Source organism: Lithobates pipiens, unplaced genomic scaffold, assembly GCF_037356315.1.
Source record: "Lithobates pipiens isolate NorthernLeopardFrog02 unplaced genomic scaffold, aLitPip1_a1.2 Scaffold_23, whole genome shotgun sequence".
Classification (NCBI taxonomy): Eukaryota; Metazoa; Chordata; class Amphibia; order Anura; family Ranidae; genus Lithobates; species Lithobates pipiens.
Window position 1 is genome coordinate 161,785,919 of NW_027507785.1, and position 144,179 is coordinate 161,930,097.

Genomic DNA, 144,179 nt, shown 5'->3' on the forward strand with positions numbered 1-144,179 from the left:
AACTTGGCCAAAAAAAAAAATACAAACATAATAATATTATTCTTGATATCACTAGAAAACAAAAGGATTTTCAAATACATTTGCCATAACTCCATCAGTATCACGAGCAAAGCAGCTTCATTATTATCCCTTTAAAGAAGAATTGCGCGCTGCATTTCGCCAATTCATAATTTGTCACATCACGAATGTTAAATCTCCATTACAAAGGCTAGTTTACAAGACTGACCACTTCCGGCTCGTCCTTGCTTCTGAGCATGCATATTTGTACTTTGGACTGGTGTACACTGGATACAAACAGACCGCTGCCTGCCTAAAATGTGAACATCATTACGCTCAGACAATTGTCCAACTTTTGGCCAACAAATGTTGGCTAGCAGGCTACTAAATTTTCGGCAAACACAATTCCCAGCCGAAAATCTGATCGTTTGTACGAGGCTTTAGGCTGTCTCCTAGCCAGCTGCCCCACAGATATTTTTAATCACTAGTTGCTCTCCTAGCTGCGCTTGAGTTATTTGTTTTCAGAATGGTTTAGCATTGTAAAGTGCCCAAGTTCAGGAACATAAACCAAAGGATTGGTACTCGCATTAAGTTCAGGCCTAGGTTATTCCACAGGGGTAAAGTGGCCTAAGAGATTTTGGTAAAGATCCCGGTTAGCGTGGCGATCACGTAGTAGTGTGTTGCCTTCCCGAAGAAGCAAAGGAAATGGATAAACCCAACAATATGTCACTGCTTGGGCTACTGGAGGTTCCTGTAACCTCCAGTAGCCCAAGCAGTGACATATTGTTGGGTTTATCCATTTCCTTTGCTTCTTTTGCAATTCATGTCTTATACCATAGCAGGGTCTTTATCTGTAAAAATCTGAACTTCCTCACCTTTAACCACTTGCCGACCGCCGCACGCCGATGTACGTCGGCAGAATGGCACGGGCAGGCATAAGCACGTACATGTACGTGATTTGCCTCCCGCGGGTCGGGGGCCCGATCGGGCCCCCGCCCGGTGCCTGCGGCGGTCGGTTTTCGTTCGGGAGCGATCCCGGACGAGGGGACGGCCATTCATTCATGGCCACCCCCTCGCGATCGCTCCCGACGAATGGAAATCCCCGGTGACATCACTTCCTCTCCTGTAATGTAAACACAGGAGAGGAAGTGATGTATTCTCTCCTCCGTGTCGGTATTTTTCGTTCCGACACGGAGGAGAGCGGATCAGTGAGTTGCACCAACACATCCCACACACAGTAGAACATGCCAGGCACACTCACACCCCCCCTTTACCCCCCGATCACCCCCCCAATTACCCCTGCCCCCCCAGTCACAGTGACACCAATGTCATTTTTTTTTTTTTTTTTTTTTTTTTTGCATTGGTGTCATTTGTGACTGTAATAACTGTTAGGGCAGTTAGGGTTAGCCCCCTTTAGTTCTAATGTACCCCCCTAACCCCCCCAATAAAGGTTTAACCCCGTGATCACCCCCCGTCGCCAGTGTCACTAAGGCTGGGTTCACATTGCAGCGGTTTATGAGAACGAATGTGATTCGCACCGCACTGCAGTGCAAATCACATCCGATCTCTGTGCGATTCGAGTTCAGCCATTCGCCGCACCCGCCGCACCCGCCACACCCGCCGCACCCGCCGCAAATTCGCACGGGACCCTTTTTTTGGCCCGCAGCAGAATCGGATCGCATGGGTGTTCACACCATGCGATCCGAGTTTGCAGATCGCACTGCGATATGCGAACTGATCTGGGGGTGTCAGTAACATTTCACTGACACTCCCAGCAGTTCGCATAGGGCAGTGTGAACTGCCGCCGGGAGGCATGCGATGCGGGAACCCGCCGCGGATTCGCGGCGTTTCCGCATCGCTCCAGTGTGAACCCAGCCTAATAAGCGATCATTTTTCTGATCGCCGTATTAGTGTCACAGGTGACGCTAGTTAGGCAGGTAGGTATTTAGGTTCGCCGCAGCTTTTTATAGCGCTAGGGACCCCCATATACTACCGCATAAAGCCCCCTGATTGCCCCCTAGTTAACCCTTTCACCAGTGATCACCATATAACTGTTACAGGTGACGCTGGTTGGTTAGTTATTTTTTTATAGTTTCAGGGCACCCGCCATTTATTACCTAATAAAGGTTTAACCCCCTGATCACCCGGCAGGTGTCATTTGTGACTAATAACTGTTAGGGCAGTTAGGGTTAGCCCCCTTTAGTTCTAAGGTACCCCCCTAACCCCCCCAATAAAGGTTTAACCCCGTGATCACCCCCCGTCGCCAGTGTCACTAAGGCTGGGTTCACATTGCAGCGGTTTATGAGAACGGATGTGATTCGCACCGCACTGCAGTGCAAATCACATCCGATCTCTGTGCGATTCGAGTTCAGCTATACAGATAGTATGGCTGAATTCGTGTCGCACCCGCCGCACCCGCCGCAAACTCGCACGGGACCCTTTTTTTGGTCCGCAGCAGAATCGGATCGCATGGGTGTTCACACCATGCGATCCAAGTTTGCAGATCGCACTGCGATATGCGAACTGATCTGGGGGTGTCATTAACATTTCACTGACACTCCCAGCAGTTCGCATAGGGCAGTGTGAACTGCCGCCGGGAGGCATGCGATGCGGGAACCCGCCGCGCATTCGTGGCGTTCCCGCATCGCTCCAGTGTGAACCCAGCCTAATAAGCGATCGTTTTTCTGATCGCTGTATTAGTGTCACAGGTGACGCTAGTTAGGCAGGTAGGTATTTAGGTTCGCCGCAGCTTTTTATAGCGCCAGGGACCCCCATATACTACCGCATAAAGCCCCCTGATTGCCCCCTAGTTAACCCTTTCACCAGTGATCACCATATAACTGTTACAGGTGACGCTGGTTGGTTAGTTATTTTTTTATAGTTTCAGGGCACCCGCCATTTATTACCTAGTCTCACTAGTGTACCCCTAAATTTAGGGGTGTCTACTTTCTAAAATGGGGTCATTTGGGGGGGGGGGTTTGTGCCATCTTGGCATTTTATGGCCTTCAAAACTGTAACGCCCTTAGAAAGCCTGAAGGCGGTGCTTGGTTTTTGGGGCCCCGTACGCGGCTAGGCTCCCAAAAAGTCCCACATATGTGGTATCCCCGTACTCAGGAGAAGCAGCAGAATTTATTTTGGGGTGTCATTTCACATATGCCCATGGCATGCGTGAGCAATATATCATTTAGTGACAACTTTGTGAAAAAAAAAAAAAAGTTTGTAATTTTCCCGCAACTTGTGGCAAAATATAAAATATTCCATGGACTCAACATGCCTCTCAGCAAATAGCTTGGGGTGTCTACTTTCTAAAATGGGGTCATTTGTGGGGGTTTTGTGCCATCTTGGCATTTTATGGCCTTCAAAACTGTAATAGGTAGTGAGAAGTGAACTCAAAAAATTACGCCCTTAGAAAGCCTGAAGGCGGTGCTTGGTTTTCGGGGCCCCGTACGCGGCTAGGCTCCCAAAAAGTCCCACATATGTGGTATCCCCGTACTCAGGAGAAGCAGCAGAATTTATTTTGGGGTGTCATTTCACATATGCCCATGGCATGCATGAGCAATATATCATTTAGTGACAACTTTGTGAAAAAAAAAAAAAAAAAAAGTTTGTAATTTTCCCGCAACTTGTGGCAAAATATAAAATATTCCATGGACTCAACATGCCTCTCAGCAAATAGCTTGGGGTGTCTACTTTCTAAAATGGGGTCATTTGTGGGGGTTTTGTGCCATCTTGGCATTTTATGGCCTTCAAAACTGTAATAGGTAGTGAGGCGTGAAATCAAAAATTTACGCCCTTAGAAAGCCTGAAGGCGGTGCTTGGTTTTCGGGGCCCTGTACGCGGCTAGGCTCCCAAAAAGTCCCACATATGTGGTATCCCCGTACTCAGGAGAAGCAGCAGAATTTATTTTGGGGTGTCATTTCACATACGCCCATAGCATGTGTGAGCAATATATCATTTAGTGACAACTTTGTGTAAAAAAAAAAAAAAAATTTTTTTTTTTGTCATTATTCAATCGCTTGAGGCAAAAAAATAAAATATTCAATGGGCTCAACATGCCTCTTATCAATTTCCTTAGGGGGTCTACTTTCCAAAATGGGGTCATTTGGGGGGGTTTTGTACTGCCCTGTCATTTTAGCACCTCAAGAAATGAGATAGGCAGTCGTAAACTAAAAGCTGCGTAAATTCCAGAAAACGTACCTTAGTTTGTAGATGTGACAACTTTTGCGCAAACCAATAAATATACAATTATTGACTTTTTTTTTACCAAAGACATGTGGCTGAATACATTTTGGCCTAAATGTATGACTAAAATTGAGTTTATTGGATTTTTCTAATAACAAAAAGTAGAAAATATCATTTTTTTTCAAAATTTGCGGTCTTTTTACGTTTATATCGCAAAAAATAAAAATCGCAGAGGCAATCAAATACCATCAAAAGAAAGCTCTATTTGTGGGAAGAAAAGGACGCAAATTTTGTTTGGGTACAACATTGCATGACCGCGCAATTACCAGTTAAAGCAGCGCAGTGCCAAAGTGTAAAAAGACCTCTGGTCATTTACCAGCAAAATGGTCCGGTCTGAAAGTGGTTAAACTTAGGATGGCTGTAGAGGTACGCTCGTTATAAAAGCTCATCACACTTGAGGGTATATTTAGGACGTTTATTGAAGTTGATAGTTCACAGCTAACAGGTAAAATCAATGCAATTCAGGGGAAATGCATCCCCCTTCACCAGGGCTGTAGGTGGTGGATGTGATGGGAACAGGCTTGGAACAGAGATGCAGCTAAGAAAACGGACCATTGGTTCCTGTCAAATTGCAGGAGAGTGTCATGTCATGATACCCATCCTAGGTACTCTGCTGAGTCTCTTTATAAGAGGGAGCAGCCCAAGACCTTGACAAGGTTCACCTACACCACACCTTCTTCGGGTACAAGCTCCCCTGAAGGATGACCAAGCCCACATTGCTCGCATAAATACTACACCATCCACTGGTCCATCACACACACACACACTAGTGACCTTTAAACTGAAAAGTATCAGTCTCTAGAAAGTATGCAAAAGTATGGTTTCCCAATAATATTATGAGGGCTTCCATCCTGTCTGGAATACTTCTGATGTGAAAATTCTATCTCCTGGATCTGTATTCTAAGTGCAGTATTTGAGCAAGTTGACATTGTCAAGATGGTTCTGTAGGGTTTCTAATTTGGTAATGTTTTGAGAAACTAATTTCCTTAATGGTCTGTGTAGTGGCTTTACCAAGTTCCCTTTGCAACAAATCAGCAAACCTAGCCATAAGAACAGTGTCATCCAGTGTCAAAACTGTGAAAGAGGCATTTCTGGGCCTGTGTCAGCCTGTCCTGAGAGAATGATTTTTCTGCTCAGGGGGGACAAATGTCATCCTCCACAAATGTTTCCTCAGAATCTGGTAATCTTCCATGGTTTTCGATTCATGCAGAGGCAGCAGCGTGTATTGGTATGTTGCAATCTTGGACCTAGGCGCTGTATTGTTATGTTGTCATCTTGGACCTAGGTGCTGTGATTTTAAAAGTGAGATCTTTCATAGTATGTACCCTTCCTAAAAAACAAACAAAAAAACAACAAAGCAAACTTTCATAAGCTCGATGGTCTCCAAGGGTTCATGGACTAAAATTTCAGGCTGTTAAAGAGTCTTGGGTGCTGCTGTATTGTGGTTTAGGTTGGGTACACACCGCTGCGGGTGGGAGACCCGGATGTGATTCGCACCGCACTGCAGTGCAAATCACATCCGATCTCTGTAGCGATGCGAGTTCAGCCATACAGATAGTATGGCTGAATTCGCATCGCACCTGCCGCAAACTCGCACGGGACCCTTTTTTGGTCCGCAGCAGAATCGGATCACATGGGTGTTCACACCATGCGATCCGATTCCTGTCCGAATTTGCAGATCGCACTGCGATATGCGGACTGATCTGGGGGTGTCATTAACATTTCATTGACACTCCCAGCAGTCCGCATAGGGCAGTGTGAACTGCCGGGAGGCATGCGATGCGGGAAAATGCAGCGGATTCGCGGCGTTCCCGCATCGCTCCGGTGTGAACCCGGCCTTAAGGTGCTGAGAGGGTATGACTGTGCTGGAAAATTCAAGCTTGTGAGTTGATAAACGAATACATTATGCTATAAATATGTTAGTGCTTTAGTTGAGGTAGATTAAATAGGTCATATATATTTAGGATTTCTTTTTTTTAAATCAGTGAATTAAGTCTGTGCAGTACTAGAAAATGCCTAATATCTAGAAATTTAAACTATATGTGCTTGGTTAGTGACCATACAGCACTGACAATGTCAAATATATTTGGTCTAGTATTAATTATACAAAATACATATTGCATTACACAAACTAGAACTGCATTTTGTTTTTGTCCATTTTTTTTGCTTTTTATTAAAAAAAAAAACAAATACATTTATAGTAATGTGTGAAAATCACTGCAAAGTGGTAAAAAAGTTGAGAAGCCAGTGCATACAAAAATGTCAAATTTTGTTATGTTCACAAAGGTTTTGATGATCTGTGGATGTCCATGGGTTAAGGAAACCGTCAAATGCATTTCTGTTCCACAAAACATTTTAAAGGGCAAAACAAAACACACAGTTTTTGGTAAATGTGTATTTTGGATACTAGTTACAAAACATTGCATATCACACTGAAAATATTTCATGGCCAGGTCTAAAATGTTACTGCTCTTTTCTTGACAATCAGATATTTATATAGATATATTTACAGAAGTAGAAAAGTAAACACTTGAATACAGTAAAAATCAGAGGGAGCAAATGAAAACAAAAAACCCCTTTTAAACATAGTCTGTACATGTTTTTTACCCTTTTATTTACAGATAAAGAATGGAACACATCAGGATAAAGGACAGAAACAAAAAATATTTGAAGCAACATTGTAGTCTGGGTCCAATTTCTTTTTGCAGAAAAGTTTTTTTTTTAGAATATACACACACATTTGTAGTGGAGATGCAATGGGTTGATTTACAAAAGAAGAAGTAGTTGTTCACTTGCCAGAATGAAGGTTAGTGGACAAGGCAAAGCCATATTCTTTTTAAAAACCTAATTATGAGCTATTTAAAAAAAAAAAAAAAAAAAAAGTCCCCCCTCACACATGATTGGGTATTTAAAGTGAGAACAACTTCAATTTTTTCACTAACATACAAATCACTCTGCTTTCTCATGCTATCCTGTGAAAGCAGAGGTTCTCAAAATCAAGAATAGTAGGCAAGAATGTTTTTTCTTTTTCTAATCCCGCCCCCCCCCCCCCCAGAGGAGTGGGGAAAAAAAGTATAATTCACACATTAAAAGGCAGTCATTAGAGGAGTCTTATTTGTTAAACCAGCGAGTTGAATGTAAAAAAAAAAAAAAAAAACTCAACGACTCGATTCCCTGACTGACAACACTCAATGTGTCGTCATATTCCGATGGCGAGGAGACTTCCTCACCATCAAAATACATTGATCATTGGGGTCAGCTATGGCCAGTGGTGCTAGCTGCACGGGAAACTGACAGGGCAGTTGTACAGAAGTCGATTAGTATATGGACTTCTATAAAACCTCCTTGACCATACATGGATAGACATTCAGCCAGTACCTGCTGAATCGATCCATTTTTGGCCAGCCTAAGATGTATCAACTGCCAACTCCATCCAAAATGGATACTTCACGGAGACTCCCCTATTTTGCCTTTAATCCTTCCCAGGTTGCTCTTACATCTAGGCTCCAATTATTTGGTAATTAATAATGGAGAATTCAGCAGGTGATCAAAACACCATAATTTGGCTTTGTAATGGTGGGGTAGAGTTGGGAACATTGCAGAAATAATAGGTCGCCAAATTTTCCCAGACAGAAAACCGGCTTGCCAGCACGTATTTCATTTTTTCTGCAGCCACACAAACTGAAATGGCAATTTCAAGTTAATAAGGCTTTTAACAGACAGAGATTTATTCTACTAAACTAAGAATTAGACAAAATAAATACATCAAAAAAAATACACATGCTTATATCTATTTGGTGGAAATTCCTAGAATTGTACAGCATGTACAGTCATAGTGGCGATACATTTAGAAATAAGCCATATTTACAAATAAGCAAATTATTTGTATATAAATTTTTTTACAAACGCGTTATACAGGAGGTACCAATGAACCTATGACTTTTTTGTTCAGAAGTATATCAATTTAATATAGCTCACTAAGGCGCATTGCGTTTGATCATACAGGATGACGCACGTTCTTAAAATACCATTTGTGAGAGGTGTGGATGTCAATTTTTAATCTTTAAAAATTAGTCAGATAAATATCTGTGCATTTATACAAAACTACACAAGTATATATGGTTGTACATAAACATCTACCCAGATTCAATAAAATATTTCAAACCTCTGAAGGCGTTCGTTCACCTTGTCAGAAAAAAAAAAAGTGAACACCCTCCTCACTGTACTTACCTTTGTGGGTGATACAGTTTCACAGTCCACACAGCAATACTGGGGTTAGAAATCCAAACTGTTCTTCCAGTTTTCCTAGGGATGTCGGGAAAATCAGTAGTTCTAATTGACTCTGATCTGCTCCGAAAAGGAACATCAAAGCAGTTTTCCAACGCTAGGATCACTGCACTGGATTCTTAAACTGCATCACCCATGGCGGCAAGTGCAGCTGAAACAGGGATGGGGGGCTGTCATTCAATTTTTCTGATTGGGAACTTACATTTGGTCAGTACAGTTAACTAAGACACTGCAAGCGATTCCTGGATCTAGATTTCTAAAAGGATGCCTATTCATTATGATCAGACAGTTTACACAACAGTGCAATAGCTGAGCAAGATTATAATCAGGGAAAACCTTCTGTGCCTTTTTATGGCCATTTTTAAGTTAGTAGCAAGTCTTAGCACCAGTGACAGCCCATCCTTTAGGCACCGCCCCCCGTAATCCATGCGGCTGGTCCATAATCTCCATGCAGGGCGCCTCAGAGCTCTCCACCCCTAGCCCACCCACTTGTGTGACATTAGCGAATATTCGCCAAGGTCTTCCTGCTTCTCCTCCTGGGCAATCAGGAAGCGGGTCCTGAGACCAGATTGGTCAGGAGTCTTAGGACTCCCAGACAGTTTAGCCAAAAGGAGAAGCAATGGACCCAGCGGCAACAACAGCCTCCTTCAGGAGCCTGGATTTAGCAGTGCACCATCTCGTCCTCCTCCCCCCCACCTGGGGGTGTGCGAGTGGATAGAGCTGCAAAATATTGACCACCAGCCACCACGGGTTAGCACCACTAACTAATGCAAGCTCTAATTAAATATGGCTGATTATGTGTGTACAATGACATGCTTGGTGTGTAAATAACCAGTTTTAAAAATGTGTGTGGATTTCTGTGTGCAGCGTGACATTTTTTAAACAATCATTGTGCCAAAAGAAAATGGGATTTCCGCTCTTTAAGGTCCAGCTCACACTAGTTTGGTTTAGCCTGTGTATGTTGTCAAGCTGTAATGCGCGACAATGGAAATCACATTATATGCTGGTGCCTATTCACATCAATGCAACATAGTGCAGTGCAATTTTCTCAAAAGGTGCTGGTACTTTTGGTGCAGCATAGTTTTTGGTCCTACAGACTACAATGGCAGTGCAAGAAAAGCACAAGAAAGAAAAGGAGTCTCCTCTTATAAAAGAGGCGCATGATGATGCACCAAAAACCCAATTCAAAATGCATATTTATGCAGCAACACTAGTGTGAATTTAGGCTAAAGTACATGCTTGTACTTGCATGGTAGCCCATTATGTGTCACTTACCTGACACAGGAGCCTGCGATGTCACCGCTGTCCCCTGTAGTACGGAGCATCCATCTTCTTCCGGGTGCCGCTGCTCCGGGCACTCACAGCGACGGAGCAACGATGACGTCACTCCCGCGCATGCGCAAGGGAGCTGCCACTAACGGCATATCGCTGTTAGCAGCGGCATGCTGCTAACGGCGATAGTGCACGGCAGACAGCAGTGCCTGTCTTTTAGTAAACATCTCCTAAACCGTGTAGGTTTAGGAGATATTTCTTGGACCTTACTCTAGGCTTACCTGTAGGTCAAAGTGGTTTGTAAGGGTTTACAACCACTGTAAAGCTTCCAGTTAATTGCCATAAATGGGATACTAGTTTTAATTCACCCTAAATGCAGCAACATCTTCAGTTAGAATCTTCTACTTGAAATGTTGCATTCTCTCATGTTTAGGTATATAACTTATATTTGAAAACAGCTCATGACAATGCATCAAGTGGGGACAGAGGAGGTTATGGGAGTTCATGAACGGATATCTCCAGAAATAACAGTCCAATACTCCCCAAAAACTGAAATATAATGTCAATGAATGTTGTGAAGCTGAAGACAGTTTAAAATAAACTCTAAACTGTAAAAATGAATGTATAAATTACATAACACTAAATCAATAAAGTTATAGAATATATAATAAAACCATTAAATACTGCTGTCATTATGAAAATAGAAATGAATGCCTATCCCTCGCCTAAAAATTACGACAAATAATAAAACTGTTGATAAGTTAGATAAGTTAGGTACAAATAGATAAAACATTAGGAGACTTCATAAACAAAATTCTGCATATATTTGTGAAAATTGGCAAAAAAATAAAAATGTTTACTTTTTCAGTTCTAACAGATGCATTTCTTAGACCTAGTAAAAAGGCACAAGACGCCGTGGTACAGTGATAATTTTAACCCCTAGAAGGGAAGTTTACAATAGAAGTTACAAGTTGTAAATTATTTCAGTTTACAGTGCAGAGCTTCTGTTCTACATATAACCTTCCTATAAATATCCCCAAAAGAGTACAAGTGGAGAGCCATCTATGGATGAGTGCATTCATTTTGCATATACTTGTTTGGGCAATGATGGGTAAATAAGAGAACAAGGATAGCACAGAGTTGGTGAGCAACAATATCAAGCCTATTTGCTCATTGAGTTCAGGCACAATAGCTATTGTTTAATGTAGCAGATTTTGCCTAAGTGTCTGCAACACGTACCAGAAGTCCAGAGCTTGACAAGGCTCTTACCACTCTTTTTTGCTGTCACCAGACAATTCATGCCAGAACAATGACATTGATACAAAAATGTATTGTGTGCTAAGCTGCAATTCTGCTAACTTCACCACTAAAGTACACAAGTAAAGCCTAGTACACACGGGCCAAATGTCAGGCGGCATTGGTCGGTTCAATAGAAACCAGCCAACATTAGGCCCATGTGGGCTGCAGTTGGCCATTTGGCCGACTTCTGACGAAGGGGCATGACGGAAAAAGGTCTGCCAATCGGCTCCCAATCAGGGGACTTCCCATTGGCTGAGAGCAGTATGTCACAATACAACAGCACAGCAGAGGAGGTCACTGTACTAACATTGGATAGTACAGCGGCTCTTTCTGAGCTGTCAGTGTATACTAGATGTTAGTAGTGTGTACTAGGCTTAAGCAAAGGAAAAAACAAACCTAACAGCAAAGATGAAGACAATTATAAAAAGAAAAGTTGGGTCCCAATCACATGCCTACTTCTCAAAGTATTTAATTAAAAAACATGGGAAGTGTCTGAACTATGAAAGAATATTGTGTGTACATAAACTGCTGCACAGCATCTTTGTGATTATACAATAATGCAAACGCTATGTGAAGAGCAGCCCTTCATAACACCCAATCAGAAATCCTCTTTTACCAGTTTCATCTGCCTGATTTGAGCTACTGACTTTGGTACATCAGGATTGCTCTTTGCACTGCCTCAATAAATAAGCCAACTGGTTTCCTGAGCTATGAATGTGCCATGCACTCTGCAATATTTTCGCCAAGTTATCATAGTATAAAAGCATAGAATGATAAACAGCACTGGACTAAATAATAAAGTTTTGGTCCAACTTAATGCAAAACCAACTTAAAAATGTTTGACATAAAGGGTACAAAATAAATGGCAGAAGCATCTATGAGCACACTTTGGGATAGCATACCAGTGACAATCAGCAAAAACAGATCTCATAAAGAAATCTTTTTGCAAGGAGCAGCTTTGCATTCTTTTGATTTGACAAGCATGTTCTCTGTCATTACAACTACTGTGTCTCTGTTCTGAAATAGACTTTAAAAATTCCCACTGAAATCAATAAAAAAAAAAAAAAAAAAAAAAGTAAAAAATTAAAAAAAGTATGGTCCTCAATGCTTGTAAATGTGTTAATACAAAAACATAGCAATGTATATAATCTGCAAGATATATTCACTGCACAATGTCATTCTTAGGAGTAGAAAGACCTGCATGACTAAAGTATCTATACTTTATAAATACTAAATAACATCCCTTTTTACTCCAGTTCCGATGATAGGCTCATACTGCAATATCACCAAATTCATTCTTCAAGCTTGATTTCAAATCCCCACACATTTGATATACATCAATAAAAGACTGTATATTCCTGAAAGAGGAAGATAAATATGAGGCCAGACTGCGGTTTAAACAGTGTGTCTTTCATGAGGCTGCCATAGCTGTGCCCCCACTAAGCTTGACCATCATTTGCTGACAGTCATGGTAGGAACGTCTGTCGCCCACTTTTTCCAAAGTCCGTGCTGCTTCAGCCAACATCACTGCTCTCTGTCCTGGAGAGGATAAAAATGATAGAGGCAGGTGCCGACAGGCCAACAAGATAGCAGTTGCTCGTTCTCTCTGTCCCGGTAAAGAGTACATATCCCCTGGTTAAAACAAAAAAAAATAATTAACAAACCTTTCAATTTATTGTAATTCTTTTCTTGTCTAGGATATACACACAGCAAGGTGATTGCATCTTTGCCCATAACTAAAAACAGCAACTCATAAGCTGTTAACAAATTGACAATTGACTACCATCAGGCTTCTACTCTTTTGTGCCCTGCAATACATTTTGCAAAAATTCAGATAGTGGGGGGGGCAAAAAGAGAACATAAAAGTTATTCAATATCTATATATGATTTTTATTTGTAGAGACAGATCTGTGTATGGCCCCAAAGATTTCCGTAGTGCTGCATTTAGATGCATACAAACCATTACAACACAGTTTAGATTATTTAATATAAATTTTTTTTTACTTAAATACAGATTTTTGTTAACAGGCTTTTTTTTTTTTGTTAATTTATGCTAGTGAGGTATAATGAAATGGTGCCTGTTCCCACATTTTCTTTTCTGGCTCTTGCTTTCTACTCATTAATATAAACTCAGGAAAAAAGGCCATGGTCGCAGGACTTCAAGAAAATGGCGTTGCCCATTTCCTGTTGGCCCTCTAAAGCAGGGATCTCAAACTGGTGGCCCTCCAGCTGTTGCAAAACTACAAGTCCCATCATGCTTGTAACTGTCAGCCTTGCAATGCCTCATGGGACTTGTAGATTGGCAACATCTGGAGGGCCCCCAGTTTGATACCTCTGCTCTAAAGACTGTACATACCTGGTATGTATTTATCTCTGTTTAACATCAGGTTTTTTTTTTTTTTCTCTAAACACAGTTTTTTGTAAATTGGCTTTTCATTTTTGGTAATCCACGCTAGTGGGCTATAATAGCATGGCGCCTGCTCCCGCATTTTCCTTCTGGCTTTTTATGTAGTAATATAGACTGAGGAACAGCGGTGGCTAAAGACTGTTAGTTGATTATACTAACATTTAAAGGGGCTCATTTTTTACATTGGCTTTCTAGCGCCCCCTTGAAGAAGTGCATTGCCATTAAACACATCAGGCGGAGATATATACTGACGTCACACCATCACTACCAATTTCAGAACTGGCGGCCATCTAAGTGCACTGCTTTATAGGTTTTTACTGCTCAGCATCTGGATGTTTATTGTTTTTACGTGATTCTTATGCATCAGTAAGAAATTATTACGCTATATCTGGGCTCTTTTGGTATTTGGCTCCTTGAGCAAGTGCTTCTTTTTCACTAGGGGCACTGTAGGCTTTTCCAAATCTCCCCCAGTGGTGGGCTGCTGCTACAGTCAGAGGACCTCAGATGATTGGGGATGAACAATCTCAGCTTCCACTCTGGACATCCAGCTCCATCCAATGTGCAACTTGCTGTATTGGCAGCTAGTGAGCTGGTGAGTGCGGACTTACTCTCAGAGGCACGTGGTGTCTCCTTTTTGGATAATGGAACTAATACATGGACATTTCTGGACATAAAGGACTTATTGGTTGATTTATGCATTTTTTTTAATGCATTTGTATGCGATTTTCACTTTCATGTTTTTATGCACATGATTTATAGTGGATATTTTAAATTTGCTGTTATTTTAAAGAGGAAGTAAACCCTGATGAGTTTACTTCCTCTTTCATTCCCTGCAAAGGCAAAGCATAATGGACTACTATGCATTGCATAGTAGCCCATTATGTGTCACTTACCTGACACAGGAGCCAGCGAAGTCGCCGCTGTCCCCTGTAGTCCGCCGCATACATCTTGTTGGTGGGGTCTCGCAGCCCCGCCGCTGTCATTCGGCAAAGCCGCGATGATGTCACTCCCGCGCATGCGCACGGGAGCCGACACGCGCGGAAGCTCCGTCGCTGAGAATGCCGCGCTCAGTGCGCCTGCACGCAGCTGTCTACGGCGCATGCGCCATAGACAGCGGTGCCTGTTTTCGGGCAAATATCTCCTAAACCATATAGGTTTAGGAGATATTGCTTGGACCTACAGGTAAGCCTTAATCTAGGCTTACCTGTAGGTCAAAGTGGTTTGTAAGGGTTTACAACCACTTTAAAATTCTGCACTTTTACCACGGTTTATAAACATAAGGTTTATCTGTATGTATTATGAACAACATCAGAGGCATTAACATTTCTGTAGAGCTGCCACTAAAAAACAGTAACGTTCAAGCTTACCTGGCTTGCTGATGTTTGGAGGACGTTTCTGCAAGCTGTGTTGCAAAAGCTGGTGTGTACGAGTTGGACTTGCACCAGCCATCAGTCTAACTGTAGCTTCATGTAGGAACAACTAGGATTAAAAAAAAATTTAGTGAGTTTCTTTATCCTTTAAACAGAACTCCTTTTTTTTCTCTTTTTTTTAACATGTGGTTGTAAATCTTTGGAATGCAAAATCAACAAAGCATATCTTCATATAGTATGTATAGGTTTTAATCCAAAGCATGTAGTGCGACTCTGGCTGCGCTCTCCTTTCTATTCATTCTGCACATGTCACTACTGGCAGTTTTCTTCAACACCAGGCAATCCACCAGCATATAGTAGGGGATAAACTCAATGAGATGACCTTGTGCATGTTTGCCAGTGAGGCTGTATAAAAGTCCATTCCCTCCACTCAAGTCTCAGATTGTGGCTGGTTCACACCAAAGCCAACCCATACATGGATTGAAATTTGGCCGGTTCAGCAGGGACCGGAAAAAACATTTATGCATGTACGGGTCAGATATTCTCTGCTCGATCAGTGCTACAGGCTGTAGCCTGCATTGCTGAGCAGTGTATTCTGATGGCGGAGGTCTCCCCGCCATCAGAATACAGTAGCTCAGCAGGGAGAATTCCCTCATCCACCTCAAATGTGTGGATGGGGGAACCAGGTACGTTTTTTCATTCAACCTACTGGATTGCAAAAAAAAAAAACACACAAAAAAACCTAACTGATCTATGTGCTGATTTAGTGTCGCACAGCCACTTCCTGCAGGAACACTTGTTTTGACTCTCCTTCTATACTCATTGAGACTACAGAGACGACATCAATGGCGTCCCACTGTTAATGCTGGGCAGGAATGAATAGATAGCAATTAGTATCCAATCTCATTCAGTCACATCTACCTCCAGAGCCCTGCTTTCATGTAAACTTTTCATGCAGAAAATGCCCTCATTTCTGCCTGTTTTAGGCTACCAGAAGGCAAACTGCACCAGTATACTCTTCTACATGCCGCAAGACAAGTAAAACTGAAACATTCCTGCAGTGTGATTATTTTTGGTAAAACCAATCTTTTGCAGCATCTTGCATTCACGACAGTAGTTATTAGGAGAGCTACAAGTCCAAATTGTATTCAAATATGACCACCCACCGACGTAATGTAATGCAGGGTTGTGGCCCTAACAAAATTTGTTACTCCTCTTTCACCACGCACAGTAATGCCCCAAACTGTCTTAAAACTACAGTCCCAAAGCATTATGGAACATGCAGTTAAAGAAAATGACAGAGCCATATAGGAGCAACTCCCTCCAGGTGCCCTGGACTTACAAGCAGAGCATGAGAGAAGCTATGAAGCCACAGTTACTAATGAGAACTTTATATGGCAATACAAAGTAATGGCTATCAGCAAAAATGGGCAAAATAAACAGTGTAGGTGTACTGAAAGTACAGAGAACGAACATATATTGCAAAAGTAAGATGACCCTGAGCTTTAAAGTGATCCTCCCACTACAGAGTTACTTTATATAAAGACAATCCGTCTCTACAGTATACTTATTTTTCCTGTTGCCCTCGTCTTAAAACGCTTCAGATGTTCTTTTTTATACAACAGGGCTGCCCCTTGACCTGTGTAGTTTATATTCTCCTAAATAATACAACTTACCTTGCACTGAGCAGGTTTAAAGGTTAAAGCAAGCCTACGAAGGCTGCTGAGATCTCTCTGGAACCCTGTGAGCACAGATTTGGAGGCATGAATGGTTTCCCCAGATGCCTGTTTCTGCCATAAAGAGGTTCGCATGGACAGTAATAGATCACAAACTAGAAGCTGTATTACCTAAAAGAAAAAAGGAGATACAAGGCTTCAAGCACACTTATTTAGAGTCTCATTCTGTCAATGCGCAATGAGCATCTGCATGGCTACTTATACACTCAACTGCCATAACAGAATATGATTTTTGTAATAACAACATTAACACATCAAAGAATATACAAGATTTTAGCAAATAGATTTAGGGGGTTCCCAATGCCATGCTTTAACACTGGGACAATGTTTTGATGTTGGTGTGCTGTGCCTATTTTGCACCATACTGGAGAGCTCTAAAGCACACCTCCAAACTAATTTCATAAATTGAACTACAGGTGAGAAAACTACTGACTCCAATTAGCTTCCTTTGACGTAATTAGCCTATGGGTTCAATTATTTTCCTCCAGCACTATCAATGTTTATTGGGTCTGTTCAATAAAGATATAATAAAGTAGAATAGTTTGTCTATTGTGATTTACAGTAGGAGGATGAGATCACACTTGGCGAATTACTACAGAAAGACAGTTAAAGCAAATGGGGTGCACATACTTTTTCTTGCCACTGTATGTGTGTACACACACTGATCAGCCATAACATTATAACCACCTACTATAACTGTCAGTAGCAGATACTTCAAGTCCTGTAAGACGTGACATAGGGCCTTTATGCAGGGCTTTTTTTTCCCAGCACATCCCACAGACACTCAACTAGATTGACAACTGGAGAACCTGGAGGCCAAGTTAACACTTCAAACATGTTGTTATTTCCTCAAGCCATTCTTGAATTCAATATCCCAAACCATCATCTTCTATTGCTCCGTGGTCCAGTTCTGAGGCTTGCGTACTCACTGTAGGCACTTTTGGTTGTGAACACGGGTAAGCAGGGGCACCCTGACTGGTCTGCAGCTGGGCAGCCCCATACACAACACAATGCGATGCACTGTGTGCTCTAACACTTTTCCCACGAGAACCAGCATGAACTTCATCAGCAATTTGAGCTACAGTAGCTCTTCTATTAGATCAGACTACACAGGTCAGCCTTTGCTCCCCACTTGCATCAATGAGCCTTAGCCGCACATAATCCTGTCGCAGGTTTGCCATTTTTCCTTCCTTGGATCACTTTGGTAGGTCCTGACAGATTGGGAACATCTGCCAAAAGCTGCAATTTTGGAGATGCTCTGACCCAGTTTAGCCAACTTGGTCCTTGTGAAAGTGGCTTAGATCCTTACGCATACCCATTTTTTTCTGCTTTTAACACGTGAACCTCAAGGACAACATGCTAACTTGCTGTCTAATAAATCCCACCCACCTTCAGATACCATTGTAATGAGAGAATCAGTTAGTCACTTGTCAATGGTCATAATGTTATGGCTGACTGGCTCAAAGATGTTGGTCCACATACATAAAAAACCTAATCTATGCACTAAGAATAATGATATTCCTGTTACTCATTGTTCTGCCCTTGCAGTAGTAAAATTTTAATTTTAGAACCCTATAAACTTCCACAAGATGCAGTTTGGGTTAAAAACCAGAAAACCCACCCAGAATGGCCACGTTATTCTTTACAAGAAAATACCATAGTTCCTTGAGCGCTAAAACTGTGGATCATCCAACCAGAAAAATTGTTATATGACCAAAAATGTGGAGATATGGTATAAAAGGATACTGGTGGACAGCGTTCAATGGCTTGAATATCAAGACAGCCAAAAAGTCAGTGGGGCCATAAATAAAGACAATTTTTTTTTTCCTTCAATAAAAAAATTATGAATAAAATAATAAAAGTAACGATAAAATGAGCCAACGATACCACTTGAAGTCTCAAGGGTGTTGAAAGGTTGGCATCATCTGGAAGGCTAGCCTGTAAAGGAGGGGTGCCAGTGCCCATGTTGTGCTGAGTGGAGACCTGGTTTGGGGAAAGGGCTCAAAGGCCAGAGTCAAAGACAAGACTGTGTGTAAGGCGACACTGCCGCAAATGGCGGAATAGTATAGTGTCACCAAGGATTCTTCAGAAATCCGGTAACACTGCCTTACAAGTGCCAATCACGATGAAGAAGGACAAATGACCAGGACCCAGAGCCAGAAGCCAACGAAGCTGAGCTGTGTAGGTGGCTGGCACGTCTAGATGACGAGCAGTGTGAACGAGTTGGGAGCCCAAGAACCAGCGTGGAACGCCGTGACAAGGTGTTTCATACGCGCTTTGTCATAGTCCATAGCGATTTGCGGCATAGTCACCTTACACATGCCCATGTCTGTGACTCCGGCCTTTGAGCCCCCTTCCCCGGACCAGGTCTCCAACCAGCAGCATGAGCACTGGTGCCCCTCCATGCTGTACAGACTAGCCTTCCGGATCCTAAGACAGACCTACAATAACCTCCCACTCAACTCCATAACAGAGGGAAGGGGTTATATAGTCCTCAGAGATAGCTCACAGAAAGTGGTCTTGCGGATAAGATTTCTGGAGGATCAACAGATATGACAATAGGTTTTCAATCATATTTAACAGACCAAAATGGACCAAATGAGAAGTTAATTTTTTAGCATTTGCATATCCTTTAGGTACGATGCTATAGCTGGGGCCTCCATACTGCACTGAAGAAACATTGCACATAGACAATGACATGCAATGCAACAACAATGCACTACAGTGACACCAAAGTCAAAAGGAAAGTCAAAACCTATATACCAAACTTCACAAATAAGAAATACTCCACATATGAATATAACAAAATGTATTAAATTCAAAGCAGGAACTTAAAGTGATACTAAAGTCTCGTTTTATTTTGCTTAAAAATAACAAACCAGTTATACTTATCTGCTCTGTGTAGTGGTTTTGCATAGAGCAGCCCAGATCCTCTTCTCTGGTCCCGCTTTGGCTCTTCTGATCCCTCCCGACGAGTGCCCCCACAGCAAGCAGCTTGCTATGGGGGCACATGAGCAGAGCCACAACTCCATGTGTCCATTCAGACAAATGGTGCTCCGCTGCTATCCCAGCCAATGAGGAGAGTCCCAGGCAGTCAACCCTCTTGTACAAGATAGCTGGATAGAGATGGGCTCAGGTAAGTATTAAGGGGGCTGCTGCATCCAGAAGGTTGCATAATGCATAGAATGCATTAAGCTAAAAAACCTTCTGCCTTTACAATTACTTTACCCTTCCTGTCCTTTAAAGCAAGAAAGTTCCTACCTTGGTCTCTGATCTGCAGTTGCCATGTTACACATAATAGATTATGACCCGAGCCATTTGATGGCTTGACACTATAGTTAAGAGCACAAGCAAATGTGACAATCATTTGCGGCATGCCTTCATTGTATCCGTTTTGGAACACAATTAAACACGTGGGTTTAGTTCTGCTCAAGGCTACATTCATGCTGGCAATGTAGGCCAGTGTGATTTGCAGTGGCAGAAATCTTCAGCAGGAATCTCAAGATTCCCGTCACTGCAAGTCACACTGGCCTAATATGTTGGTGTGAATGTAGCCTTAATGGATAATACTTAATGCAGCAAAATACAGGAAGTGTAATTCACCTTATTTAGATCATTATTACATGTACCACTCATATTCAGACTATTCCGTAAGAAGGTGCTGGCTTTCTCACACTGAGAGAAAGCATTTTGTGAACTCTCAGTCTTTCCCAATACAGACATTTGCATGGCTCTGCACATGTGCACCACAGCTTTTACCAAGGGATTCCTGAAAAACAGAAGCATGACACAAAGGGATAGTTTAGTCTTCAATAGTTTAAAATGTTGTAAATATATACAAAGAGGGTTAACTTGGGGTAAATGTTTTTTTATCAATGTCCATTAATACAGTATATAGGAAAGTATATATGGGGGGGGGGGGGGGGGGGGGGTGGAGGAAACATGTGGCGATAGGGAGTATACTTACTGAGGGTGTAAAGATTTTTCCTTGTTAGATGCATCCAGTGCTCCTCTCTTTTTACATTATACAAGGTATATGACGGTAAGATCTGTGTAGTGAAGGGACCATCTCATTGCTGGCATAGTACTGGGAAGTGAGGTATGAGTGCTAGGGGTAGGATATAGGGAAAGACGGCACATGCAGAAGATGGGCACTCACTACATTGAAGGCAGATTTTCCCCCCATGTAAAAGTAGTACTCCTTGGTGCCAAGCAAATTTGCACCCAAAAGTACCAACCATTTATTACAGAAAACAACATGGCAGTACTGAGATACTCTGTCTCCTAGATCATATGCACAAATTATTGAGGAATGGAGGGGCGAATCCCCAGTCTACGGAGATGATCCTAGTCCACCACCTTTTGATGCTATACAAAATCCTGATCTGTACTAAACTTAACCTTCTTGACCCCCAGCCTACTTGTCAATGCACCCAATTTAAAAATCAAAAGACTCTGGAGACAGAACAATGCTGTACTTTCAAAGAAATAGTCAAGATTTGTGAATGCTTCCTGTGTCTGTGTCTCTGGATCTTTTTATCTTTCCTACAAAAGTCAACCTGTGCTTAGGATTTTTCTTCAGTAAATGCTTAGTCAGCAGATTTGACAGGCTTACTTTAATACAACCCAGACTCATTTGTTGAAAGCCTAGATAACAAATAGCTAGAAGAGTAAAAGGAGGTACATTTATAGGGACAAGTCTCTAAAGCCCAGAACTGCAAGCAAAATATGTGAAGTAGCTATAAAGTATCCTACTGGTAAGGTAGCACGTCTATAGTGATAAATAAAGGCTTACTCGGCCTCCAGGAGCTTGGGAATTCTTTCTACATCCATATACTGAGATTTCACAGAAGAATCATCACCCTGCAACCACCCAATTGCCATTGAAGATACTGCATACCACCATCGACATATAGGATCTATACCTGCAAGACAGCATAAAGGTTTCTTTTCAAGATAATGAACATAAAGATCTCATCATCTGTATTCACACACTAAATTGGCTCATTACAATCAACTAGAATACAAGGAAAAGGAGCGTACAGATGTATGAATTCAGAATTTACACATTAAATTGTTTGCAGTGGCATTTCTTGATTATTTTGTCTCAGTACAAAAATTGAATAAAACTGCTGCCTCAAATATGCAATTAAGCTACTGTACATGAGGACAATGCTGCTTTCTTCAAGTTGTTTTTTTTTGAGAGCGCACAAAAAGGCCAGTGTCACAAATGTCTGAGTAAACCGCGCAAAAAAACAGTATATACAGTATCTCACAAAAGACAGTACACCCCTCACATTTTTGGAAATATTTTATTATATCTTTTCATGTGACAACACTGAAGAAATGACACTTTGCTACAATGTAAAGTAGTGAGTGTACAGCTTGTATAACAGTGGAAATTTGCTGTCCCCTTAAAATAACTCAACATACAGCCATTAACATCTAAACCGCTGGCAACAAAAGTGAGTACTTTGTAGCAAAGTGTCATTTCTTCAGTGTTGTCACATGAAAAGATATAATAAAATATTTAAAAAAATGTGAGGGGTGTACTCACTTTTGTGAGATACTTTATATACTAAAATCAGCATCAACAAATCAAGGAAATTGGTACAATGCAGTACTAAGCATTTAACAGTCATACAATCTGAGACCAGAAAATTTAGAAAGATGTTAATCCCATAGGAAAGCCTTTCTCAACCTTTTCAGCATGGAGGAACCCTTGAAAAACCTTTCTGGTGTCAGGGAACCTCTGCCAATAATTACTATATCTACAGCTTTTAGTAGTGTGATGATCACTGGGAAGAATGCTCCCGACATTTTTAGTCATTGGGGAAAAAAACAACCCTTTACAGATTGCTAAAAGAGCATTGGTGTAAATGGTTATTCATCTGAGAGGCAGAAGTTGCTCACTGTGCAAGGAACCTCCTAGAAACCATAACTGAGAGCGGCTGCCATATGGTATACTCTAAGCTAAACACTTGCGGCAAGGTTATGTGTGAAACACTTTAACGCTTTAACAGGGCTTGTGTGCTCAAATGGTCAATTGCAATGCGCTGCAGTATTGCAATAGGCTTAAAAGGGATACAAAGTAGTTTTACATATAATTAGGTCAGGGGCTAAAAAGTACAAATTTAAATATATTTTTTTTGTTTTAAAATATTGCCAGAAGAAGAAACTTAAAGCGGAGTGCCACCCAAAAGTGGAACTTCTGCTTTAAGTACTCCTAGCCCCCTGACATGCCCCAATAGGCATGTCATTTTGGGGGGGGCTGGGTACCTTGTTTGGAGTAGGATTTTCGGTCCCACATTCTCCTTCCGACCCCTCACCACCCTGAAGATTCCTAGGTGGCCCCTCCCGGCAATGTTCTGGGACACGTGACAGGTCCCAGAACATTGCATGGCCATTGACGGAGCACAGCGCGCGCCCGGCTGTGAAGCCGCAAACTGTCAGGGACTGGGACAGGCGAGTGGCTGTTTATTAAAAGTCAGCAGCTATACTTTTTGTAGCTGTTGATTTTTAATAAACTCAAAAAACAGTGGAACGCCGCTTTAAGGCCCCTTTCACACTTGTGTGACTTGTCCTTGCGACTTTGGACTGCAAAATAGTCATACCCCATGGTTTCCAATGAGTACCATTCATATCTGTGCAACTTCAAAATAGTCCCTGAACTACTTTGATGTGACTTGAGATGCATAGACCTCAAGATTACACAGGCATTTCTTCAAGTCGCATCAAAAAATCACGTAAAAGATTGCGCGACTTTCAGGTCGTACAAGTGTGAAAGGGGCTTAAGACTTCTTTTTAAATATTGTCCTATATCTCCTTAAATGTAAAAAGGTCTGTTTACAAAGCACACTAGCTAAAGCTGAAATTTTCACACACAAATGAATGAGTCAGAGCAGTGACTCCTAGCCCTCCCTTCCAATGCCTGTCCAAGGTTTTTGTGAGACCTCAGGCCTGAAAAAGGAGAATATTTACTGAGTGCTCGTGGTAAAATGTGAATTTCACCAAAAATCCGTTGGTAGTGAATCAATCACCTCATAAAACACATGCGCCTGGAAAATTAAACTACAATGAATGTTTGCCAAATGTCAGATTGACAGCCAATTTGCAAAAAAATATTACATATATACACATTTAAATTGAAATATATACACAATGGTACAGCAGTACAGAGTTCGTTATTAAAGTGGTTGTATAGTCAAAATTTGAACCTACAGGAAAGCCTATAATAAAACTTACCTGTAGGTAAAAAAAATATTTCCTAAACCTGCATGGTTTAGGAGATATTCCCCTCACAATGAGTCGCTAACTGCAGCGGCGCATGAGCACAGGGGATTCTCAGCTGAAAACCCAGCAGACGCTAGACCTTGCCGGAAAGAATTCTCCCGCGCACATGCACGGAAGTGACGACATTGCAGCTCCGGCCACTCACAGAGCCGGAGCCGCGATACCTGGAAGACATGCCGAGGGAACATGCCAGCTCCCTCGGCGTGGATCTGATGAGATGTCGGGGCCTCGTTCTAAGGCAAGTATTTCATAATGAGCTAGTATGCGGTGCATACTAGCTCATTATGCCTTTTGCCTTACAGGGGTATACAAAAAAAAAAAAGTGTCAGTGGGTATACAACCGCTTTAAGTTTATAAAGACCTATGAAGACCTTTTTTCACTATAGAAAAACAAAAAACAAAAAAAGAAGCTCAATGAAGGAACACACTTATGTGAGAAGGAATGAGCTCTGTGCAATTTTGATACCTGCATGCAGAATCTACTTATAGATAGATTGTATTGTAAACAAGACCTGTTATTAGCTCGGGAGGTGTACTGAAAGCCAACCTTATTATAATACAGGATTTATATAGCACCAACTGTTTGCTCAGTGCTTTGTTATGGATCCAAGCGTGTAACCAAAGGCTTCCTGTACCCACACACACTTCTCCATTTATTGGCAAATGCATTGAAAAACACACTTCACTTACCACCCACGTGCAATTCTCCACTCTTCACCACTGAGTCCATGTACTACCTCATGTGCCACAAACTTGCGTGATTTTTGAACTCTGTACACATATTTTTACAGTCATACAACTAAGACAATTTTAAAGCAACCCCGTCATTAAATACTTCACATTAATTTAACCCCTGCAAGGAAAACATTGTTTACCTGTCCGGCTGCCCTCATCACAGAGCTCTGCAATAGTGAGGAGTTACCAAAGCTTGAAGATCCTGCAGAATCCAACTCCTTTGAGAAAGTCAGATTTTTGGTTGTCTGCTGCACTTACTGGTTCAATCTGCAGCCCCTACTTCACTATGGTATTGTTACACAGGGGCTGTCAGGAGGAACCAGCATGGAACAGGGGAGCAGAAAAATGCTCTACCAGAATCTCTGGGTTATGCCTTTTCAAACATGCACAACTCTTCACTGCTGCAGAGATTGGCAGAGCAGAAAGCAGGAGGAAGGAATCATTCTCGTCTTTACAGGGGCAAATGACAGTAAATTTTTATTTTAGCAAGAGGGTCACTTTAATAATTTAATAATAATTTAGGAATTTATCATGAACAAACAGGCACATTTTGCTAGTCTCAATATATTTCTGTTGGTTGGAATCTAATTTAATTTTAACAGACATCATAAATGCCATTGAAACGGACTGTACATGACAATAGATTCTACATTCTAAAACAGCAGCGTTGGATAACAACTTTGCCATTACTTACTGTGATTAGACAATATGCAGGGCGACCCTCCAAGTGGGAGGGAGGTGGTGCTGCTAACTGAATCTGCAAACACATTTAAAACCTTCAAGTACTCTTGAGCTTTAGAAAACTCGCTGCAAAAGAAGAGTTTAAGGTAGTAGTGATACATGTGGGAAACAAATACAGTAATACGTTTCTATTGTGGGCTGCCTATCATAGGTCTTTTACTATGTATTTCTGGACTGGGTACACATTTAGACACATCAAAATGACAAAATTGTTCATACCAGCTTTCTTCTTCCTGGAACACTTTACTGCTCTCTGGCTTTGCAAGCGAATACAATGCTTTCTCCAGCAAGGATTCACAAAATGTACGATGGATCTGAGCAATGGGGTCAGCTGTGTTTGAGGAAAAAAAAAAAAAAAAAAAAAAAACTGTTTAGTACCACCTTTGTCATAGAAACAATTTATATGCAGAACACAAATCTTTTCCTTTTCATGTTCTATATTATTATAAAATATGGGGCACTTGGAAAGCCAATCCAGAATGTATTTTAATATATATATCTCATTTTTTTTAAAACGTATTGTGTAAAGCATTTAAGCATTTATATAAACACACAAAATGCACTTTACTAATAAGTGGAGTAAATTCACGTTGCACATGTGCATTGTTTTGCAGAAGTTGTCAATTTGTCAAGCAAGTTGGGGTTTTGAATACTCCACAATCTTGCAAGCGATTCTGAAATCATGTCACTATTTTACAGCAGGACAGAATACGGTGCTGTATATATGCTATAGTTTCTCTTACCAGGATTTCTTGAGGAGCTGTAGAGAGGCTCTTTTGCAGCACTCTTCAGTGTCCAGTTAAAGTGGATAAAGAAGTGTTTTCCCATTGGGTGTGTAAGCCATCGCAAAGATTCTGGTAAAGAATCACACTCACCAGTAGAGTTATTGCTTTGTGCACAACAAAGAAAATATGCCTGAATGACAGAAGCCATATTAAATTATGTTAAAAAGGAACAGTCATGTTATCTTACATTACAGACATCAAATAGCTTTGTGTCAATAAAAAATAAAAATAAAAAAAAAAGTAAATATCAAAGTAGTAGTCACCGCAAGCAAATTGATAATACATTAAACAACAAAGACAGAAGCTTTCTAGGAAGACAGTGACATATATGTGGTCACGTTTTCAGGGCAGGATTCCCGACGCAATTCTGTTCACTGCTTCCGGTGCGATTGATGTGTGAAATTTTATCTGGAATCGCACCCAAAACCAGACTGAAAAATGCACAGAACTCTTACAATCTCACTGCGGCCGTCGCACATGTGTAAACCGGCTTCATTGAGAGGGCTGCTGGTTCACATGTTATGCAAATCAAATGCAGTTCAAAACCCATCCAATTTGCATTTGTGTGAATGGAGCCTAAGGGTAGGCATTGGACAGGGACATACGCCCAAAAGTTGATAAAGGGGTATAACCTGCACTAGGATGGCTAATAATGCACAACCATAAAGGTCAGGATCCCTTCCCCTTTACATTCCTCTAGGAGTAAGGGTCTGTCCACAATCGCTATCCATGGAGTGCACAGAATGTTGAACATTCTACTGGACACATACAGGCCATCCTTTACATTATGCCTATGCGGGGTTGCATTTTTTTTGTTTTGTTTTTTTAAATAAAATTTGATTTCTTAAAAAATCTGGTAGCAGAGGGCGTCAGTTAACTGAAAGATTAACAGGCAGAAAAAAGGGGGGAGGAGAAAAAAAAAGAAAAGAAAAGAAAAAAAAATTGTCCTAGTGCCCCCATCCCCAAATAAAGGCACTCTTGTCCTTGTCTGATTCTTTTCATTAGTTCCAATAGAGAAGCCTTCTTCTTACAGGTCTGCAGGATAACTGCTTCTCCATTAAGCTCTTGGGGAGGAGGGGGGACACATTGCTTGCGGACTTAAACAAGGCCTGGAACACCAGTCAGCATAGGGCATAGGCCACGATTTCATAGCCTGGGTCACCATCTAATTTGAGATATGCAAACAAGGGAATCTACTCAATAAGCTGGGCCAGGAGGGCTGTTAGAATTAGGTTTTAATAAGTGTTATTATTCCTTAAAGTGATCGTGAAGGTTCAGATTTGTTTTCTTTTTTCTTTTAATAACAAACATACTATACTTACCTGCTCTGTCCAATAGTTGCACAGAGCAGGTAAGTATAACATGTTAAAATGTTTACAACATTCTATGGGGGCACTCTCCCTACTGATTGCCCACATAGCAAGCCGCTTGCTATGATGGCACTTGTGTGTACTCGCTCCCCGAACCAGCTCTGTGTGCTCATAAGACACAGAGCATGGCACGGCCCCCACCCTTCGTTCCATCTTCACTGGCTGCGATTGACAGCAGCAGAAGCCAATGGCTTTCACTACTGTATCTGAGCCAAGGAGATAAGAGTCGAGAGAGCCTCTTCTCTCACGCACAACACGGGTTCAAGATCGGGGCTCAGGTAAGTATTAGTGGGGGAGCTGCATACTAAAGGTTTTTAACCTTAATGCAAGGAATGCATTAAGGTAAAAAAAAACTTTAGCCTTCATAACCAATTTAGGCTGAAAGCCTTTAGTTGTGTATATAAGAATTTGGACTGGCTCCTGTATAATAAGCAGCTGTATGTTAAAAAAAATAAAATAATAATAATTATAAAAAGCAATACCCTGCCACTACCTAAAAACTCGGACTCAATCTCGCCTCCCAAAAATCAGCTTAGCAGCAGGAGGTCTTGTGAAATGGTCACATGCTCCACCTTAGGAGCCCCTGAGGAAGTCATGTGTTGTAACGTGTAGTGGAAGACAGGTGATGTCAGTACACAGGGACACAAAATAGAATAGAGCAGAGAACAGGACACAAGGTACAGGATATTGACTGAGAATTTTTATGTTGGATATCTGTGTGCACAAGGAACAGTGTACTTAAAAAAGAGTTTTATGGTTTTATTTTTTTGATAAGTATATTTTTATGGGAAGTCCTTTCAATAAGTTATTTGCTTTGTCCCGAGTGTTATCTCCTGAGGGAAAAACAGTATTTAACCCCAAAGGGGAAAAGTAATGTAAAAGGTCTGGTAACAAAAGGCGAGAGCACATCTTGGGGGCAGTGTTATCAGGGGGTGAAGGAGTGGATTGCAGTGGAAGAACTGATGCACATTTACACTCAAAAGGACTTGCTAAGAAAAAAATTTTATGACAATATAAGAGCAGTTAATTTCCAGCACGGTGGAATGCATTATAGTGAATTAACATTTTATTTTCAGCATGGTGGAGTGTAGAATAGTGAACAGACATTTTTTTCCAGCACAGTGAAGTGGCTTATAGTGAATAACCATTGCACATTTTAGGGTACTCCTTTAAAAAGGTATCTAATTGTAAGCACGGTGTAACTAAGTATTATATGAACGCTATTTGAGAGGAAAAACAGCTGCACTGAGGCTGGGTTCACACCGCTGCGGCAGCGAGAACCGGATGTGATTCGCACCGCACTGCAGTGCAAATCACATCCGATCTCTGTGCGATGCGAGTTCAGCCATACAGATAGTATGGCTGAATTCACATCGCACCTGCCGCAAACTCGCGCGGGACTGGAAATCTTGAATTTAAAATGTAATTCAGAGGTTAGCGGTTACTTACAGCCAAGAAAGAGAACCTTCCAGAGAAGCTGATCTTCATCTGCACAGCTGTAGTTAGATGAATTTCTGCAAGTAAACTTGGCAATATTTTGTCACCTGCACACTCAGCTAGATTGACAGCACACAGAGCAAGGTTGAGACCCGAGCATCGCCAACTTGAGGGCAACTTTCCTAAAGGAAAAAAGTGTAAATAACACAAGAGGTAATGAAAGCAAGAGAGCTCAACTACACTAGCATAATAAAAAAAAGCCACGAAAAGGCTCTTCAAACACTGTCGTTTTACCTGTTAAATGCAGCTGGTGCAGCTTGTGATAAACAAGGGCAGCATCTCGGGCGCTGGTCGCAGCTTCATCCTGAAATTCCCTTTTATTACAACTGCCAGGTGTACGTTTTAGTAGCCAGTGTACCAAGCTTATTTTTTGTAGACTACAACGTATAATGTTCCAGGACAGGCTGCATGCAAGGTCAAAGCGGGAAGCTGGGAGAGATCGACCAAGTACACAAAGGCAAGTCTGCAGATTTAATGCTGCGGCTCCAAAATCTCCCTATTAAAATATGAAAAAGAAGATTTAGGATAATATTCAGGACAGCAATTACACTAAATCATCCTTTAACTGTTCCATTTGTACACTCAACACAATTTTCCTGATAAAGTATTATGAGCCACTGAGTGAAATATAAAAACTTTGCTGCAGAGCACAGCAATAAAAAACAGGAGCAATGAGACAAATGTATTATATTTTGTGCACTCAGTTTATATTTCTGCATTACATTTACACCAATCTGTCCAGCAAATGTGACATTTCAAGGGTTGGGACAAGTTGGCTTACTTTAAATAGTTTTAACCATGTGCCTTGAGAGTGACAATCTCAGATCTTTGGATACAATTTCACCGTTGGCTGCTCAGGATTTCAAAGACAGCTTCTACAGGGCCACACAAAACCTACTGCAAATCCTTTCATAAACGAGAAGCAGCACAGGAAAATGCACCAGACTGTGTTACAAATAACAGTATGAGAGTAGAAAATTGCTTTTGAAAGATATACAACCTACCCGAGCAAGATCCAAATCAGCTTGTTTTCGATGTCTCCAAAATTTCACCGAAGAACGAGAATGTAACCTTGTCACTGGCTCCCCATGGATCAACAGTTTCATGAAGACACTGAGAACAATCACTCCATTTACCAACCAAAGAATTAGAGTTGGGATAAGCCAGTCAAGCCAGCTGCCAGATAGACCTGAAAGAACAATAAATAAATAAAATGCAAAATTACAGAAACACTACACTGGTAATTAACAATACCAATCTTAACATTGATGAGTTACATTTTTATGTTTCATTGGGGATCACTGGGGTTTAAGTAATGCCCTTTTCTATCCAATTGAAAGAGCAACTCTGCTTTTCTTAAGAAAAAAATAAAATAAATAGCCCCTGGGTAATCTATGTACATCACAGGGATTAAAAAAAAAAAAAAAAAACTTTGATGAAGATTTCTACCTTTTGTAATTCTGAAGAAATAGCCGTTTGTCTGTATCCATGTGCAAAGTGAATGATTTCATAATTAGCAATCAGCTGATGCACTTGTAGAGACCTAACAAGGAACTATGCAGGGTCTGCATCCCTTTAGATGTGATTTCCCTTTGGCAGTATCTCACCAAAAATAATTTTTGTTGTAGGAGATGCCCCAAATCTGATTTGTATCTTGGAGCAGACTTCTGGGAAAATCAGTAAGCCAATCACACAAAGTAAATTACATTTCTGGGGAGTTTTCTATACACCATCTGTGTGCAGAATATCTCCAGGTAGCCATAGTGCATCTTACATAAAATGACAGAGCTGCAGATTGAAAAGGAGGGGTACGTTTTAATAACATTTAATTACAATATGACTTGTGTTGCAATTGCATTTGCTATTTTTTTAAATTTTTGTTGTACATGCTATTTTTCCCATGAAAGTGGAGCTACCCTTTAGGTCATGGGTCTTCAAACTACGGCCCTCCAGTTGTTCAGGAACTACAATTCCCATCGTGCCTGGTCATGTCTGTGAATGTCAGTTTTAAAATGCCTCAAGGGATGTGTAGTTTCACAACAGCTGGAGGGCCGTAGTTTGAGGATCCCTGCTTTAGGTTAATCATGCAAGTGTTTGAAACAAGTTAGCTTCGCCAGGCATGGGATACAGCATTTTTCTCCAAAAGCATGCATCTTTAATAACTTTAGACATATAATAAAGGTTATCACATGAACTCCAAACAATCAACATTAAAAAATCTTAACAATTCCTAAATTAATCGGTTACTGGAAAAAAAAAAAAAGACCAATGCTGTAAACTTTTTAGACAAACTGTAAGTCAATAACTACTACAATAAATAGGTTTATGACAACATGACTTTAGGCCAAGTGTTCTCGGCACACTACAACTGACATTGTCGCAAGTGTATGCTACCACAAGGTGGAACTTCTGCTTATTTGCTTCCTCCCCCCTCTGGTGTCATATTGAGCACCTTTCAGGGGAAGGACGGGTACCCATATTTGACAGGTAGTCTTCCCCACTGCCAGGAGATTGTGCCACAGCGCCATCTCTTGGAAGTCCTTCCCCCACTGCCTGACAAGTTAGAAAGCACAGCACGCTTCGCTAGTAGGCAACAGGCTGTGAAGCCTAAAAGGCTTGACTGCCGGTTTTCCTTACCAGGAATGGTGGCAGAAACATTTGGGAGCTAACCCAAAGGTTGGCTAGGGTGCTGACATTGCGGTGGGCTCCCTGGACAGGTAAGTGTCTATATACAGTATGTCACAAAAGTAAGTGAAAATGTCCAAATTGGGCCCAAAGTGTCAATATGTTGGCACTCTAGATATATAATGCTTAGCACGTGCACTCAACTTCTTTGGTCGACCATGGCAAGGCCTGTTCTGAGTGGAACCTAGCCTGTTAAAACACTGTATGGTTTTGGCCAACATGCTGCAGCTCAGTTTCAGGGTGTCGACAATGTTCTTATAGCCTAGGCCAGTGTTTCTCAAATCCAGTCCTCAGGCCCCCCCAACAGGTCATGTTTTCAGGTTTTCCATTATTTTTCACAGGTGATTTGATCAGTTTCACTGCCTTAGCAATTACCCCAGCCGTTTCATCTGAGGGAAATCCTGAAAACATGACCTGTTGGGGGGGCCTGAGGACTGGATTTGAGAAACACTGGCCTAGGCCATCTTTATGTAGAGCAACAATAATTTTTTTCAGATCCTCAGAGTTCTTTGCCATGGGGTGCAATATTGAACTTCCAGTGACCTGTATAAGAGAGTGAGAGCGACAACACCAAAATATAACATACATGCTCCCCATTCACACCTGAGACCTTGTAACATTAATGAGTCACATGACACCAGGAGGGAAAATGGCTAATTGGGCCCAATTTGGACATTTTCACTTTTGTTGCCAGCGGTTTAGACAGTAATAGCTGTGTGTTGAGTTTTTTTGAGAGGACAGCAAATTTACACTGTTATACAAGCTGTACACTCACTACTTTACATTGTAGCAAAGTGTCATTTCTTCAGTGTTATCACATGAAAAGATATAATAAAATATTTAAAAAATGTTTGGGGTGTACTCACTTTTGTGATATATTGTAATAAAAGTCAGCAGCTACATCCTTCCAGTGCAGTCAGATTTCTGGCTGTTCTGTGAGCATGTGATCCAATGGCCAAGACTTGTGCCAATATGCCCCCCCTTCACTGGGAAGATTCCCTCACACACACCCGTGTGTAGGTATTTATAATGTGTATACACACACACATTTAGCTTTTATTTTTATGATTGGGGTTGTTTTAAAAAGGTAAGGGTTCATGTATACCTTAATCTAAACCTTCAATTCATTTATATTTATCCCATATATTATATGATTTACTTGTTTGCAAATTTCCGTATTACAAGGGATGCTGATGGTTGTCTTTGGTGGTTTAATCTCACTTATATCTACTGTATATTTGTACACACTGTGCAATAGTTTTAGGTCGGTGTGATTTTTTTTTGTAAATTAAGAATGCTTACAGAAACAGAAGTGTTAATAGAAATGGCGGCTGGTGGTGCGGGAGACCCGACGGTAGTTGGGTCTTCCACACTTACCCCATGTAGGTCACGGGCTTCCTCTGGGTGGTGGGCCTCTGCGTCTCCTCCTTGTCTTTGTGGCAGCATGGCTTCCAGTGTTTCCTCCCCCTCGGTGGCCAATAGGATTGGGATTGCTTCTCCTCTCAGCCAACCAGGTCTCAGGAGCCGCTTCCTGAGGTGGGAGGAGGATCAGGAAGACAAAAGCGAATGTTAATTTCGCCATTGTCACACTCACACAACTGGGTGGGCTCAGGGCACAGTGCTCTGAGCCCAACCTTTTTTGAAGCCAATGCATCCAGTGCCCTGCATGTAAATTAGGGGCCCAGGCACATGGATTGGGGGGGGGGGGGGGGGGTTGGGCACGACGGGCCATCGTTGGTTATTAGTTTATTTTAACAATTGCCCAGCAGACCCAAGCAGTTTCATATGGGAATAGGTCCCATTCTCTCCTAGACTTGAAAGCAGTGAGTGTGTTGTGCTGGCTAAGCTACAGGCAGGAATGGCTGATATCACTGTAGAGGTATGAATCAGTGAGTCTGTTAATATAAATAAGCCAAGTAATAATGTTTCTTTAACATGCATGCAATGATGCACTGCAACATATTGGACATATACACCGGTCTGCCATAACTTTATGGCCATTGGCAGGTAAAGTGAATAACACTTTCCCATTACAATGGTATCTAAAATTCAGTGGGATATATTAGGCAGCAAGTAAACATGTTGTCCATGAAGCTGATGTGTTGAAAGCAGAAAAAAATGGGCATCAGCATCATTTGTGTATGAGACTGCATAGCTGCAGACCGGTCAGGGTTCCCTTGCTGACCCATGCCCACAGCCAAAAGCACACTGAGCGCAAGTGAAACGGCGTGGGGGGGGGGCGTTTTTCGGCGTAGGGCTTCTCTTTTAAGTCCCCCCTATGTCCCTATGTGAATGAGTATGGGGTACCCCTACCCATTCACCTGTGAAAAAAAAAAAAAAAAAAACACACAAGGGTTAAAAATTGTTTATTGCACAGCTCCGGGGGTCTTCTTGCCGGACTCGTCCGCTATCTTCTGCTAGCTCTTTTACTAGCGGAGGAGCTCGGCTTTCCGTGGGCCCCCTTATTAAAATAACGGATTCTGATAAGCCCCACACCCGCAGACCCAAACAACCAACGGCCAGGGTTGTCAGGAAGAGGCCCTTGTCCTCATCAACATGGGGACAAGGTGCTTTGGGGTGGGGGCCCCCCCTCCCCAAAGCACCCCTCCATGTTGAGCCGTACCAGGCCACGTGCCCTCAACATGGGGGGGTGCTTTGGGGAAGGGGGGGCCCCCCTTCCCCAAAGCACCCCCCCATGTTGAGGGCACATGGCCTGGTACGGCTCAGGAGGGGGGGGGCGCGCTCGCTCGTCCCCACCCCCTTTCCTGTCCGGCCGGGTTGCGTGCTCGGATAAGGGTCTGATATGGACCTAGGGGGGACCCCCATGCCGTTTTCTCGGCGTAGGGCTTCCCCTTTAAGTCCATACCAGGTGACGGGGCCAGCAACGCTTCATTCGCTGGGTCTGGCTAGCTGGAGCCGCGCTCAAAATGAACGGACTTTTCTCAGTGCGGGAAAAGTCCGTTCTTTTCAAAAGTACAGCAAACTAGCGCACACACACAGCCGTATTGTCCGCCGGACTGAGACTCCAGCGGACATATTTTGGTGCAAAACTACTTTCTTAGTCCGTCTGACTTTTGGGTAAAAAAAAAAAAAAGTCAGCCGGAGCCCACACAACGGGTGGATTGTCCAACGTACTTTTCCACCGGATTGTTTGATCGTGTGTACGCGGCATTAGGAGGGCTGTTGCACACAGAAGTCTTTTTATCTTAATTCATAGAGATTTGTGCAGCATTTTGCCATGGAGAAGTAAGCCCGGGTCTAAATAAGCAAACCTTGCATTTGTTTGCAAAGTCCACTTTACATTTTCAAACACAAAAAAGTGTATGCTTCTGTGTTAGGACAGACTTTTAGCTCTTGCTTTAGGCCACAAGTCCACACAATGTGTGAGGCATGGACCCAGTTTTGCTTTGAGCCGTACAGATGCAGTCTAGTCAGCTACATTGTACCTGGCATGGTCTTGATCATTTAGTTCTGTGAGTATTTATCACTAGAAGCTTTCCTAGAACAGTCAGAGAATTTGCAGACCCTGAATCAAACGCTGTACACGCTTCAGCTCTTTGATCTAAGAAAGGACACTACATTAAAAAAAAAAGCTCTTTAAAAAAGGGAGTGTAGACATTCATTTTAGTTAGTGCCACTAAGGCCTCTTTCATGCGGATGGATTCTGATCGGGTCCACGTGACAGTTTTTTAGGCGGACCCAATCGGACCATCCATTAGCCTTTATGGAGCAGCAGATGTAAAATGGACAGGTGTCTGTTTACACCAGCCATCCGATCTGTTAAAAACAGTAGTATGGGGGCTTTCTTTCCTATCTATCTTTCCGGTGAATCAGATCGGCTGACAGTTGAATGTAAACAGACAGGTGGTTAGTTCACATCTGACCCCCCCCCCCCATAAAGGAAGGAGGGCTGTGTCCGCTTTCCATAAGTGGAGCAGAGACAGACCCATCATCCGTCTTCTTAGCGGGGATCAGCGGACAGATCCCCCGCTGAGCAGGTAGATCCGCTGGCGGGGTCTGCCCCTATGAAGGAGCCCAAAGGCTCCATTCACACTTGTACGACTCCAAAGTTTGGAGCAGTGTGACTTGGATGTGACACACATAGGTTAGACTTGTGTCTTTTTTCAACCTCCCCTACTATGCAACTATGACTTGTCCTTCTACACCATTGCATGTAAAACATTCAGGAAGGACTTTCATGCAACTTTGGAGGGTTAACATTGAAGTCTATAGCCCTCAAATTGCAGCAAAGTGAGATCAAAGTAGTGCATGAAAACATCCTTATTAATATGAGAGAAATTATGCTTACCTGATACTTCAATACCTAGCATGGTTCTACCCGTTCCATGCTGCATGGTCCTATCAGAGTGCTGAGCAGTTTCTGAGTGCAGCAATGAAGTTAGGGGATTAAAAGTCAAGCAAAGGAATGTCATAGCACATAGTAACATCCTTGAGCGGTCCATCATGCCCAATCCTGTGGGAGAGTCTGGTTCATCTTTAACCTTCAATATAAACAAAATCAACGTAGTAAAACTATTTCTGAAATATAAAATTAAAAGTAACACTGATGCATTAAACTAAATAGTGTGACACCCTGTGCTGTGGCACATATGGTATTTTTTAGAAGAGTCAGAGCTCAGTTTTGTTTACCTTCTTTAAAGAGGTTAAAGTGGAAGTAAACTTCCATCTTTTGCTTTTTCCTATAGGTAGTGTAAATATCTCCTATACGTGCACTGTTTAAGAGATATTTACTGTACATGCAACCAGTGATATCACTGGTGCATGCTCTGTGAAGGAACAGCCACCTGTGCCATTCCTTCGGAGCCCTGTGCCATGAACGGCGGCTCCTGCGTGGGAACGATATCACCCGGAAGCAAGGCGGCTGAACATGGGAGCCTCTGCAGTGCTGACATCTCATTTGGAAGAGCTTAGTATTAAGGGACGTTTAACATAACGAGCTAGTATGTGATGTATACTAGCACATTATGCCTTTACCTTGCAGGGTAAGGCAAAAAAAAAAAAAAACGCCCTGCGGTTTATAACCGCTTTAAGACATCAGACTTGGAATAAGTGTCTTCTGTTATTATGTCAAAGTCAACCAAAGTGACCAACCAGATAAAGTTTACAGAAAGCTTGGTTACAAAAAGTGTTATGCCCTGTACACACGGTCAGAATTGCAGACAGAAAAAGTCTGATGGGAGCTTTTCATTGTATATTCTGACCGTGTGTATGCCCCATTGGACTTTTTACGTCGAAAATTCTGACGAACCTAGAAAGAGAACATATTCTATATTTTTCCGACGGAACCAATTCTATCGGGAAACCCGTTAGTCTGTATGCTGTTCCGACGTACCAAAAACAACGCATGCTCTGAAGTAAGGGAAACCCGTTTGTGTGTGTGTACAGGGCATTAGAGGTCATTAATTTCTATTGTGTAAAGAACTCGACTATTAGGTCTCTACATCAACAAATACAAGAGTGGTAAATATAAAACTGAAATCTATACATGTGCATGTTATGAATGGGACCATCTGAAACATAAAATTAATATGCAATTAGAAATCAACTATAAAACTACCTCGAAAAATGGTACATATTTTTACAGCATATTTTATTATGTTTTGCATGTGTGATGTATTAAATGTGTCTTTAATAGAAATATCATTCTACTGCTTGGCACTGAGTAGAAAGCTCACCTTTTCATCATCAAGGAGAGGGCTTCCAGGCTCTGAATCCACAGAGTAAGGGGAGAAGACAGCAGGAGAGCCAGAGTCAGAAGCTGGCGGAGACATCATTAAAATGTTTTGGTTGAATTCGTCCATCTTCATTTCCATGCTGGTGTCAACCAAGCTGCTCAAATCAATCCCTTTCAAATATTCTGGAACATAAAAACATAAAATGTATATTGCAACTAATCCATGAAATATATTTGTAAAAACGAGCAAGAAAAGAAAAATGTTCAAGAAGGTATTTTTAAAAAGGAAACTTTTGGTATCTTGAACTTGAGCGTGGCATCCGCATATGGATTATATTAGGTATTTTCTTGGTCACTTAAAGATTTATACAATTTTATCACTCTGTGGGGTTGATTTGCCAAAGGAAAATAGGACTGTGCGCACTTTGCAAGCGCAGCTGCACTCAGCATGTGAAGTTGGCCCAGAACATAGTAAATGAGGGAAAGCTCTGCTGACTTCCATAATCCAAATCACATGCAAGCAAAAATACTATTTCTTTTCCTTGCATGCGATCAGGTTTTCTTTGTAAAGTGATGTTTTAGTACTTGGACCAATCCTATTTATTTTGTTCATAAACGACCTAGAAGATGAGGTAAACAGTTCAATCTCTGTATTTGCGGATGATACTAAGCTAAGCAGGACAATAAATTCTCTGCAGGATGTGGAAACCTTGCAAGAAGATCTAAAAAAAATAATGGGGTGGGCAACTACATGGCAAATGAGGTTCAATATAGAAAAATGTAAAAAAAATGCATTTCCGTGGCAAAAATATGAAGGCAATCTATACACTGGGGGGAGAACCTCTGGGGGAATCCAAGATGAAAAAGGACCTGGGGGTCCTAGTAGATGATGGGCTCAGCAATGGCCAAGCTGCTGCTAACAAAGCAAAAAATGATTGGCATACATTAAAAAAGGGATCAACTCCAGAGATAAAACGATAATTCTCCCACTCTACAAGACTCTGGTCTGGCCGCACCTGGAGTATGCTGTCCAGTTTTGGGCACCAGTCCTCAGGAAGGATGTGCTGGAAATGGAGCGAAGTACAAAGAAGGGCAACAAAGCCAATAAAGGGTCTGGAAGATATTCATTATGAGGAAAGGTTGCAAGCACTGAACTTATTCTCTCTGGAGAAGAGACGCCTGTGAGGGGATATGATTTCAATATACAAAATACCGTACTGGTGACCCCACGATAGGGATAAAACTTTTTCACGGAAGGGAGTTTAACAAGACACTTGGCCACTCATTAAAATTAGAAGAAAAGAGGTTTAACCTTAAACTACATAGAGGGTTCTTTACTGTAAGAGAGGCAAGGATGTGAAATTCCCTTCAACAGGCGGTGGTCTCAGCGGGGAGCATCGATAGTTTCAAAAAACTATTAGATAAGCACCTGAATGACCGCAACATACAGGGATATACAATGTAATACGGAGATATAATCACACACATAGGTTGGACTTGTGTCTTTTTTTCAACTTCACCTACTATGCAACTATGAGTGCTTTCTATGTAAAACCAGCCAGTGAGGATCTGCCCCCCGATCTTCCTGAGCCATGTATTAAACATACATGAGCGGCTACCTACCTACACGTGCATATCGGTAATCTCAGTACATAGGCATCAGCAAGGGAAGCAGTGACCTTCAGCATCAAATATTGTGTTAGCTGATCTATAATGACCTCACCTACTATGCAACTATGTAACCTCATTTACAAAGCTATAGAGCAACTGCAATTGCAAAGTGCAGTCTATTTGCTTTTAGTAAATTGATTGTACTTCCTCTGGGTCAACCAAGACTTTACTGTACCCCTCACTACAAAACCAGACAGAATATGCCTGCTTCAAATCTGTCATTACAGCCATTGTAATTTCAGGCACAACATTTTACTTACTGTTCTTTTGATTAGCCAGCTTAAGTGCCATGTTTTCCTGACGGAGTTTCTGGTTCGCTTGCTGAAGGTACTTTATGTAATCAATTGCTTTTTTCAAAACCCCAGATTTATGCATCTGAAACACAAACAAACAAACATAGTTCTAGGTAAAGTCAAACAAACATTGCAGCGTACATAAAAGTATTACTAATCAATCGAGTAAACAATTATTACAATCATTTTAGAGCGCGGGGGAGGGACACAGAGCGTGACACAGAGTAATTTTGCCGCGTTTAAAAGAGTTAAAAAAATAAAATAAGATAAAATATTAATCTTACAAAATAGGCAAAAATGAAAAATGCCTGTAAACGAAACGCGGCTAAATGCAAGTTGCCATGTTTAGCCGCATTTAGAAGCGTTTGGTGCTTGAAATGCCTCTAAACAGCTTCTGAACCCATTTTTTTGCATTCCAAAAAAGCCTCTAAAAACTCACTGCCTAGAAATGACTGTAAAGGACCCTGTGTAAATGTACTGATAAGATAACCGAGGAGAGTTCAGGGGCAATTGCAAAAAAATGCCCAACTGCTCCTAAACATCTGCTTAGCAGCAGCAGTGTACATGAGGCCTTAGCAATCCTAAGCTGTGACACGGAGATCAGCTAACAGAATATTTCCATCCAATCAGGAAAGAAAGTATCATGTCATTGTATCTAGGCAGAAAAAAAAAAAAACACACACACACACACACACACACACACACTTTTGCTGCAGATCCCACCTTTGAAAATAAAGTTGATATTTACACAAAATTGTCACAATTACTATCTAGGTATTGCTAGAGAGCAGCGCCATGAGAAAGGGAGCAATAAAGAACCTCTAAAAGCCTCTATTCACATTAACTGTTAGATGGGATGGCAGAAGGAATAGTAAATGTATCTGTAAAATCAATACATTTTAACAATGGCTTGTCCCTTACCTTGGCATCTGTTCCCATAACCAAGTCTTTCAGTTCTATAATTTTATCATTGATTGAGGAACGATACCTCTTCTCAATGATATTGTGCGTTGTCCGCCTTTCACCCTCCTTTGGCACCTCTGGCTGTTTGAGAATACCAGGCACTTGCTTAATAGGCATCTTTTCATGTCCCATCATAACTGGCATCGTGGTCAGATAAGTTCCACCCCCTCCTACCAATGTCTAGAACAAAAGAAAATGTTTTCGTTTTTTTAATAGGAAAAATCCGATTTTTCAGAAATGACAAAGTTATGCAATATGAACACTCTGTTTAAGAGGAAATAATTTACAATCATATTTTTGAAGTACGGTGTTTATGTGAAAGTAATGGCTTAGATCAGCTGGAATATACTAGTCACAGGAAGTATCAAAGCATTTTACACAAATTAGTGCATTGTATCATAAGATTATAAAATTCTCATGTTCATCTTGAAAGGGACATGGATTCTCACGAGTACTTCATCAAAGACACACAACATTAATGCCATTTATTAACTAAACCCAGTCATAAATAAAAAATATCTGGATATTAACGGTTAGGACTTGCAGTAAATACTTGTCCCTAAAGAACAGCTTAATTTTTAGAGAAATTGCCCTAAAGATTGCCCTAATTTCCCCCCTTTTGATAGAAACCCCACCCAGGCCCTTCCTGATGTGTCTCATTTGATCCAATGCCTGGCTATTAGGGGTGCAACGGATCAAAAAAACTCACGGATCGGATCGTTCCTCAGATCGGATCATTTTTCGGATCAGCAAATAATTGAATTTGCAAAAACCTGTGAAAACTCCACCACCATATAGTCCCCACTGTAATATCCATGTCATCTCCCCACTGTAATATCCATGTCATCTCCCCCACTGTAATATCCACGTCATCTCCCCCACTGTAATATCCACGTCATCTCCCCCACTGTAATATCCACGTCATCTCCCCCACTGTAATATCCACGTCATCTCCCCCACTGTAATATCCACGTCATCTCCCCCACTGTAATATCCACGTCATCTCCCCCACTGTAATATCCACGTCATCTCCCCCACTGTAATATCCACGTCATCTCCCCCGCTGGGTATGGCAGAGTATTGGCTGGGTATGGCAGAGTATGGGAAGAGTATTGGCAGAGTATGGTTGGCTGTGACTGCAACTTTCACAGAGCAGCATTGTGGGCACTACAGGTCCAGCCCACAGCGCTGCTTCCATTCGATTTCTCCCCTCCACTATACCGATCTGTACACAGAGGGGAGAGAGGAACCGGTTTGTTTACAAGTGATTGCTCCATCATTTGACAGAGCGATCACATTGTAAACGGCCAATGGGTGCACAAAGATGGCCGCCGCTCCGGAGCTAGGCCGAAGCCACGTCCTTTCCTAAGGCCAAGGCAGATCGCGGGTGACCCGTTCAGATCACGGAACGGTGACGATCGGTTGCACCCCTGCTGGCTATGTACTTCTCTGAATGCCTGTGTCCTGCATGAGTACAGAACAGCTATAGGAAAGACGGAATGAAGTCACAGAAAGCGTGCAAGTAGGTGCAGGATTGTGGCATCAACACAGGTCATCACACTGAGTGCTTGAAGGATACAGCTACTCAATTAAAGTATGTGAACCCTTACCTTGTAAAACAACCCATTCAGTTTAAAATAGAAAAAGAAAGGCAAAACATGTGTTAAAATTATATATATATATATACATATATATATATATATATATATATATATATATATATATATATATATATATATATATATATATACACACACACACATATATATACACACACATCTACATACACATATACATACACACCTATATATAAAATACATACATACATACACAGCAGGTAAAAAAATAAGTATTTAACTTGTCACCATTTTTCTAGGTGAATGTATTTCTAAAGGTGCTATTCACAATTTTCACCACATGTTGTTAACAAGTATTGAACACAAAGAAAGGGAGGTACAAAAGGCATGGAAAGCCAAGACATTAGCTGTAATCTATCAGTAATTAAGAAGCAATCCTGCACCTTGTCAGTGCAAATTAATTACACTGCGGCAGGTTGGCTCGGCTGCGCAAATCGCCATAGGTGTACGTCAAGCTCGTAAACAGTGATTTGTGGGCGCGTGCGCTCACTCCCATTGGTCAGCGGGGGAGCCAATGAGCAAGTTCGGTGGACTCCAAGTCAGCCGGCCACCCACGATAGCTCCCCGCAGTGACAAAGCGGGGATCTGGCAGTGTAAGCAGTGCAAATCTCCATTCTGACAGGGGAGATCACACAGATCCGGTCTTCTGCTATGCAGGAAGACGGATCTGCATGTTGTCCCAGTGAGCCCTTCCCCCATACAGCTAGAACACACAGTGATGGAGCAGTGTTAACCCTTTGATTGCCCCTGATGGTAACGCCTTCCCTGCCAGTATCATTAGTACAATAACCGTGCATATTTATTAGTAATGTCACTGGTTCCCAAAAAAAAAAAAAAAGTGTCAAAAATGTCCGATCTGTCCCCCGCAATGTTGCAGTCCCGCTAAAAAGAAAGGGGGGGGAACACACTGAGCCCCGCCATTACTAGTAAAAAAGAAAATAAATAATAAAAATGCCATAAATATATCCCCTATTTTGTAGACACTAACTTTTGTGCAAACCAATCAATATACGCTTATTGGGATTTTTTTTTTTAGCAAAAATATATAGCACAATACAAAATTGGCCCAAACTCATTAATACGTTTGTTTTTTAATTCGTTTTTTTTTTTTTATAGCAGAAAGTAAAAAATGTGTTTTTTTTTCAAAATGGTCGCTATTTTTTTGTTTACAGCATAAAATAACTAAACACAGAGGTGATCAAATAGCATCAAAAGAAAGCTCTATTTCTGGGGAAAAAAGGACAATTTTGTTTAGGTACAGCATCACATGACTGCACAATTGTCAGTTAAAGCGACACAGTGCTGGATCGCAAAAATAGCCTGATCATTAAGAGGGTAAAACCTTCCAGGGGTGAAGTGGTTATTGGCTAGTTCAGTCTCATCTGATGACCTATAAAAAGGTGTCTTATTACCAAGGACTCACGCAAAAAAAATATCTCACAATGGGTAAAAGCAAAGGGCTCTCTCAAGACCTTTACAGCCTTATTGTTGCAAAACCTTCTTATGGCGCTGGTTACAGAATGTGTAAAAATATACTAAAGCGCTGATGTGAATAAATATTAAAATATGTGAGAAATAATTATTAAAAGATAACTAAATAATATAGCTGCAAATATATATATATATGTTTTAAATGAATAATTGCGCTAATATTAACCTAATATTGCACAGTGTACCACCAAATTAAGTGAATGTGAACATATAGTGAACCATACAAAATATAAGAAATATATGAAATTCCTTCTGTGTGATAAAGCAAACCTTTGCCACAAGTAAAAGAATATCACATTCCACTGTGTACAAGCCAAAGTCTCTACCAATAAATTCACATAAGTGGAACTAGATAATCAAGCCTATATTTCTTATATTTTGTATGGTTCACTATATGTTCATAATTATTCACTTAATTTGTTGGTACACTGTACAATATTAGTAGGTTAATATTAGCGCAATTATTCATTTAAAACATTGGTTACAGAATGATTTCTAAACTTACAAATGTTCCAGTGAGCACTGTTGGTGCCATAATCTGGAAGTGGAAAGAACTTAATTTCACCATAAACCGGCCACGACCAGGTGAGCCTCACAAGATTTCTGACAGAAGTGTGAAAAGAACTATCAGAAAAGTTGTCCACGAACCACTTGTAGAGAGCACTGGATCGCCATGGCTCACCATGCAAGACTCCATTGTGGAAGAAAAAGCATGTTGTCGCACGTTTAAAGTTTACTACACATTTATGTGAAATACTGGGACAATATAGTCTAGTCAGATGAGACCAAAATGGTACTCTTTGGATGACATAATACACACCATGTTTGGAGGTCAAATGGCACTGCACATCACCCCAAAAACACCATACCAACAGTGAAGTTTGCAGATGGGAATATCATGGTATGGGGCTGTTTTTCGGCATACGGTACTGGCAAACTTCATATAGTTGAAGGAAGGATGAATGGAAAAATGTACCAAGACATTTTTTATAAAAATCTGCTGCCATCTACCAGGATGATGAAGATGAAATGAGGATGGACATTTCAGCAAGACAATGATTCCAAACATAAAGCCAAGGAAACTCTCATTTGGTTTCAAAGAAAGAAAGAATGGCCCAGCCAAGCACCTGATTTGAATCCGATAGAAAATCTTTGGAAAGAACTAAAGATCTGGGTTAGTAGAAGAGTTCCACGAAACCTTCAATATTTGGAGACTGCGTGAAATTATGGGCCAAAATATCACCTGAGCAATGCATGTGATTTGTTTTTTCCCATACAGGAGGCATCTTGAAGCGGTCATTACCAACAAAGGATTTTGTAAAAAGTATTTAATACATTTCAGTTAGTGTGTTCAGTACTTTTTCCCAGTGTCACGGGCTGTTACCAACATGTGGTAACATTTTATTGTCAATAGAATCTTTAGAAATATATTTACCTAGAAAAATGGCGACATGTTCAATACTTAAGTTCAAAAAATCTGCACTGTGTATACAGAAACAAAATGGGCAGCTAATACATAAGCATTATAACCAACTTGAAAATCATATACAGTATCTCACAAAAGCGAGTACACCCCTCACAATTTTGCTAATATTTTAATATCTTTTCATGTGACAACACTGAAGAAATTACACTTTTATACAATGTAAAAGTAGTGGGTGAACAGCTTGTATAACAATGTGAATTTTCTGTCCCCTCAAAATATCTAAACAAACAGCTATTAATGACCAAACTGCTGGCACCAAAAGAGAGTACACCCCTAAGTGAAAATATCCAAATTGGGCCCAAAATTTCAATATTTTGTGTTGCCACCATTATTTATAATTAACCCTCTTGGGCATGGAGTTCACCAGAGCTTCAAATGGTTGCCACTGGAGTCCTCTTCCACTCCTCCATGATGACATCACAGAGCTGGTGGATGTTGGAGACTTTACGCTCCTCCACCTTCATTTGAGGATTCCCCACAGATGCTCAAGGGGGTTTAGGTCTGGAGACATGTTTGCCCCGTCCATCACCTTTACCCTCAGCTTCTTTAGCAAGGAAATGGTCAACTTGGGGGTGTGTTTGGGGTCATTATATTGGAATACTGCCCTGCAGCCCACTATCCGAAGGGAGGGGGATCATGCTCTGCTTCAGTGTGTCACAGTACATGTTGGCATTCATGGTTCCCTCAATGGACTGTAGGTCCCTAGTGCAAACAGCACTCATGCAGCCCCAAACTATGACGCTCCCACCATCATGCTTGACTGAAGGCAAGACACACTTGTCTTTGTACTCCTCACCTGGTTCCCGCCACACACACACTTGACACCATCTGAACCAAATAAGTTTATCTTGGTCTCATCATAAGTCTGCTTGTCTTCAGCAAACTGTTTGTGGGCTTTCTTGTGCATCATCTTTAGAAGAGGCTTCCTTCTAGTCTGCAATCACTGAGCAACAAATTATATCACCGGTGATGTATTTATCTTGCAAACCTGGCCTGTTGGTTGAGGACAGGAGTCGAGAACCACTGCCGTACAGCAACAATTCTTTTTTTCAGATCCTCAGAGAGTTCCTTGCAATGAGGCGCCATGCTGAACTTCCAGTGACCAGTATGAGAGAGTGAAAGTGATAAACACCAAATTTAACACAACTGCTCCCCATTCACACCTAAGAACTTGTAACACTAACGAGTCACATGACATCGGGAGGGAAAATGGCTAATTGGGCTCAAATTTGTTCATTTTGCCTTATGTTGCCAGCGGTTTAGACATTAATAGCTGTGTGTTGAGTTATTTTCAGGGAATAGCAAATTTACACGGTTATACAAGCTATACATTCACTACTTTACATTTATGCAAAGTGTAATTTCTTTAGTGTTGTCACATGAAAAGATATAATAAAAAATATTTACAAAAATGTGAGGGGTGTACACACTTTTGTGACATACTGCGTGAGAATATATCTATCTAAATTGGCACAGCAAGGCCATGCCACTGTGTGAAAAGGCAGTCTGGGCCAGGTTTTGTGGAAAACAAGCCAACTAATGGCACAGGTGTATGCTGGTCTTTAAGGAAAGACAGGATTAGAGATCAGGGTTCTACCAACTCAAAGAAGACAGTGTGTGAAGGAAGCTGTGGGCAGTGCTGGCATGCACCATACTGTCCAAATCAGGACAGACTAAGGCCCAAGCTGGACAGAGAGTCCAAGAGGAACAGAGCAGCTAGGGAGCAGTGGGGAAGAAACAATGCAGAGCTGAGGTAAAGCATCTGTGCACGAACACTGAAATGTGTCTGATGGTCAGGGGACCATACGGTACTGCTCAGAACAGTAAAAGATGCCACAAGAGAGCCAGGAGGCTCAGAGTTATGTTTCAATTGTATGGATGGTAAGAACCCCCTTCGTGGGACTGACTTTTAATAAACTAAAAAAAATAAAAAATAAAATAAAAAAAAGCCTGGAACTTCGCTTTAATAATGAGATTAGAAATGCAGCCTGTTAGGGCTGAAAACGCAAAACCATGTGTTGAGAGTTAAACGCTGCCAGCGCACGGTGATAAAAAATTGGGTATTGCAATGTAAAAGAAAAACTGACAAGTGTAACGTGGAAGATAATGTTGAGCCCCTTTGTCGATCTCTCTCTCTTTTCTTGGATGCAGTGCTACAAAGCACCAGCAAGTGAAGCATTTGATTGGGATGGCTTGGCCAAGAAGCTAAGGGCAATGCTGAAAGAAATTTCTGTAGGCAATAGTAAGGCGGACACCTGCTCTGCTTAACAGCCGATAGACAAGGGCGCATTGACTGCTGAAGTTAACCCCTTTAATGACAGAAGGTCCGAGTGAGCATGAATGAACAGCAGAAATTGTACCCACAGCGGATGAAGGAGTTGATGTTGTAGTGTGTCTTTTGATGACAGACCTGCTCAAAAAAAAAAAATGTTAGAATCATGAAGTGTACAGCCAGTGTACATCTTGCCATTCCCTCCTGAGCTGGATATTACAGGCTGTACCAGGCCAAAGTTGGCAAGAATGGAGTTGCAATGTGATGCAATGTTTTGTGATAATGCTTAGTTATCTCACAGTGTGCTGGGTTGCTTTCTACTGATTTTGTGTATGAGAAACACTATAGAGCACTGTTAGGTATGAGTTGAAGTACCAGAGGACACAGAAATGGTTAAAGAGACTAGTGTACAAAAATGTGTTGAAAAAGGTCAGTTGGTTGAAAAAAGGTCAGTTGGTAGAACAGTCGCTTGTGGACAACATTTTAGGAAGGTCTCATGGGGAGTAACCGCTTGCCTGTATGTCGTCCTTCCTCAGATATTGTCCTAGCAAATAATGGGACAAGAGTTCCTGATGTTGGTTTGGTTGCCAAGAAACCTGAAAGACAGATGGTAATGACTGAGGTTAATAAACGTAGCAATAGGGGTGGTAGAGAGAGCAGTGGGACCACAGGGGTCATAAAGTGTTTGTGGAAATATACCAAGAAAAATGAATTGGGCCCATGTGGCCAATGGCTGGCAGAGAGGTGTCTCCAAATCGGGTCGAAATAAGGGGGCTGGAGGGGGATATGTGGCATGGCGAGGCCATGCCACTGCATGATAAGGCAGTCTGGGCCAGGATTTGGGGAAAACAAGCCCACTAATGACACAGGTGTGTGCTGTTCTTTTAGGAAAGACAGGATTAGAGATCAGGGCCCCACCCACTTGTGGAAGTCAGTGTGTGAAAGAAGCCAGGAGAGGTGCTGCCAGGCACCATACTGACCAGGTCAGGACAAACTAAGGCCCGAGCTGGTGAGAGAGAGAGCGAGAGAGAGAGTCCAGGAGGGACAGAAGAGCTAGAGAGCTGCGGGGAAGGCAAGACACAGAGCTGAGGTACAGCATCTGTGCACGAACACTGGGATGTGTTTGATGATCAGAAGGACCATGCAGTACTACTCGGAGTAGTAAAGCTGCCAGGAGGCTGAATGTTATGTTTGTATTGATGGTGAGAACCCCCTGCATGAGAAGAAAACCTGTATGAATTTTGACTTTATTTTAAATAAAAGTGGGCAGAAAATTCCTGAAAACTATATCTGGGGTATCATTGAACTAGGAAACCCCGATGTGCCCATTCCCCGTGGCTTTCTCCTGCTCTGTTATCAGCCTGACAAGTTCTCTGACACAGGAGATAAAAGCAGCAAAATGAAATTTGTGTCCTGGGAGGTTGCTATAAATAGATTAGCAGACAGCTTGCCTTCTCACAGCAGAGATCTACACATTACTTCCTTCCTTTGCTAATGTGGAGTGGGGGTGTGTGCCTTTCCTTCAATCAGCTGTCTTGGCTGTACACCAATAATCCGTTCACAGTGTTGTTCTAAAGGATATACAAAGCTGAAGACCACAGATATGCATGCAAAACTTATGTAGAGAGATTGGTTTCATCTCTGTATATCATCTGAGGTTGTGCACTTCACTGGGTATATGTGAAGTTTTACATCCACTTTAAGCCTTGCACACAAACGGGACGAAAATAGTCAGAAATTGTCTAGCCTGTTTATACAGCTGTCTCTTCTAATGAAGTCATTCTCAGGACTGGCTTCTGTAGAATGGGCAAAACCAGCCTTAATCCTCAGGCTCTTGTCTGCCTCCTCCAGACAGTTTACTCACACAAACTCTTTTCACTAGGATTGAGGGGAGAGAGAATTAAAATATAATGGGGCAGTCAAGTCAGACAGGGGGCAGACAACAATGGAGGGTGGAATAGGGAAAGTTGGAGGAAGGAGGAAGGGCTATGGCAGGTCATAACAAGATTGCCATGTTACAAACAAACACAGATTATTTTTTCACCATCTGTGTCCCATTGCAGAGATTTCCCTTCACTTCCTGTCCCATAGCCAAAATAGGAAGCGAGAGGAAATCCCTGCAAATTAAGGGAATTCCTTGGGTATCCCCAGGTCATCAGAACTAGTGTCACCATTGGAAGATTTCCCCACAATTATTTTTCTGGGGACAATTCAAAATTTGGGATTTTCTTTTACATTCATTTTTAATAATAATGGTAAACAGGACAAAGAGGCGAATCTCCTTAAACAGAGGCACAGACAGCAATAAAAACTATATACAGAAAGAATTATAAAAAAAAAAAAAAGTCAATACTAGCTGCCAGCACAATAGAAATTATGTGATATATTAAAACAATTGTCACTTTAAATATTTCTCAACACTATATGGACTTTTTCACGTATTTATTGTTTGGTTAATTTTCACTATATGAACTTGAATTTATATTTACTGAAGCTACTGTTGATTCAAGTGTTCACTTTATGCATTTTATGAAGCACGCTTAATTTAGTTGATTTGTTTTGATCAAGAAATGCATTTGGTTACACCATCACTTCCACGGTGGATTTAGGAGATTGATTTTTTTACTGATTGCGATTTACTCACTTTCAGAAGCGCCGCACTTTATTATTTTAGCAATAAAAACCGATAGGGTTTCTAATCCTTCTCCAAGTTTTGCCTTTAGTTGTACTTTAAGCACTTAAGGAGCCAGCCTCTGAGATTTGTTGTTTACAAGTTAAAAACAGATTTTTTGCTAGAAAATTACTTAGAACCTCTAAACATTATACATTTTTTTTTCTATCACCCTAGAGAATAAAATGGCGGTCGTTGCAATACTTTCTGTTGCACCGCATTTGTGCAGCGGTTTTACAAGCACACTTTTTTTTTGGAAAAAAATACACTTTTTTGAATTAAAAAAATAAGACAACAGTAAAATTAGCCCAAATTGATACCCAACATGCTTGAAAATTGCGCCCACTCGTGGAATGGCGACAAATTTTTACCCTTAGAAATCTGCATAGGCAATGTTTAAAATTCGACAGGTTGCACGTTTTGAGTTACAGAGCTACCGATCGTGGCGCTACTCACGTAGGCATTCGCTTCGGCATCGCAAGCTCAGCGGGACAGGGCAAATGTAAACATTTTTTTTCCTTATTTAATTTTACTTTTTATTTTTTCACTGTACTTTTTACAAAAAAAAATTAAAAATTGTGTCACTTTTATTCCTATTACAAGGAAGTTAAACATCTCTTGTAATAGAAAAAAAAAGCATGACAGGACCTCTTAAATATGAGATCAGGGGTCAAAAAGACCTCAGATCTCAAATTTACACTAAAATGCATTTTTTTTTTTAAAGCCCTTTAAGAGCTATGGGTGAAAGTGATGCTTTGACGTCGCTTCCGCCCTACAATGGTAGGGAGACGTGTGGGGGCCATCTTCCCCTCGTCTCCATACCCAGCCAGCCGAAGGACCCCATCGCCTAAGCCGCTGCTCTGATAAGTGGCGGAGGGCCTTCTCCAGCAGCCGATAAAAGTGATCTCGTGGCGAAGAGACCACTATTATCGGAGACCAAGCTAGCTGCTGCCATAACAAAGATATTCCTCTTCAAATTTAGGACGTATATCGGCGTGCGGCAGTCCGGAAGTGGTTACCTTTTTTTTTTTTTTTTTTTTTAACGTGCTTCCCAGATCCAGTTCCTTGCCCAGACAAAAAGGTCTGCGATGGCTGGAACAGTGATAATGGGGGATTTTAAGCTCCCTAAAATTTACTGGCATAATGGCACTGCTGGAACAGTAACATTTTTACATCTATTACAACAGAATTTCACGGTGCAGTTCATAGATGCCCCAACTAGAAATGATGCACTGCTGGACCTGGTAATCTCAAACCATGCGGAGTTTATTACTGATGTTCATATAAAGGAACATCTGGATAGCAGTGACAATAACATGAGTTAATTTACTGTAAGCGAGAAACACATACTGGAAAGATAAAACGCTTATTTTAGAGAGCAAATTTTCCAAGGCTCATGCCTCATCAGTGCCAACTATCTGACAGTGCCAGCATCTGCCTATCAGTGTCGCCTCATCAGTACCCTTCAGTGAAGGAGAAAAATTACTTACAAAATTTTATAAAATCGAAACTAAGAAAAACTTATTTTGTTTTTTACATTTTTGTATTTTTTTGTTCGTTTAGCAAAAAGTAAAAATCCCAGTGGTGATTAAATCCAAAAATGTGCAGCACTAAAAAAAAAAAAAAAAAAAAAAAAAAAAAAGATAAATATATATAAATCAGCTCACAAGGTTCTACACATATTCAGTGGTGATTAAATACCAGCAAAAGAAAGCTCGGTCTCAAAAATGATAAAACTTTTGTTTGGGTACAGCATTGTATGACTGATCGCACAATTGACATTCAAAGCACGTCAGCACTAAAAACTGAACATTGGCCTGGACAGTAGGCAAGTGTTTAAAAAAACGCATTTACTATTTTCTTTTTGGAGCCTGGAAAGCATTGCACCAGCGATCAGCAGATGTAAAAAAATAAAAGAATAAATAAGGGGGATTTTTTTTTTTTTAACCACTTCAATACAGGGCACTTTCGCCCCTTTCCTTCCCAGACCAATTTTCAGCGATCGTGGACTTTCAATAAGAATTGCGCGGTCATGCAACACTGTACCCAAATTAAATTTTTATCATTTTGTCCACACAAATAGAGCTTTCTTTTGGTGGCATTTACTCACAAATAAGTTTTTTTTTTTTTTTGCAATAAGCGGAAATTAAAAAAAAAAATTAAAATATATATCACACAATATTTTCTACTTGGTTTTAAGAAATCCAATAAAATATAATTTTGTCATGAATTTAAGCCAAAATGTGATCTGCTACATGTCTTTGGTAAAAAAAAATCCTGTCAAGTATATAATAATTGGTTTGTGTGATCACAGACATATGTACGTAGATGATCATGTACAGATGTGCGCAAATGATCACAGACATATGCGTGCAGATGATCATTGGGACAGGATTTTACTGATACATATGTGGGGGGCAGGTGTTGTTACTGTGTGGCGACAGTGTTTTGGGGACACTGGGACGGTGATCAGGGTGTTAAAAAAATAAAAATAACAGCTCATACTCGTTGATCAGCGGGCTGGCTTCAGCGATCCACTTTCCTCTCCGCACTGACAACTTCCGTGTGAGGAGAGGAGAGCCGATCGCCTAACAACTGACTCTCTATTTACATCACATGACAGCTGTGATTGGACACAACCGTCATGTGATCAGGAGGGCCAATCACAGAACCTTCCTGCCGAATTGGAGATGCACCGTGTCCGGGTGACATAAGCTCATCGGGACCGCGCTGCTGCACAGGCACACGCACGAAGGAAGGAAGAAGTGCCCACCCTGCCGTATATGTGCAGTGGCCGGGTGGGAGGTGGTTAAAGTGTCCCATCCCTCCATGCTTGTACACAGAAGCAAACTCATATGCAAGTTGCGCCAGCAAATATAAATAGTGTTTAATCTACACATGTGAGGTATTGCTGCGATCGTTGGATCAAGATCAATTCTAGCACTAGATTTCCTCTGTAACTGGTAACCGTTAAACATTTAAAGCATCGCCTATGGAGGATTTTAAGTTGGTCATAGTTTGTCACCGTTCCACGAGTGTGCGCAATTTTAAAGCATGACATGTTGGGTATCCATTTACTCAGCGTAACATCATCTTTCACATTATACAAAAACATTGGGCTAACTTTACGGTTTTGTTTTGTTTTTTTAATTAATGAAAAAGTGTATTTCTTCCAAAAAAAAATGCCATTTGAGTGACCGCTGCGCAAATAAAGCGCGACATAAAATATAACGATCGCCATTTTATTCTCTAGGGTCTAAGCTTAAACAAACACACACATTATAATATATGTGTGTGTGTGTGTGTGTGTGTGTGTGTGTGTGTGTGTGTGTGTACACACACAGTTTACATACCCTGGCGGAATTTATGATTTCTTGGTCATTTTTCAGAGACTATGAATGATAACACAGTAACTTTTTTCACTCATGATTATTATTATTATTTTTTTGTGTGTTTAGCTGAAGCCATTTATCATCAAGCAAGTGTGTTTACTCTTTTTAAATTATAATGACAACAGAAACTAGCCAAATGACCCTGATCAAAAAAGTTTACATACCCCAGTTCTTTATAACGTTTCTTGCCCCCTTTAATATCGGTGACAGCTTGAAGTCTTTTGTGGCATTTGTGGACGAGGCTCTTTATCTTCTCAGATAGTAAAGCTGCCCATTCCTCTTGGCAAAAAGCCTCCAGTTCCTCTATATTGTTGGGTTGTCTTGCATGAACTGCACGTTTGAGATCTCCCCAGAGTGGCTCAATGATATTGAGGTCAGGAGACTGAGATGGCCACTCCAGAAGCTTCACTTTATTCTGCTGCCAATGACAGCTCAACTTGGCCTTGTGTTTTGGATCATTGTCATGTTGGAATGTCCAAGTACGTCCCATTCACAGCTTCCTGGCTGATGAAACGTTCCTCCAGTATTTTTTGGAAATATACTGCATTCATCTTGTAATAAATTTTGACCAAATTTCCTGTGCCTTTGCAGTTCACACATCCCCAAAACATCAGCAATCCACCTCCGTGTTTCACAGTAGGAATGGTGTACCTTTCATCATAGGCCTTGTTGACTCCTTTCCAAATATAGAATTTATGGTTGTGGCCAAAAAGCTAAATTTTGGTCTCATCACTCCAAATGACTGTGCCAGAAGGTTTGAGGCTCGTCTCTGTGCTGTTTGGCATATTGTAAGTGGGATACTTTGTGGAATTTGTCTATTACTGGCTTTCTTCTGGCGACTCGACCATGTAGCCCATCTTTCTTCAAGTGCCTCCTTATTGTGCATCTTGAAACAGCCACACCACATGTTTTCAGAGATTCCTGTATCTCACCTGAAGTTATTTGTGGGTTTTTCTTTGCATCCTGAACAATTTTCCTGGCCGCTGTGGCTGAAATTTTAGTTAGTCTATCTGACCATGGATTGGTTTCAACAGAACCCCTCGTTTTCCACTTTTTTATTAGAGTTTGAATATCGCTGCTTGGCATTCTCAGTTTCTTGAATATAACTCAACTAACTTTTCCCCAAGATCCTTTGTCAATTCTTTTGCTTTCCCCATGACTCAGAATCCAGAAACGTCAGTGCAGCACTGGATGTTAGATGTAAGGGTCTGTCAGGAATCCAAAATATCACTAATCTTTTATACAAACACACTAATTACAAGCAAACAGATCACAGATGAGGATGGTTACCTTTTTAATAGCCGTTCAAACCCCTTTGTGTCAACTTGTGTGCATGTTATCAGGTCAAAATCACCAGGGTATGTAAACTTTTGATCAGGGTCATTTGGGCAGTTTGTGTTGTCATTATGATTTAAAGAGAGTAAACATAGTTGATTGATAATAAATGGCTTCAGCGCAGACCCCCCCCCCATCAGGAGAGCAGCAGTTTGGGGGTAGCAAAACCCCATAGTCAAGACATGTTTTTATAAACAGACACACACCCCCGAGGGGTGTACAGCAGGAGTTATACACTGTCATGGTTGGTGTGTGTAGCGCCTGCCAAGCATGACCCATTCAAGTGAATGAGGCCACTCTGCAAGTGGCATGCAACCTTGTGCAGTACAGAAAATAAGGGGTTACAGCAGGCTGTATTGTGTTGCTTTCACACCACCTGCTTTACACAGAAGCATGCAGTTGAGGGGCACTTACAGAGTGGCCCCATTTACTTGAATGGGTCACAATTGACACATGGTAGCATCCACCAAAAAGAACAAGGGGCTTAATTCCTGCTGCAGCACATGTACACGTTTGGCTGCTGCCCCAGCAACTAAAGGGGGTGGGATTTGGGAATAAAACCATGACACAACTGCAGGGTACAACCCCAAACTTTACGTGTGAACAAGCCCTAAGGGTACCGCTGCTGAATGCAATTCAGGGCTCATTAACAAGTGCAGCAGGCACTGCTGCTCCTCTGAAAAGCGATCAGTGTTTGAAGTGGTGAGGAGGCAAAATGTTGCCTCTTCACAATCGGATTTAAACCCATGATTGCCGTGCAATGCACAAGAATGCACAAATTGGATGTTTAAATCAGGTGTGAGGAGGCGACATTGTGCCCGGTGATCTTTGACTTGGCACCTATTTAGGTTGCCTACCCCTGCTCTAGAGGAGAAACAAGGTTTTATAGAACCTCTGGTTGACAAAGGGCAGATCTAAACTGACCTCTACATGAAATGGCAGGCTGACACACCAGTTTTCCTTTACAGCTTTGTGTGCAATAGCAACAATCTGGCAAGCATATTTTTTATTCTTGAAGCTTACTGCAATATATAGAACTGTAGAGATTTTAATGTGGAGGAGGATATCATGAAAAAATAATCTTTCATCCTATTATACCAGATAAGATGGCGCAAAAAAATGTTTACATTATAAAAAGGGAAATATCTTATCAGGATCTCCTTTATCTAAGCTTTCTACTTACTTCCATTACTGCAGTAGGGTGCAGCAAACAGTAGAGCGGCACATGGCCACATGCAAGGCACCCTGACCTACAACATTATGATAATGTTTCAAGAGAATTCCATCAATCATTACTTTCCATTACTAGAACTTGCTAACTAGGGCCTTTTCCCTAAATATTTGTACACCAAGGAGCAGCAGTACCAAGAAAAGGTTTTGCTCTTCAGTAAGATAGATTATAACAGCCTGTACACTAGGTCCACCTACATTAGTTCCTTGTAATTATTGGTAATAGGAGTAGAAAAAACAAAAACAAACAATCAACAAAAATCTATACAGTGGCATAGTCCTAACTAACTTCTAGTCCTACTATTTTTCTAATGCTGTATTAAAATAAGAGCATCCTCATGCAGTAAGTCTATTGATCTGGTGTTATTAAAAAAGGTTTATTTTCTGTTTTGATGATCTGCCCCTGCAATAGTTTTCTTTTATATTATGCTCTATATTAGCTAGATATCCTCGGTTATTAATGTAGCATTAGTTCTGCAAAAGATAAAATACCATGGATGTTACAATACCCTACAGACTGTGTAAACATTTTTATTTCCATAAAGTACATTACTTTTGTGAAAGGTAAGGCATAAGGCACTTTTTACCATTTTAAGCATGACTATTATACACATACAATCACAAAAATAATGATAATAAAACACAAATTGGATATAAAGACAAAAAATGTATCAACAATTGAAAAAACAAAAAATGATGTCCACCAATGCAAGGAGAAAATGTGTACAAAACAAGGGGGGAAAGGATCGAGTCAAAAAGTACTGATGTAAATGTACACCATCAGTAAGTTGACATTACTGAGGCATCAATGGAAACATGACAGAAAGGAGAACCACCACCAACCGTGTGAAGGCTTACCGGAAATAGTAGACTTAAAGGGGCATATACAGTCAGGTCCATAAATATTGGGACATTGACACAATTCTAATTTTTTTGGCTCTATACACCACCACAATGGAACGGACATGAAACAAACAAGATGTGCTTTAACTGCAGACTCAACTTTAATTTGAGGGTATTTACATCCATATCAGGTGAACGGTGTAGGCATTACAACGGTTTGTATATGTGCCTCCCAATTTTTAAGGGACCAAAAGTAATGGGACAATTGGCTGCTCAGCTGTTCCATGGCCAGGTGTGTGTTATTAACTCATTATCCCATTTACAAGGAGCAGATAAAAGAGTTAATTGCAAGTGTGCTATTTGCATTTGGAATAAGTTGCTGTCAACTCGCAATATGAGATCCAAAGAGCTGTCATTATCAGTGAAGCAATCCATCATTAGGCTGAAAAAACAAAACAAGCCCATCAGAGAGATAGCAAAAACATTAGGTGTGGCCAAATCAACTGTTTGGAACATCTTTAAAAAGAACGAACGGTGAGCTCAGCAACACCAAAAGACCCAGAAGACCACGGAAAACTGAATCTTTCCCTGGTGAAGAAAACACCCTTCACAACAGTTGGCCAGATCAAGAACACTCACCAGGAGGTAGGTGTACTATGATCACAGATCCGAGTGTGAACAGCACTGGTCATCAGCAAGTTCACAGTGGAACATAGGGGTGAAGTTCACATGGAGGGAAGGAGGACCAAAAGATATCCACGTACTCACACGATGTAACCAAAAATTAAAGATTGGTTCCACATTGTGTGATAGCATTTAAAAAATTGGTTTACTAAAAATAGGGTAAAACGGGAACACTCACATTTTAAATGTAGATAAAAAGCTCTTGCAGAGACATGGAATAGCGCAATGATGTTAGCAGGACTCGACCCAACACGTTTCATCTACTCAGACATCATCTGAGGTGTGAATCCATGCCACAAACACCGTGCTTATATAGACTATGTGGACCCAAATTGAATCACGTACCGACTGGAAGTTACCGTGTGAAAATGCATCACTTCTGGTCTACAAATTTCAATAAACATTGTAATTAAAGCCTGGATGAAAAGGCTAAATATAATTGGTACAATACAAAAGAGCATGGCAAAAAAAAAAAAAACGGTATTGCTGGCTGGCACTGATCAAATGTTATAATGTGTTCTTTTATATGATGGGCGACAAAGTGCAAATCACGCCTCACTCTGGCATGTTAGCCGTCAAAATCCTACATGTGAAGCAGGGAGGACGTACGGAACCAAACCTCACTCTGAGCTACGAGCGGCCGACGTCACATCTCCACTGCCCACACTAGGAAGTGAGTGCAGGTAAGACCTTGCTATGTTTCATAGCATGTTTTCATAGCAGCGTGGAGACCCAAACACAGCATGTTGACAGCGGTTAGGAAAAAATTAAAATATTAGATTAAATGCCTTTATTAACCATTTAAGGACCGCCGCATGGCAATGTACGTCAGCAGAATGGCATGTACAGGCACAAGCACGTACATGTACGTGCTTGCCTTCCAACGGGTGGGGGGTCCGATCGGACCCCCTCCCACTGGATGCGGCGGTCCGTTTCGCTTCAGGAGCGATCCGGGATGAGGGGATGGCTTTTTGACTGGACTGTGAGGAGAACACAGAAAGTAAGTGCACCAAACACTACACTGACATGTAGGTACACATAGGCACACAAATCCCCCCCGATCACCCCTGCCCTCCCCTCCCAGTCACAGTGTCACTGACTGCAGTGATCATTTATTTACTGATCACTGCATTTAGTGTCAGTTGTGACAGCAAAAACTGTCAGGGCAGTTAGTGTTGGGTCCAGGGTAGCCCCCTACCCCCACCCCAATAAAGGTTTAACCCCCCTGATTGCCCCTAGAGTTAACCCTTTCACCCCCTTTTGCCAGTGTCACTAAGTGATCGTTTTTCTGATCGCTGCATTAGCGTCACTAGTACCGCTAGGTAGCTAGTTATTTTTTTAGGTTCACCGCCAGGTTTTTAGAGCGCTAGGTACCCCCATATACTACCCAATAATGGTTTTAACCCCGATTGCCCCTAGTTAACCCTTTCACCAGCGATCACCGTATAAGTGCCACTGGCGACGCTGGTTAGCCAGTTAGTTATTTAGGTTCCCCGTCAGGTTTTTATATAGCGTCAGGGACCCCCATATACTACCTAATAAAGATTTTAACCCCCTGATTGCCCCTAGTTAACCCTTTCACCAGTGATCACCGTATAAGTGTTACGGGTGACTCTGGTTAGTTAGTTTGCTTTTTATAGCATCAGGGCACCCACCATTTATTACCCAATAAAGGTTTAACCCCCTGATCACTCGGTGGGTGATATCAATTAGGTTCAGATAGGGTCTGCGTCGCCCCAGGCAGCGCTAGGTTAGTACCAGTACCGCTAACACCCACGCGGAAAGCATACACCTCCCATAGTGGTATAGAATCTGAACAGATCAATATCTGATCTGATCAGATCTATACTAGCGTCCCCAGCAGTTTAGGGTTCAAAAAAAACGCATTGTTAGCGGGATCAGCCCAGATACCTGCTAGCACCTGTGTTTTGCCACTCCGCCCAGCCCACCCAAGTGCAGTATCGATCGATCACTGTCACTTACAAAACACTAAACGCATAACTGCAGCGTTCGCAGAGTCAAGCCTGATCCCTGCGATTTTGGTAGCGTTTTATATTTAAATCCGGAAGGCAGTGCTTGGTTTTCGGGGTCCTGTACGTGGCTAGGCTCCCAAAAAGTCCCCCACGTGTGGTATCCCCGTACTCGGGAGAAGCAGCAGAATTTATTTTGGGGTGTAATTTCACTTATGCCCATAGCATGTGTGAGCAATATATATCATTTAGTGACAACTTTGTGCAAAAAAAAATAAAAAATTTAATATTCCTGCAACTTGTGGCAAAATATAAGAAATATAAAATATTTCATGGACTCCACATGCATCTCAGTAAATAGCTTGGGGTGTCTACTTTCCAAAATGGGGTCATTTGGGTTTTTTTTCTGTTATTTTGGCATTTTATGGCCTTCAAAACTGTGATAGGTAGTGAGGAGTGAAATCAAAAATTTGCACCCTTAGAAATCCTGAAGGCGGTGATTGGTTTTCGGGGTGCCGTACATGGCTAGACTCCCAAAAAGTCCCACATGTGGTATCCCCGTACTCAGGAGAAGCAGCAGAATATAATTTTGGGTGCAATTCCACATATAACTATGGCATGTGTGAGCAATATATCATTTAGTGACAACTTTTTGTAAACTTTTTTTTTTTTCTGTGTCATTATTCAATCACTTGGGACAAAAAAAATAAAAATATATTCAATGGGCTCAACATGCCCCTCAGCAATTTCCTTGGGGTGTCTACTTTCCAAAATGGGGTCATTGGGGGAAGGGGGAGGGTTGTACTGCCCTGCCATTTTAGTACCTCAAGAAATGAGATAGGCAGTCAAATTAAAAGCTGTGTAAATTCCAGAAAATGTACTCTAGTTTGTAGACGCTATAACTTTTGCGCAAACCAATAAATATATGCTTATTGACATTTATTTTACTAAAGATACGTGGCTGAATAAATTTTGGCTTAAATGTATGACTAAAATTTAGTTTATTCGATTTTTCTTATAACAAAAAGTAGAAAATATATATTTTTTTTTTTTAAATTCCAGTCTTTTTCCTTTTATATCGTAAAAAATAAAAATCGCAGAGGCAATCAAATACCATCAAAAGAAAGCTCTATTTGTGGGAAGAAAAGGATGCAAATTTAGTTTGGGTACAACATTGCATGACCGCGCAATTACCAGTTAAAGCAGTGCAGTGCGAAGTTGTAAAAAGACCTCTGGTCCTTAGGCTGACAATTGGTCCGGGGCTGAAGTGGTTAATAGAGTATGATGTCATGTATCGTTTAGTTAATTTTTTGTTAACCGCTCACTAATATAAGGATTATATTTTTTCTCCCTTATTTTTATGCCTTGGTATTGGTTATTCTGCTTTTGATATACTTCAATACATATTAAACGTTTTGAAACATTTCAAAACATATTAATTTTGCAGACTTTAATGTTGTGACCTACCAGATTGTAAAATGAATCGTAAAAAGCACACACTACAAAATCGGTATTGTCCATTTTACCTTTTAAAATGTCATTCACAATGTAAATTTATGAGGTATGTTTTTTGTTTAATGTTTACATGTATATGTACAGCTTTATGTGGCTCCAATTTTTTCCATTTACCACTGATCAGGTAGAGGTATTTTCGGATTCGGTTATTAGCATAACCAGACTTCCATTATTCCTAGTTGCTGACAGCATGTCACCAAAATATTAGGTGCGTACCATGCGACTGCCGGCAACGTGCTGAGCTCGGGTCTCCACGCCGTTTCATAGCGAGGTCTTACCCGCACTCACTTCCTAGTGTGGGCAGTGGAGATGTGAAGTCAGACGCTCCTAGCTCAGAGCGAGGTTTAGTTCTGTACGTCCTCCCTGCTTCACATCTTAGAATTTTGATGGCTAACATGCCAGAATAGGGCGTCATTTGCACGTTTTGTCATCCATCGTATAAACGAACACGTTATCCTAACATATCAGTGCCAGCCAGCAACACCGTTTTTTTGACATGCTCTTCGGTATCGTACCAATTACATTTAGCCTTTTCATCCAGGCTTTAATTACGATGTTTATTGAAATTTGTAGACCGGAAGTGATGCATTTTCATGCGGAAACTTCCGGTCGGTACGTGATTCAATTTGGGGCCACATAGTCTATATAAGCATGGCGTTTGTGGCAAGGACTCTCAACCCAGATGACGTCTGAGTAGACGAAACGCGCCGGTTCGAGTCTACATCATTGCACTTTTCCATGTCTCTGCAAGAGCTTTTTATATAAATTTGAAATGTGAGTGTTCATGTTTACCCTCTTTTTATTAAACACATTTTTTAAAGGATATCACACTATGTGGAGCCTTTCTTTAATTTTTGGTTACATGGGAGTATGTGGATATCCTTTGGTCCTCCTTCCCCCCATGTGAACTTCACCCATATGCTCCACTGTGAACTTGCTGATGACCAGTGCTGTTCAGACCCGGATCTGTGATCGTAGTGACCTGGATCTGTGATTGTCTACTAAATATTTTCACTCTAAAAATGGTGAATATCACCACAAGCCTGCATGACTTAAGAGGTACAGTAGCTCCCAAAAAGTACACCCCTCACATTTTTGTAAATATTTTATTCTATCTTTTCATGTGACAACACTGAATAAATTACACTTTGCTACAATGTAAAGTAGTGAGTGTACAGCTTGTATAACAGGGTCAATTTGCTGTACCCTCAAAATAACGACACACAACCATTAATGTCTAAATTGCCGGCAACAAAAGGGATTACACCCCTAAGTGTAAATGTCCAAATTGCGCCCAATTAGCCATTTTTCCTCCCTGGTGTCATGTGAATTGTTAGTTTTACAAGGTCTCAGGTGTGAATGGGGAGCATGTATGTTAAATTTGGCGTTACCACACTCACTCTTTCATACTGGTCACTGGAAGTTCAACATGGCACCTCATGGCAAAGAACTCTCTGAGGATCTGAAAAAATGAATTGTTGCTCTACATAAAGATGGCCTAGGCTATAATAAGATTGCCCAGACCCTAAAACTAAGCTGCAGCATGGTGGCCAAGACCATACAGCGGTTTAACAGGACAGATTCCACTCAGAACAGGCATCGCCATGGTCAACCAAAGTTGAGTGCACGTGTTCAGCGTCATATTCAGAGGGTCGTCTTTGGGAAATGGACGTATGCGTGCTGCCAGTATTGCTGCAGAGGTTGAAGGGGTGGGGGGGGGGGGGGGTCAGCCTGTAAGGGCTCAGACCATACGACTCACTGCATCAAATTGGTCTGCATGGCTGTCGTCCCAGAAGGAAGGCTCTTCTAAAGATGATGCACAAGAAAGCCTGCAAACAGTTTGCTGAACACAAGCAGACTAAGGACGTGGATTACTGGAACTTTGTCCTGACCAAGATAAACGTATTTGGTTCAGATGGTATCACGCGTGTGTCGCAGCAACCAGGTGAGGAGTACAAAGACAAGTGTGTCTTGCTTACAGTCAAGCATGGTGGTGGGAATGTCATGGTCTGGGGATGCATGAGTGCTGCTGGCACTGGGGAGCTACAGTTTGAGGGAATCATGAATACCAACATGTACTGCGACATACTGAAGCAGAGCATGATCCACTCCCTTTGGAGACTGTGCCGCAGGGCAGTATTCCAACATAATAACGACCCAAAACACACCTCCAAGACGACCACTGCCTTAGTAAAGAAGCTGAAGGTAAGGGTGATGGACTGGCCATACATGTCTCCAGACCTATTGAACATCTGTGAGGCATCCTCAAATGGAAGGTGGAGGAGCGCAAAGTCTCCAACATCCACCAGCTCCGTGATGTTGTCATGGAGAAGTGGAAAAGGACTCCAGTGGCAACCTGTGAAGCTCTGGTGAACTCCATGCCCAAGAGGGTTAAGGCAATGCTGGAAAATAATAGGGGCCACACAAAATATTGACACTTTGGGCCCAATTTGACCATTTTCTCTTAGGGGTGTACTCACTTTTGTTGCCAGATGTTTAGACATTAATGGCTGCGTGTTGAGTTATTTTAAGGGGACAGCAAATTTACACTGTTATACAAAGTAGCAAAGTGTAATTTCTTCAGTGTTGTCACAGGAAAAGATATTATAAAATATTTTCAAAAATGTGAGGGGTGTACTCACTTTTGTGACATACTGTATATGCCCCTTTAAGTCCACTGTTTCTGGTAAGCCTTCACACAGTTGGTGGTGGTTCTCCTTGCAATTAGTAAAGGAAAATATTCAGGGTAGAGGTAGATGGTGTACTGCTGCACACACTGGGAGGGAAATGTCTGAACCCAGGGGAGTAAAAAATAAAGAAGAGGAGGTAGTGGTGCGCTGTACTATGGTGGGATATGCCTATCAACGAGGGCAATATGCTGAACACACAGTTCAGGAGATACAACCTAAACTTTAGGGTAAACTGAATACATAAAAACACAACATATATGTGAGCCTGTGCGGCATATTAAAGTAGTGATACTTTTAGTGTTAATAAATAGTATAGAGCATCGATATACAAAATATGATATAAAAAACAATATAAGGATACAAAATATAAATTCCAAAGTGCAGCGTGTTGCGATAACAAAAATTGCATAAAGCGCAAGTGCTCTAGTGTGATGCACATAGGCAATCCTTCAAATATACACAGAAATATTGTGACAGACAATACCGGTGTATTGAACAAATGTCCGTTTCAAGTGCAAAATGCTGCGATTATTCCTCTAATCACACAGAGTGTGAATGCTTCAACATAATAATTTGTGAAAAAATGTGGGAATATTGCGATGGAAAGGGCAGTGGTGCTGGTGATGGGGGATATATCCTTCGTGGTTCCGTGTATTCTGATGATAGGTGTCCCCTTACCTTACCGATGGTAACAGCGTATATAAAGATCTTTAGGATCCTTTAGCGGTGTTTCCCTTTAGTATGCAGTCCTGACAAATGGTGTTGTCCCTTTAAGGGATTTCTCTGGGGTATTTCAGTAAGGGTTCCTCAGTGGGGTAGCATGTATGTGGGTTTAAACAAACATGGAGGAAGGATACTCCATAGTGTAAAATGTTTCAACAATCAGATCTTTATACAGGCAATGTAAAAACGTGCTGCGGGCTCGGTCTACGTCACTTCCGGTGGCTTAGTGTCCCGACGCGTGTTCGTCACGGGTCACGTGACTTCATCACTTGCAAGGTTCTCCTTGCAAGTTGTCCTTTCTGTCATGTTTCCATTGACGCCTAAGTAATGTCAACTTACTGAGAGTGTACATTTACATCAGGACTTTTTGACTCAATCCTTTCCCCTCTTGTTTTTTCCTCACATTGGTGGACATTATTTTTTATTTTTCAATTGTGGATTCTTTTTTTGTCTTTATATCCAATTTGTGTTTTTATACATATACTGTGTTATCACTTATATTTGGTCACGCAATTATTATTATTTTTGTGATTGTAAATATGAGCGCTGCATTTTCTTTGCAAGTTACTTTTTTTGCCATTTGTCTTTGGCTGTGATGGCTGCTTTATATACTTCAATTTAAGCAACAGCGTGGTATATTTTTTGATATATTTTGAAATTACTATTATATAGCCTCATTTTATAGCTTTGGTAGGATTTCAATGCATTCCTGTAAAAAGTTAGGACAACACCAAACCAAGGTGCCATATAGTAGCTGTATCCTTCTATGGACTAGAAATGACATCATAATGATGAAATGAGAGGTGTCCATATTGCACTACCCAAATTTTAAGGGTCAGTTCACACCATAGAAACACAGTCCGTATGCTTTTCAGATGCTTTTCTGCATGCACGTTTTTGACACGTTCCAGTGAGTTGGTGCAGTCCAGGGCAGTCCTCCCCCCGCCCCCCCCCCCCCCTTTTTCTTAACCTTAAATAAGGACATGTGCGTTCCAGCTTTTTTTTTTTTACAGCTTTCCAATACAGTTCGGTGCAGGAAAAATGCAGCATGTTCTATTTTTTCTGGAACTGGATGCACTGGTGTGCACTATGCCACTGAAAACCATAAATCCTACTTTCCATGTGTTTTTGATGGAAAAAAATAAAACAAAAAAATAAACGATCTGGACTGCATGTAGTGTGAACTGGCCCTAAAAACGTATTAGTGCTCAACCCTCAGAAGCTTGTTAGCCACTTTAATAGGGAAATACAGAACCTCTTGTTTAGTCTGTGTTTACACACATGCAATGCGGGAACCAGCGTGATTCTTGTGTGGGTTCCCGCATGGCAGGTCACTTGCAGGCAGTTTACATTAAATAGAAAGTTTATGACACAACCAGTTCGGTTCACAGATCACAGTGGGAACTGACAAATGGTACAGGAATCAGATCCAATGGGTATTTACACCCATGCAATCCAATTCCAGTGCGGACCAAAAAAAGGGTCCTGCACCATTTTGGTGTGAATGCAATGCGATCTCAGCCATACAGTTTGAATGGCTGAATTTGCATCACACAGACATTGCATGTGTTCTGCACAACAATGCGGTGTGGCTCACATACAATGTCTGTTCGCACCAGTGCGAACCAATCCTTAATATGGCAAAATGTTTTAATATATTTTTAGTAGAGCAGCTCATATTTGCATATTTCCAGTAAATATAGGCTTTACATTGCTAAACAGAAAACTATTGAGCAGTTCTTAAGGAAAAAGAAAAAAGAAGAAAAAAAGAAAAAACGGAAGCTCAGAACTACACGTGGCGATGGTTGGAGACCACTTTTTTAAAGTCAATGCCAAAGTGCACCCACCTAGATGTGTTGCAGCCTAGTAGTTCCCCCAGTTTGGCCAAAATTCAGGGCCTTTTTGATTGGGCACAGCTCCAGAGTTCCTCAACACTGAAATTTGCCAACTCCCATCCTGCCTCATGCACATTAATGTAACCCATATAGAATATTTTATACATATTTTGTGCAACAGGGTTTAACTGCGCCAAGGATCGAGATGCGCATCAATGGTATAAGAAAAATCTTATTTCTACATAAACAGGGTTTAATATAGTATTTACACAACAAAATTCGATAAATGTAGACGGCATTAAACTTACAGCACTTACAGGTACTTGGAGAGCAGTGGTCTGTAGAGGCGTACCAAGTGTTGTGATGGAAGGATTCTGAACGGCAGTCATCATTGGACTACCATCTGCCTTCAGAGCAGTCAGTACCAGAGATTCTGTTTTTATAATTTGAGGCTGTACCAAAACCTGAAGAAGGTATATAAAAAAAATCCTCAGCAAAAATGTTCAGATATTAGGAGACAATGCAACAATCAAAGTTATTGAGGGGATTTTACATTTTTTAATTTTTATTGTACGATATGCTTCCAGCTGTACCAGCATGGAGTTTTAATACACCAAGTATGACAGACAAAATACACAACTTTCCTTTGGCTTATAACTAAACAATTTGAAAAAAAAAAACTTCTGCTTTTCAGAGTAGCAATGTATACAGTCTGGGTACAATACCACTAAGAACTGCAGTCAAAACAAAAATCATTATTTAAATGTCACACCCACAAAAAAGTATACTTGGGCTATAAAGCAATCATCAGAAGCTTGCATTAGCATTAAAAAGTAATACTTTTGCAATAAATTACATTGTGATAACCAGCTAGCTTTGCCCACAATTCAAAGGAAAGCTGTCATCTTTGAGAATCCTATAGCCCAAAACAGGGGAAAAAGGTGATGAGCATTCAAATCAAGGAGATAGTTATAGAGCTATTCCCAGTCTGTAACTGGCAAAGAAAAAAAAAAACAAACACAAAAAAACACTTACAGGAACTTGCTGAACTTGCGGTGTCATTGTCTGTACAGTAGCTGGAGTCAGTGTCTGGATCGTGCTCTGTGTGGCTGGGCTCAGGGTTTGGATGGTTCCATTAGCAGTATGGGTTAGTACTCTCTGGGCTTGAACTGTCTGGACCTGTTGCTGGATGGTAACAGGCTGAACTTGCTGAGTTGTCATAAGACTTGAAACCTGTGGTTGTAGCACTGCAAAACAGACACAGAGTGATGAACAAAGATTAAGGTTATACACTTTTTTGCAGAATATAATTTTTCCAGAATGTACAGCAGGGAAATAAGAAGTGAGGGTATTGTGTGAAGGGCTGCCTATAAGGTAGTTCAGCTGGCCCGTCTGTACCGGGCCCCATCAGTTCAGAAGGGGGGGGGGGGACCGGCCACGGGCTGGTTGTACTATTGTTGACAAGTGTATGTCCTATTTACTGGCTGCTTCCTTTTCTGAATGAGCACAGAGAGTGATCGGTAATGTAAAACTCTAGAAAATAATTGACCAAAAAAAAATGTAAAGATTTGTTCAAAATGTGCTTTGTTCTTTGAAGAGCAGTCAGCTTTTGAATAGCTGTTCAGAAAGCATTTGACAGATGGGAAGAAGGTATATTGCCTCATCAGCGCACTGCAACCATATGCTTTGCACGCAAACGTGGGACACTTGCAGAGCAGCGTTATTCAACTGAATGAATCACGGCCATGGCATTTTAGTGAAAATATTATTGGATATTTTCAGGGGGAGGATCTGTCAGCAGAGTCGTAACTAGAATCTTCAGGGCCCCGGTGCAAGAAACCATGAAGGCCCCCCCCTGACCTCCCAGCCTGGGCCCTTTCCTCAGAGCCCAGAGCCCTACCCACTGATCCCAGGTTAATTTACAGTCCTGTAGCAGATCCCTGTCACATGTTGTGCAGCGGATCCCCTTCCTGCAGTCTTGGGCCCCGGTGGCCGAACAGTAGAGCTCAGTTGCAAGTGCAACCTTTGCAACCCTGGTAGTTCCGCCAGTGGTGTCAGTGTGAAATGTGAATAGTGTCAGTCAGTAGGCCAGTGGACAGGGTCAGTAGTTTTTCATTTTTACCATTTCATTTTTTTTACAATTTTTTTTAGGAACCCCGGTGGGTGGCTTTGCTGGGATATCAAGGGTCTAAACAAACCTCTAATGTTTTACCTTTGAGGGATAAACGTTTCACGTAAATAATTAAAAGCCGATTGTTCTAAGCACCCCTGTCAGTGGGAGATGGTTTGTCATATCCCTATAACTGCTACCTCTGCAGGGGAGCTTGCTCTGTTGAAAAATAAGTTGACAGACATACAGACCAGATGACTAGCTGAGACTAAACTAATACAGCAACCCCATCTAAAGAAGGGCACCTGGGCAGTCTGACAGGAGGGGGGATTGGAGGGCAGTATGGGGGGGGGGGGGGGGGGGGAAGCAGTGTGACAGGAAGGGGGTAGTGGAGGGCAGTATGAGGGGGCAGAGTGATGGTAGGGGGCAGTATGGTGAGACAGCGTGATGAGAGGGGGCAGTGGAGGGCAGTATGGGGGGGGGGGCCGTGATGGTAGGTGAACAGCATGATGGGAGGGGTGTAGGGTGGATTGCGTTTGTGGCTTACCAGGTGGGAGTGGCTTTGGGGCAAGGAGCATTTCTTCTACCTTCCTTAAGGCAAGAAGCGAGAGCTGGGGGTGGAGTTGGCGGTCCTAGGTACAGATGACTGATTGTCGCTTATCAACATAATGGATACAACTAGGACCAGGCTGGACCTAGCTCCTGCAGGGCTTTCAGCAGTTGCAGAATTGGGATTGGTCCATCTATATGCTGCCCCGCCGGCCTTCCTATCCAGGTGTAGTGAAATGTGACAGGAGAGCCGCACAGACCACCTATAGCACGGGGCCAGGTTGCATTTGCGACCCCTATAGCTAGGCCCCTGCCTGTCAAGTAGGCTCTACATGGCCCCGTGATTTCTAACAGCAGCCCTGATTGTGTCCCTGGTCCAAGCTAGCTGGGCTGGGGTGAGGGATCAATGTTACTGGCATGTCACCTTAATGTCTTTCCATTTTTCAGTAGCCAGCTAAGCAAGTTTCAGTGGTCCACCCAGATCAGCATGCTTAAAAACTCATAATAGTGACAACAGATCAAATATTTACTTGGTTATCTGTCACTCTGATGGGCTCTATGGCTGTCAGCAGAGGCTGCCTTGGATAATATGAAGGGCACAAAGACCAAGCAAGAGGTGCCATTACAGGATAACTAACCCTAAAAATAAAAATGTTATATATTGCAACTTACCAGTCCTAAAATACAGTGGCTGCATTACTTTTCTTCTGTGAGGCCAAGAATATTTTAGCAAGTACAGAAAAGAACTGCTGTTCTTGCCAGAAATGCAGTATTTTACTGCGCTTCGTTCACTTCTTGTAAATTGAACTGAAAGCATAACCAAATGTTATCTTTCCTCTATAAACTACTAGACTCTCCACCACCTAGGTAATGGTGATGAACAAAGGGCAGTCATAGCAAGTTTACTTGAAGTCCATCCAGGGTGTAAACTATGTCTCCTTCCATAGATACAGTGGAGAAGTGAGCATAGTCACGCAGTGGACAAAAAGCTTATCATTTGTGAGAGCAAATGAAAATATATAAAAAATAAATAAAAAAGTCCAGTTAACCACAGAAAACTTCTCTGTAAAAGACATATATTAATCAGTTTTCTTTTTTATTCAACCAGGACCACATTCAAGGTGGATGGGGGAATCCCTCCTGCTATGTAACCCCTGCCCCCCACACCCCCTCAGAACACACTGACCAGTGTTGCCAGCTATAGCGAGCAGCACTGAAGGCTGGTTGTACAGAAGTCTATTAGTAGATCAAATTCTGTACAACCAGCCTGCCCATACATGAATTAATGGCTGGTCCCTGCTGAGCTGGCTTAAGGGAGAAGAGGTCCATAACCTAAAAATAGGAAAAAACTGAGGTCGTATAGAGTGGTGTATGTCTATAGGGGTATGTCCAGGGAACATGTGAAAGAATTACCAGTAACTAATCACCTGAAAGTAGCAGGCGAATGCAGCCACCTCAAAAGTAATGATTAGCTGCAATATATTCAATTTATGTTTTTGGGTTTGTATACTTATTTTTCATCTATTTAATTTTCTTTTAATTTATACCTGTATAGCCACTTTACAATTCCACTATGGGTAGATATCAGTACAATTATGCACAAGTCAAGCAAGCTAAAGTATATAACAGATCAACTAGATGAACGCATCATTTTAAACAAATAAGACAACACAAAAATATTAAAGATGCTAACCCTGAAAGCTTGTGGTTGCAGCATTCTGGTAGATGAGCGGCTGCTGTATTATTCGCGTCTGGGGAGCTGTGCTGAATGTTGGCGTTAACATGACTGTTTGCTGTTGCAAATGAGGCTGGGACTGGACTACTGGTCGTGGTTGAAGGAGAGGAGTGGTCCTCTGGGGAACAGCTTGAACAGGAGCCTTTACAGACACTACTGGAGGCTGTGGTGCGGATGTCTGAAAGTTCTGTGGCTGGACCTGGTTATAAGTCTTGGGCAAAGTGCTGTCCATTGCAGTACTTCCTTGGTAGCTGGAACATAGCTGATCTTCAAATAAGTCAGGAAATTCGCCAACCTGGTTACTAACAAACTGAAGCATCTCTGGAATAAAAAAAAAAAAAAAACAAGAAAAAAAAGAAACACTGTATTAAAAAACAGATAAAAGACGTATACAAAATCACCTCAAGACATTTTAGGATACATAGTTTATTTTAAACCAAACATTTACGTATCAGATATAAGTATCCATCTGACCGATTGTCCCATCAGACGCCACATATAACTTCAAGTGCATGCAAAGCCCAACATTTGAGTTGGAGCTTCGCCAAAAAAAGGGGAGGTTTTGTTTAAGTCCTCCTCTCACCCTCCTCTGCCACATTTGGTAGGTTATTTTCTCAGGGGAAAGGAAGGAGAGGGGAGGGGGTAAGAAACTGGTAGCTAAGGGACCATTCACAAAGTGCAGCATGGCTCATGCATGCGCTGTGGGCAGCCAGCTTTGAAGCCACAAAGCAGCAAAGCCCACAGTTAAGATGCCCCCCTCCCCAAAGGCTAGTGAAAAACTGGCCCGGGTGAGGGTAGTTATTGCCCTGCTTGGCTTAGTATTGCCTGCAAATACAGAGATTGAGCTGTTCACCCAATCCTCCAGGTCGTTTATGAACAAAATAAATAGGATTGGTCACAGCGCAGAACCCTGGGGGACCCCACTACCCACCCCTGACCCATTCCGAGTATTCCCCATTTATGACCACCCTCTGAACTCGCACTTGTAGCCAGTTTTCAATCCATGTACCCAACCTATGGCCCATGCCAACGGACCGTCATTTGTACAGTAAACGTTTATGGGAACTGTGTCAAATGCTTTTGCAAAATCCAGATACACCACGTCTACGGACCTTCATCTAGATGGCAACGCACCTCCTCATAGAAGATTAATAGGTTGGTTTGGCAAGAACCATTCTTCATGAATCCATGCCGATTCCTACTAATGATATCTTTCTCATTACTAACATCTTGTATATAGTCCCTTATTATCCCCTGCAAGAGCTTGCATACTATTGATGTTAGGTATATATATATATATATTATATATATATATATATATATATATATATATATATATATATATATATATATATATATATATATATATATATATATATATATATATATATAAAGAAAGAGCCAAGGGGGTACCACATCCATAAAAATTTGCTAGAAAAAGGGAACGTTGGAGCGGACTTCGTAGGTACCAGAAAAGGAATACAACATAATAATCGAAAATTTATTGAACATAGATATAAAAATATGACAATATAACATTAAAAACCACTGGTATTGCCTTCCAGTAGAATAAGCAACACATAGTAAGTGTACTAGTCCCTATTACTGCTTGAATATGGCAGGACGACATTTCGCTTTTGCTTCCTCAGGACCTAATGTCTGACAAGCAAAGGGATCCTGCGTAAGAAAAGAGAAATAATATTTCAAATATGGACAGTGGGCACAAATATACATATAAAAGGTGAAATGTCTGCTAATAGACACGAATAGGTGATGCATGGAGTTAATCACTCACATAAAACCACAAAGCTCCCCAGTCTCTGAACTTCTCCTGTAGCATGTCCCCAGTCTCTGACCATCTCCTGTAGCATGTCCCCAGTCCCTGACCATCTCCTGTAGCATGTCCACAGTCCCTGACCATCTCCTGTAGCATGTCCACAGTCCCTGACCATCTCCTGTAGCATGTCCACAGTCCCTGACCATCTCCTGTAGCATGTCCACAGTCCCTGACCATCTCCTGTAGCATGTCCACAGTCCCTGACCATCTCCTGTAGCATGTCCACAGTCCCTGACCATCTCCTGTAGCATGTCCACAGTCCCTGACCATCTCCTGTAGCATGTCCACAGTCCCTGACCATCTCCTGTAGCATGTCCACAGTCTCTGACCATCTCCTGTAGCATGTCCACAGTCTCTGACCATCTCCTGTAGCATGTTCACAGTCTCTGACCATCTCCTGTAGCATGTCCCCAGTCCCTGACCATCTCCTGTAGCATGTCCCCAGTCCCTGACCATCTCCTGTAGCATGTCCACAGTCCCTGACCATCTCCTGTAGCATGTCCACAGTCTCTGACCATCTCCTGTATAAAAATATTTTTTAAAAACAGTCCATTTCGGTATCGGTGCTGTTTCGGTATCGGTTTTCGGGATCAAGGAAGATTTATTTTCGGTATCTGTTTCGGCACCAAAAAAACCATTTGGCGAATCCTTAGTCATAAGAGCGTCTGCTTTATAGGAGACTTCTCGCGTGTAAGCCCGATTGGAGTCCCAGCGTGTGCTTCATGTGGATGCCAAGTCCCGCACACGCCAACTGCCTTAGGCCCACGCTCCCTTCATTGACCTGTCTTTTTTTTTCAAGCTGAACCTCAGCCCACACGCGGCGGCACGGTATTCAGGTCTGTGAAACAGACCCAAAGGAGAGGAGGCTGCAGCCGACCTGGTGCTCTTGGCAGGTCCCCTCATGGGGGAGCTGGTTTCTTTGTTTTCGCAAAAAAAGGCTTATATAAGGCAGGTAAACATAAAAGTCTTTGGGGGAGAGGACACCTTGTTCAATAATGAACCCACTCCTGCAATACACACACTGTTTGTAGCTGGACACAGAGCCGCTGAAAGGGTATGTGTATCTTTACTCCCTGTAGAGGAGATTTTAAGGCATTACAATGTTTCATATGGAAGAAAAGGCATAGGTGGACTTTGCCGTTCCTAAGTTTTTCTCTTTTCCTCAGTGCAGGATACTGCTGAAAGCAGCCAAACTTCACCCATCAAGGCGGGCAGCGTTAGTAAACCTTCAAAGACCAGATTCCTATAATATGGGTTCTGATCCCTTGGACCTGTGTAGCAGCCCTCAGGAGCAACTTTAATGTAGCATGACCAAAAAAAATAAAAAAGTGTTTCTTTTGGTTCCTCGGGTCCAGCCCTCAAAAGAGAGGCTTACAGGCAAAACCTTGTTTTCTATGCAAGGCCCGGGTATCATCCTGTAGCCACAGTGGCTTAGATGGATCCGGTTGTAGAGGTTATTTAAATCCAGCATGGATCCCTCCTGGAGCTCCTTAGAGCACATCTTCACTCATGACCAAACACCTTAGACACTGGCAAAAAAACTGAGGTACCCCTGGAAGGAGAAGGAGTTATATAGGGGAGTGAACTTTCTGTATTGGGTATACCAGTGTCAACGCCTGAAGGTGGCCCATAACCCATTAAGTTATTACTTAGGCTCTGTGTCCCATGATGTACGACAGGGATATGAAATTAGTGGACCTCCAGCTGTTGCAGAACTACAAGTCCCATGAGGCATAGCAAGACTGACAGCCCCAAGCATGACACTCAGAGGCAGAGGCATGATGGGACTTGTAGTTTTGCAACAGCTGGAGGTTCGCTAATTGCATATCCCTGATGTACAATAAAGAAATTTAGCTTTTGCTGCATTTGGAGAGGAGTCAACAAGGCCTAAGATGAAAAGTACACCATTCCTACTGTGAAACGCAGGAGGTGGATCTCTGATGTTTTGGGGGTGTGTGCGCTACAAAAGGCACAGTAAATTTGGTCAAAACTGATGGCAAGATGAATGCAGTATATTATGAAATACTGAAAGGAACATTTGCATTCACCAGCCAAGAAGCTGCGCATGGGACGTATTGGACATTCCAACAGGACAATGATCCAAAACACAAGGACAAGTTGGCCTGCCACTGGCTACAGCAGAATAAAATGAAGGTTCTGGAGTGGCCATTTCAGTCTCCTGACCTCAATATTATTGAGCCACTCTAGGGAGATCTAAAAACATGCAGTTCATGCAAGACAACCAAAGAATTTACAGGAACTGGAGGCGTTGTGCTAAGACCATCTGAAAAGATAAAGAGCCTCATCCACAAATACCACAAAAGACCTCATTGATGTTAAAGGGGGCAATACACGGTATTAAGAACTGGGGTGTGTAAACTTTTGATCAGGTTCATTTGCGTAGTTTGTTATGATTATGATCTAAAAAGAGTAAACACAGTTGATTGGTAATAAAGGTCTTCAGCCAAACACTAACCATGAGTAAAAGAAACGTTTTTGTGTTATCCTTCATATTCTCTGAAAAATAGCCATGAAATCATAAATTCAGTCATACTGCCTTTTCCGATGCAGACTGCAAATGTCCATTTTACTCATACATTATGTAGGCATAGCCCATAGTAAGCCCACGCTGAGAAATTCTATTCAGCCATCGCTGAAGTATAAGCATGTAGACAGAAAGTTGCTATAAAGAGGATACTGGAAATCAACAGCACCAAACTGCGACAGGATTAAAAAGTATTTTGATTGAAAACAAAGTCAGTTATTTTAATCTATTTACAATAAACTGTATGATGAACCATTCTCTGACTCGGTAGTTGCCATGTTGGAGGATTTAGGGGGATTCACCTTACCTCTCCTATCCGAGTAGGACAGGGATACACTAGATCAGGGGTGGCCAACCCGCGGCTCCCGAGCCGCATGCGGCTCTTTGCCCGGTTCCATGCGGCTCTTACGTTCATATTGTAGCATTCTGCCAGACGTGCAAGAATGACCATAAGTAGTCGAATGAACTGCCACACACGTCCGCTCACCCCTCACTCTCACTTCCCCGCCCCCTTGCTCTCTCATCTATACTGATGCATTCGCAGACAATGGAAAATCATAACACTCCAATTTAAGTCTCTAAACAGTATAACATTCATTAAGACATTCAGCACATACTGTAGGGTTGCTATAATATCCAAGTTTTGCTTCTCTTAAATTCAACACGGTATTGTAGCGTCCGACCGGACACGTTATGAATAATGAGGTGTTCTTCAATAAACTTCCTTTTATTGCCGAACGTCTTGCAGAAGTTGGTTACTGTCGGCCGTAACCACGCCAAAACAAAAACAGGGCAAACTCTGTCTATACATCAACTCACTCATTCGCTGTGCTCCTCTCACACTCTCTCACCCAGGCGCGCTCTCTCTCACCTGCTCCACCGCCCCCTCGCTCTCACATCCAGGCATCCAGACCAGGGGAAATCACAGAACTCTAACATAAACATTGTAACACTCAACATTACTGCAGGGTCGCTACAGTATTTTCGTCAAATGCGCATGTGGGCAGTTTTTCATGTATGTATTGTAAATTGTTATATTATTGTTTATGGATTTGGTTAAACAGAGTTTGTCTGTGTGAGAGTGCACACAGTGTTCATTGTTGAAAATGACTGGCCTGTGGTCTTTGTGGTGTTAAAACAGTGTGTGACATTTACAATAAATCCAGCTGAGCAAAGGTATGTGTGTATGAGGGAGGGATGGGGTGATGTTCATGTGTGCCCATGCGTATGATGTGGCCCTTTGCGGTAACTTGGTAAAAAATGTGGCTCTTGGTCTTTGTCTGGTTGGCCACCCCTGCACTAGATCAACTCTTAACATGACAAGAGACAGAAAAAGCAATCTACTCCTTGCCTAACAATAAATCTCCGGGCCCCGATGGTTTACCAGGGGAATGGTACAAAACACACGCTGCCATACTGGTCCCCAAACTAACTCAGTTGTTCGCAGATTGCTTGGAATCTGAGAGGTTGCCAGATAGTATGTATCAGGCACATATAGTGCTGCTGCCCAAGCAAGGGAAGGACCCCACTTGCTGCTCATCCTACCGACCCATTTCACTGCTGAATTATGACCTTAAGATACTAACCAAAGTGCTAGCCAATGGAATCATAAAAAGGTCCTACCATCCCTTGTCAACATGGATCAGACCAGCTTCATGCTTTGCAAGTCCACAGACATAAATCTTAGACAAGTCTTTACGCATCTCCAGCTCCCACCAGAGAAGAATGCCTTCCGGGTCCTGGTATCCCTTGACATCGAAAAGGCTTTCGATACCGTTAGATGGTCTTGTATGATGCAGGTTCTGGAAGGCTTTGGCAAGCTTTCCGGAAATGGATCGGCTTATTATACAAGGCTCCCAAGGACCAAATTAAACGAAAAAAATGGTAGGCTTTTGCCATCTTTTCCAATTAGGAAGGGAACAAGACAGGGGTGTCCTCCTTCCCCTGCGCTGTTTGCCTTGGAAATGGAGCCTTTGGCTGAGGCCTTACGGAGATAGAGTGAGGTGTCTGGAATCCAGGTTGGTTCGGTGGACGAGATGAGCTGCACTTTGTGAATGGGACGCACTGTGAAACAGTTCCCAAAACACAGCATGCCCCATTACTCAGAAGACAACGCGAGGAGGAGAGAAGACCGAAGATCACCCCGGAGTAGGAAGAGGCAGATTAGGAAGACTGCCTAGAAACAGGGGTTTCTGGTAAGGTAAAACAATGGAACAATGTTAGCGGTAGTGAGAGGATCAGCATCGGGAACACGCCGGGATCGCATGCTGATCCTCTCACTACCGCCAACATTGCTCAATACTGCTCGTTTTACATTCGGAGCATGTAAGTGCAATTCTTATGTTCCATTTTTATCAAACATTCCAAACGGAATAATGCTATGTGGCCCCTTTCTTTTATAAATTTCTGGTGAGGTGCACTCCTCCATTTGCCCCATATTGGCTACAGCCAATGCTCTTGTGATTGTCTGGAGTCTCCATCGCTGCTGTGAATCTGGATCCTTAGGACCAACATAATGAAGCCTGTTTGACTCAAAGGGTGTATACCTGTGTGCGTCCATGCTTTCTGGTAAGCACCATTGCTTATGGTGGTGGATTCCTCTTGTCACTTCATTGCTTGGACACTTATTCACATATCTATTTTTACTTTTAAATAACCACTCATCGCCGTTGGATGTCACTACCTGGATTTTTGTTTCACTGAGAAATAACTTCAGAATTTTTGCTTTGTGGACTTTCTTTTTGAACCAATATGTTATATGTCACAGTATACGATTTTTAGTTATGCTATTGTATGTTATTGGTTTACTTTATCAAATTTATTTACGTTTTATATCTTAGCGCTGCACATATTTTTACACATACGCTACTAGTGATAAACTGATTCAATTCAAAATCCTACACACCCCAGCGCCTCCACCACATATACCCAGCCGTGTCGGCTGGCTGCTGGAGATGCTCTGGTACTCCTGCAGATATCCCGGATATATTCTGGGATTGCCCACATATTCAGGACTATTGGCGGGAGGTAACTCAATTCATTCATAGTTTGACTACTATTCTTATTCCCCTGACAATTAGTGTCTGTCTCCTTGGCTTAGTGGAACAACTGGCATTTGCCAAAGCAACATGCACCCTAATAGGTATCCTCCTTTTCTATGCGAGAAAAGCCATAGTACTAAAGTGGAAGTCAACCATTCCCCCCACACTGTCCTCATGGAAGCAATTAGTTAACGCAATGATACCCCTCTATAAAAGCAACATATCTGTCCCGCGCATGCCCCAAAAATATGACAAGGTCTGGCATTTGTGGACAGACTCAGATTCCTCAACAGATGATCAGCCCTCAGGGGATCAACCCAGATAGATCTCTTTTATCTCCGTCTAGCTTTGCTGAATGCTGATGCCTAGACCCCAGATGGATAGTCAGAGGTGCTGGCCTAAAAATCAAAACAACTACATTTATTCTCAAATGCCCCTATAGAGTCCAGGGCCAATAACTTAAAACGAGAGGCAGTCCCCCAAGAAACAATATCTCATATCAAAATCCTACCATGTGTTACCTGAGCAGTAATTGTATTTAGTTAAGAATATGTAGCTTTTAGATAATGTTAGTAGTATTATGTTATGCACATGACTACGTGCACCAGTTGACCAGGGTATGCCCCAATGGCCCTATTTTGTACTGCCAAGGAAAATTTTCAATAAAGAAAAAAATAAATAAATAAATGTAAAAATTTACTAAACAAAATTGAGCTTTAGAAAACTAAATGTCATGTACTTTTTTCTTATTTTATCTGATTACTGGGTACGCTCTTTATTTTGTCTGAATACTTGAAGCCCAACTCTGGGCAAAATTACATGGGTTAACTGCTTGTTTTGTCCAGCCTATTCTGGCCAATGAAAATGATCTAAAGTCTCTTTGTGAATGTAAGGATCTAATTATTAGACCCGCTGATAAGGGGGTGGATTGGTAATCCTTGATAGAGTTGATTATCATGCCGAAATGTGCCGGATTCTTGCAGATACGGATACATATGCAGCACTACCTTGTGATCCCATGAATGTTTTGAGGAACCGTTTAATTGAGTTGGTTAAAAAGGGTTTCCAATTAGGAATCCTGAATAGGAAAGAGAAAGATTTTCTCGTCCTAGTAGCTTCCCGTATACTGATTATGTACTATCTCCCTAAAAGGTCCATAAAAATACGACCAACCCCCCCAGGGAGACCAATAGTCAGCGGTATAGACTCACTTCACGGATAGGTAGCTATATCGATTTTCATTTACAGTCATTGGTCCGGGCTATCCCTTCATATTTGAAGGATACAGGCGATCCTATACGCCTACTGGAAAGTATTAACTACCACCAAGATTTCTTATTGGTTACCGCAGATGTAACATCTCTTTACACATGTATACCACACAGATTAGGTTTGGCAGCAGTTGAACATTTCCTTAAGAATAAGGGGACTATCCTGGGTATTCAACAAACTTACATTATGGAGTTGCTCCGTTTTTCTATGGAAAGCAATTACTTCTGGTATGGAGAACAATTTTTCTTACAGAAGAGGGGTGTAGCTATGGGGGCTAAATTTGCCCCCAGTCTCGCCAACCTCTTCATGGCCCTTGGGAGGAGGATGTCTTCTATGCCCTACGGCGCCCTTAGTTGGCGCTGTGGGCTCGTTACATAGACGACATCCTCCTCCTATGGAAGGGTGAGGAGGAATCCTTACACGAGTTTATGGTCACCCTTAATGATATGGGTATCAGTTTGACCTATGATCTCAGCTCTACACAGATACACTTTCTAGATTTAGATATATCTGTTGTGGAACATCGGTTGGTTACTAAGACTTACTTTAAACCTACCGACCATAACGGATATATTCCGACGGATAGTTGCCATTTTGGTCCATGGCTTAAATCCGTACCACACAGCCACTTGTTACGTATCAAAAAGGAACTGTACGAATCTTTCAGATTTCCTAACTCAAGCTGCCGTTTTGAAAACCAGGCTTGTGGATAAGGGTTACCTGCCCAATGCCATTGATGAGGAAATACATTGGGTCTCATCTTTGGACAGGTCTACCCTAACTAAAAAGTACAAACCAGGAAAGGACCCGATAAATTTAAATGGTCCTTTGTGACCCAGTTTTCCATTCAATCTAAACATATCAAAATTATATTTAATTGTCATTGGAGCGTTCTAAAAAATGATCCACATTTAGGTCCTGTTCTTCCAGAAAAAGCTGGAGTTATCTATAGGGGTGCACCCCCATCTTTGAAAAGTTGTATTGCTCCCAATCTGGTCAAATTACCTGTAAAGCCAGTGTTCATGCAGGATTCCAAGGGCTTCTATCCTTGGAAAAAATGTAATGTCTGTATGCACAATACATTGTGCTGCAGTAAGATTGATAAGTTTACATCCACCATTACAATCGACTATCACATGAAGGGCTTTACCACCTGCACTACACGATTCATTGTATACCTGATACCTTGTCCATGCAAATTGCAATATGTCGGACGCACTATTAGAACTTTTTCTGTTAGGGTGAACGAACATATTGCTAATATTAAGGCCGGAGTCACCAACCACAGTGTACCCAAGTACTATTTACATGTACATGGTAGGAACCCTTTTGGGACTAAATTTCAGGTTATTGATAGATTCACCCAACATTAGAGGGGAGAGTCTAAAGTGAGAGGAGTTTCCAAGTTGGAAACCTTTTGGATTTACCAGCTGAAGAGTTATTTTCCTTATGGATTAAACCAGGATTGAGACATTAATGCTTTTATTAACAAGTCATAAGGATTACATTTTTTTATTTTTTTGTGGTAATTGCTTATTTAGGAATGATGAATAATCATTCTTGATATTGTTGCTTGGTCATGTATCGCTGTCTTTGTTTTTCCTCAGATGGTCCCGTTTGCTGCATGTTAATTTCATTTATAATGATAGTATTACGGTTCGTGAGGTTTTGTTCGTTTTTATAAAAAAAGTCCCATCGGGATTTGCTGAGCACAATACCACCTGGTATGTATAAGGACCCTGTGGTTCTAATTTTTCCCAGTGCTCCATTAGTGTCACAGTTTTAGATTTTTATTTATCCCTGATTGGAGTTAAGAATGAGACTTGGTTTCATCTGTTTCCTGTTGGCGCAGTGGGATGATGTAATGACACCTGGAAATGACCTACCTCAATACAAATGCTTGCCGCATTATTTTCCCTGGAATCACTGCGATATGCGCGAGCTGGAAACGAGGTTTGGAACGCACACACCCCTTTCGGGGGAGGTTCTACCTAGTGCGCGGTTTGCGCACGCTCCCTACGTCTATTTTGACACACGTGAGTGGAGTCTGAGGCTTGGAACGCACGCATCTCCTAGGCAACACGGACATGATGATGTGTTGACACAAAAGTCAGGCGGTGTGTTTTAAAAAGTTTTAGTGTCAGCAATGTATGCTACAATGCATTGTGTAAGGTTTCTGATTGGACACAGCATGGGACCATCTTAGAAACAACAGCTGACTCATATATATATATATATATATATATATATATATATATATATATATATATAGCATGGGATCAAACAGCAAAGTTGATATGCATCTGCTAGGACAAAAAAGGCATCTAGGAGAATTGCTGTTTTCACTCGAACCATGATGACCTGATGCTGTGCGGTGACACGTGTGTCTTATTGACAAGGCACTACATCCCTGGATGGGTCTTTTATTATCCCTCTCTTCGCCTTTAAGATACTGATGGGATTACCTGCCTACCTTGATGGCTATTTTTATTATGAAAGCCTTTTGAAGTTTAACTTTCTCAGTTTTTTGAGGCTATATTATATATTTTCATGCTGAAAACCCTGTGCAAATGCCCAGGCTGCGTGGCACTTACTGTGCGTTATTAGCCTCTTACTGTTATGAAAACTGCTGCTCCTGAGGAAGCGTGATCCACACGCAACATGGTCAAGCCTCCGATTTAAAAAAATTCTGATATACCAGGATTTAGACTTGGACACACAACTCATTTGATACCTACATCAGACAGTGTTCTTAGGACCGTTTCTGGCCTATGAGTGTGGCCATTATGTGATGTAATTTTCTATATGTACAGGGTATACTACTAGCCAACCGCATTTTATATGTTATTGTAATAACTGTACCTCAATTTTCCTTTTATATTTATTTTTAATAAAATAAGAAAAATATTATTTCTTCCTTAGGTCTTTTTATTTGGGTGCCTATAAAGTCCACTTCTCGTAATATTTAAATTTATAAGTTATTTTCAGGACGATGGCACCCCAATACTAGTACTTTCACAGTGTCACCCTATGCTAAACTACTTCTCCGAGAATTAAACAGAAATTAACATTTAGTATGTATGTGAATGTCTAAAAGAACACATTAAGAGCCTTTCCTCACTGACAGCGCGGGGGTGTTGGCAGTAAAGCGCAGATAGTTTTAGCGGCGCTCTACTGGGGTTTCAGAGGTGCTTTTCGGCCATGGCCGAATAAAGGGTTGAAAGTGCCCGCAAGGCCGCTGAGGTGCTTTACAGGGGCTGCCCATTGATTTAAATGGGAAGGGGCGCTTTAGGAGCAGTGTATACACGGCTTCTAAAGTGCCTCGAGTAAGCTGCTTGCAGGACTTTATTTTTTTGATGTCCTGCCAGCGCCCCAGTCTGAAAGCCCTCACACTGGGATTCACAATATTTAGCGCTAAAGCGCCTGAAAAACACCTCCAGTGTGAAAGGGGCCTAAGTCAATCCAAGGCAACGACTGTGTGATAGAAAAATAAACTACTCATTCACTGATATCAATCGATGCCAGGAAACTACAAATTAATTTCAGAGCAAAAAATAAAGAAAAATTATAAAAATTCTCTATGGAACCACTGGACACAATCACGAGTTTGGATGCTACTGACTTGAAAATTTCACAGTAACAATGCATTAGAACTGCATCTGTTACCACTTTGCTCTAGAAAAGCAACAAAACCTGAAAGGTGCAATTACAATTGCAAACGCACCCTGGCTGCGATTATATGTGAAAACCTGAGCGGGGGATCCTGTGATTAGCTGCGAGCAGCACCCCCACTGAAAGCAATTGGAAGCTTTTTTTCGGTTTTGTGTTTTTTTTTTTTTTTTTTACAAATATTGAGTTTCCAACGGACATAGTAGAGAAAGCAAAAAAGGTACATACAGTGGGGAAAATTATTTGATCCCCTGCAGATTTTGGAAACATACATTAAGGGTCTAGATTTTTTTTATATCATAGGTGTATTTTAAATGAGAGACAGAATATCAACCAAAAACTCAGAAAGAACACAAAAAACAAATGCTATAAATTAAGTTGCAGTTCAGTGAGTAAGATAAGTATTTGATGCCCAAGCAAAACATGACTTAGTACTTAGTGGAGAGGCAGGAGGTTTCTTGCACTTGGTGACCAGGTTTGCACACATCTCAGGAGGGTTTTTGGTCCACTCTTTACAGATCTTCTGTAAATCCTTAAGGTTTATTGGCTGTCTCTTTCCAACTCAAACTTTCAGCTCCCTCCATACATTTTCTATAGAATAGAGGTCTGGTGACTGACTAAGCCACTCCATGACCTTAATGTGCTTCTTCAGCTACTCCTTTGTTGCCTTGGCGGTATGTTTTGGGGCATTGCCATACTGGAAAACCCAAGCTGCAAGTGCCCCCATAGGAAGTGGTTTTCTATGGGGTACTCATTAAATTGGGGGAGCCAGGAGTGCCAGCTAGGGACCCGAGAAGGGCAGGATCGGGGCTACTGTGTGTAATACAAGTACAAAAGAGCAGGCAAGTATGACATGTTTATTATTTTAATAAATAAAAAAAATCAAAGATTTAGTATTTTCAAATAAATGATCTGTCAGTAATGCTGCTTTCTTTAATTAAAACATAGTGTATTTACCTGTATTGCACAGAGCAGTCTGAAATATCCTCTACAATGGGGAAAATTTGATCTCCTACAGATTTTGTAAATTTGCCCACTTAAAGAAATGAAGGGTATATAATTTTTATCATACGTGTATTTAAAATGATCGAAACAGAAAATCAACCAAAAATCCAGAAAAAAAAAAACCCATATGATACAGTTGTTATAAATGGAGTTGCAGTTCAGCGAGTAAAAGAAGTATTTGATCCCCAAGCAAAACATGACTTAGTACTTGGTGGAGAAACCCTTGTTGGCAAGCACAGAGGCATGACATTTCTTGTAGCTGGTTACCAGGTTTGCCCACATCTCAGGAGGGATTTTGCTCCACTCTTTTTCTTCCTCCAAACATGGCAAGTTGAGTTAATGCCAAAGAGCTCAATTTTGGTCTCATCTGACCACAGTACTTTCTCCCAATCCTTCTCAGAATTATTGAGATGTTCATTGGAAAAATTCAGATGGGCCTTTAGATGTGCCTTCTTGAGGAGGGGAACCTTGCAGGATTTCAATCCATGGTGGCGTATTGTGTTACCAATGGTTTATTTTGTGACTGTGGTCCTAACTGCCTTAAGATCCCTCACTTTTCTCACGATCATCCTTACCCCGTGAGATGAAATCTTGCACTGAGCTCCAGACCGAGGCGATTGATGGTTATTCTGTATTTCTTCCATTTGCGAATAATCGCACCAACAGTTGTCTCCTTCTCACCAAGCATTTTGTTAAATGTTTTGTAGCTCATTCCATCCTTGTGCAGGTATACAATCTTGTCCCTGATGTCCTGTGACAGCTTTTTGGTCTTGCTCATGATGGTGAGGTTTGAATGGAAGAAATATTCTGTGGACAAGTGTCTTTTATACACATAACGAGTTGTCATTAGGAGCATCTTCTTAAAGAGGAACTGCAGTCTGCTCACATAATTTGTAATAAAAACATTTTTTGCCATTCTGAAGCTTCCCTTCAACCACTTGCATATTAATTTATATATACTATGATTCTGTACTTGCCAGATATGCTGCAGAAATCTCCCTCCACTAAAGTCTGGCTGCATCCATTTTAACTGAGGGCCGCTGAAGCTGTTGCCTGTTCGTTTCCTGGATTTACAGACACACCTCCAAGTCTCATTGGCCCTCTTTTGACTCACCCCCCCCCCCCCCTCCTGGCAAACTCTCAAGCGTGAGAGAGAAACAGAGCTGTGCATGATGTCATCAGCCTAGGCTAATGACCAGACAAGAAAGAGGAAGTGGGCTGTAGATGGTATTTACTGGGAGAAAAAAAATGGATTTACTATGCAGAGTTAAAAACAACAAGGGAGATGCTGTTTGTTGGATACAGTATGTCCAAGGCACATACTGTATCAAGTCTCTGGGAGCCGGAATTATTGTTGGTAGGTAGGGAATCAATACTTATTTTACTCACTGAACTGCAACTCAATTTATAACATTTGTATCATGTTTTTTTTCTAGATTTTTGGTTGATATTCGGACACTATCATTTAAAATACACCTATGATAAAAATGATAGACCCTTTATTTCTTTTTAAGTGGGCAAACTTACAAAATCTGCAGAGGATCAAATACATTATCTTCCCCACTGTAGAAGTTCCAATAGCAGTCATTTGAATTATACCTGTGCTTTAAATGAAAGTGGTATTAAAGATTTGTTTTTGTTTTTTAAATAACAAACAAGTTATAATTACCTACTCTGTGTAGTGGTTTTGCACAGAGTAGTTCCGATCCTCTTTTTTTCAGGCCCCCCCCCCCCCCCCCCCATCCCCAGTGCTCCTGTCTTCTCCCCCTCGAGCAGTGCCCCCGCTGTGTGCTCACTCCCAAGCCGCTCCTCTATGCGTCTATAAGACACAGAGCTGCAGCTGCACTATCGCCTCATTGGCTCACTGGCTGTGATCCCACTGATGTCTCAGCCAATGAAGAGAGAGAGTCCCGGGACAGCCAAGACTATTGTGAACATCGCTTCGATTTAGGGGGCTGGGCAGGTACATCTGCACACAGACGGTATTTTACCTTCATGCATACAAAAAGGTAAAAACCTTCAGCCTTTAGAACCACTTTAATAAATGACCAATTCCACGTTATAAAACTACAATGACTATAAAAAAAAAAAAAAAAAAGACAAAGATGAATCATTTCAGAACCACTTAACAACTGTGCACTTAAACCCCCCTCGTGACCAGACCAATCTTCAGCTTTCAATAATCTCACACTTTGAATGACAATTACTCAGTCATGTAACGCTGTACCCAAATTAATTTTTTGTCCTTTTTTTCATAAAAATAGAGCTTTCTTTTGGTGATATTTTATCACCTCTGGGTTTTTTATTTTTTTTGCGATATAAATGAAAAAAAAAAAAAAGGATGCATTTTTCATTGTTTCTGTGAAACAATTTAGCAAATTATTAAATTTTTCTTCATACATTTTGACCACAATTTATACTGCTACATATCTTTGGGAGAAATAACCAAAATTAGTGGATATTATTTGGTCTTTGTGAAAGTTAGAAAGTCTACAAGCTGTGGTGCAAATCATAAAAAATTGATCACACCTGATGTTCTGGTGGCCGATCTCATTACTTGCGACCCCAACAAGCCAGGAAAGTACAAATACCCCCCAAATGACCCATTTTTTGAAAGTAGACATTCCAAGGTATTTAGTAAGAGGCATGGTGAGGTTTTTGATGTCATTTTTTTTCCACAATTCTTTGCAAAGTTAAGATTTATTTTTTTCCCCCCACAAAATTGCCATTGTAAATTATTGTAGGTTATTTCTCTCACGTGGCATGTGTATACTACAAATGACACTCCAAAATACATTCTGCTACTCCTCCTGAGTATTACAATACCACATGTGTGAGACTTTCCCACAGCCTAGCCACTTAGAGAGGCCCAACATACAGGGAGCGCCATCACATGTTCTAGGAGCATAAATTACACATCTAACTTGTTGACTACCTATTACACTTTTGAAGGACTTGGAGCACCAGGACAATGAAACGTGACACTGACATGTACTGTGGGCACTTTGTGTGTTTTTGTTTTGTTTTTACACTCACCGCTGCTGCAGTCGTTTGTCTCTCCCTCCTACCGCTGCTGCAGTCGTTTGTCTCTCCCTCCTCACACGCTGTCTCTGTGTGAGAAGGCAGAGCCGGCGATGAGAGATGATCTCATATGTTTACATTTGAGATCAACTCTCATTGGAAGCGCCGATCGCGCTGTAAACGGCCGCTGTGATTGTCCATTTACAGAGATCTGTGACTGGCTGTGTCCAAGGGCCACGGTCAGCACATCATTTCTCCGATGCGAGCTCGCAGGAGCGAGCATCGCGGAAACAAAAACGTCCTGGGATGCCCTCCCGGCAATTGGCGTCCACGATGTAGCCGTCTTTTGGCTATGGCTATTATAGTAAAAAATTAACTATAATAATGTAGTTGCAAAAGTGTGCGCATCCTTATAACTGAGGATGTAGCCCTGTGCAGAATTAAGCAATCACATTCAAACTTGTGTTAAATATGAGTCAGTACACACCTACCATCATTTAAAGTGCCTCTGATTAACCACAAAACAAACTTCAGCTGTTCTAGTAGGTCTTTCCTGACATTTTCTCTGTCGCATCCTACAGCAAAAGTCATGGTCCGCAGAGAGCTTCCAAAGCATCACAGGGATCTCATTGTTAAAAAGGTATCAGTCAGGAGAAGGGTACAAAAGAATTTCCAAGGCATTAGATATGCCATGGAACACAGTGAAGACAGTCATCAAGTGGAGAAAATATGGCACAACAGTGACATTACCAGGAACTGGATATCCCTCCAAAATTGCGGCCTACAGCAACATTACAGGAGCTGCAGGAATATCTGGCAAGTACTGGCTGTGTGGTACATGTGACAACAATCTCCCGTATTCTTCTATGTCTGGGCTATGGGGTAGAGTGGCAACAAGAAGACTTTTCTTACACAGAAAAACATCCAAGCCCGGCTAAAATTTCCAAAAACACATGTGTTAAAATGTGTTATGATCTGATGAAACCAAGGCTGAACTTTTTGGCAATAATTCCAAAAGATATGTTTTGTGCAAAAACACCATTGCAAGTCACCAAAAGATCACCATACCCACAGCGAAGCATGGCAGAATCATGCTTTTTTTTTCCTTCAGTTGGAACAGCGCCTTAGTCGAGGTAAGAAGTCGAGAGAATTATGAACAGTTCCAAATACCAGTCAATATTGGCACAAAACCTTCAAGGCTTCTGCTAGAAAGCTGAACATGAAGAGGGACTTCATCTTTCAGCATTAGAATGACCCAAAGCATACATCCAAATCAACAAAGGAATGGCTTCACCAGAATAAGAGTAAAGTTTTGGAATTGCCCAGCCAGAGCCCAGACCTGAATCCGATTGAAAATCTGTGGGGTGATCTGTAGAGGGCTGTGCACAGGAGGTGTCCTCGCAATCTGACAGATTTGGAGTATTTTTGCAAAGAAGAGGGGGCAAATATTGCCAAGTCAAGATGGCAATGCTGATAGAATCATACGCAAAAAGACTGAGTGCTATAATAAAATCAAAAAGGTGCTTCAACAAAGTATTAGTTTAAGGGTGTGCACACTTATGCAATAGGTTTTTTTTGTTTGTTTTTTTACACTTCACTCCACCTAAAACATTTTATAGGTTACATTAAAAGGGTTACTAAACCCTCGCTGGTAGCTCCTCCATGCATCGAGTGGCCACGTAGGAGAAGCGCTCTCCTATGGTGGACATCTGCGTGGGTGCGCTCCCGTGTCATGCTTCTGCGTGTATTCACACAGAATGAAGGACTCAGCCCCACCCCTAGGAGCCAATGACTGTGCGATCAATCTATCCAATCAAGAGCCGAGACACCGGCTAGAGAGGTAGAGCGCGTCTCCAGTTTGGGAACGAATGGCCTCAGGTGAGTAAAACGGGGGGCTGCTCAGGTGACAGAAGTTTTTTTTCCCCTTAATGCATAGGATGTATTAAAGTGAAAAAACACGAGGGTTTACCGCCCCTTTAAAAAGATGGAAAAAGTTCTCAAATGATTTCTTTGTCTCATTTTTTTTACATCATAGAAACCTGACATTTTAAAGTGGTTGTAAACCCTTACAAACCACTTTGACCTACAGGTAAGCCTAGATTAAGGCTTACCTGTAGGTCCAAGAAAAATCTCCTAAACCTATATGGTTTAGGTGATATTTGCCCGAAAACAGGCACCGCTGTCTACGGCGCATGCGCCGTAGACAGCGGCGCACTGAGCGCGGCATTCTCAACTACGGAGCTCCCGCGCATGTCAGCTCCCGTGTACATGTGCGGGAGTGACGTCATCGCGGCTTCACCGAATGACAGCGGCGGAGCTGCGAGACCCCAAGAAGATGGATGCGGCGGACTACAGGGGACAGCGGTGACTTCGCTGGCTCCTGTGTCAGGTAAGTGACACATAATGGACTACTATGCGATGCATAGTAGTCCATTATGCTTTGCCTTTGCAGGGAATGAAAGAGGAAGTAAACTCCTCAGGGTTTACTTCCTCTTTAATAGGGGTGTGTAGACTTTTTATATCCACTGTATGAGGCCTCTTGCATAGTGGACGTTTCAAAAATGCCACTAGCATTAGTTTCATAGTTTAGTAAGGTTGAATAAAGACACCAGTCCATCCGGTTCAACCTGAGTGAGTGTCTACAATTGTCCCTATCCCTGTACATTGCACACTCACATCGGTCCCTACCCTCAAGGAGCCCACAATTCAAAGTCCCCATTCATATACTAGGGCCAATTTTGGACAGAAGCCAATTAACCTACCTGCATGTCTTTGGAGTGTGGGAGGAAACCGGAGTACCCGGAGGAAACCCATGCAGGCATAGGGAGAACATGCAAACTCCAGGCAGGTAGTGTCATGGTTGGGATTCGAACCAGCGACCCTTTTTACTGCCAGGTGAGAGTGCTAACCACTACACTACTGTGCTGCCTATTAGCTGTAGAATTAGTTTTTTTTTTTACTTTTCTTTTTATTTATTTTTTTAGTAAAAACTACTCCCACATAAGCTCATAGCTCAAAAACCGTGCTAAACGCTGAATAGCTGCATTTTTAAGCTTTTATGAGAGTTATGCAGTGTGCAGACGATCAGACATTCCATCAACAAAACCGTGGATTTTTTTCCGATGGATGTTGACTCAAACTTGCCTTGCAACGCGGTCACGCAAATGTCAGAAATTCCAAACGTCAAAAACACGGTGACAACACGTACGACAAGCTGAGAAAAATGAAGTTCAATAGCCAGTGTGGCTCAATTCCTAGTATGCATGGAATTTTGTGCATTGTAATTGTGTATACACGCTCAGAATTTCCGACAAGTTTTGTTGTCGGAAAATTTGAGAACCAGTTCTAAAACAATTGTTGTTGGAAATTCTGAAGACAAATGTCCAATGGAGCATACACACGGTCAGATTTTTCAACAAGCTCACATCGAACATTTGTTGTCAGATATGCAGCATTAGATCGTTTTTACAGCTAAAAAAACTCCCACTAGTTCCAGACAGAAAACATCCCAGCCAAAAACTTCCGATATAAGCCTATGTGTGCATGAACGCATAAGTCATTGTATAACATGCTGGTGAGTTTATCGGCTGCAGAAAAAAATGCCATACGCCAACAGCAGCTGTATTAACCCCTACAGCACCAGAAAATTACAGCTAGGAGGGTATGGGGTGGCAGAGGACTTTGGGTATCAACTAGGAGAGTCGCCAGCAGCACTGAGGTCAGGTCTCATTTAATACAAGTACTATCCCTTGTGCGGATTTAAACTAAAGAAGAACTTTAAAGCAGAGCTCCACCCAAAAGGGAAATGGGCAGGTGCTGGAGGGTGGAAGGGAAGGAGAAGAGAAGACACACAAGTCCGCTCTCCTTCCGGGTCAGCCTCTGTGTGTCAGCTTAGCCGGCAAGTAATGTTTTGCAATCTGCATTGCAAAACATTCAGTGGAGCTCAGAGGTGACATGCAGGGACATTTAGATCCTGCATGGCTCTTTAAAAATAACTTGTCACCTAAAAATCATCACATAGGAGACTTTTTGTCCCATGTAATTATAAAAAAAAAATTTATATTTATATATATATATATATATATATATATATATATATATATATATATATATATATATATATATATATATATATATATATATATATATATATATATATATATATATATATACACACACACACACACGCATACACACACTTTTTTTTTTTGCAAAAAAATAAAATAAGTTAAACCCAAGCACATAAATCTCCACCCCCCCCACCCCCTCAAAAAATAAATAAATAAAAATACTCCCATGTGTATGAATGTAAACAAATGCATCATTTTCTATACACATTACATATCGCTGCGCATGCTGGAGAGAGCGCAATAATTCTAGCACAAGACCTCCTCCGTAACAATAAACTGATACCTATAGGGGGCTTCTGAAGTGTCGCCTATAGAAAATTTAGGGTACTGAAGTATGTTGTCAAATCATGGGCACACACAAATTTAAAGGATTGACATGTTGGGTATTTACCAACATTTTGGATAGTTTATTGAGCTTGTTTTCCCCAAAATTCACTTTAGTGCGTTTACTGAAACTTTGCCCTTACTCGACCTCTGCGGTAAGAACATGCGACATAAAAGAAGTAGGACTACAACTATAGTATTCTCTTTTTTTGTGTAATCTTCAGGCCTAAAATTATTTTTTAAACAGGTGTGCAAAAAAAAACAAAAAAATAAAAACACCACATAAAAGTGGCTCTGACAGTGGAAGGGCTAAAAGCTGCTGACTTAATAATCACCAAAACGACTGGAGCTCCACTTTAAGGCTCCATGCACACAGGATGCTCAAAAAAGTTGTTCTGGACGTCGGGTTGCCGGCAGGAAAATGCTGCAATTTTATCAGCTGTTTGCACTGGCGTCAAAGCGCGTTTAGTCACGCTAGCTTTTAGCCACGTTTCTATGCCTCCTATGGGAGCCCATTTGTTTGAATAGAATTCGCACCAGAAATTGGATCATGATGATCCGATTTGAGGTGAGACTTGTGTGCAGAGGATGAAGGGGAACCCCCCTGCCAAATAAATAAATAAATAATAATAATAATAAAATTTAATAATTTGGCGTGGGGTTCCCCTCCTTAGACGATACCAGACCCTTGGGCCTGATATGGATTTTAAGGGGAACTCCCATGCCAAAAAAAAAAAAAAAAAAAAATATGGCATGGGGTCCCCATGGGGCAGAATCCATATCAAATCATTATCCGAGCATGCAGCCCAGCAGGTCAGGATGATGGGGGGGGGGGGGGGCGGGCAGAAGCGAGCACCAAACCAGGCCACATGCCCTCAACATGGCGGGGGTGGGAGCTTCGGTGGTGCGCCCCCACCCCAAAGCACCTTGTCAGCATGTTGATGGACAAGGCCATCAACACAAGGGCCTCAGAGACAAGGGCCTCAGAGACAAGGGCCTCAGAGACAAGGGCCTCAGAGACAAGGGCCTCAGAGACAAGGGCCTCAGAGACAAGGGCCTCAGAGACAAGGGCCTCAGAGACAAGGGCCTCAGAGACAAGGGCCTCAGAGACAAGGGCCTCAGAGACAAGGGCCTCTTCCCGCCAACCCTGGCCAGTGGTTGTCGGGGTCTGCGGGCGGGGGCTTAGAATCTGGAAGCCCCCTTTACCAAGATCCTGGCCCCCCACCCTATGTGAATGAGTATGGGGTACATTGGACCCCTACCCATTCATTAATAAAAAAAAAAAGTGTCAAAAATAAACAAACACACTGTAAACAGGTTCTTAAAGTATTTTATTAGGGCAGCTATAGCGTCTTTTCTGATTTCTTCTCCCTCTTCTGCCGAGACTTCTCCTCTGTCTTCTCTCTGTTCTTCCGATGTTGACTCAACATGATCTCCCAATGTAATGCTGGGTCCGCCGTGTGCAATGACTTATATTGGCATGGAGCAAGGCCACCCGCCGATGTCACCCCGAGGCCCCACCCCCTTGTGGCATCTTCCCATCATTCCCCAGGTGGCGACATCATAAGGCGGCGGAGCCTCCAGATGACTTCAGCGGGTGGCCCTGCCCAATGCCAATACAAGTCATTGCACACGGCAGACCAGCATTACACCGGAAGATCGCATTGAGTCAACATCGGAAGCTGAACAGAGGGAGAAGAAAGCAGAGAAGACCTGGCAAAACAGTGAGAAGACAGCGGAGACAGTGGAGGGAGAAGACAGGAGAAGACCCGGAGAGGGGAGAAAAACCCGGAAGAGACGCCGGAGCTGCCTTAGTAAAATATTTTAAATACCTGTCTAGTGTGTGACACTTTTTAGGTGAATGGGTAGGGCTACAATGTACCCCGTACTCATTCACATAGGGTGGGGGCCAGGATCTGTGGGTCCCCTTGTTAAAGGGGGCTTCCAGATTCCACTAAGCTCCCCACCCGCAGACCCAGACAACCAAAGGCCAGGGTTGTCGGGAAGAGGTCCTCGTCCTCATCAACATGGGGACAAGGTGCTTTGGGGCCAAAAATGTTCGTTTATCAGCTTCAGTGTGCACGGAGTCATAAACTGGTAATCCACCCAAAACTGAGAGTTATGTTGGTCTTCTGTATCGACCATGAACGGTAAAATTTAATTTGACAGAACGACTACAGGCATCAACTGTAAACTTGTGTAAACATATGTTGTTTCGATAGTCCCTCAATCTATACAATTATGTCTGTAAATCGTTGATCTGACCAAATAAAATAACACACACACACACACACACACACACACACACACATAAATATCACACCCAGGCACTTTTGTACCAAAAATAGCACCTGAAAACTGCTTCCAATTCAGTTCAATGGATACCTTTACACTATGGTGGTGTGCTGGCTGGGCAAAAAGTCCTGCAAGCAGTGTTTTTGGGGCATTTTTGAAGCACTTTAAAAAGCCCCTCAAAAACGCCCCTGTCAATTGAAATGAATGGGAAGCACCGCAAAATGGCTTTTTTTTTTTTTTTTTTAAGATCGCGTTTCCTTTAAAAGTGCACAGCTAACGCTGCAAAAAACACCCAATGGTTTATGGGCAGTTTGAGCATCTCAGTGTGAAAAGGTTCTTAGAGACGTTGAATTATGGCAATTTACAAACAGATTAGAGGTCATTCTGGGCTTTTTATTCTTTGCATATTTTATTTTTCTTCCCCCCTCCCACCCCCACTATGTGCAGATGAATCAATCTCCCTTTGCTTCCAGGAACTCTGCCTGTACCCTGAGATTTCTCAGTTTATGAAGGAAATTTCCCAGGAACTGGTAATGTAGGCTTCCCAAGATGCAGCTGTGAGGTCAGGGCTATATCACCAGTACCTCCCTCTAGTAGGAAGCAGGAAAACTAATTAAAAAAATAAAAATAAAAAAGGTTCAACTAAATAATGTAACATGATTTGATACCAGAATGCAGAGCTGTATGCAGATGTGATTTTTAGTGAAAGAGGGGAAAGATCAGTTTTTAATTATTGAACGTACTACATTCACATTACAGGTGGGCAGCTAGCATTTCTGAGAGTTGGTCACGTTCACAGTGCACCATAATTTACCCAGCATGTGGCTTTCAGCTAGCTTTACCACTCCATTCATGTCAAATGTGTTTACATCGCATTTGACATGCATTTAAAAAAGCGTTACCAAACAAGATGGTACAAGAAACCATACAATAGAAAACACAGAGGAAGTGTCTAGCGAATGTTATTTAACGCAAGGAAAACAGGTAAAAAAAAAACAAAAAATGCGCCATCATCATGATAAGCACATTATCAGGTGCAAATGGTAAATACAATTTCAAAGTCCTTCTAATCGAGCCCTAATGCCCTGTACATATGATCTGGCTTTCAGACAACAAAAGCGTGGATTTTTGTTCGAAGGTTGTTGGTCTTGTCTTGCATACAAATGTCACACAACTGTTGGCCAACAACTACGAATGTGGGAACGTGGTGGCATACGTCATATCTCCTTATGAACTCTAGTTTTACAAGACCGCTTCTGGCTCATACTTGATTGCGTGGACTTTTGTGCAACAGACTTGTGTACACACGATCAGAAAGTCCGATCAAATTTGTTGGTGGAAAATTTGAGAACCTGCTAACCAACGTTTGTTGGCGGAACAACAAATGTTTAATGGAGCATACACACGGTTGGACTTTCCGCTAACAAGCTCACATACAACATTTGTTGTTGGAAAATCCAATCATGTGTACGGGGCATTAAGACTCGTACACACGATTGGATTGTTGGCCAACAAAGCATCAGACTTTTGTCCGAAAGGCGGCGTGTGCCTGGATTTTGTCTTGCATGCTAACGGCAAACAACTGTCTGCCAAAAAACACAAACGCAGTGACGTACTACGAGGAATTTCAGCTCTTGAGCACCACCCTTTGGGCAACTTCTGCTAACGTTTTGTTTGGTGAGCATCAATTCAGAGCATGTGTGTTTGTACTTTGGTCTTGTGTACACACTAGAGCTGCACAATTGTGGCTAAAATGAGAATCCAAATTTTTTTTGCTTAGAAGAGAGATCACAATTCTCACGGCGTAACATCATCTTTCAAATTAAAACAAACAAAAAATAAATAAATTGGGCTTACTTTACTGTTTCTTTTTTTGTGTATTTTTCCCCCCCCAAAAAATTGCGTTTTAGAGACTGCTGGGCAAATACAGTGTGACATAAAATATTGCAGCAATTGACATTTTATTCTCTAGGATCTCTGCTAAAATAAATATATATATATATATATATATATATATATATATATATATATATATATATATATATATATATATATATATATATATATATATATATATATATATATATATATATATTTGGCGGTTCCAAGTTTTCTATCAAAAAATACTGGATTTTAACTTAAGAAACAAGTGTCAGAAAAAGATAGACTTTAGGTGGTTAAACTTCCTGCATTTACAGTTGTTAAAAACTTGGTAATCTGCCTGGATTTTTTCTTTACACAAAGTTTATACCTTTGATCGAAGAAGGAAGAGTTAGTTACAATGTTTCATGTTAAAAAAAAAAAAAAACTTGGCAGACTGCCCAGATGTTTTCTTTTGATAGCTGAGTGAGCAGATAAGTCTCTCCACTTGTTATATGCAAGAATTGGCAAACTCTGCAATGTCAGGGGGGTTGAATCGAGATCACATTTTTTTATTTTTTTTTAACAATTGTGCAGCTCTACCAACAACATCCATTTGTTGGCAGAAAGTTGGCCAACAATTGTCTGATGGAGCGTACTACTAACAGTTGAATTTTAGGCAAAACTGTCTGTCATCACACAATTCCCTGCCGAAACGCGATTCGCGTGTACGAGGCTTAACACTGCACCCTTTGTGTTAATCTACTTGGAGGATATCAACTGAAAGATGAATTAGTCCCTGCTTATACTAGTGCACTTTATGCTGCGGCACTGCCACACACGACAATGGAAATCACATTCTTTATGCTGCATCTTCTTTTGGTGCAGCATAGTGCGTTTTTGGCTTCAAAGACTTCAATAGGAGATCAGTCAACCGATTTAACATCTTTGAAACACAGAGCAACAGAAACACTGCGAAAATGCATTTTTTTAAAATTAAAAACACACACCTTTTATTTATTTATTTATTTTTAATTGTCTCCAACGTTATGTAAGCTTTGAAGACAGGGACTGAAGTGAAAATGTACAATACGTAAAGTGGTGTGTAAATTGCTGGTGCCATAAAAATAGCTGTATTAACCACCACATATAAATTCCAGTGTAAACCTATTTCTAAAATCACAAATGATATATTTCCCTACCAGCCCAGCAAACTTCCCCATGTGACAAACGTCAACTGCACCCACCTTAGTGAGTCACCTCCCCGGCTTATGAATGAAACCACTGACGTCTTTGCTGCTCCTATAAATAGTTTCCATACAAAAGATCTAAAGAACATTTGACTGTCCTCTACCATCTAAAGCCTGCATTATAATATAAATCCTACACAAATGTATGGTTGATTTAGGAAAAGTGGGGATTTTACCAATGTCACATGCTAATCACATTCAAGGAACATCTTACATCACACACAGCCTGCAAGCTCTGGAGCGTTACACAACCTGCAATCTTTATGCCGCGTACACACCACCGTTTTTTCCATCAGAATAAAACTGACATTTTTTCCGCCGGAAACAGACTTGCCTACACACGATCACACCAAAAAGTCTGATCGTCTAGAACGCGGTGATGTACAACACGTACGACAGGACTAGAATAAGGAAGTTCAATAGCCAGTAACCAATAGCTGCCCTTGCGTCGTTTTTGGTCTGTGGGAACAGCATACAGACAAAAGTTTTTCCCAAAATAAATTGATTCCATTGGAAAGATTTAAAACATGTTCTATTTCTAGGTCCATCAGAATATTTGGAAAAAAACATCCAATGAAGCCTACACATGATCGCAATATCCGATGAAAAGATTCTGTCTGACTTTTTCTGCCGGAAAGCCCGACAGGGTGCGCACGGCATTAGCCCCAATTCTAGCTCAAAGAAAACAAGCTCAATCCCATCCCTGTTCACATTTGAGCGATCAGGCGTCTTTAGACGAAGCCTGAAAAGGTACATGAGATACATCTGAAGCAGAAATCGGAGAGAATGTTTTTCAGGCACTCCCCTAATAAAAGCCTACAAGGCTAATTCTACACCCAAAAATACTCCTAAATGGCACCAAAAAACGCACCAAAAAGAGGCCTCAAGATGAGGGCTTAGGGGAAAATATACAATCTCACCTTTGTTAGTTGAACCAGATGGTCTTTTCAACCAGATTATTTATGGTACGTAATTAACTATGTAAGAAGTACATCAGGGCTCGACAAACCACGGGCGCCAGGTCACATTTGCAACTAGAATTAGCGACCTGGCGCAGCACAGCTGGGGGTATCCTGTCTCCATGCACCCCCCCCCCCCCCCGCGGCGTGATCGCATTGGGCCGTGCCACCCCCGGCCAGTAATTGAGGCCATGGCTTTGAGGACTTCTGCGGTCCCGTTTCCTTCTGGAATATGGCACCCTCTAGTGGTGGCTGTTGGTATGACAGCAAGCAATGCTAATGGAGCTTTCACTGCCCGCCCATCTCCTCCCCTTTACTTAGAACTCCTAAACATTATATATATATTTTTTTATTCTAACAACCTAGAGAATAAAATGGTGGTCGTTGCAATACTGTCTGTCACACCGTATTTGTGCAACGGACTTACAAGCGCACTTTTTTTGGGGAAAAATGTATTAATTAAAAAAATAAGACAACAGTAAAGTTAGCCCAATTTTTTTTATATTGTGAAAAATAATGTTACGCCGAGTAAATTGATACCCAACATGTCACGCTTCAAAATTGCGTCCGCTCGTGGAATGGCGTCAAACTTTTACCCTTTAAAATCTCCATAGGCAACATTTAAAAAATTCTACAGGTTGCATGTTTTGAGTTACAGAGGAGGTCTAGGGCTAGAATTATTGCTCTCGCTCTACCGATTGCGGCGATACCTCACGTGTGGTTTGAACACCGCTTTCCTATGCGGGCGCTACTCACGTATGTGTTCGCTTCTGCATCCAAGCTTGGCGGGACAGGGTGCATTTAAAATGTATTTTTTTTCTTATTTTAACTTTTTATTTTTTCACTGTTCTTTAAAAAAAAAAAAAAAAATTGTCACTTTTATTCCTATTACAAGGAATGTAAAAATCCCTTGTAATAGAAAAAAGCATGGTCCTCTTAAATATGAGACCTGGGGTCAGAGAGACCTCAGATCTCATATTTACACTAAAATGCAATATAAAAAAAAAAAAAAAAAAAAAAACAGAAAAAACAATTGTCATTTGAAAATAAATAAATAAATAAATAAATAAATAAATAAAACGTCCCTCTAAGAGCTATGGGCAATGACTTGGAGACAGGTGGGGGGAGGGGGGGGCTATCTTCCCCTCACTCGTCTCCATGTCAGGCCAGGGACAGGTCCGGATTGCCGTCACGGACCTGGCTCCTAACTTTTTTAGCTGGCTCCTAGATTCCAAGCAAATTTGTCAAGCCCTGAATTACATCACTGCTAAATGGCAGCACAGTTCATATTAATCCAGATACACAGAAGTGTATTGTGTGCCCAATACAAGCAAGCTGAGCTGTAAAGGAAAGCTTATATCAATATCAGACTATATCTGAGCTCTAAGCATGCCCTGATCTACAGATTGTACACATAAACAGAACATGAGCTATAGCCGGCTCACACCTTGTGGTGTCCGTAAACATGCAGATCTTGGGTTGCAAGGTCTATGTACAGCATGTTTATGTAACCGCTGGTCACTTACCTGCGGCCAAGAAAACACCAGAATTCTTTTAGGCAATTTTTTTTATTTTATTTTTTATTTTCTATTTTTTTTAGACACACACACATGCAAATCGTTTGTCCATTTTTCATCCATTCGTTGAAAATAAATAAATAAAAATGGACATTGCTACATCTCTATGGAAAAACTGATCATCCATTTATATTCGCTTCTGTCAACATCTGTTGTTTGGAACAGATCAAAGCCGTATTCTTCTTCTTCCGTTTAAAAATAAAATAATAATAAAATGGATGTAGACGGACAGGGTTTCACCGATACGAAGCATTTGTACTCCTGCCTGAAACAGATACCTTTGTGATGCGATTTGAGCCTATACAAAATTAATCAAGTTATTCTTTGCAGTGCAATTGGAGCACCTTCATTTTTTTGGGGTTCAAATCACACTGCAAAGGTATTGGGGAGTACTTGACCAAAGTATTGTTACTTGTGCTCAGTAAAAAGACTTAGCGCAACCCTATATAAAACAGGCAAGCAGGCTGTTTTTGGCTCTGGGACTCAAGTGGTTAAAGACTAGGTGAAGGACGTAAACAACGGATGACAAACCAATGTAAAATTTCATCAAAAAAAAAGTGACTGAACTGATGAAACGATCGACCTGCATGTGTGAAAGGGCCCTAAAGCAGAGCTCCAGCAACCCCCCCCCCCCCCCCCCCGAAAATGTAAAGTCAGCAGCTACAAACACTGACTTTTAATATTAGCACACTTACCTGTCCAGGGGGCCCGCGATGTTGGCACCCCAACCAAGTTTTTCAATCGGCTATTGGGTGCTGCCACCGCCATTCCACATAAGGTCAACTGGCAGTGAAGCCTTGTGGCTTCATTGCCGGTTCCCTACTGCAGATGCGCGAAGCGTGCTACGTTTTCTGAATGGCCCTGTGGTGGTGGAAGGAGGGGGGGGGGGGGGGACGAACATCCAGGAGACCTTGTCCTAGAAGTGGGGATGAGTACCTGTCAAAAACAGGCAAGACAGGGTCAAGACAAGCGGAACTCCCCCTTTTGGGTGGAGCTCATCTTTAAAGAGGAACTGCAGTCTGCTCACATGATTTGTAATAAAAACATCTTTGCCATTCTGAATCTTCCCTCCATCCACTTTGCATAATATTTTATATATACTCTGAGTCTGTACTTTCCAAAAATGCTGCAGAAATCTCCCTCCACCAAGTCTGGCTGCAACCATTTTAACTGTGGGCAGCTGAAGCTGCTGCCTGTTCACTTCCTAGATTTACAGGAGGCACGCCTTCTGCTCTGCAGCTCTCATTGGCCATCTTATGACCCCCCCCCCTCCCCCCAGAAAACTCTCACGAGAGCGAGTGTGAAATGGAGTGAGTGAGAGCGCTGTGCATGATGTCACAAGCCTAGGCTTTTTTCCCCAGACAACAAACAGGAATTGGGCTGTATAAGGTATTTACTGGCAGAAACATGTTTTACTATCCAAAAGTTAACACAAGGGCAGAGGATTTAATAGGTGGAAAGATGAAAGGGGAAAAAAAAAAAAAAAAAACTGAAGTTCCGATTTGAGCTCACCACCCAAACATTACAATCTGATTGTAGTTGTACAATCTCCTTTAGATCTACCAATAACGAAGTAGTAGAAGAAGGACCTGCCTGACTGTATACAGATTGATTAGATAGTTCAGGTCACTGGTTGTCAATGTAAACTAAAGGGGGCTCAAAAGCAGCCCCTGTAATCAAAGGGCTCCACATTATGTTCAATATATGTAATGCTTGAGAGGATTATAAGACACGGAAGACCTAATAGAGGAAATAAGGATTAGTGTAGACAGACATTTTTTGGCTGGGAATATGCTGAAGACAATATGAAAGTGGGAACATGTGACATGAGGCTAGTACCCCAATCATTGTTCCCACTACAGACTACTGGAGGTGTGAGGGCCGCACAACATATACAAAAGGGCCACATGCGGCCCCTGGGCTGTAGGTTGGGCACCAGGGGTTTAGGTACATTCTCAGTTTTAGAAAATTGAAAGTCATACTTGTATGGTCAGAGTATAGCGTGTATGGGGACCCCCTAGGGCCGCTTCATTTTTGTGCATTTTACCGCTTTGATTTTTCTATACGTCCATAGAAGCAGAAGCAATATTGATACAGGATTCGTTCAGACAGAATACAGTAGACGAAATGTAAACCGCGGCTCCTGGAAGAGAAGCTTGTACAATGTACATGGTGCATTCTAACCAAAATGGTTATAAACAAATATATAAAAATCTGTAGCAAAAAGAGAATCAAAATATAAAATGAAGGCAGATGACCCCCATTCCCCATACATAGCTGATACAATACATGTATGAGAAGAATGATGGTGCCCTGTGCTCAGTCTATGAGGGGCTAGTCAGGTGATAAGTACATGACGGGTACCATGGATGCCCAGCCATACACCCCCATCTGTCACCACTCCGATTCCTCCTCTATTGAATTGTAACTGTACACTTTTCCTTTTATATTGTAAAGTTCTGTGCAAACTCTTAGTGTTATATAAATCCTGTATAATAATAATAATAATAATAATAATAAAACACAATTTAATGTAAGTGGCTCAAAGATTTTTCTATTAGCGCACTGCACAGCTGTGACCAGGCAGGCCCTATGCTCACCATACACATTACAATCTGATTGTACAACCAACAAGTATATAATATAAGAGGCTGCCCGATTGGCAAGTTTAGGTAGGTGCTCATATCCCATGGTGCTGGCCAGAATGCAGGACACGTGTGCCCCCAGAGGCTGCAGGCTGACAGAGAATTGTGAGTTCTCCCATGACTTGGTGGCAATGTAGTCTGTGTGCATGTAGTACAGGGGTACGCAAACTAGGGCCCTCCAGCTGTTACAGAACTACAAGTCCCATCATGCCTCGGAGTAATTATATCTGCCAGCCTTGCAATGCCTCATGGGAAATGTAGTTCCACAACAGCTTGAGGGCCCCAGGTTGCCTCCCCCTGATGTAGCCTGTGTTACTGCAAGTCCTGCAGTCTGTACCCCAGTAGTCCGTGCCCCCTTAGTCCGTGTCACCATACTCTGTGCCCTCGTAGTCCGTGTCCCTGAACTCTGTGCCCCTGTGGTCCGTATCCCCGAACTCCGTGCCCCCGTGGTCCGTGTCCCCGTACTCTGTGCCCCCGTGGTCCCGTACTCTGTGCCCCCGTGGTCCCGTACTCTGTGCCCCCGTGGTCCCGTACTCTGTGCCCCCGTGGTCCCGTACTCTGTGCCCCCGTGGTCCCGTACTCTGTGCCCCCGTGGTCCCGTACTCTGTGCCCCCGTGGTCCATGTCCCTGTACTCTGTGCCCCCATAGTCCGTGCCCCCTTAGTCCGTGCCCCTGTACTCCGTGCCCTCCCAGTCTGTTATCCCTGCAGTATTTGTAGTTCTCCCACCCGCACACACCCCTCGCTCACCATCAATATCTCCCAGGGTGAGCTCATCGCCCAGCTCCGTTAAAGTCTCCATGTTCTCCATGCTCAGCTCGCCTGTTTCCATACGGGAGCTGGAAGGCCGGCAGATCACACGCCCCCCACCACTGGGAGCAGCTCCTTCCTCCCGGTTCCTGTCACTCTCTCCGACTCACCGACCTGTCACTAACCAAAGAGACGCCATGTTCCACCAGCACCGCCCAAAACCAAGCGATGACGTCAGGGAGTTGCGGGTCAAGCCTCGCTCTGGCCTCTGGAAACTCAGTGAATTGTAGCAGCAAGAATGGGGATTGAGAGGTTCCCCTCCCTCTATTCTGAACACGCCCCCACCCGTGTGGGAAGCCGCGCCCAGACCTCTTGTAATAGCGCGTGCTGGTTGTTTTGTTGTCAATGAGGCCAGGTCCCTTCGTCCAATGGCAGCGCTTGGCATGCCATGGTGTGATACGACGTCAGAGATCAGGGGATGTGAATTTACATACGAGACTGGCTGTGTATAGAAAACCCTCTAGGACGCCTTCTACGTCTACACACGGCGGAGTGACAGCTGGAGTTAACCTGTTGTAGGCCAGCCGTGCATATCTCTGTACAAAGCTGTTCTACAAACAATCACATATCATTACAGATCAGCTAACACAATATTTGATGCTGAAGGTCACTGCTGACGCCTATATACTGAGAATACCAATACATGTGTAGGCAGGGAGCCGCTCATGTATGTTTAGTACATGGCTCAGGAAGATGGGGGGGGCAGATCCTCACCGGCTGGTTTTACATAGAAAGCACTCATAGTTACATAGTAGGTGAAGCCATGGGTGTCCGCAGAACTTTTTCCAAGGGGGGGCATCGTTTCAAGGCCACTCATGCTCCGCCCCTTTTCGACAATCTCATGAAAATCTTTACACTGGTAATACATATGTGTTATATAACAGACAATTCATCTTCACTTTGTATTGGAAGTGACTCTGGCGGCTGTGTTCCAGGCCCATATAGCCTAGAGAATGTACATCGTTTTACATTGCAATACATCTGTTGTGGTCATATATTGATCTCATACTGTCACTGTATAGGCTGTTTTCATAAAGATAAAAATATGGCAACAACAGATGTATTGCAATGTAAAAAGATGTACATTATATGGGCATGGTACGCAGCCACCTGAGTAACCTTATAGATATATATATATATATATATATATATATTCAAATTCCAGTTAATAGTGGTAAGTGATCAATCATCAAGGGGGGCCCCAGAAACTCAGAACGTGGGGGGGGGGGGCACCTTCTACAGAAAGAATACTCTAAGGTAAGGGGGGTGGGTTACTAATATATGGAGAAAACCCTTTATATCAGTGCCCCTTACATTATCATATTCACTCCCCCCTTACATCAGTGACCCCCGACTGGCCTGGCGGTGCTTTCACTGACCTCCTCTCAGGTGCACTGTGCAGGGCTCAATCAGTCGACTTCAGCTTGGAGGTTTTATCCTATAGTCTCCTGTCCACAGTCCACACAAGTCTGACTTCTCCCATGACCCCCATCCCGGCGGTGCTCCCACTCTTGACTCCTCTCCAGACTCCCTCAGAGACTGCAGACATGATACAGGAGATGGTCAGAGACTGCAGACTTCATGCAAGAGCTCAATGCAGCCTCACCAGCATGGGCGTCCGCAGCAGGGGGCAAGGGGGGTCAAGTGCCCCCCCCCTGGAATCCCCAAGGTGTTGCCGCCGCCGCCACCATGCTGCATCCTTCCGCTCTCTCCTCTGGTTCACAGCGCTGGCTCTGTGTTCGGCGGCCGTCTGTAAGGCCGCGTACACATGGGCGGATTGTCTGCCCAACTAAGTTCGTCAGACAATCCGACAGACAGTCCGTTCAAAATTTGCATGAACGGACTTGACCACACACGATGAGCAGACAGTCCGCTGAAAGCGTGCGCGATGACGTGTACAGCACGTACGACGGGACTAGAAAAACTACGTCCTATACACTGCAATGCAACCTTCGGCCGTGTAAATCCTTTCTGAGCATGCGCCATACTTAGTCCGTCCAACTTGCCTACACACGAGCGGACTGTCCGCTGAAACCAAGTTTGGACGGACAAAACCAAGTTTGAACGGACTGTCTTACGGAAATTCCGTAAGACTTTGTTCGTCAGACTGTCCGCTGAAAAAGTCCGCTGAAGCCCACACACGAGCGGATTGTCCGCTGAAACACGGTTCAGCGGACTAAGTTGGACAGACAATCCGCCCGTGTGTACGCGGCCTAACACTGTCCCGCCCCCCCAGACCAGCTCGTGTGATAGTAGAGAGAATCACGCCCTGCCTATCACATGAGCCGATCCAGCGCTGTGATCCAGAGGAGTAGATGCCCATCCGTGCCACAGTGCCTGAATAGGAGAATCGAGGGGGGGGGGCTGCAGTGCTCTCCTCCACCACCGCACTCTCCTGCCCCCCCAGTGCTCTCCTCCTCCACCACACTCTCCTGCCCCCCCAGTGCTCTCCTCCACCACCGCACTCTCCTGCCCCCGTGCTCTCTTCCAGCACCACACTCTCCTGCCCCCCCAGTGCTCTCCTCCACCACCACACTCTCCTGTCCCCCCCCCCAGTGCTCTCCTCCACCACCACACTCTTCCCCCCCAGTGCTCTCCTCCACCACCACACTCTCCTGCCCCCCTCCAGTGCTCTCCTCCACTACCGCACTCTCCTGCCCCCCCAGTGCTCTCCTCCACCACCACACTCTCCTGCCCCCCCAGTGCTCTCCTCCACCACCACACTCTCCTGCCCCCCCCAGTGCTCTCCTCCACCACCGCACTCTTCCCCCCCAGTGCTCTCCTCCACCACCGCATTCTCCTGCCCCCCCCCAGTGCTCTCCTCCACCACCGCACTCTCCTGCCCCCCCCCCAGTGCTCTCCTCCACCACCACACTCTCCTGCCCCCCCCCAGTGCTCTCTTCCACCACCACACTCACCTCCCCCCCCAGTGCGCTCCTCCACCACCACACTCTCCTGCCACCCCCCCAAGGTGTTGCCGCCGCCGCCACCATGCTGCATCCTTCCGCTCTCTCCTCTGTTTCACAGCGCTGGCTCTGTGTTCGGCGGCCGTCTGTAACACTGTCCCGCCCCCCCAGACCAGCTCGTGTGATAGTAGAGAGAATCACGTCCCGCCTATCACATGAGCCAATCCAGCGCTGTGATCCAGAGGAGTAGATGCCCATCCGTGCCACAGTGCCTGAATAGGAGGATCGAGGGGGGGGGCTGCAGTGCTCTCCTCCACCACCGCACTCTCCTGCCCCCCCAGTGCTCTCCTCCACCACCGCACTCTCCTGCCCCCGTGCTCTCTTCCAGCACCACACTCTCCTGCCCCCCCAGTGCTCTCCTCCACCACCACACTCTCCTGTCCCCCCCCAGTGCTCTCCTCCACGACCGCACTCTTCCCCCCAGTGCTCTCCTCCACCACCGCACTCTCCTGCCCCCCTCCAGTGCTCTCCTCCACTACTGCACTATCCTGCCCCCCCAGTGCTCTCCTCCACCACCACACTCTCCTGCCCCCCCCAGTGCTCTCCTCCACCACCGCACTCTTCCCCCCCCCCCAGTGCTCTCCTCCACCACCGCATTCTCCTGCTCCCCCCCCAGTGCTCTCCTCCACCACCGCACTCTCCTGCCCCCCCCCCAGTGCTCTCCTCCACCACCATACTCTCCTGCCCCCCCCAGTGCTCTCCTCCACCACCACACTCTCCTGCCCCCCCCCCCAGTGCTCTCTTCCACCACCACACTTTCCTCCCCCCCAGTGCTCTCCTCCACCACCACACTCTCCTGCCACCCCCCCCCCAAGGTGTTGCCGCCGCCGCCACCATGCTGCATCCTTCTGCTCTCTCCTCTGGTTCACAGCGCTGGCTCTGTGTTCGGCGGCCGTCTGTAACACTGTCCCGCCCCCCCAGACCAGCTCGTGTGATAGTAGAGAGAATCACGTCCCGCCTATCACATGAGCCGATCCAGCGCTGTGATCCAGAGGAGTAGATGCCCCTCCGTGCCACAGTGCCTGAATAGGAGGATCGAGGGGGGGCTGCTCTCCACACACCACCACACTCTCCTGCCCCCCCAATGCTCTCTTCCACCACCACACTCTCCTGCCCCCCCCAGTGCTCTCCTCCACCACCACACTCTCCTGCCCCCCCCCCCCCAGTGCTCTCTTCCACCACCACACTCTCCTCCCCCCCAGTGCTCTCCTCCACCACCACACTCTCCTGCCACCCCCCCAGTGCTCTCCTCCACCACCGCACTCTCCCCCCCAGTGCTCTCCTCCACCACCGCACTCTCCTGCCCCCCTCCAGTGCTCTCCTCCACCACCGCACTCCCCCCCCCCAGTGCTCTCCTCCACCGCCACACTCTCCTGCCCCCCCAGTGGTCTCCTCCACCACCACACTCTCCTGCCACCCCCTCCAGTGCTCTCCTCCACCACACTCTCCTGCCCCCCCCACAGTGCTCTCCTCCACCACCACACTCTCCTGCCCCCCCCCCCCAGTTTTCTCCTCCCCTGTTCTTGCTGCTCTCCAGCTCTCCCCATCCTTCTCTAGCCACCATCCCAGTGCTCTCCCCCCCAGTGCTCTCCCACCTGTTCTCCCCCCCTGTTCCCCCCAGTGCTCTCCACTCCACCCAGTGCTCCCCCCTGTTCTCCCCCCACAGTGCTCTCCACTCCCCCCAGTCCTCTCCCCTCCGTGCTCTCCCCCCGTTCTCCACCCCAGTGCTCTCCCCCCTGTTCTTCCCCCCCCCAGTGCCCTCCACTCCCCCCAGTGCTCTCCCCCAGTGCTCTCCTCCCCCCGCGCTCTCCTCTCTCCCCCTGTTCTTTCCCCCCTTGCTCTCCCCTCAGTGCTCTCCACTCCCCCCAGTGCTCTCCCCCCTGTTCTTTCTCCTCCCCCCAGTGCTCTTCAGCTCTCCCCATCACTCTCCATCCCCCCATTCTCCCCACCCCTGTTCTTTCTGGCCCCTGGTGCTCTCCAGCCCCCCCCCCAGTGCTCTCCACCCTCCGTGCTCTCCACCCCTGTTCTTTTTGGCTCCCCCCAGCACTCTCCACTCCCCATCCCTGTACTCTCCACTCCCCCTGCATTTTGCCCCCACCCATGTGCTCTCGACCCCCCATAGTGCTCTCCAGTCCCCCGTGCTTTCCACCCCTGTTCTTTCTGGCCCCCACTGGTACTCTCAAGCTCCCCCCATTGCTCTCCACTCCCCCCTGCTCTTTGTACCCACCAGTACTCTCCAGCCTTCCGTGCTCTCCACCCCTGTTTTTCTGCCCCCCCACACTTTTAGCCCCCCCCCCAGTGCTCTCCACCACCCCACACTCTTAGCCCCCCCAGTGCTCTCAGCCTACCGTGCTCTCTACCCCTGTTCTTGTTGGCCCCCCCAGTACTCTCCGCTCCCCACCCCTGTGATCTCCACTCCCCCTCACTCTTTGCCCCCACCCATGTATTCTCCAACCCCGCCAGCACTCTTTGCTCCCCCTTCTCTCCAATTCCCACTCAGTGCTCTCCACTTCCCCAGGACCAGAGGGCAGGCTGACTGGGGCCGGAAAATGAGGACAGCTGAAGGTGCAGGTGGCCAGGGACCACTCCATCTCACAGCAGACAGTTCCTCTGGAAGGAGCACCGTCCCCATCCAAAACGAGAACAGACCCGGCTGCTGGCTGACATGGATATCCGGCTGGCATGCAAGGTACTGTACCGAGCATCAACAACACACCTTCCCACAGACAGGGACTGCAGACTGGGACATGGGGCACAGGAGGGGCTGTAATGATGGGCACAGTGAGACTGCATTCACGGCACAGTGAGGCTGCATTTGATTGGCACAGTGAGGCTGCATTTGGTGGGCACAGTGAGGCTGCATTTGGTGGGCACAGTGAGGCTGCATTTGGTGGGCACAGTGAGGCTGAATTTGATGGGCACTGGTGAGGCTGCATTGAGCTCTTGCATGAAGTCTGCAGTCTCTGACCATCTCCTGTATCATGTCTGCAGTCTGAGGGAGTCTGGAGAGGAGTCAAGAGTGGGAGCACCGCCGGGATGGGGGTCATGGGAGAAGTTAGACTTGTGTGGACTGTGGACAGGAGACTATAGGATAAAACCTCCATGCTGGAGTCGACTGACTGAGCTCTGCACAGTGCACCTGAGAGGAGGTCAGTGAAAGCACCGCCAGGCCAGTCGGGGGTCACTGATGTAAGGGGGGGGAGTGAATATGATAATGTAAGGGGCATTGATATAAAGGGTTTTCTCCATATATTAGCAACCCACCCCCCTTACCTTAGAATATTCTTTCTGTAGAAGGTGCCCCCCCCACGTTCTGAGTTTCTGGGGTCCCCCTTGATGATTGATCACTTACCACTATTAACTGGAATTTGAATATATATATATATATATATATATATATATATATATATATATAGTTACTCAGGTGGCTGCGTACCATGCCCATATAATGTACATCTTTTTACATTGCAATACATCTGTTGTTGCCATATTTTTATCTTTATGAAAACAGCCTATACAGTGACAGTATGAGATCAAAATATGGCCACAACAGATGTATTGCAATGTAAAAAGATGTACATTCTCTAGGCTATATGGGCATGGAACACAGCCGCCAGAGTAACTTCCAATACAAAGTGAAGATGAATTATCTGTTATATAACACATGTGTATTACCAGTGGAAAGATTTTCATGAGATTGTCGAAAAGGGGCGGAGCATGAGTGGCCTTGAAATGATGCCCCCCTTTGGAAAAAGTTCTGCGGACGCCCATAATCAGAGGAGAAAAGTTTTTTCGTTTACCCAACGGTAGAACATTCCACCCCGCACATTTTGCTAATTGTCAAACGCGGGGGGTCGTATACTTCATGGAGTGTGAATACGGCGCGTTCCACGTAGGGAAAACGAAATTAGAATTCCATACAAGAATAGCGAAACACATCTACAGTATGGAGATTGGGAACTACTATCTCCCCTTAGGACGACATGTGGTCACCATACATAATTATAAGATGCCCAAGGTATCTTTTGCCATATTGGATCGTGTACACATTCCCAACCGTGGAGGAGATTGGAATAAGATCCTTCCCCAACACGAACAAAGATTCTTTAATTAAACGCTACCACATATCCTGCTTTGAACGAAGCTATCTCGTTTGCCCCTTTTCTCAAGGAATTTATCTCAGGAAGGACACAGTAGAAACGTATTCACTCCTACTTAGATTGTCTCATCGTGATCCCTTTTAAGTTTAAAACCTAATTCAGATTGATCTACTTGGATTGAGTTTTTCCTTCCTGTTTTTCGATACTGGATATATGATCCTTAATAGACTTATTGTCAATTGAATTATTGCCAATTATTCGTCTTCGAAAAACCTTTTTCGCTATAAGTATTTTGTCACTTTTTCAATACATGCATAGTTGTTGTAGTTTTTATATATATGTCTATATTAATCAATACTGACAACTATTGGGTGAATTTTCTCACATAATTTATATGTAATTTGACACATGTGGCGACCATACATGTCTTCTCTCTCCCTGCCTCTAGATAGCGCCTTGACCTTTGTTGTCGCTGGTCTTACAGGACGGATGGCAGCGGTGTGGCTTCCCGGCCGGACGAGGGGATGGGTCCGAGCGAGCGCGGGCCCCTCCCCATGGCTCCCAGGGTTTAGACGGGTAGGTACCGCCCACTTCCCTGGGATACGTCGCCCGGCCGGCGGCATTCCGGAACAGTTCCGGACGCGGCACGCCAGTGGGCATGCGCGATTTCTGCGGATGCGCGTGACGTGCTGACGTCACGCCTGTGCGACGGAACTGTAGTCATTCCGTCATTTCCGGAAATGACACTTCCGGAACGCCGGGGAGACCACAGGTGGTCAGCCTTTTTTGGCGGCCATGCGGGTTGATTCAGCGGGCGGCGGACTGGATGGGGCCCATCTGCGATAGCGGAAACAGGACACAGCTGGGGTAGGTTTGACCACATACTATATTTACTTGGTCCTGAGGGAGGGTAATTTATCCCTCCCCATTCAGGAGACTATTACTCGCTGACGCTCTGTTGCATACCTGGGTAAGTTACTTCTTGGATCTTACCAGACACTCTGTCTCTTAATTTTTTGATCACCATGGTCACTATTGCCCTTATTTTTACTTACAGACTCAGGTCTCCTGTACCCTATTGAGCCATATAAGGGTGTGGGGTGAGCATACTCTGGACCTCTTAGGTTGGGACCAGACAGTCTCTCCTCCTTTTGCACTGCAGTCATCTTGGTCTATTCCTCAAAGAATTTTTCATCAGATGATACATATTTAGGTAAAATTATATATATTTCTCTCTGTGCACGTCACATTACATCCATACTTGGATGTTCCCCTCTGTTCACTACATCACTCTTTTTCCACTATATGGCACCACTCTTGGTTTTTCACTTCTCTTTAGTATCATTCACTAACAACAGTGGTGGTTGCACTGCCTATTGAGCACACTGTCTATCTTTTATTCATGTATTATCTATCAGCTTTAGTCTCATTATATACTTTTCTGGTATGCTACCTTATGTCCCCCTACTTACTATTAGTAAGGGACCTTCTCCAGTATTTTTGGAGTTGATTACGCCTAATTAGCTTGTTTTATGTCCTGTCCTGTTGCAGGTGCGTCCTATCTAGCCTCTTGCTGTCGACACTTGTATCCCCCTCCGTGTATTACACTGGAGGTGGATCTATACATGTGATCTCTCGCAAGCCACACTCCTGGACTCAGTTTTCCTCCCCCCCCCCCCTTTTTTGGGTGGGCTACAGCGACAAGGGCCTATTGTGTGATCTTTGGTGCATCTATGCAGGGCAGGAGAGGAATGTCTCGGGCTACATGTGCTTTCTAATGAGGATCCCCACTGTGGACCATATTTTTTATGCCGTGTGATGCACACTAACTGGTAATTATACAACATTGTGATGATAGATGTATATATTGCTTACAGCAAATTGTTCTTAGTATATTATGATGAACTTCTTTTTTCCATATATCTATTTATAGTTGTCTTTTTATTCCATAATAGACAAATCCTCTTAAGAAGACCCCTGTGAGGGTCGAAACGCGTCAGGGTAATTTCTTCATTGTATATACAGGTGTACAGTGTTTATGTGACATAATCAATTTTGTCTATATATGTGCATCCATAATATGTTTTTATTGCCAAGTGGAGTTCAATTCTTGACTATCATGTTAGTCATTTAAATCCTCTTTTTCACCTGGTATAGATTTAAAGGGGAAGCCCTATGCCGAAAAAACGGCGTGGGGGCCCCCCCAAAGTCCATATCAGACCCTTATCCGAGCACGCAGCCCGGCCAGTCAGGAAAGGGGGTGGGAATGAGCAAACACCCCCCCCCCCTCCTGAGCCATACCAGGCCGCGTGCCTTCAACATGGGGGGGTTCTTTGGGGAAGGGGGGGAACAATATTGCCTAAATTGCCACAGGTCTTTAATGCCTCACTTGCTGCAGGTTACAAAACCAATGTGGTTTTGTTGCGCAAACCAGGAAAGGACCTTGTAGACCCTAGTTCTTATAAACAAATTTCTCTACTCCAAAGTGATGCCAAGATCCTAGCTAAAGGTACTTGCTCTCCGGGTAAATATGATTATCCAATCTAATATTCACTCCAATTAAGCAGGCTTCATGCCACAAAAATCTATGGCCATTAATCTTAGATGGCTTTTTCTGAAAATACAGACAGTGGCAGACAATGTTGATCACAGGGCGCTTAGCATTTGACAGCGTTAGCTGGCGGTATTTGTGGGCAGTATTGTCCAAATTTGTATTTGGCACCCGTTTTATAGCTTAGATCGACTTGTACAGCTCACCACAGGCAGCTGTAAGGGTGTCTGACAGGATACCGCCTGCTTTCGAATTGGACAGGGGGACTAGGCAGGGCTATCACTCTTGCTTTTTGCTATTGCAATTGAGCCCTTGTTCATGACTGTCCACACATCACCGGTTTTAAATATTGCAAGCTACAAGATCATACTGTACACCAATGAAATGCTGCTCTTTTTGGGGGACATTTCCACCTCCCTATCCAAGGTAATGTCCATTATTTCTGCTTTCGGTCATTACTCTGGTCTCACTATCAATTAGACTAAGTCCACTCCGATACTGTTGGATGATGAGTCTGGGCGGCCAATGCCCATTCCCTGCCCTGTTCTCATTGTCCCCTCCTTTAGATATTTAGGAATTCCGGGGAAAACCAACCTGATCAAAATTATTCTTATGCCACAGCTTTTGTATATGCTTCACAATTCCCCAGTGGTAATTCCATTAAAAACTATTCAGAGTGGTGTTCTCCCTTTTTAGATTGTTGCTATGGAATAGTCGACCACCTAGCTCAGTGTACCTTGGCCCCCCCAGATGTTTTGGAACTACATTTCCCATGATGCTCATGCACTCTGCAGTGTAGTTGAGCATCATGGGAAATGTAGTTCCAAAACATCTGAGGTGCCAAGGTTCGCCATCACTGCCCTAGGATCAACCTGGAACAACTGCAATATCCTAAGGATGTGGTGGCCTGGCACTTCATAACCCTTGGCTCTACTATATAGCTGCCCAGTTACAACACCTGATTGGTTCCATGACCCCGAAACTGCTGGATCAGCTGCCCGCCTTATACTTATTGGCACTGGTGCAGACTCTGTTCCAGAGGCTCTGGAGGCATCAAATGTTTCAGAAACCTAATAAACAGATGCGCACTTATGCATTCCTTCAAAAGGTATGGAACTAATCTAAGCCACTACAAGTGGTATGGTTCACTTCATATAGCCTCACCTGGCATACCAAAACTTACACAAAGCTGGCTAAATTACAACAGGTGCCTAGATGATGTTCCTTGGTAGTGATCCACCTCTCCCACGTTTCTCAAAACTAGAAACTTATATATGATCTACAACACAGATTTGCTTTACCCTCCACAAGGTTTTACTACTATTTGCAGCTGTAGAACACAGATTGAGCCCAAGGTGACTCAGAGGTAGGGATGAGCCGAACACTCCCCGGTTCGGTTCGCACCAGAACTTTCGAACGGACCCCAAATTCGAACGAACGTTAGAACCCCATTGAAGTCTATGGGACTCGAACGTTCGAAATGAAAAGTGCTAATTTTAACGGCTAATATGCAAGATACTGTCCTAAAAAGGGTTTGGGGACCTGGCTCCTGCCCCAGGGGACATGGGTCAATGCAAAAAAAAGTTTTAAAAACGGCCGTTTTGGCGGGAGCACTGATTTTAATGACGATTAAAGTGGGAAAAAAAAGTGAAATATTCCTTTAAATATGGTGCCTGTGGGGTGTCTGTAGTATGCCTGTGAAGTGCCACGTGTTTCCCGTGTTTAGAACAGTCCCTGCACAAAATGACATTTAACGGAAATTACACCATTTAAAACTGCTTGCGGTTTTAATGTTATATCTGGTTCCTGCAATATGGTTGAAAATCATTGAGAAAAATGGCATGGGTAGCCCTCCCTGCCCATTACCAGCCTATTTGGGTCTTGTACGCATATTAAGGGGAACCCTGTACCCATATTAAAAAAAGGAAATGCGTGTGGCCCCCAGGCCCTATATACTCAGAACAGCAGTATACAGGTGGTGCAAACAAGACAGGGACTGTGTAGGTTTGTTGTGTTAAGTTGAATCTGTTTGTAATTTTCAACTGGTACATTTTTAAAGTGTAGCTCCAGTCAAAAAAACTATTTTAAAGCTTTTTGGAAAACATAGGGAAGGGTTATCACCCCTGTATAATTTGTTTTGTCGTCCATCTTTTTTCATCTCACTTGCTGTTGTCTCCTTCCGTTTGCAAGTAGGAGATGTTTGTAAATTGGATGTTTGAAAGTAGGGGCCTGCCCTATATGCTCTGCAGAAATGGCGGAACAAGGTGTTGGTTTTGCCACAACATTGTAAGCCCTCAAAGTGACTCTTGGTGGGCGCTGGAGCGCCCTGCTGTGAACGATTATATCAAGAAGTGTAATTACATGCCATTGTTGAACAGTGGTAGAAAAATTGACCTTTGGTGGTTGTGGTGCTGGTGCCACAACACTATAAGTCCTCACCGTTACTCTGGGTGGGCACAGAAGGGGCCCTCCTGTGAAATATTATATCAAGAATTGTAATTACATGTCCCTGTTAAACAGGGGCAGAAAAATTGGGCCTTAGGCACTGCTGCTGGTGCCACCACACTGCAACCTCTTCCATATACTCTAGTTTTATTGCAGGAATTAGCCCTGCTGCAAAGCATTGCATCAAAAATTGTACTTAAACGCCCCTGTTAAACAGGGGCAGAAAAATTGGGCCTTAGGCACTGGTGCTGGTGCCACCACACTGCAACCTCTGCCATATACTCTAGTTTTATTGCAGGAATTAGCCCTGCTGCAAAGCATTGCATCAAAAATTGTAATTAAACGTCCCTGTTAAACAGGGGCAGAAAAATTGGGCCTTAGGCACTGGTGCTGGTGCCACCACACTGCAACCTCTCCCATATACTCTTGTTTGATTGCAGGAATTAGCCCTGCTGCAAAGCATTGCATCAAAAATTGTACTTAAATGCCCCTGTTAAACAGGGGCAGAAAAATTGGGCCTTAGGCACTGGTGCTGGTGCCACCACACTGCAACCTCTCCCATATACTCTTGTTTGAAAAATTGGGCTGATGGCATCAACCAGAACCAGAAATGTTCTTCCAACATATCAGCGGAGGAGGAAGAGGATAGACAATCAACATAACAGGACAGTCACTCAGCATCAGCATAGGCAGTCTTGAAGGGATGTGGTATTTCAAAAAAAATTATTCGGTTACATCAGCTTCAGGTGATTGGTAGCTGTGGGTGATCCAAGACTGATTCATCTTGATGAAGGTCAGTTGATCAACTGATTCGGTGGACAGGCGCACCCTGTGATCGGTAACAAAGCCACCAGCAGCACTGAAGGTGCGTTCCGAAAGAACGCTGGATGCAGGACAGGCCAGTAGCTCAATTGCATACTGTGCAAGCTCTGGCCAGTGATCCATCCTCAAGACCCAGTAAGCCAGAGGATTTTCGGTGGGAAAGGTGTCCAAGTCTGACCTTGCCCCTAGGTATTCCTGCACCATGTAAATCAGACGCTGGCGATGGGTGCTGGAACCGATCATACCTTGGGGCTGCGGACTAAAAAATTGTCTGAAAGCATCAGTCAGACGGCCACCTTCTCCACCGCTCCTTCTGACGGATGCCTCAGCAACACGTTGTCCAGGACCAGGAGTTTGTAACCTCCCAGTCTCTGGGAACGCGTTGCACAGACCTTTCTGCAAGGCCTCCCGGAGATGTCTCATCCTCTGCTCCCTCTGCGATGGCAAGATAAGGTCGGCAACCTTACCCTTGTACCGTGGATCAAGGAGAGTGGCCAGCCAGTAATGGTCCCTCTCCTTGATCTGAAGAATACGAGGATCCTTCCGCAGGCTTTGCAGGATCAGGGAGGCCATGCAGCGTAGGTTAGCTGAGGCATTCGGTCCGGAGTCCTCTGGGTCACTAAGGACAACATGATCCGCAGCTACCTCCTCCCAGCCACGTACAAGTCCACGTGTTTCTTGGGACTGTAAATCATCCCTACAGGACTGCTGCTGCTGCTGATGCTGAGTGCCAGCCTCCACCTCCATGCTGACACAATCATCCTCCTCCTCCTCATCCTCTTCCTGTGTGATGGGTGGCACAGCAGGAACACTGTCTGGATAAAGGGGGCCTTGAGAGGCAAGGAAGTCCTCCTCTTCCTGCCTCTGTTCTGCCTCAAGTGCCCTGTCCATTATTCCACGCAGCGTATGCTCCAAGAGGTGGACAAGAGGTACAGTGTCACTGATGCATACACTGTCACTGCTCACCATCCTTGTGGCCTCCTCAAACGGTGACAGGACAGTGCATGCATCCCTGATCATGCCCCACTGGCGTGGTGAGAAAAAACCAAGCTCCCCTGACCCTGTCCTGGTGCCGTAGTCGCACAGGTACTCATTGATGGCCCTCTGCTGCGTGTGCAGCCGCTGCAGCATGGCCAATGTTGAGTTCCATCTGGTGGGCATGTCACATATAAGGCGGTTCTTGGGCAGGTTCAACTCCTTTTGGAGCTCAGCCAGCCGAGCACAGGCATTAAATGATCGGCGGAAATGCACACAGACTTTCCTGGCCTGCTTCAGGACATCCTGTAAGCCGGGGTACCTGCCCAAGAACCGCTGCACCACCAGGTTAAGGAGGTGAGCTACACAGGGCACATGGGTCAGTTGTCCCTGTCGGAGGGCGGAGAGGAGGTTGGTGCCATTGTCGCAAACCACCATTCCTGGCTTAAGCTGGCGTGGCGTCAACCACCTCTCGGCCTGCCCCTGCAGAGCTGACAAAACATCCGCCCCAGTGTGGCTCCTGTCCCCCAAACAAACCAGCGCAAGCACGGCATGGCATCGTTTTGCCTGCGTACTTGCGTAGCCCCTGGAACGCCTACGGAGCACCGCTGGTTCGGAGGACAGAGCACTGGAAGAGGCCATGGAGGAAGAAGAAGAGGAGGGGGTGGAGGAGAGAGGTGTGTCACAACCAATAGTAGCATTTTGGAGGCGTGGTGGCGGAACAACCTCCAACACTACTGCACCTTGTCCTGCATCCTTCCCAGCTGCCAGAAGAGTGACCCAATGGGCCGTGAAAGACAGGTAACGTCCCTGTCCATGCCTGCTGGACCATGAGTCAGCGGTAATATGCACCTTACCGCTGACCGCCCTGTCCAGCGAGGCAAGGACATTGCCTTCCACATGCTGGTAGAGAGCCGGAATCGCCTTCCGTGAGAAAAAGTGGCGTTTGGGGACCTGCCACTGAGGAACCGCACATTGTACAAACTCACGGAAGGGGGCCGAGTCTACCAACTGAAAAGGCAGCAGTTGAAGTGCTAGCAATTTAGCCAAGCTAGCATTCAACCGCTGGGCATGTGGATGGCTGGGAGTGAACTTCTTTCGCCGGTCCAGCAGCTGGGGCAGGGACATTTGCCTGCTATAATCGGACGTGGGTGTACCGCTAGCAGAGTTCCCGGAAACACTTGGCTGTGACACACCTAATTCTACACCTTCATTCCTCTCAGAGCAGGTTTCAGAGAGGACTGAAGGTCTAGTGGGGTTGGAGATGGCAGCTGATGAGGAGCAAGGAGAGGTCCGCTTTGTTCTTTGGTGTGGGTCTTTGAGGTACGCTTGCCAACGAGCTGCATGGCAGGTCAACATATGTCTGGTCAAGCATGTGGTGCCCAAGCGGCTGATGTTTTGGCCACGTGAGATACGCTTGAGACATATGTTGCAAATAGCAGCGGTGCGATCTGATGCACTCGTCTCAAAAAAGGCCCACACCAAAGTACTTTTAGAATAACGCGCAGAGGCAGCGCTCTGCACAGGCGGAGCTCTGTGGTGTGATTCAGTCGGTGTGCTGCCCCTAAGCTGGCCCCCGGAGGGCATCCTGCCTCGTTGGACATGTGCCTCCTCCTCCTCCCTCCTTCCAGGCACCCACGTGGAGTCAGTGCCCTCATCACCCCCTCCCTCTTCATCGCTGTAGCAAACCTGGCAGTATGCTGCAGCTTGTGGAACATGACTGCCAGATTGCTGTCCTTCTTGAGCATCCCCTCTGTCTGCGCTCATGCTACTGCCTTCCTCTAGCTGAGTGTCATCATCAGAGCCCACAAAACACTGGGCATCCTCCTGGAGCATGTACCCAACACTGTGCTCAAAGAGTTCAGGAGACTCCTCAGGAGGACGTGGTGGGTCTAGGGAAGGAGTCACTGATGATGACATTGAGAGGAGGGAAGACGATGCGTTGGCAGCTGCTTTGCTACTACCCTGAGACTGGGTGAGAGAGGATGAGGAGGATGAAGAGGGCTTGGTCATCCACTCTACCAAGTCGTTGGCATGTTGCGGTTCAACATGTCCAGCTGCCAAAAAGAAGGACAAGCATGTCCCATGGCCACGTGCTGATGACAATGCACCGCGTCCACGACCAGCACTGTTGTCTCTAGACACAGAGCCTGCTTGCCCTCTTTTATCGGCTCGCGCCTGTCTGCCTCTCCTTGCTGGCCTTCCAGACATGGTAATGGCCTGAAGGGAGTTGGGTAAAACAGCAGTTGGGTAGTGTATATTGTGCTGGAGGCACACAACACCCACTAACTCCTGCAGATGCCTTTATTATAGAACACCAGAGATAAAGGGGTATATACAGATGTATACTGTGCTGTGCTGGAGGCACACACAACTTCCAATAACTCCTGCAGATGGCAAGTGGGCTCAAATAGAGAACAGCTATGTAGGTGGATATAGCGGTATATACTGGGTACAGAGCACGCAGACAGCACGCACTATCTCCTAACACTACTGGGTACAGAGCACGCAGACAGCACGCACTATCTCCTAACACTACTGACTGCAAGCTCTATTATTAAAGATAGATCACTAGCTATATAGGTGAGGTGAATATAGCGGTGTATACTGCGGTCAGGGCACGCAGACAATAACCAGAGATAAAGGGGTATATACAGATGTATACTGTGCTGTGCTGGAGGCACACACAACTTCCAATAACTCCTGCAGATGGCAAGTGGGCTCAAATAGAGAACAGCTATGTAGGTGGATATAGCGGTATGTACTGGGTACAGAGCACGCAGACAGCACGCACTATCTCCTAACACTACTGACTGCAAGCTCTATTATTAAAGATAGATCACTAGCTATATAGGTGAGGTGAATATAGCGGTGTATACTGCGGTCAGGGCACGCAGACAATAACCAGACAACACCAGAGATAAAGGGGTATATACAGATGTATACTGTGCTGTGCTGGAGGCACACACAACTTCCAATAACTCCTGCAGATGGCAAGTGGTCTCAAATAGAGAACAGCTATGTAGGTGGATATAGCGGTATGTACTGCGTACAGAGCACGCAGACAGCACGCACTATCTCCTAACACTACTGACTGCAAGCTCTATTATTAAAGATAGATCACTAGCTATATAGGTGAGGTGAATATAGCGGTGTATACTGCGGTCAGGGCACGCAGACAATAACCACTACACAACAGCAAGATAGAAAATCGGCCGAAAACGATCGGTGTGTACTGTGTTGAAGGTACACAGAACACCCACTGCTTCAGACGCCAACACACTACACGAGGCCGCCGCGATGGCGGCCTTATATAGTGTGGGGCGTGCACTACACAGCCTGAGCTATGATTGGCCACAGGCATCCTGCCTGTGGCCAATCATGGCTCTCCTCGCTGCTGGCGCTGCGATTGGCCAAGCATGCGGGGTCACAGTGCATGCTTGGCCAATCATGAGCCAGCAATGCACTGCGCCATCGCAGTGCATTGTGGGCCGTGAGCGCCACGTGAATTTGACACGAACGGACCAAAATGTTCGGATTTCGCCGAACGGATGAACAGCCAATGTTCGAGTCGAACGTACGTTCGACTCGAACACGAAGCTCATCCCTACTCAGGGGAATGGGTGCAATCGCCTACCCCTATTTTTTACTTGCTCCAGTCTATTACTGGAACTAAAGGATTTATCTATCAATGCTACCATATGCTTTTAATTGGATATCCAAAGGCATACCCTACTAAGGTGATGTTCCAGTGGAAGGAGGGCCTGGGGTCATTGACAGGGGATCAGTGGGAAGAAGCCTTTCAAGCGGTCACCACATGCTCTGTAAAATGTCTCCCAAAAATTATCCTAACTTTATTTTCTACATTATACCCCCTTGAAAATGGGCAGGCTGGCAAAGCCTTTGTGTGGTTAATGTAGACGGGTGCCTGGGGATCTCATTCATCTCTTCTGGCGCTGCCCAAAGCTTCATCGATATTGGAATGAGGTTCTTTTGAATCTCAACCAAGTTTTCCAAACAGCCGTACTGCTTGATCCCATCTGTTGTTTATTGGGTATCCTTGAGGAGACAATTTCAGAGGAAATTACTAGAGTAGCCTTCTCACGTGCCTGAGTTTAAGCTAGGAAGGTGATTCTTATAGGCTGGAAACCTGTGATGCCACTAGTCATTGAAACATGGATGACCCATATGGGGATTACTCTTCTCCTCGAACGTTATATATACCACCACAGGGGGTGCCTGGGCAAGTTTGAGAAGTTCTGGCTTGACACACCTTGGCTGAGCCCTAGGGAACTTACTATTATGAGACTTTTACAAAGCCCAACAGGATAATTTCATTATGAGACTCTTTTCTTTCATGTCTTATTAACATACTGTGTTAACTTGGCCTATGCCAGAGTTGTGTGGTTCTCTTGTTTACTCTTTGATTTGGATGGTGTATTACACTTTTGGCCTACCAGGGCACATGTTTTGCAACAAAACTTATACTGTAATACAATTACATGTTTATTTTGTGTAAAGTATGTTCACTGGATTGTTTTATATTTTCAATAAAACCTTTTTCCGATTTAAAAAGAAAGTCCCCAAAGCTAGGCAAAGGGAGATGGATCCAGAAGCTGCAGGAGGTAGGTACAGTGGCTGCGGGCAAAGGTGGGTTGAGAAAGGGATTTCTCAATGTGAAGATCAGCAAGGAATCTTCTATTATTCCAGGTAAAATTAGTAATCATAATCCAGAAAGCTCACTTAAGGACACTAGCAAAAAATTGAAGTGTGCTGAAGGTAGGAGGGGTTATGTAAAGGAAATTTGTAAGTTCTGTATATAATTGTATTCTACTTTGTACTCATTGTGCACAGGGCAATACTAATGTTTTCGTTACATGTTTGCATTCTTTCAAGTCCTGATTAGAATTAGGCTTAGCCTGCCTATGTTATGCCTCTTGTTACCATAAAAGTACAATTGTAATATTAAAGGAGAAGTCCAGCCTGAGCTTGTTTGGCTGGGCTTCTCAGAGGAGTGCAATTCATTTTGTACTCCTCTGACCAGTTTTCAGCAGAGAGTGGACTGAAGTAAATTCTCTGCTGACGTCACAGGAATCAGTCCAGGCACCGTGCCATCACGACAAAGTCTGGAACTGCCTGGATTGATACTTGATCTCAGTGAGCCGCTGAGAGCCTGCGACAGCCGCTCCCCCTGAGTGAAAGTCTGCAGCTCTCTGCTCGGTCCATGGATGATAATCGATCTCTCGGCTCTCAGTGCAGAGGCGCCGGGGGACAGATGCAACATCAGTCTGATGCTGTATCCACCTAGATAAACATGAAACTGAAAAAAACCCCCCCATACTTCTCTTAACCACTTACGGACCACCCGCCGTCATTATACGGTGACACTTTGAAGAGGGATATCGTTTTTATGGCAGCAGCTAGCTATCATAACCCGGTATTCTATTCTTTAGGGGGCAGTCCGCTTTCAGATAAAAGTGGTCTCTGCGGTGGATACGCAGAGGGATCACTTTTATCGACGGCGGGAGAGGGGACCCCCTCTCGCCGCCCTCCGCCGCTTACCGGAACCATTGGTAGCGGCGGAAGCGAGTGGGTCCTCATCCGTGTGTGGTATGGAGATGAGTGAGGGGAAGATGGCTCCCACCCATCTCCATACCATTACAGGGTGGAAGTGAACATCAAAACGACACTTCCGCCCATGGCTCTTAAAGAGGCTTTTTTTTTTCAAATGACAAAAAAAAATGTTTTATTGCATTTTTGTGTAACTATGAGATCTGAAGTCTTTTTGACCCCAGATCTTTAAGAGGTCCTGACATGCTTTTTTTCTATTACAAGGGATGTTTACAATTTTTTTTTAAAAGAACAGTGTAAAAAAATAAAAAGGTAAAAATGTATTTTTTTTAAACATGCCCTGTCCCGCTAAGCTTGCGTGCAGATGCAAACGCACACCTGAGCAGCACTCGCATATGAAATTGGTGTTCAAACCACACGTGTGAGGCATCACCGCGATCGTTAGAGCGAGAGCAATAATTCTAGCCCTAGACCTCCTCTGTAACTCAAAACATACAACTTGTAGAATTTTTTAAATGTCGCCTATGGAGATTTTTAAGGGTAAAAGTTTGTTGTCATTCCACAAGCTGGCGTAATTTTGAAGCGTGACATATTGGGTATCAAACAAGTTATTGTGACCAAATCCTTCTGGGCAGGAGCACCCTACTCCCTCATCAGTGCCTCTCATTAGTGTCCACCTATGTCATAGGTGGAGACCTTTAGTTCTCCCACATAGAGGAGTGTATGGCTCCCATGGATCAGAAAAGCAGGATCTCCCATTCTATGGTTAGCATAGGATCCACTAACCATGTGGTAATTTGTCGCATTAAGTGGGCTTAAGCACCATATAGCAATATGGTGTCTCCATATTTTTTGAAAATGTCAGAGTGTTTGAAATAGCCTTGCAGGAGGTAAATGTATTCTTTGCATGCGTGCACTGTAATATTTTGTTCTGTTGTATGGTCTTATGGCTGCACCATCTTTAATGCATCTTTTAGGGTGTGCCCCCCAAATATCTTGTTTGTCTATTGTATGGATTCTGACCAAATCCTTTTGGGCAGGAGAACCCCACTCCCTCATCAGTGTCTCTCATTAGTGTCCACCTGTATCATCGGTGGAGACCTTTAGTTCTCCCATATAGAGGAGCGTATGGCTCCCATGCTTCAGCGAAGCAGGATCTCCCATTCTATGGATAGTGTAGGACCCACTAACCATGGGGTACTTTGTCGCAGTAAGTGGGCTTAAGCACCATATAGCAATATGGTGTGACCAAATCCCCATATTTTTGGAAAATGTTTTTGGAAAATATCTAGGCATTTTAAATAGCCTTGCAGGAGGTAAATGTCTTTTTTGCATGTGTGCCCTGTAATATTTTGTTCTGGTATATTGGGTATCAAAAAATTGGGCTAACTTTACTGTTGTCTTATTTTTATTTTTTTTTATTTCAAAAAAGTATATTTTTTGCAAATAAAGTACGCTTGCAAGACCACGGCGCAAATACGTTGTGACAGAAAGTAGTGCAACGACCATCATTTTTATTCTCTAGGAAATTAGAAAAAAAAAAAGCATAATGTTTGGAGAATCCAAGGCATTTTCTAGAAAAAAAAAATAGTTTTTAACACCAAATCTCAGAACGAGGCTCGGTCCTTAAGTGGTTAATGCGATACCTACGTAATCATGTGTATAAAAACCTTACATTGCGTCATAATAAAACAGAACAGTTATTTTGGAAAGATGCAGTGTTTATTTTGTGTCTGTTCCCTACTGCAGTAGTTACTATTAATTTAGAATCACTAATCAATATGAGTATGGGAGATGCCTATCTATAAAATATCCAGAACAGGTTATATGGGCTGTTCCACAATTTTGCTAGTGTCAAATCAGGTGAAGGTGACTGCATAAAACCAATGGTTAAGACATAAAAGGAGCGCATGTCCTGTACTTTACATCTAAGAAAAAATAGGGGCTGTTTTTCTATTGTTGGTGCATCACCAATTGGCATATCAGTCTGGATGTCACACCACTTCCTCAAACTCAATCTACCCAAAACCGAGCTTATAATATTTCCTCTCCCATGTGCCTCTTCCCCTGGCTTCTTTTATCAAGATCAATGGCACAACTCTCAACCTGTCCCCGCATGCTAGGTGTAATCCTGGACTCTTAACTCCCCTTTTGGTCCCACAGCCAATCACTGTCCAAAGCTTGCCACCTCAACCTACACAATATCTCCAAAATACACTCACAGGCTGGACCCCCTTAGGTCCATCATGAATGCTGCTTCCAGACTTATCCACCTTACCTACCATTCAGTGTCTGCTACCCCTCTCTGCCAATCCCTTCACTGGCTTCTGCTTACCCAATTAATTCAATTCAAAATACTTACAAAGCCATCCGCAACTCAGCTCAGAGCTACACCACTAACCTAGTCTCAAAATACCAAATTATTCCTCTCAAGACCTCCTGCTCTGTAGCTCCCTTGTCACCTCCCCTCATGCTTGCCTCCAGGACTTCTGTGCTTCTTCCATCCTATGGAACTCCCCACCCCAATTTGCCCAACTATCTCCTACTCTGTCCACTTTTAGGCAATCCTTGAAAACCCTTCTGTTTAGAGAAGTCTTTCCTGCCCCCACCTAACAATTGTGTTATTACTTTTTGTATCACTTGACCCTCCCTTTTAGACTTTAAGCTATAACAAGCAAGGTCCTCTGATTCCTCCTGTATTGAACTGTATTGTAACTGTACTGTCTGCCCTCCTTAAAATCCTGTATAATAACAACAATACATATTTTGTCTACAGATCACAGAAACAAATAAAACATTTTGAAAAACAATATTGTAAAGTAAAAGTCTTGTTTGTGGCAAAAGACAAGGAAAAAAAAACACAAATTAAGGTTTTTTACTTACCTGTAAAATGATTTTCTTGGAGTACAGTGCATGACATGGGCTTTCATTTAGACCATGGGTTTTATGTACCCACCTTCAGAGGACACTGGCAAACAATGTTATCAGGGCAGCCCATATAACCATGCGTAGCAAACCTAGGTTTTTTAGCAAGCAATTAGAGGAAGATATCAGGTCACAAGGGAAGATGGCCCTGTCCGTTGTATTGTACAGGGATGCAAGTCCAAAAACCTTTTTCCTAATCATACAGTACAGGACAGAGGCCTATTAATTAAGACCATGGCATGTACCCAAACAATGGAAATTATAGTTGGGCAACACAGCAAATTATGCCAACAGGCCCAAAATAAGACTTGGGTTCCCAATTTTCCCCATCAGGTCTGCCAGAAAGGTGAAAAATTCCTCTCTAGTTAAAGAGATGAATTGAGTGTTGACCTAGGACAGGGGTTCGCAACCCTGTCCTCAAGTACCCTCAACAAGCCATGTTTTGGGAATTTCCAAAATACCTAGCCATTGACTCTGATATAAAGCACCTGTGCAAGATAAAGTAATACCTGCAAACATGGCCTGCTGGGTATACTTGAGGACAAGGTTGAGAACCACTGTCCTAGGAGATATAGGGAGACTCAGAGGTGTGGAGGACTAATGTACCAGAAGCATAATTTTCAGAGGATCCTGGAGGTTGCAATAGCTGCTGCTGATCCATTTGTCACTTCCCATTCATGGATTACCACTATTTCCTGTCCTTTTTTAGTTGTAAGAGAAAGAGGAGAGGTCAACAATAGTATTTACATGTTTAATTGCTGCAAGAGCTGCACTTATTCTGTACATGTGTGACCCACGCCATCTAATGACAGCTCAGCCCACAGCCATTAGCAGGAACAGCGGCCATCCACGGGTGATTTCTCCAGGGGCGCTGGCAAAATAACAATCCACCACTCCTTTGTTCAGACAGCCCTAGTGTAGTGTTTAAAAAAACAGATTGATTTTTTTTTTTATTATTGCATTGACACATCAGAACTTATATCAAATTGTAGATATTGGGTATAGATATACTCTGAATCACTGCCCTGAAAGAACTATGCCCATCAGGCAGTGAACCATAGAAGTCTTTATGTGCATGCTTGCTCCAGGTCATTTCCTGAAGTATTAAAGTCAGGTCAGCAGAACAGCAGGGCAATGAACATTTAAGGAAGAGAGGTCAGCAATGGCCGCCTCCATAATGTTGCATGCAACACTGCCAATACAAGCTTTTTTAAAATAAAAAATATTTATATTTTTCATAGCAGAAAATCAAAATACATTTGTGGAAAACATTTAATAGTCTTTTTATGAACTGAAAAATACAACCATTTCATACATAAGTTTGGCTCAGATATCTGTACATATCAAAAGTTTACAGTTTAATAACAGATGGTGGATATGCAGTTGTATGGACAGGAATGATTTCAGACCTGATATCAGTCTGGTAATGTGCTTCTAGCCAATAATAAAGTGAATCTTAGTAGGGGAGAGCTGAAACCTCCAAGAGTTCTTACAGAGGGGTCAGAAAAACGGTAAACTGTAGAACTAAGAAAAGACACTTTAAATGCAAATGTAAAAGGAATATGCTTATGATATCTGCCATTGGTTTGTCTATGGTAGCTGCCACAGCTAACTTATTTTGAATTGTACAAGCTTGTCCTTCATTTCTTATATATTGAATTACTGACCTGCAACAAGCATGTTCATGTCAGGTATGACACTTCATTGGCTGCATGCTTCTCAGACAGTAAGGGCCGGTTCACACTGGGGGCGATGCGAGGCGACACGACTTGCCTCGCCGCGACCTGACAAGTCGCCCCCGTTCTGTACAATGGAACCGTTCTGAGAGGAGCGACTCGAGTCGCTCCGACTCAGAAAAAAGGTTCCTGTACTACTTTTGGGCGACCTCGGGGCGACTTGCATTGACTTCTATACAGAAGTCATTTGCAAGTCGCCGCTGAGGTCGCGGCAGGTCGCGGCGAGGCAAGTCGGTGTCGCCTCGCATCGCCCCCTGTGTGAACCAGCCCTAAGACAGCAATGCCCAAAGTGGTAAAGCAAATATAAGAATAAGATCCCTGGCACTTGTTCCTTCAGAAATAACTCAATCACAGCTCCCACACGTTTAGGGTAATAGGTTCCAGTTAAATTTGCATATAGCATGTTATTTACTACAGTTATTTATGTAGCGCTGAAAAATTTGCATATATATTGTGCATTCAGATCAGTCCCTACCCTCAAGAGCACTAATATATATATATATATATATATATATATATACACACACACATACTATATATTTTTTAACTTCATAGGGGACCAAGTGCTTACAACACTTGGTCCAAATCAAAACAGTCGCTTAATTTCTTAACAGCATAATTGGACAGGTTGCCCACTGCATCCAACAACACTGCTAGGAAGGAGATGGATTTATGATGGATAGTGGGGGCGGCTCCAAAGACCAGCACTGCCAATCACAAAAACACAGCCAGCAGTGCTGTGTGTCTATCAGGGCTACTTTTATACATCCACAACCCAGCCAAATGGATGACAACTCTGCATTGCTGTATGAGCTGTCAGTTTTATAAATGAGAGTTCAGTGATATCGGGCTGTTTTACACAGGTCACTGGCCTGATAACACTGATTGCTCATTCATAAATAGTGAAAGCTCACACATGACTGAGGAGCTCTGATCTATTGGCCAGGGTGCGCATGTGTACAAGTAGCTATGGTAGATACAGAGAGCTGCAGCACTGAGTGATCTGTCATGGGTATGAATAAATGGGAACTGCTTGCTCATCATAATAGTAAAAGAGCATTCAGAACTGCGGCTCTGTCTAAAGTCGCTCCAGCTGCTTGAACACATACAGGCAGATACTTTACATTGAGACAAAGCTCCGAATGATCTTTTACTATTATGAATGAACCAGTGCCGCTTGTTCATTCATAATAGTGGCAGATCACTCAGCTTAGAGGGGGCTTCAAATGGATGATGGAGCTACAGCCAGCATATAGAGGTGTTTTTAGGGGGCAGCGAGGCCACCAAGGACAAAGGGACCTGGGTAGTTAAAGAAATATAATTAAAAATGAATGATAGTTCTTTAAGAGATGGAAAGAAAACCAAGGTTAGTGCAGAAATTGACTCCCCTGTTCCCTCAAAATGTTAGTGGTCACATTCAGATTAGCAGGTTATGGTAAAAAGTGCATTTTGCCATGATTCACTGTAACACATGGAACTGTGTTGTGGTACAATGCATAAAAAAAAAAAAAAAGAAGAGTGCAAGTTCAATAAATCTGCATTTTGGGGAGTTGACAACTGATTTGAAAAAAATGACTGCTTAAACCCTGGTTCACATTGATGCAATTTGGCGTGCGATTTAAATGGCCAAAATGCATGCCAAATCGGCAGCAATTGCCGGCAATGATTCCCAAAACCAGATTCTGTACTACTCTTGCCGATTCTTCGGGTGCGATTTCTACTGACATCTGTGCAGAAACCCGCACAAATGTCTCTGAAATTGCTCCCAAAGTCCGGACTGACATGCAGGAATGAAGTTGTCTGAGTTCAGCTGAACTCGCACGATTTCATTATCGCAGTCAGTGTAAACCAGGGCATACAGTCCCTGACTAAAGTCTTGTCGCTTGTGTACAAATTGACCTGAAGTGCTGCTAAAATATACTTCTAATGAAGATTTTGTTACAAGAAATGGGTCATTTTAATCCCAACAGCTTTTGTAATAATGTTTCAGTGCAAAACAAAACTGACAAAAAGTATTCTAATATTCACAGCTTGGTAAAGCCCATTGAGTGAATTTTTGCCAAGACATAAGTGTTGTCGCCTTGTTATATGAGCTTCACCTGTGACTAATAATAGATCAATTAGGTCTCAGGTGTGTATAAGAAGAACACCAGTACACTAGACCTTCTCAACTGCAACTAGACCTCTGCAAACATGCCTAAGATTCGCCCGGAGACTAAAGTGTTGATTATCAAGAGGCTGAAGACCAGATCCACTGCTGATGTGGCAGACACCTTCAATGTGTCTCAGCGTCAAGTTCAGAGGATAAAAAAAAGATTTGAAGAGACTGGAGACATTTTGGACAAGGCCAGGTCAGGCCGACCCCGCAAGACAACTGCTCGAGAGGAACGTTTGTTGGCTCGAAAATCCAAGACCAGACCATTTTCCACTGCAGCAGAGCTCCACAAGACCTGGTCACCTGAAGTCCCTGTGTCAACCAGAACAGTTTGAACCGCCCTGCGTCGTGATCTACAGCGTTGGCATAAAAATGCGCACTCTTGGTTCGGCAGGAACGGCATCCTTAAGATGGTCGTCCTACCGAGACTTTTGTACCTCCTACAAACGCTACCGGTGGTGGTGCCTCCCCATTTTCTTAGGACGGTGAGTGGGGAATTCTTAAGTTTCCTGTGGGGTTATAAAATAAAGAGAATAGCGTATAGAACCCTGACTCTGCCGAAGGATCAAGGTGGAAAAAGAGTGGGTGGAGGTGGAGCAGGCGTTGTCTCAGTTCCCACTGTCGACCCTGGTGTGGCAAACTTCAAGCCTCCCGGCAACTTTAAAGGGGTTGTAAAGGTAAATGTTTTTTCACCTTAATGCATTCTATGCATTAAGGTGAAAAAACATCTGACAGTGCCTGCGCCCCCAGCCCCCCGTTTTACTTACCTCACCCCTCAAAAATCCCGCGCTCGCCCCCGCCGTCCTTTCCACCGTTCAGCCTGGCCGCTGATTGGCTGGAGTGGATGGATGGAAAGCAGCGCAGCCATTTCAGGAGGCAGGGTACAAACTGATGGCTAGGTGGTACAGGGTCCCCACGCTCCTACATAGAATATACCCATCGGTGTCCTCCGCTTGCTGGAGATGCCATCAGGCGGAGGGTTCACTGTTACATGTATTCTGGTCCTGCCCACGCATTCAACCTTTTTGGGAGAATGTGCGTCGGGTGATCCTGAACGGATATAGCCTTAGTAGATGATCCAGCCCAATGTCTTCTCCATCTTACCCCAATGTCGAGAAGGCGATATAGGAACTCACTCATGATTCACCTGCTGAATGCGGCCAGAATCTGTGTGCCTCTAAATTGGAAAAGGGAAGACCCCCCCTCAATGGGCCAGTGGCTGGCTGTGGTGAGCGAAATAGGCCTGATGGAGCAACTGACAGCGGCGGTCCACCGGAAGGAGGAAAAACACAATAAAACGTGGTTTTATTGGTACCAATTCCGGTTTTCGCAAGAATACAAGGACCTGGGGGCCCCTGTGGCGGACCGGGTGGTTTAGAGTGCCCCCTGGAGTGGATTTTGGTGGTTGGCTGTCGGGGAGGTGAGAATTTACTTCCCCCCCTCTCTTTCTCTTCTCTGTTTTCTTCTGACTTCTCCTGATCAGGACCGGAGTCGGTCCAAACTCTCTCTGCTCTCTTTTTCTGTATTCCTATGCATTTTGTTGTTCTACTAGCTTTATTTTCTACCTATAACTAATTAAAAAAGAATTGGACCTCAGCAGTCTGGGACAGCTTTCTGTATGGGGTTTATAACAGCGGTGTCTGATCCCTAATGGACAAATGAGCCGGGGGTGCCGGTAATATTCTCCCTTTGTATATGTGAAGGTTGTGGTGCTGGTAAAGTGCCTTGCTACATTTATGTTTCAGTCAATGTAAAAGCTGTATATGGTCTCTTATGGTTGTATGTTGATCAGGTTGCTGTGTTCAATAAAATCCTTTTAAATAAAAAATAAAAAAAACAGAACATTTTGTCGGATTCTGTCTCGAAATGGCCTCCATGGTCGAATCAGTGCCCATAAGCCAGCACTAAACAAAAGACAATTGAAAAACCGTGTGGCATTTGCCAAGGGCCACAGCCTGCTAAAAGGATGGACTCTGGAAAAGTGTCAGAAGGTGGATTTTTCAGATGAATCTCCTGTTGAATTACACCACAATCGCCGCAAATATTGCAGGAGACCTACCGGAACCCGCATGGAGCCGAGATTTACCCAGAAAACAGTGAAGTTTGGTGGAGGCAAAATCATGGTCTGGGGTTACATCCAGTATGGGGGTGTGCGAGGGATCCGCAGGGTGGAAGGCAACATCAATAGTCTAAAATACCAAGAAATCTTAGCTATCTCATATTCCCAACCATAAAAAAGGCCAAATTTTGCAGCAGGATGGGGCTCCATCGCATACTTTCATCTCCACATCAAAGTTCCTTAAGGCAAAGAAGATCAAGATGCTCCAGGATTGGCCAGCCCAGTCATCAGACATGAACATCATTGAGAATATGTGGTGTAGGATGAAAGATGAAGCATGGAAGACGAAACCAAAGAATATTGATGAACTCTGGGAGGCATGCAAGACTGTTTTCTTTGCTATTCCTGATGACTTCATTAATAAATTGTATGAATCCTTGCCAAACCGCATGGATGCTGTCTTTCAAGCTCATAGAAGTCATACAAGATATTACATTTGGATCTCACAGCACCACTACTTAATTTGCTGACATATTTTAGGATTTTCAGTAAAGTTGTTCAATTTCTGTATAGGTGACAAAACTTTTGTCTTACCAAAATTTGACCTGTCTGTCTTGATTAAATGATAAATCTTTTTTCAGTGAAACTAATTTATTTCAGTGCATTAAACATCATTTGGGAGGGCTTTAGCTTTTCATATGAGCTATTTCTAACACCAATTGATTAATTAAAAGTCAGGTTAATAGCAGGAGTTTCTACAAAATAGAGAAGCGACAAGACTTTTGTCATGGACTGTAGAGTTACACAACGCATTGCAACAGACGGAATAGACCCAAAATAATTATTGACAGCTCGGACAAGTTTTAGGTGAATAATAAAGCTCTCCTCTATGAATGTGTGGATATTTTTAGATATTTAGATAGATAAGGTACATTATAGGTTTTGATCTTTTCAATAAATGTTTTTCACTGTCATGATAGGTATTACATAGAAATGCAAACTATTCACATTTTCCATTGGAACGATGGAGGATGAAGCATTCCAGCAATAATAGTTTAAATAAATATGAAAAAAACATAAGCTTTCATTAACACTCTTGGAGAAACAGCAGAGAGCTAACGACAAAGTCCACAGTAGTCAAGTAAACAGAGAACCAAGCAGTGCAATTAGAATTAGGCTGGCCATAGACAGATTGAGCCAGTGCAGCAAGGACCAGCTGGTTTTCAACCCATGTGTGGCCATCCCGGTTAGACACAAGTCGGTCAGCTTAAATATATATATATATTTTTTTTTGAAATTATTTTTATTAATTTGCAAGTACTTAAATATATTTTAAACAATTCTCTAGATTTCAAGAAAAGAACATATAGAATTGAACAGCAACAGTTTTCCTATTAAAAACATATTTGCCAGGATCCACTAGTGTTTAATTCTAGTGTACGATATATGCATCGTTTTTATGAGCCATTTGACTTAAGCCAGCCATACATGGATCAAAATTTAGCCAGTTCAACAGGGACCAACCAAACTTTGATCCGTGTATGGGTAAGCTGGTTGTACAGAAGTCGAACTACTGATTGACTTCTGTACAACCAGCCGATTTGGTTTGCCCTGATTGATCAGTGCCGGCAGCACTATTCAGGTGTATTCTGATGACAGAGGAAGTCTCTTCCCTGTCAGAATACGATAGCTCAGCAGGAACCATTGGGGGACTATGGATGGGGGAATCAGGTAATTTTTTTCATTGAACCCACTCGTTGAATTAAAAAAAATTAAAAATTACTTGCGTATAGGCTGCCTTAGTCTTGCATTGTGAAAAGGAATAGTAAAGCATAACCTTTGGATGGCACTACAATGCAGGAAGCAGAAATTGCATTAATGAGCAAATAATGCTGTTCTAATATACATCCATACATTACAACACAAAATACATAAAAATTGTTTAAAAATAATAACATAATTGTCATTTTTCGTGTGCTATAAATGCCTACTAAAGCAATCTTAATACTATGGTAAATTACCTCAGTACATTATTCTTCCATGCTTTGAGACTAGACATAGTAATATCTCCAAAATCAGATATTATTTCGGTACCTGAACCTTTTATTTTATTTTCTGTTTGCTTACATTACTTGGTCATTTCTTTGAAAATAATAAAAATGACATGAAGAAAGAAAAACAGAATAATAGGTTTATTATTTTACAAAAAAATAAATGAAATGAAAAGACCATACACTTCACTTAAATGTTATCCTCTCAATGGGGGAGTAAAGTAGACATGGGGATACGACTCAGACACCACATACCAGAGCTTCATTTTTGGGCTCTGGAAAAGATTTTTCCCAATTCCAGAGGAGGAGACTTATAAATTAATGCTACAAAAAAAAGAGACATGTTGGTTCTATTCTCTTAAAGCTACATACCCTCCTAGTCATAATGACACAGAGTTTCAAACCTTTTTTGGAGGGCTTTGTGTTGGAGGAATCCAAGCATCTGATGTAGTGAAAAATCTTTACAGGTAGTCCCAGAGTTCCGAAAATTAGAGTTACGAACGGAGGTGGTGTGTCATTGCTACCGGCCGCTGGCACTCCACACTGGTCCTAGATACTTCCAAGCAACCATCTTGCAGAGCCGGACACATCCCACACTGCAGTACTGCATGGCTACAAGAGCCCTACATAGCATAACTGGAACATCCCACATCACTGCACAAGCTGGAGTTACACTTAATAATGTACTGTTCTGACTTACAAGCAAATTCAAAGCAAGAACAAACCTACAGTCCTTATCTTGTTCATAACCTGGGGACCGCCTGTACTTTTATGCTTTATTCTTGGTCTCCTTTGTCTCTTTATTTATTTTCATTTGACCTTGGGGAACATTTCAGGTCTTACCTCTGGCCATCTTTGCATTAATCTTCCTTTGGATTTTGATTTAAGATTTGTTAGTACCGAAGTACAAACAAATCTTTAATCAAAAGACTAATCTTGACAACTGTAATTTTTATGAACTCTGATGGCTAGTGTATTTGAAATGTATTATTTTATTATCATATCTTTTTCTTTTCACATGTACAGGTTGTGTGCCTTTCAACTTAAGATTACGCTGGGTGGCCCTTAACTCGGGGGTGCACCTCCCCATTCATTACAGTTTTTTTTTATATGCATGTATCATAGCAATTTATTTCTTTATTACTTTGCTGTTGATGAGAACCCAGTTTTTGCCCAATTGAAAACACAGATTGTGTATATAATGCTGGGAGGCTCCGGAACTCTGTATTTTGTACTGTTTGCCTGACATTGAGTGATACTTTTATATACGCGACTCTTGATATGTTGTATGCTGTCTTATTCAGAACTATGGGGTTGATTTGCCAAAACTGGTGCAGCTGCACATGATAGCCAATTCGCTTCTAACTTCAGCTTGTTCAATCAGGCTATGTCTTCCTTGTAAGTATGTACCTGTCCATGCTTTTTCAAAAGCAATAAAAATCATTAAAACAGAATACTCTTAGTGGTCTTGTGTGGCACCCGGCACTTGTGGCCCCTGCACCCCTGGATATAATTCTCCAAGGGGAGCAGAGGGTTCTTTTATTCTCTGCTATCCAGAGGTCTGCCAGCACTTCATTTCTGAGTGGCTTACTGGTTTTCCACATATTTGTGTAGCTTGGGGAGGATACTACACGTGTTGGCTCTCTTCCCAAGACCAAGATGGGCGTGGCTCACTTTTTCGGCGATGCTGGAAGTGACACTATGGGCAGAAATGCATAATACGGCCTAGAGCAGGTGGAGAATGCAGGATGAGAGGCGCTGGCTCTTCCCCACCACCCATTGTCAGACCTTTGATTTGTTGGCATTGTTTTTGGTGCCAAACGGTTGCATGGGATTGGCTGCATGGCATCAGATAATTTGTGGTTTTTGTTTTATATAATGTAACATCCTATACTCTCTTGTGTACTGGCTGGTGTGAGGAATTATTTGAGACCTCCTTGTGGGTTTCATGCTTATTTCCTTTTGGTAAGTCTGATGGACTCCGGTTTTTTGGTATGATGGTATTTTTTGGGCCCTCTTTAATAATTGCAATCTACTAGTGTGGAGGTCAATTGATTTTTTTTCTTAGGCTCCTTTATGGTGATATAAGCAAGCTTCCCAGGGGCCTGACCTTCCTTATTACATACTTCCTTTGAATGAATAAGGCCTGACCATTGCTACTCTAGATGTGTGAGTCTATATCCTTTCTGGTAAACTATTCAGTGTGGTTTAGAATTTGTTTTTATGTGATACTGATATATATATCTCAGTATCTCACAAAAGTGAGTACACCCCTCACATTTTTGTAAATATTTTTTTGTCACGTGACAACACTGAAGAAATGACACTTTGCTACAATGTAAAGTAATGAGTGTACAGCTTGTGTAATGGTGTAAATTTTCTGTCCCCTCAAAATAACAACACACAGCCATTAATGTCTAAACCTCTGGCAACAAAAGTGAGTACACCCTTAAGTGAAAAAGTCCAAATTGGGCCCAAAAAGTGTCAATATTTTGTATGGCCACCATTATTTTCCAGCACTGCCTTAACCCTCTTGGGCATGGAGTTCACTCGAGCTTCACCGGTTGCCACTGGAGTGCTCTTCCACTTCTCCATGATGACATCACAGAGCTGGCAGATGTTAGAGACCTTGTGCTCCTCCACCTTCCGTTTGAGAATGCCCCACAGATGTTCAATAGGGTTTAGGTCTGGAGACAAGACTGGCCAGTCCATCATCTTTACCCTCAGCTTCTTTAGCAAGGCAGTGGTCGTCTCGGTGGTTTGTTTGGGGTTTGTTATTATGTTAGAATATTGCCCTGTGGCCCAGTCTCTGAAGGGAGGGGATTATGATCTGCTACAGTATATCACAGTACATGTTGGCATTCATGGTTCCCTCAATGAACCGTAGCTCCCCAGTGCTGGCAGCACTCATGTAGCCCCAGACCATGACACTTCCACCACCATGCTTGACTATAGGCAAGACACACTTTTCTTTGTACTCCTCACCTGGTTGCCGGCACACATGCTTGACACCATCTGAACCACATAAGTTTATCTTGGTCTCATCAAACCACAGGACATAGTTCCAGTAATCCATTTCCTTAGTCTGCTTGTCTTCAGCAAACTGCATGCTTGCTGGTGTACCATCTTTAGAAGATGCTTCCTTCTGGGACGACAGCCATGTAGACCAATTTTATCCAGTGTGCGGCCTATGGTCTGAGCAATGACATGCTGACCACCCACCCTTCAACCTCTGCAGCAATGCTGGCAGCACTCATATGTCTAATTCCCAAAGACAACCTCTGGATATAACACTGAGCACGTGCACTCAACTTCTTTGGTCGACCGTGGCAAGGCCTGTTCTGGGTGGAACCTGTCCAGTTAAACCGCTGAATGGTCTTTGTTCACCGTGCTGCAGCTTAGTTTCAGGGTCTTGGCAACCGTTTTATAGCCTAGGTCAGTGATGGCGAACCTTAGCACCCCAGATGTTTTGGAACTACATTTCCCATGATGCTCAACCACACTGAAGATTGCAACAGCATCATGGGAAATGTAGTTTGAAAACATCTGGGGTGCCAAGGTTCGCCATCACTGGCCTAGGTCATCTTTATGTAGAGCAACAATCATTTTTTTCAGGTCCTCAGAGTTCTTTGCCATGAGGTGCCATGTTGAACTTCCAGAGATCAGTATGAGAGAGTGAGAGCGAAAACACCAAATTTAAACACACCTGCTCCCCATTCACATCTGAGACCTTGTAACAATTTTGTTGCCAGTGGTTTAGACATGAGTGTGTTGAGTTATTTTGAGGGGGCAGCAAATTTACACTGTTATACAGGTTGTACACTCACTACATTATAGCAAAGTCTCACTTCTTCAGTATTGTCACATGAAAAGATGTATATTTACAAAAATGTGACAGATGTACTCACTTTTGTGAGATACTGTGTGTGTGTCATATATATATATTTATTTATTTATATTTCCAAGACCTCTTATTTATACTAGCACTTCTGATAGAGTCTTTTGGCAGTTGTTTGATTTAATATTTTTGAATTTTTGGGCTACATCATTCACTTTTGTTAGTGTTAACAGATATTTTGTATTGTTTTTGAAATCCAAATTATTATTTTTTGTTTATTTGCTTATCCTTTTAGCTTATTAGGTGGTTGGATTCCCTTAAGGCAGACGTTTGGGCATCCTGTGTCATACCAAGTTTACATCTTGAGGTTCTTCTTGGACATGCACTCATCCTAGTTTATGTCATGCTATGAAATTTTAATAGTGAGTTGTTTTAATGCACAATTTGTTGTATTGTGACTATTATTGTTTTTGGTCAACTTTACTTACATGTATTTATGTCGCAGATGCCACCACTTTACTAACCCCTGAAAAAGGCTCATACTCTCTACAAGCGGAAATGCATTGGGACATACTTCATTCAGTGAAGATGTTCTGGGTGGTGGTTCTCAATACATACTGATTATCTGTTCTGTGCATATTTGTTTTAATTAGGAATATAGGACTTTTTGGTCCTGATTTTTTTTTTTAATGATGTAACAATAATAATATCTGCTTTTTATATTTATAATTTCTGTGTTGTACGTTTGGTGCCAGAAAATTCTCAGACCATGCGTTATCCTTATTGTTTAAATCAATAGGGATGTGCCACCCTTGATACTTTTTGGTCTCCTGGAGGCAACGATTTATTATGATCGGCTGAAATATTTTGGTAGAGGAAAATTTAAAGGACATCACTAAAACAGCTCTGCTCCTGCTGCTTACCGGAGCTGTCAGTATCAGCAGAGGTGATCGGATCCTTGTCCTTGGTGGGTATGGAGATGAGTGAGCGGTAAGATGGCGCCCACCCGTCTCCATACCATTGCAGGGCGGAAGCAATGTCAAAACGTCACTTCCGCCCATAGCTCTTAAAAGGGACGTTTTTTTTATTATTGCATTATAGTGTAAATATCAGATCTGAGGTCTTTTTGGCCTGATGCATTTTGAGCTCAGGCAGCCACTCAGCATGGGCGAAATTCAGAAAAAGCTTTGGATGAGGGCCTTGATATGCTGCTCTCCACCTCTTCCAATCAGAGAACACTTTGCATTCATTCACAAAATGTAAAGCAGTCTTTGAATGGCACCCATATTGAGCTGCCAACCCCCTGTATTCACAATACAGCAGGCCAGCCACTTGGCACGTGACCCAAAAACAAGTGAAAATCTCTGAAGTAACATCGTCTACCTCAGTAGTTTCCAGCTTACAGGGGGATCGGCCAGGTATAGTATAAACATTAGTCCAAGCTGGACCAATGTTAGCTATGTAAACATATACCATACCTGAAAGGATGGCACATTATACTTCCTGAAGTCTTTCCTTGGAATATTTCTTGGAGCTTTTCTTTAAGCCCATTTTTTTCAATGGTCACTGGAGGTGAAAGTTGAAGGAATCGCATAGCAGTTTTATGATTACACCCTCTGCTAACGTAATTTAAGATACAATGCAGATCTCTCATAAACGTCTGTATATTTATCTGCATGCGTTATTACTGTTTGCTGGGCAGCTGAACAATATATCAACAAACATGGAGGTGCTCTTCAGAGAAATGTTTAAAATAAAAATAAAGCAGCAGTTTAAACAAGGGCTGTAATTTTTGCAAACAATTTTTATCAGTAAAAAGATATGTATTTTTCACTTACAGAAATTTAACACAAAACCCAGGAAATAATGGATCCCTTACATATAAATTTAAAATTAAATTTATCATGATTCTTTAGATCTAAACGGATATCATCAAGTTTATTTTGCAATCTGCACCTGTTTTTCCAGCTTGGCTTCCATGCCACGGTTTGCTCAATGAGGTTTTTTTTTCCTATTAATTACCAGTGGTTGAATCAACCCTCTAAAACAAAAAAAATTTAATTACACTGTGTGTACAATTATTAGGCAAGTGGGTATTTTGACCAATCATACATTTTTATGCATATTGTCCAATTCCAAGCTGTATAAACTTGAATGCTTATTGGATTTAAGAATATCATGTGATGTGTAACGAGGGAGGGTGTGGCTTAAGGAGATCAACCCCCTATATCAAGGTGTGCATAATTATTAAGCCTAGTACACACGGGCCTAATATTGGGCGATATTGGCTGGTTCAATAAAAACTGGCCAACATTTGGCCCATGTGTATGGCAGCCAGTGCTAATTTTGGTGACTAAAATGTTTTCGTCTAGTAAATTAATACTATTTTAGTTAACTAAAACATGACTAAAACTAAATTGAAATTAGACATCAAAATTAACACTGCACTCCAACATAAGAATATGTATGGGGCAAAAAAAAAAAGCTTTTCTTATTTTTTTTTCTTAATATTTAATGTTTGTAATATATTCAGGTAATATGTTCAATGGCATTACAGCCAACAGGGTTTACAGTTTCAGATTTTCAAGTTGTACTTCTGCTTGTCAAAAGGCTATTTTTTTGTTTATGAAACTTGTTTTTATTTATAAAGACATTGTATATCACAACGGCTAAATCTGTCTGTAGTGCATATTTAATCCTTAATATTATTACATTTTTACTCCAGGAGTATATAATGTTTGGCAAAGCTAAAGAAATAATGCACTAAAATTTAACTAAACCCTTTTGATTTTAAAAATACAACTAAAACAATTCAGATGACTAAAATACAACTAAAACTAGAATGGCATTTTAGTCAAAAGACTATAAGACTAAATTGTAATTCTATGTAAAAACTAACACTGATGGCGGCCTTTTGGCCGGCTTCTGTTGGACAAGCATGCTGCATAGTCAGCAGCTGACCGGCTCCCATTCAACACTCTCTAATGGCTGAGAGCGCTGAGCGGAGTGTAGTGGGGAGAGGGCATCCCCATGTCTGAACACAACAGCTCAGCGGGGGATATCACTGTACTAACATCAGATTGTTAGTACAGTGGCTCCAGCTGTAAGATTTTTTTTTTCATTCAACTATGCTGTGTACTAGGCTTTAAGCTAGGTTCACACTGCTGCTAAGCGGGAATGCTGCGAATCCACTGTGGGTTCCCACATCGCATGTCTCCCGGCGGCAGTTCACACTGCCCTATGTGAACTGCTGGGAGTGTCAATTAAAAGTTATTGATGCCTCCAAATCAGTTCGCATATCGCAGTGCGATCTGCAAACTCAGACAGGAATCGGATCGCATGGTGTGAACACCCATGCAATCCGATTCTGCTGCAGACCAAAAAAAGGGTCCTGTACGAGTTTGGGCCGAATGCGATGCAAATTCAGCCATACTATCTGTATGGCTGAAATCGAATCGCACAGAGATCGCATGTGATTTGCACTGCAGTGCGGTGCGAATCACATCCAATCTCGGACATCTCCGCAGTGTGAACCGAGCCTTAGGCAGCTTCTTTTCCTGAGGCAAAATGGGCCAAAAAAGAGATCTGACTATGAAAAGTAAATAATTGTAAAAAGTCTTTCAGAGGGATGGAACACTCTTGAACTTGCTAAGATATCAGGGCGTGATCACACAACCATTTTGTTGCAAATAGTGAACAAGATCGCAAGAAACGTGTTGAGAAAAAAAAAAAAGATGAAAATTGACTGCCAAGGGTTTGAGAACAAGCAAAATGTGGAGCTATCAGGAACCCATTATCCTCCAGTGCCGTTATATTCCAGAACTGCAACCTACCTGGAGTGCCCAGAAGTACAAGGTATTCAATGACTAGAGACATGGCCAAGGTAAGAAAGGTTGAGAGCCAACCACCACTGAACAAGACATACACGTTGAAATGACAAGACTGGGCCAAGAAATATTTAAAGACAGATTTTTCAAAGGTTCTATGGACTGATAAGATGAGAGTGACTCTTGACGGACCAGATGGATGGGTCTGTGGCTGGATCATAAAGGGCACAGAGCTCCACTTTGACTCAGATGTCAGCAAGGTGGAGGTGGGCTGCCATTATTAAAGCGGTAGCTGGACTTTTTCGGGTTGAAGATAGATTCAAAATCAACTCCCAAAGCTTCTGCCAGTTTTTAGAAGACACTTTCTTCAAGCAGTGGAACATTGAAAAGTTATTTTTCAATAAGACCATGATATTTATGCAGGACAATGTTCCATTGCATGCATCAAAGTACTCCACTGCATGGCTAGCCAGTAAAGCCCTAAAGATGACAGAATAAGGACATGGCCCCCTTGCTCACCTGACCTAAACCCTATTGAGAACTTGTGGTACCGTCTTTAATGGGAGATTTACGATGAAGGAAAACAGTACAACCACCGCTCTGGGAGGCTATGGTTGCTACTGCACAAAAAGTTGATTATTAAGAGTTCAAAAAACTGACTCCATGAATGGAAGGCTTATGACCATTATTGAAAAGAAGCGTGGCTATGTTGGTTACTGGATTTTTTTTTTTTTTTATGTCAGAAAGGTTTATTTGTAAATATTGAGTTGTTTGTTCATTTTCATTTGTTAAAGTGAAAATAATGAACAAGTGTGATGGGAAAATTGTCCTTTCATTTAGAGCCCTTTCATGATAACAGGGTGTTAGCGGTAAAGCGCCCGTAGTTTTAGTGGTACTTTACTGTTGTTTTAGAGGCACTTTTTAGCTGCTAGTGGGGAGGTTTTTACCCCCCTAGCAGCTGAATAAAGTGTTAAAAGCGCTGCTGCCCATTGATTTCAATAGGCAGGGCCTATTTAGGAGCATTGAATACACCACTCCTAAAGTGCCCCAAAGATGCTGCTTGGAGGACTTTAACATCCTGCCAGCGCAGCACCCCAGTGTGAAAGTACGCAGGCTTTCATACTGGGACTGCAGGTGAGCCATTTTTCAGGCACTTTACAAGCGCTATTTTTAGCGCTAAAGCGCCTGAAAAACGCCTCCAGTGTGAAAGGGGTTTTAGTTGCTTAATAATTCTGCACACTAAGGGCTCATTTACACTTGCCTCAAACACGCTTTTTTAAAGCTCTCTAAAGGCCAGTCAAAGCACCTGTCACTAAATAAAATGGCTAGCTTCCAGTCCTGTTTACACTTTGGTTTTGCTTTGCTTCAAAAATTATACCCCACTTTAGTGGTGCTTCAAAGCGTCTTGAAAGCCTTCATAAAGGTCTTTAACAAAGCTTGCTTGAAGCACCATCAGAGCACCACTGAAGCATCATCGAAGCACCACTAAAGCATCAAAAACACATCAAAAAAGCATGTTGAAGCAGTAGGAGCTTTGATGTGTGTTGAAGCCGAAGCAAGTGTAAATGAGCCCTTAAAGCAACACCAATCGAAGCATCAAAAACACTTGCTTCAACTTCAAAACACATTAAAGCGCCTACCGCTTCAACATGCTTTTTTTTATGTGTTTTTGATGAGTCTGCAATGCTTCGGTGGTGCTTTTTTGAAGCTTTAATGACGCTTGGCAGATACCCAGTGTGTTGATATGTCATACCTGCAATTTCTCTAAACCAATACAACGCTAAAGCTGAATTAAAGCCTCTCAAAAGCTGCAGGTGCTTCAAACGAGCTTTGCCATATACTTTCACGGAGGTTTTGAAGAAGCTTTGAAGTACCACTAAAGCGAAATGGGGTACAATTTTTTAAGCAAAGCCAAAGCAAGGTGTAAAGAGGATTGTAAGCTAACCATTTTATTTAGTGCCAGAGGCTTTGACTGGCATTCAGAGAGCTTTAAAAAAAAGCGCGTCCAAAGCACGGTTTTTAAGCTAGTTGAAGCAAGCTCTAAAAAAGAATGCTGAAGCGGTAGGTGCTTTAATGTGTGTTGAAGTTGATATAGTTGCCCAATAATTGTGCACAGATATTCTTCTAAGAAAGCCAAAATCTCACTTTTACTTTAAGTATTCAGGTTTGAGGTTTATTAGCATTTTGGATTGGCCGAGAGTACTGTAGTTCAATAATGAAATTAATTCTCAAAAATACAAAAAAAAAAAAAAACTAATAATTGTGCACACCGTGTAATATGGTCTATTCTACTCAGTCAAGAGTAGAAAAATACATAGCCACCACCCTGGATATTATTCAGCACCACAGTGAGCTCTATGGACAAGTCTAAGAAAATTGTTGAATCCTATTTATGGACTGGGGCATGTTTGGATCGAATACGCCATAAAGCTGTCACTGCACACCACCAATCATAGGCAGTGAGGCATTTCCAGACTGGCAGCTGCACATACACACGCTGCCTATGATTGGCGGTGTGCAGTGCAGGCTTCCTAGCGGGTTCAATCTAAACATGCCTGAGCTCATTCTTACTGAATAGCCAGAGCATGGATACATGTAGCAATTTTTCCCGTATATAGTACACAAAACCATTCACTGACATCATAGTTGAAAATAAACTACATTTAAACACCGTACCTACACTATTTAAATACATAAATGGGCAAGATTAAAAGAAATGCATTTGTCAAATCACAAAAGTTTTGAACAGGGTGCCACATGCTAAAGTAAGAATCAAAAGCCTCGCCAAGTCAGCTTTGTACATTACAAGGATTTTGGCAAAGTTTAATGCAGATCCTGGTTTCTGCTCTACAGATGCTGACATTCCAATGTACTTGACCATAATTTTAAAAGTTAGGGCTAAGTGGGTGATCTGCCTTTCACATATTAACATAAGTTCCACAGCTGTATAAAGAGGCATTGTTTTCGGACAAATCTTGCAGCAAACCTAGGGTTATTGCTATGGGTGCCTCTAGTTTAATTAAAGCCCATGTATTTCAAACAAAGCATATAATGAAGAAATCATAAGCAAAGTTTAACTTCAGTGAAAACCACAAAATGGTCAGTGGATCTAAACATACACAGGTTATATACAAATATCTGACTAATCCTGTAAAATGTAAACCCGAAACTTGAACTAGACCCCAATCACATCCAGAATGTCACTACTGGCTCTCTGTTGTACAAGCAACCACGTTGGTCAACAGAGAGCTTGGAAGCCAGAAAGGGGTGGGAATGCACTCTATTTGCCCCGACACATTCCAAGCTCCCCATTACATGTATTTTCACCTGCTCACTGTATCTCCCGGGATAGAATGATGAATTGTAATATAAGTGGTTTTCAATGAAACTTATAATTTTTAATGTCTCATTGTC

General features: G+C 42.8%; 2 protein-coding genes across 3 annotated transcripts in view; both read right to left on the bottom strand.

Annotated features, from left to right (window-relative positions):
• Nucleotides 1-6,619: 6,619 nt before the first annotated feature.
• Nucleotides 6,620-102,953, bottom strand: SREBF2 (sterol regulatory element binding transcription factor 2). Of its 2 annotated transcripts, none has more exons than XM_077452521.1 (19): nt 102,685-102,953; nt 70,465-70,827; nt 67,148-67,359; nt 66,421-66,576; nt 40,297-40,518; nt 39,343-39,457; nt 37,413-37,594; nt 36,026-36,218; nt 30,036-30,220; nt 29,266-29,527; nt 28,984-29,153; nt 26,123-26,294; nt 25,599-25,710; nt 25,333-25,445; nt 21,406-21,535; nt 20,214-20,379; nt 16,551-16,721; nt 14,872-14,983; nt 6,620-12,729 (listed from the first exon to the last, which is right to left on the bottom strand). In XM_077452521.1, the coding sequence occupies exons 1-19, from the start codon at nt 102,764-102,766 to the stop codon at nt 12,509-12,511; spliced, it is 3,339 nt and encodes a 1,112-aa protein (XP_077308647.1). In that variant the 5' UTR covers nt 102,767-102,953; the 3' UTR covers nt 6,620-12,508. The 2 variants fall into 2 exon arrangements, with proteins under 2 accessions (XP_077308647.1, XP_077308648.1); XM_077452522.1 differs by having other exon boundaries at nt 66,430-66,576; nt 102,685-102,952.
• A 35,769-nt stretch (nt 102,954-138,722) lies between these two features.
• The window catches only part of CCDC134 (coiled-coil domain containing 134), a 161,616-nt gene continuing 156,159 nt past the window's right edge, over nt 138,723-144,179 (bottom strand). Inside the window, exon 7 of the mRNA XM_077452523.1 lies at nt 138,723-144,179. This exon is cut by the window's right edge and continues 2,935 nt beyond it. The gene's annotated coding sequence lies outside the window, so the exon portion shown is untranslated.

Bases quoted from the DNA above. Each gene is read 5' to 3' on its own strand.
- SREBF2 (XM_077452521.1), bottom strand. From the start codon at position 102,766: ATGGAAACAGGCGAGCTGAGCATGGAGAACATGGAGACTTTAACGGAG. The intron at 66,577-67,147 runs GTAAGTGTTTTT...TACCTTCTTCAG, and splicing joins CGCAAGTTCAGCAAGTTCCT to GTTTTGGTACAGCCTCAAAT. The intron at 39,458-40,296 runs GTAAGGGACAAG...TTTGTGTTTCAG, and splicing joins TTATGGGAACAGATGCCAAG to ATGCATAAATCTGGGGTTTT.